This window comes from Gasterosteus aculeatus, chromosome 4 (assembly GCF_964276395.1).
Source record: "Gasterosteus aculeatus chromosome 4, fGasAcu3.hap1.1, whole genome shotgun sequence".
Taxonomy (NCBI): Eukaryota; Metazoa; Chordata; class Actinopteri; order Perciformes; family Gasterosteidae; genus Gasterosteus; species Gasterosteus aculeatus.
In genome coordinates, this window is record NC_135691.1 from 33,699,866 (window position 1) to 33,824,648 (window position 124,783).

A 124,783-nucleotide genomic window follows, 5' to 3' on the forward strand; every position below is an offset into this window, starting at 1 on the left:
TCAAAGCCATGGACATCACAGGCTCCTCAGGTAACCCGCCGGCTCGCGGGGGGAAAGCGCACGCCAGGGGCCGCCATCGATCGAGCTCTGCTGAAAGCAGACGGCAGCTCGCCACTTGAGATCGTAAATGGGGAGCAGGAGTAATGAATCCAGAGTGGTCCAATCATTCCAATTATGTGTTATTTCAATCAAAATCCATCTGTCGGCTGTGCTTTACTGGGAGAAAGGAGTGGGAAAGGGAGTTTGCACAGAACACTTCCCGACAGTTTCCACCTCAATGTTTGCGTTGTACCTGTTGGTTGACGTCCTCGTAACATCTCTCCCAGACCCTTACGTCAAGGTTTACCTGATATGCGACGGACGGAGGTTGAAGAAGCGAAAAACCACCACCAAGAAGAGCACGCTGAACCCCGTGTACAACGAGGCCATCATCTTCGACATCCCCCCGGAGAACGTGGAGCAAGTCAGTCTGTCCATCATGGTGATGGACTACGACCGGTGAGCCGACAGAACGCAAACTGTGTGTGTGTGTGTGTGTGTGTGTTTGTGTTTTATCGAGGAGCCCGCGCGTCTGAAACGTGCGTCTCGCCGCTCACAGGGTCGGACACAACGAGGTGATCGGCGTGTGTCGCACCGGGCCGGACGCCGAGGGTCTCGGGCGGGATCACTGGAACGAAATGTTGGCTTACCCGCGGAAGCCCATCACCCACTGGCACGCTCTGGGAGAGGTACGGACGCGCCTTTTGCCCCTGATTCCGTATCCTAGTCCAGCCCCTAAGAGCTCATATATGTTATTATTATTATCACAGCTTTATTAGCAGATCCTGAATGTGACGTTGACATTTGCTGTGTAGTTGAGCTTCTTCCCTTATTTCATTTAGAAAATTCATCTTTGTACCTGTTTTGCTTTGACAACTTCAAAACAATTTGCCATTTCCTCTGCAAACAGTCTTTCACGGTTTTATTTGTTGTCTTTGCTGAATATTTGGCAAATCTGCAAGATGATGTGATGCTGTTTTTTCTCCTGACTGGTACTGAATAATACTGAAATGATATTCTGAGCGGTGGTCCTTTATCAGCAGCGGGAAGAGCAAGTGCCCGGTTCACGGACACTCAAATCTGGATAAAAACGAATTAATCTTAACTAACGTTAAAAGAGAACTCTGTGGAAATCCAAAGTAAAGAACTCAAAGGGATGAATGTATTCACTGTCTTTGATTGACGTCAACCTCTGTGCGTTCAACCCGCCTAGTTTGTTCAAAAGTGCTTTTCCAACCACTGCGAAATCGCCTTACTGACACGTTGCCGTAGCAACCACATGTTCAAGGACATCAACGGAGCTTTTTGTCCGCGCCAACGGGACCAAGTGCCGGAACACAGCCACCAAAAACAAAACCGCGCTGGTGCAGTTTGTTAGCTGCAAGATAGTTTTGCAGGATTTTCTATTTCATATTTTACATGTTATAAATGTGTCTTCCTCTTTCGCCCCGCCCACTTCCCCATCTGACGAATAGGAAAACAAAGGTGATTACCCCTTTTCAGTGGTAAATCTACAAAAAAAAAAAAAAGAAACTGTGATCATAAGCAAAACCTGTGACCTCTGTAGATCACGTCAACACATGAGCATGTGGGTGGTTGGTGTATATATATATATATATATATACTGTATATATCCAGAGCATTTAATTGGTGCTCACAATCTCAATGGGAAGTTTACAATGGAAGCTGCGCGTCGTGTTTGCTGAGGCACTAACAAGCCTGCAAACATCGGGGGGGGGGGTTTCCTGCTGAAGTGTTTTCGCAGGTACTTGATGATCCCTTAATGTTTTTTTGAAAGAAATCCCATTCGCCGATCAATACAATCTTATTTGTTATTTCCCCGTCGTGCGAAACGCTGGAAACTGTAATAATTGCCAAACAGAGGGCGCGCCGCTAACAGGAGGACGTTGTTTACAGCCAATGTCCTGGTCTACAAGCGATGCAGCACTTGTGCCAAACATGTAAGAGCACATGATGAATCGTGGCGTAAGAGTCGTCTGTCCGTGCAGAGCACAGTGCGCACGCACACAAGAGCAATGGTCAAGTGAGTTCATGACAAATGCGGATGCCTCTTCTCCAAAACAAGTAAATCTGCGTCTGTAGTGTGTCCTGCCCCAGCTGGGGCGATGCAACTTCCTGCTTTTTTCCTTTTTGCCTATGATCACAGTACATCCTGAGAACTGTTTGTAAAATAAAAATAACCCGTCAAGTAGCCGCTATTGACTCCCTTTGCTTTGTGATATTTCCCCTTGCAGTGGCCCGGAAGAGCAGCAAGCTTTGAGAGTCAAGGTTCGTGCGCCTCACCCAAACCGCCGCGGACGCCCTGACGGGCCGCGTCGCCCGGCGAGTCCCTCTGTGAAGAACCATCCCATCACGTGTGTTTGCTTTCAGCGTAGCTCCGTTAGTGTTTGTTCGATCTCGGGTCCTTCAAGTGCTCCGCGGAGCTGTTCATGGACAGAACTCACTGTCGACTGATTTAAAAAAAAAAAAAAAAACGTGGGTTTTATTCCTTCGTTAATCCGCTCTGAAATTCTCCCTGAAGGCTTTACATTTACACGGACCACCTGAGTGGTTTCACTCCCACCATTCGCTTGTAGCTGCGTCCACCTTTTAGGATTCCGAGCCCTGCAGTGACGTAGCATTTCCCCCTTTTGAAGTGGCAGGAAAGTTGAAACACTTGATGAAAAACATTTAATAAATTCAGGTCTTGGCTGGAGAATGCTGTTAATTGAGCATTCACGGGGGCTCGGTGAATCTCTCTCAAAAGGTCAACAGTTGTATGAAACCAGCGGCACCTGCAGATATTAGACGAGTCGACTGGAACCTCAAAGGTAGAGAAAGCGTAGCAGAGACATGTAGCAAACTACAAAAGACCATCCGTGCTTAAAAGAACCAATGTGTTCAAATTGTATTTTTGTCCCTTATTCTAGCAAAGGACAACTGGGAGTTTATTCCAGTCGGTGTGTTTGAGGTTCTGATCATCGGCCCTCAGAGTCTTAATGACAAACCTGTACAGAGAAATAAGCAAAACAAAAGACTTTAGACTTTCGGTGACAATTTATTTTTGTACACGGTAGATCATTTATCGCCCGATTGTATTGCGCCTATAGCTTCATCAAATGCGGTTAAAGCGCTGTTCAAACTGCAAATGTCTACAGTGTCCATCGACCAATAACTGGGCCCAGCTGTGGTTCTTATCTTTCTCTTACGCAACAGATGTTGTTTGGGCCGACGGAACTGAAGGTCGCCGGCTCGGAGGGCCTATTTTTAAAATGGTAACATATTTTCACCAAAGCCACCATTGTCATAACAAACTGCACGATGTGCCGTGTGAAGATAGAACGCTTGACAGGAACAGCCACAGTAACTGGGGGGGCGGAGCTTATCTCATTTGGCTGAATGGGGCCAAACGGCACCAAAATAAAATTGCATAATCGTATACTAAGCTACTTTTCATATAAAATGTAATGAAAAATTGCACTTTAATAAGTTGGATAGATTAATTACAAAATTATTGCAAGTGAAGTACAGGCTCACATATGCATGACGTGTTGTTACGCAAGTGTTTTACACCAAAAATATTATAATTTGCATAAACGCTGGCCAGTTCCAAACTGATTGTAGGTGTTGACGTGACGAAGCATGAGGTCCTGATTGTTAGTCACGTGACCGCGGAGTAGAGTGTGAACAGAATGCTAATTGCTAATTTAGTGAGCAGTACAAAACTGACCGAGTATGTTGTGTCAATACACAAGTATGCAATTACCAACACAAACTTTGTTGCACAACAACTTTTCCTCACCTGTCACAAATTCAGGGAATTATAATTGATAAAATACTTGGAACTGTTACGTGCAGGTTTTTTTTACATGGAGCCATATAAAGTGAAGTTCCACGTGTCGAAACATTGACTTGGTTTCTTCTCATATGTGAGTAATAAGAAAATATCAAGAAAGCCAACATAGTGAATAGAAAACGAGGCTGTGTACTGTTATCTTACTTGCACATGGATATAACGATGCCCTTGAAAAGAAAATTATTTTTACTTGTAGCATGCGTCTCACCACTTTTAAAAACACACAGAGGGAAAACACAAGAAATGCATATGTGAGAGTATTTGTATATAGTATACCTGCCAACTGGCACTGTTTGTATTCAAACGTGAAATTTAAGAAGTCGTCGTGAACTTATTTCTATTGTTTGGTGATAACTTGAAACAGCTCATTCTTGTAATTGAGTCACTTGTTTATACTCGTTCTATGATAGTTGTGAACAATTAGCCAAACTGGAGACCAGGCGACTACCTTATTATTCCATGTTTAGCAGTTTAGAGCGTTTGGTCTGTAATTGTTTGCATATTTGTTGATTCCGTATCGAGCAAGAACAAGTGCAACTGCCGTCATAATGTGTACAGTTTGTGATAACTTTTGTAACACTTTAAAGTAAACAAATTGAAATATGATTTATTGTATGTTTCATATGTATTTTAACTAAAAAATAAAATAAAAATCCTACCTTTGGCATTTGTTCCATCTTTAACTGTACTTTTATGTATTTTTGGCTTGTACGGACATCTACCTGTATATCACACAGTACAGTTTGAGTCTTGTGTAAATACTGGCATGTTTACATTCATTATACCTTCCATATCTCAGGTAGCATGGAGGCACTAATGCTTTTTGATTATATGCTAAAAAAAGATTTTTACACATTCTAGAAACTTTCAGCTTCCTGTCTTATTTTGGCGGGAAAATGTAAAAGAAGACCGGAACATGCTGGCAAAAGTAGCAAAATTGTAAAGTGTGTTTAAATTATACGGAGGCATTTTTTTAAAGTTACATTTTGTCCCAGAGATAAACAAATAAAAGAGATAAAAAGGATATTCTCCAGCAAAAATGTCCACAATCACAATAATGGCACACGCACACACACATACACTGAGTGTGTGATCCTTTCATGGTCATTGCAAACATTGGCATTCACTGAAGGAATGAAAGGTAACGTTGAAGAAAGCCCTTCCCTGCACACGAACACACGCATCCATCAGCCGGCGGCGAAGGAAAAGCGCTCCACGAAAGCAACGTGAGCCAATCAGGCGACACGAGGCCCCGAGTCTGTGAGATGCTTTTAAGGAGACGCTTTCCTCTTTTCTCCTCCCGCCTGCGTTTGATGGTGCAGCATTCTGATCCCGCCTGCAACTTTCTTTTGATCTGCGATATTGGACATCAACAGAACAAAGGGGGGAGATGGGAGGGGGGAGCGGTGGGTGGGGGGGTGTTGCATTAGTTTCCCTGGCAATGAAAGCGGCCCCCCCTCTCCGTACACTAAACCCCTACTTAGAGTTGTATCTTTACTTAGAAAGGGCTAATAGCGCCACGTGGTGATGCATGTAATTACAGCTTTGTCATCTCCTGAATGCCTGTTTGAGCCGGGTATTTAACGCCGGCGCTCTGAGGGGACTCGGAGGCCACGATGCACCTGCGGGATTATAGTCACCGCGTGGTGGAGAGGGATCGCCGCGGTGGCAAACCGTCTGTAAAATAAAGATGAGAGCCTCTTGTGAATGCTACTCTTTGAAAACGCGTCTTGTTTTGAGTGACGGCGGATCACCAGCTCTTCAAAGGGCCCCATTGATGCCGGCGCGATCCGACCTTTCACTTTAATTAGACAATTGATCAAGATTTGCTCCTGCCGAGGGCAAGGGATGCTGTTCTATCCGTCTCGCATCACCTATGCCGCCTTTACCGGACTTACTAAGGTCTGCTTCATTCCAGCTCGACGCCGCGGCGGATGCAGAGGGGTCAGACGTCAACTCGTTAACGCAGAGGCAGCGGGGGCGACTTCTATTCTAAGAGCAATTACAGTTAAAGCGGTAAATGGACAGACGGTTACGTAATGCCTGCCGCCCATTACTGCCTAACGATTGAATTCACGGCCTTCGGTGTCTCCGCCAACTGGAGAAAAGCACGTCCTTTTGAACCCGGGACCTGGATTAAGTCATTCAATATCTAAAATTCCTCATGTCAAAGATTTCCAGAAAATATGCCAACAACAGATGCATGAATGCAAAGTTTATGGTTCATGTCCAAATGCACCTTGGGAGTTGTAGTTATTCATTTTTCATGTCTGCAGGCTTCAACGTTGAATGTTCACCAAAGAATCAGATATAAGCAGCTCTTCATTTGTTTGCACGGATGATCCAATCGATGTTATCTGTGTTATCTAACAGTCTTTGCAGAAAATAGGCAATCTTAACGAAAAAACAATCACAGTGAACCTATGACCTTTTTCCAACTAACGTCATCTATAAGCAGCTTATATTAAAAAAAGAAAATATACAAAGGCCAAGATTATTATTTTTGTAATAACAACATAGTTCTTATTCATCTGCATGGAGCTTTTATGGGAATGGGTCAATTAAATCCACAGGTCAGACCTTTAAAAAGGAACCTGAGAAAACCAGTGCACCCTTAATCATCACAGGAGCTGTCAATCAACATGATATAATGGAGCCACATTAGATCCCCTTGACCTCCACAGCGAACCACCAGCATTTTGCTGATAGTGGTTTTAGAGTGCCACGGAAAAGCTGCAAAACGGCAAATTAACTTATTAACAAAGGAAGCACGTCAGATGCGCTCAGTAAAGTCTGCCGTGGAAGCCGCAGTGAATCTCAATGCCGGATCGTCGCTTCGCGTTTCCCCTCTGATGGACTGGACGTCGATGCCGGATATTCAAGAGTCTCTCACAACCCCGTTGACGGCGCGGTTTAGATTTTAACATTTATATTCAGCCCCGAGGCTCTTTTAGATGTTTTTTGTTGTTGTATTCATTGGTCTAAACAGCCTGAGCTGCCACACTGCGCCGATGAGTCACGCTTTTCGACCTGCGTCCTCACAGAGCGTCGCCATCAGGAAGGTGTTTGGCTTCATATTTATAGTGTTTCCCCACAATGGAACAAGAGTGACGCACACACACACACACACACACACACACACAGGCTCTGTGAGTCAACGGCACACAAAGACACCACATCTGCAGCTCCTTCACGTCAAACGGGTGATATTAACACAAGCAGACAAGAACATGACAGAGTTAGAAGAGACACCGGGGGGCTGATAGGTACGAATGGGTTTGTTGTGGGTGGGTGTGCGATGTCTACTGGTGTCATGCGTACCACAACGACGCTTCGCTCACACCGCGCTGAAGCCGCGGACTCACACGGAGCCGGGCGCGAATACCTGCAGGAGATTGATGTCCCGTCGGCGGGGGGGGGGGAAGCTCCTTCGGGCCTCCGACTTCCCGCCTCAATTTGATGGAGGTTGGAAATAAGTCACGACATCGACATCGAGCGAGAGGCCGCTGAGAGACGGAGCCGCTACGCTGTGTGTGTGTGTTACTACGACAACAACAACAACGACAACGACACACCAACGTCCGTTTGCCAGGAGGGAACCACCTGTTCGTGCTTTGGGTTTCTTTATCGATATAATGTCATTTATGTGATATGAATGACCTCCTGGGTTAAATCATGGTGATTAGTCTCAAATGACTAATTACTACTTCAGTTCACTTACGTTGCCACGTTGTGTAGAAATAATCAGTCATGTATAAGTACCTCAAATGTTGAACTTCAGTACCTGAGCAGACGTACTTCCTTTATATGCAAAATATTGTTATCATATAATTCCCTCTTCACTCTTATCTGCTCTCTTTGTGTGTGCAGTGAACGTGACGCACGACAGGATGTTTAAAGCCGTGCTTTTGTCTCTCGTGGCACTTACCAACAGGCCTCGTGTGATTCTTCTCTCATTAAGGAAAACCATGAATAATTAAAAGCATTCACTCAGGCGCATGGCGGCCATTATGACACCAGGACGTGTGGGAAATTCAGACGCCGCGGCTCAGTGAGGGAAGCCATGTTGCGTTTCAGCCTCTGAGGCGGCGTTCACATGCAGGCGTATACACGTCGTACACGTGTTCGTTTATTTATGAGCCCTCTGCTGTGCGAGAAACGACTAATTAAACAGACAAATGAAAGAGGAAATCTTCATTTTCCTGTGAAACAAAGACAGGATCCTTTTCATTCATTGGATGTTTTTTAACGCCTGTGGGCAGAAAATACTCGTCCTCATGAAAAATCAATAATTATTATTATTAGTTTCCTTTTTCCTGCTAACTTGAATTCAAGCAATTACAAATCAATTAAAAAGACCAATCAATATATTAACCCACACAGTTGTGGGAGCATTTGCACTTCCCAGATCTAACAATAGAAAGTGAAGCCGTGTGATTTCTTTGTCCAAATAATTGGACGATTGGACAATTTTTGAAAACTTATTTTTTTGAATTGCTTCAAATCTCTGCGGGGTGTCAAGTGAAATCCAGAGTGAGATCCCAGATCAGAGTCTCTGAGCTCTGCGTCCTGTCAGTCATGACGCACTCTTGTGTTGTGCAGATGTCAACCAGCACGCTTTGCACACCGGAACAGAACCGCGTGACTCTAACGAGACACAAACATCCATCAGAGAGCAATTCACAGTCAGGGCTGCAAGTGTGGCCCTGGAAACTGTAAAGCGTGCAGCGCTTACATTATCTTGTAGTCTCTGCTGGGCACTAATGAGCACAATAACCCCCCCCAGCCTGCACACCCCCCCCCCCCCCCCCCCCCCCCTTGTTTGGCAGCCTGCAGCTGCTGTTCTGAAAAAGACACCACACTGTTCCAGCTCAACATGGGCATCGCCGCGCAACGCACTTCCATCCGCGCACATGGGACCCGCAGCGCGGGAGGCGGTGTGGAGAACTCGGACCCGCATCCAGCAGCTTCTCCTCCTCCATCTTCTTCTCCTTCCTCCTCCTCCTCCTCCTCCGATGAACTCAACAGACGAGGGAACATCTTGTTCCCCTCGATTGATGCGCCGGTCTGTCGAGACAATGTCGAGTCTGCTGTCTTTCTCACGACAACATCATTACAGTGGGCGTGATGAGGCTGGAAGAAAGGGGGAGGGTTTTTTCCCCCCAGTCGCTATGGTAACCTGTTGATGTACCGCCGCGCCCGGAAGCCTTTTAATGGCTTTTCGCGGACATAACAGCAAACCAGCGGGAGGGCATCTGCAGTCCGAGGCTGAGGGACGATCAAAAACCACAGGGGACAGAAATGTCCGTCACAGGTGTCCCCGCAGTCCATTAACTCCCCGGGCGTAGAGACAGTCTGCTCCATTGAACGTGTATTCTGTAATCAAAAGGGTAATTGAGATGTTCCAAGACACTCCACAAAAGTTACAATATGGACTTTCTGAAAATAAGGTCTTTTCCAATTAGTTCAAAGGCAAATATCAAATGACAAAATGTACAGACACCTGGAATCTATTTTCATCAAATCAATATGTATTGCGTGCACACACATTCCGTTATGTGATTGAACATGGTTTTCCAGCGTGTGTGTTGGAGGAGTCGGCTACAATCTGGCGCTCTACTTCCACCCAGTGGAAATAACATTTTTGTGCGGCACACGTTGACCTTCGTTTGACCTCCAGCGGGACGGCATTCCAGGACTTAAAAGGCAAAGAATATATATATATACGCGTGAGGATTTCATCAAATCTTGTACCCACCTGTAGGCTGCCATCTTCTGCCCATCCAAAGTGAACAACAGCTTGAAGAGTCAAACTCACGCGTCGCCAAAAGGACCAGAGGGGGAGATGAGTTCCTTGCAGTGGAACTCTCTGAAGACCACGTCTCTCTCTGCAGACTATTCGGGTCGCGACCCCTCGCTCGGCAGCGGGGGGGGGGGGGGGGGGGGGGGGGGGCCTACACAGAGGGTCTAAATGAGTCTCCTGAGAGTCAGCTGGGCAACACCTGCTGGGCGTCAACAAGTGACATGCTGCCATTCAATTAGGTAACGACGGGGTCTCTCTGGCTTTTATTTAAAACGACTCCAGAGGTTCATTGTGTGTACGCGTGCACGAGTTAGAATGTAGCCAGGTGGACTTTCGGGCAGATTATATTTAATGAACACACACATGTAGTTTCAGGGGAAGGTGGAGGAAAATACTGTCTGTACAGGTGGAAATAGTGTTGTTTTGCAAAGAGAAACGCTGCATGGAGAATTTGCTATTAACACCACCACACATCACGTTTAATAAAGTCGACAACAACATTCATTTACGATCCCCCCCCCCCAATAAGACACAGTCCAGGAACAACTCGGCGATCCAGTCGCTCACTTCCAGGAGCCGGACTTGCCCTTTGCCCCGCGGGAGGTCTTGGGCCCTTTGGAGCCCCGCTGGTGGTCGCTGACGCGGTTCCGCAGCACGTGGATGTCGTACTTCTGCCTCTTGAGCTTCTCGGCCAGCTCGAACTTCTCCGCGTGCAGCTGCTGGAGCCACCGCCACAGGTCGCGCGCCTTGTCCGCCAGCTTCTCCTGGCTCAGGTGGTCGATGTTGAGCGGCCTCCGGCGCTCCGTCAGCGCCTTCTTCTTCTCCTCCCGCGCCGTCAGCTTCTTGCCCTTCCTCTGGTCCGCCTTCTGCAGGTAGCCGCCGAACGACTTGCTGGTGAAGGTCTTCTTCTTCTTCGCCTCCTCGTCGGCGCGCAGCTTGGCCGCCGCCTCCTCCTCGCGGCGCGCCCTCTCCCCGGCGAGGCGCGCCGCGCGCTCCCGCTCCCGCTCGGCGCGCACGCGTTGCTGCTCCGCGCGGTCGGAGCGGCGGCGCTCGATGCGGCCGCGCAGCGCCAGGAGCTCCTCCTCCTCCTTTTGCCGCGCGGAGAAGTGCGACTCTATCAGCGTCTGGAGGTCGTCGAAGTCCTTCTCCAGGCGCCTGCGGTGCAGGTCGTCGAAGTCCACCTTCTCGCCGTCCGGGAGCTTCGGAGGGGCGATGTTGGGCACGTAAGTCGTTTTAGGCCTCCGCTTGCAGTCCTCCTCGGGCTCTGCCGCCTCCGCCTCATCCTCCTCCCGCTCCTCTTCTTCGGCTTCTTCCTCCTCCAGCTCGTTGTACTCCTCGCTGTCTGACATGATGGAGGCCTTCTAGGCGGGAGGAGGCAGGGCGACCACTGAGACCAGCTGCGGGACGACTTGCTTCTCGGGGCCTGCTCGGGGGCTTTTAAGGGGTTCGCCTGGTTTTTCTTTTTTAACCACGTGACCTCCAGAGTCTCCAGAGTGGGGGGGGGGGGGGGGGGGGGTCAGCCGCGGGGCGGACTTTGAGACAGATGGAGAAGTCTATTTTCTCCTCAACAAACCTTCAGCTACGCTTGACCCCCCCTTCCCCGCCCTCCTCTATGACCCTGCGGCGCCTCCTCATTCCTTTGTAAGGACAAGATGAGACTATTTCAGATCCGCGCACACACACACACACACACACACACACACACACACACACACTTGTGCTCTCCAGTCCCACACAGCAACATCATCAGGGACAAATGACAGAGAACTTCTACAGGCCTTCTGAGGCCTCAGCGACGTGGAAGCAGCGGATAAATGGAGATCGATGTGCTTCACCCCTGTAGGTCGTATTTCACGCCCGGTTTGGGGGGAGGGGGGGGGGCCTGCTAATCCATCGTGAAGGTTTAAAGGCCACCGTGGTGTTTGGAGGAGTTCCATGCGGCCTCGGAGCCGGGGAGGACTTTAATGAGGGGAAGTTACAGCTGTCACATTCTCCAAAAACAGCCGCCACCTTGAAATAAAAAACTACAGCCTGGCATCTCTGGGGTTTGTCTTCATCCGTTTAATGTCGATTCACATCTGCGTAAAGTTATTGTTTCACCAATAACTGTTATTATTTTCCATCAGGGGATCGCCAGCAAGAACAAAGACAAAGACGAGTCTCCACGCTGGAATGTAATTAAAACATTCTTGCTATCGGAGGCTCTTCGCCTCTCAGCGCTGCCTGGATTAAAGCGTAATTGCTCCCACGATGCAACGCTGTGTCAACAATTAATGTTCCCGAGTCTTGAGTTGTGATGAAGTCGACAAACGCATGAGATAACTGACTGGGGGGGGGGTCTGGGTTGGAGGTTCAGGAGCTCCGTCGGGTCTGAGAATTCAAAGTAAACGGTGGCATCGGCCTCGTTAGAATGAACGCCGTTCTGGTGCACAGCGGAAGATGACACCTTCAGGAGGAGGGGGGTTCAGTTCCATTCTTCCGCTGTAGCTCTCGGCGAGGATAGGTTCATTGCGGCATATAAGGAAAGACACATTTGAAGGAGAACGTTCCCTGTCTCATCCGACAGAGTGGACCTCCGCTCCACATGCCAGCCCACCGCAGCAGGTGGTCCCGGCGCGATACGGGTTACTGGCAGTGAGGGACAACTGTGTCCATCAGCGCAGGAAGGCAACAAAGGCTATAAATAGCTGCGGTTTGAAGCCGTCCGCAGAGAGCAAGTAGAGTGAGTTGAGCAAACCAAACGGTTCGTGATGAAACAATGAAAAGAGCTGCTTTTTCTTTTGAGGGGTCGACGTCCTTAAGAGGAATTAGAAACGTTTAATGCAACGTTTGAAGACAGAAAAAAGGAATACAAAATGTGAAAAATCGGCAATAGAAATGATAAACAAACCACACAGGACTAAATGTTATTATGTGTGCGTCACTGCAGTGTATTCAACCTTTTATTAATCTTAAATAGCATGACTCATTTTTGCATACCAACGCTGCAGATGTCAGTTGTGTGTGACGTTCACGCGCTGATGGAGCCTCTCATGCAAGATGCCCGTCAGCACCAAACCAAGTGACATCCACACACCGACGTTATGAGCAATCAATCAGGGATCAAACAGCCAGACTTGTAGGCAACACCGAGGCAACAGGGACCTCATGTGGTCAGAAGCATGCAGTGTTTCCAGCAGTTTGCAGAAAATACTCAACTGAGGAATCTCAATATCTACGGATTGTTTTGCACCTGCTTCGATGGTAAACTGATGCAAAATGGCATCCACAACATGTAAAAAAAACATATATATATATAATATTGAGTTACATTAATATCGAGCCAGTGGATAATAATTGTTCAGAGTTGATCAGTTGATCGAGCTACGTTTTCTCTCTTTAAACAACCAGCGTGCAACGCAGTGAGCGATTTCATTCTGTCACGTTTTAGTTGCGCGTTTTGTAGTCCTTCTTTCGTTGTAGTTCCACCGTAACAGCGCCACGTCACTGACACGCGCCGTCGCGTCATGATGACGCGGCTCATTGCTCCGCCCTCTTTCTCTCCTGTTATGAGAGCGGAACGGCCGGAGTCGGAACCTGGTAAAATGACTTGTTTTATAATGAATATTTTCTTAAATAAACGGACTGTCTGTGTTTTTTTTTTTTTTTCAGACGCTGCGGTCACGTGTGGCTGGATGTTTGTTCCCCCCGAGTGAAGTAGTGCGCACTGATGTTATAAAATATAACTTATATATGTAGGACTCAATGTCCCCCTTATCTGTCCCATACCTGGATAACTAAGGACATCGGTGTTAATGCATTTACAAAGACTTAATATCATACGAGGGATCACAAGCGAGAACGTTTGGGAGTTTATAAACTCTGAGCTTAAGGTCTTGGCGGTTGATCACTTTAGGACAGTTGATGCCACCTTCTCAGCTCACTCGTACTTCTCCTCCATTCAGGTCCACCATGCTGCGAGTCACAACCTCCTCGCTGTGCGCCTGCAGCCGGAGGTTGAGGCTCCTCGGCCCGCCCTCTGCCTCCGCCTCCACGGCGGCCCCTCCCCCTAAAACGCCGGAGAACCAGCTCACCGTGCGGTCCCTCTACCAGCTGTCGGTGGACATCCGTAAGGTGCGCAAGTCCAAGGCCTGGGTTCTGTCCGAGGGATCCGCGTACGTCCGCGAAACCGCCGAGCTGCTGCGGGACATGGGCGCCGACGCGACGGCGATCGCGAGCATCCTGGAGACGCACCCCGAGGCGGTCCTGTGTCGCCCGGAGGAGGCGGCAGCCCAGCGCGACCTTTGGGTGTCCGTGTGCCCCAACAAGCGCGAGCTGATGAGCATGGTGGAGAAGTTCCCGGCCTCTTTCTTCACGCTGACCCACCACGGGCACCAGCGGGCAAACGTCCTCTTCCTCCAGAGTCTGGGCCTCGGCAACAGGATCATCGGCAAGCTGATGGCCAGCGCCCCGCAGAGCTTCAGCCGACCCGTGGGGCTCAACAAGGAGGTCGTGCACACCCTGAGAGAGACCTACCTGGAGCTGGGCGGGGACGAGGGCGACCTGCGCGTCTGGCTGCGGAAGCTCCTCGCGCAGAACCCGCACATCCTGCTGCGGCCGGCCGGCGCCTGGAGGGACAGCCTGGGCTTCCTGAGGGAGCGGGGCTTCACCACGGAGGAGCTCCTCGGCCTGGTCTCCAGCCTCAGGGCCTCCGTCGCGGAGCTGCGGCCGGAGGCCATGCGCCGGGCGCTGGGTTACGTGGAGGCGGCCCTGGCCTGCTCCGAGGACGAACTGAAGCAGATAGCGACCCGCTGCCCGGCCGTTCTGCACCACTCCCTGCCCACCCTGGCGGCGCGTTTCCAGGGGCTGATGGACGTCGGGCTGAGCGCGCAGCAGGTGAAGGAGTCCCCGAACGTGCTGGAGCTCACCACGCCGATCGTGCTCTACCGCATCCAGAAGCTGGCCTCCCTGGGGTACGACGTGCGCTCGGGCAGCCTGGACGTCGTCGCGGGAACCAAGAAGGACTTCGAGACCAGCTGCGGCAAACTGCACCTGCGGCAGCGGCGGCCGATGTTCAACCCCGTCGCTCCCCTCCGGCCGGCCGAGGAGTGAAGGTGCGCGATACGCTGTTACGTGCTGGGTTCAGCCATGCGACGCAGGTACTGCATCTTATGTCAGCATACTGACAAAACGTTGGCTGTGATTCATAACATGATGCTTTTTATGAGCAATAAATGCTGCGTCTACATGTCTTGTTTTAGTTTAATTCCCTACTATCAAACAGCTTTTTATCCCCACTGAGTGATACTTCTTGAAAGAATGCAACTGAAACCATTTTGTATATTCAAACACACTTTTAATAAAACATGCACATTGAGAAGGGACGTAAAGAAAGGATTTCTCTTAATCTTTAACGCCATACTAATGTTGCCTGTAACGCGGGGAGGGAATGACGCATCTTCGACGGCTCAAAAAGGAGAAAGAGCTGCAGTTGAATAAATAAAGAGGCAGAAAAGTACACAAAATAACAAACAAAACCATCCACCTGGGTTTCTCATATCAAAAATATATCAGAGGGTCTGTGGCTACACAAAGAGAGTAAACGCACACATAATATTCAAATATGTACATGTTGGATGTGAAATTAGGAAATTCATGATATACATATGTGGATTTTGTCCCATGAATATTAACCAAACGATGAGCACAGTGTAAAACGCCGCTCCAGTGACAGCGGTGATCACATTGTGTGTGTGTGTGTGTGTGTGTGACTATTTAAACCGTAAAGTCCATTTAGCGGCGCCTGTGTACTCGGTCCGTCTGCACGCCTGTGAGGGGACGGAGGGGACGAGAGGGACACACAAATTATGGCAAATTATGTCTAGAAAAACACACAAAATACACAATTCAATCAGTAGTCCTGAACAATGCAAAGTAAAAAGAGGAAGATTTCATCACCGTTCAAACATCAATTCAGCCATTTAAGACACAGATGAAAAAGCTTCACGTTCCTTTTGTTCCCAAAGTCTTTTTTTTTAATTTCTACTGTCCTGAAACACAGGATTTAGTTCTAATTCTAAATAATTCTTTAACTGACCTCCTAGAGAGCGCCGCGTCTCTGGACTTTTGCGCTTTTGCCGTCGGCGGCGTCCTCGCTGTGCCGCTTGCGGAGCCCCGGGCCTGTTAAACACAGACCGCACCGTTCAGACGCTCACAGCACAAAGCGCCGTACCAGAAGGGGAAAGTTAGGCGTGTAAGGCGTTCGGCCCCCACCCTGCTGGGGCGGATCAGCCAGCCGGTGCATCCGGACGCTGCTCGGCCAGTCGGACTGGGAGGGAACCGGCATCGCACAGCCTGACAGAACCAAAAAACACATTTTGAAACCAATCAGGAGACACAACTTCACCTCCAGAGGCAATGGGGGGGGGGGGGAGGTAAAGAAAATGTGCCACCCACCAGATGGAGCGGAGTCGGCGTGCGGCGCCTCGACGTTTGAGGACGTCTCCCCGGTACCGTGGCACGTGGAAGGAACCGAAGCCAGAAGGCCTAAAGACACAGACGGCTGACGGTCAACAGCGGGTCTGCTGTGTGTGTGTGTGTGTGTGTGTGTGTGTGTGTGTGTGTGTGTGTCTCCTCACCGAAGCCTCTGCAACAGGACAGCTGCTGGTAAATCTGCTTCATTCGCTCGATGTTGAGACGACTGGCGTCCGCGTGGTTCACCATGGGCTTGGGGTAATGCACGCCGATGACGCACTCGGCCGCCTTCTGCACGCTCTCCGGAGCGTTCCAGGGGTCGTAGATGTACTCGGCCGGAAAGCCTCTCAGAATGGGCAGGTAGCGCCTGAGTGGAAGGCACCAGGAGGATTATTGTTGCCGGTGATGACCTCGGTTTAAAAATGGCGTAAGGTTCCCCCTTTTGCCGGCGTACCGAATGTAATCCCCGTTGGGGTCGGCGCGCCGGCCGAAGCCCACGGGGCAGTAGCAGTGGAAGAACTGCTGGAAGAAAGAGCTGCAAGAGAGCCACATCCAGCTGCCCGCGTTCACACTCCAGTCTGCATCCAGCAGCAGCTCCTCAAACACCTGAGGACACATTGTCTTTAAAGTTAAATTCAAGCGGAAATAACGGTTAATTCTAACAGACCCGCTGGTTACATTTTCCGATACCGTATTTCGCGGCGCACCTTCATGCCCTCCTCCCAGCCGATCCACAGGTCCCCTCGGGTCAGGAAACACGCCACGGCGTGTCTGGCCAGGTGGTGGATCCAGCCCTCCCGCCTCAGCTGCGTCATGATGGCGTCGATCCAGGGGAAGCCCGTCCGGCCCTCCGCCCACTTGGCCAGCGCCTCGGGGTCGCGGTCCCACGGGATCTGGACGCAGATGGGGTTGCTCTCCATCTTGTCGAAGCGAGGGTTGTTGGTGGCCGCCGTGTAGAAGAACTCGCGCCACAGCAGCTGGCCGTAGAGCGAGAGCGGGGGAGAGCTGTTCTTCTTCACCTGTAAGGGGGCCGGGGGAGGGGTTTAGGCCGTTGGCGAGCTGCTGGAACGCTTCGCTGTCGTCCACGGGGTCGTTTCGTGACTCACCTTCATGTAGAGGTCGGTGAGCTTGAAGTAGAAGAGGCGGCAGGAGAGGCAGCCGAAGCGCAGGTACGGGCTGAGGCCCGTCGGGCTGGCGAGCAGCGAGTTGGCGTTCATTCTGGGACGCTCGAAGTTGGCGACCCACGCCTGATGGCAAGACGGTCACGCGGTCAGACACCAATGGCGGGGCACGGCGTGTGATGGTCACCGCATGCTCTCCACCGAGGCGGTCCCATTGGCGGAGGGGCGCCGAAAGAGACATTTCTAGTCGTTTTCCCTCTATAAACAGGTAAGTAAGCAGGATCTGACCGACCTTCCTCTCCAAATGCCTCTCGAGCCGCGCGAGGGCTTCGGTCTCCCCACCGGGCCACACAGCCGAGGACAGACCTTCAGTGTCGAAACCTGCAGGGAAAGATGAAGCGCACGAAACGTTTGCATTTCACCTTGTGTCCCCAGATAGAAGTTGGCCTTCCGGATAAATCTTCCTCGTGCTTTTTCGCTGAACCCCAAACTCCCGGCGCGGTTCCGTCCGGGCCGCACTCACCCAGCTCCTCCAAGGAGGGGACGCCGAACTTGTCGTCGTGGTCCTCGGACATCGGCGTCCGGCATTTCCCCATGACGTCGTCCGCCACGGACTCCGCGGGCATCTCCACCGATTCCATGCGACCGATGAGGGTCTGGAACCGCTTGTAGGTGAGAGGCGACTGACCCCCGTTCAGCTCTATGATCCTGCGGGCGGGGAACGAGCAGAGGGTCAAGCGGCTGGAGAACAACAAGCTGTGAAGCTCGACGGGGGGGTCGATGCCGACTCACCTGTCCGGGTCGTACAGGGTGTGGGAGACGCGGACGGTCACCTCCACGCCGGCCTCACAGGCCAGCTTCCTGATGGCCGCGTCGCGCTCTTTACCGAAGGGCTCGGAGTCGTACTCGTAGGACAAACGGGAGGTGTTCCATTCCTGAGGAGCAGGGGGGAGGAGATCAAAGAGTGAGCCGAGGGGGCTCAATGAACAGGGCCTTGCGCGACATGTTTTTTGGGCTCAAATGAGACGTCACCTTGAAGAGTCTGGGAAAGACGTCGGTGGGCTGTCCTCGGATCACAAACAGCCGAGAGTGGTGCTTCCGGAGGCTGGAGTCCAAGTCCTGCAGACTCTGCAGTAAGAACCTGGACGGGGGGGGGAAGAAACGCCACAATGGGATTTCAGGAACTCTTGTGATGCTGCAACTTGTTGTTTATTATGTAAATTCAGAATAATATCTGTGAACAGGAGTGATCCCATTATCCCATATCCCAAAGGATACGTATATTTTGCCTCATCGAATGATGCGTCTGCAGGTTTTTGTTGACGTTTGCTATTATGATGGTTGCTGATTAGAGATTTGTTTGTTTTATTGAGCGTCCAACTGCACGGTGTAGTAGAGGAGTGAAGACCGCGTTTACGTCCCCTCGCTGACACTTTTATCAATAAGTGCTCATTTGACTCGTATTAACATTGCGATGTCAAAATGACGTCGGCAGCAAACCCAAATAAGTTCAATCTGCACAGAAACGCACTTTGATTTGAAACGAGTTAACTCTCATCAAAAGTTGCTTATTAACTAAACGTTTGGTTCATTGAATTATGGTAAGTGCAACATATTTTTTTTAACAGCAGGTTTAAACTCAACTGCCCGGTGCATTCAACTGAATATACGACTAAAACATGCATCATAGCATTCAGATGTGCATGCACGTAGAACAAAACATAAAAAGGGGAAAACTGTCTAATAATTATTATTAGTGTCATCATCATCATCATCATCATCATCATCATCATCATGCACCCTGTGTTTGCACAGCTGTTCGTTTCTCACCTCCACCTGTGGATGCCCACGTTGGAGGACCCCGCGAACCAGGGGTCGAGGATGTAGACGCAGCGGACGGTGTCCGCCCCCAGCAGGGAGTCAGCGAGCGACGGGTTGTCGTGGAGCCGCAAGCCCTTCCGGAACCAGTGGATGCTGTTAGTGACCATTTCTCAACTTTCCCTTATCGAATTAAAAAAAAAAGAAGAAAAAAAAAAGAAGTAGGTCGAATGCAAAAGTCTAAAGAACAACTCGCGGCAACGCGACTTCGACTCGTTGCTGCGACGCAAAGTTTGCGGGTCAACCCTGCTCCGACGGAACCGCCTCCATGACGTCGAGGGTTCGAGCGCCGGGCTGCGGAACCGTTTGGGGCTGTGGGACCCGCTTCTGTGTCGGAATGAATGAAAATGAATAAACGTGTGTAGAACTGTACTGGAACGCGTTTGTCCTCGCGGCAAAAGCGTGACGGGGTCGCGATCCCACAACCCGCTGCGCACCGCCAATGACGTTAGCGCCTGTCATGTAAATACACTCTCAGACTCGTTCTTGTCTAAACGGTCTTCCCTTGGCGACGCGAGTGCGCGCGGACACGGTAAAAAAAAAAATGCCGATCGGTCCCGTTTGGTGTCGTGACGCACAAAACGCGGTCCGGATGAGCCCCGCAAGTCCGCCAACAGCCGCTCGACCGCCGCCCCCTCGCCGTCGAATCCCCCCCCCCCCCCCCCCCCCAGACTCCGCCCACACGCGATGACGCGCGGCGGCTGTGAGCTCCGCCATTGGTCCGGCGAGCTCACGTTTGTGCAGCGTGCCCACATGGGAGCGCGTGCGTATACCGGTGACCTCACGGAAAACGGATTTAAATACGTTAAACTGCGGAGTGCCGAATATGTGCACACGTTTTACATTGGTAGAATTAGTTCATTAAAAGCCCAAACAAAAGCTGTCAAAGCTGTGGACGTGCACGTGGGAGACGTATGTGCGAAAACCGTAAACGTTTCAAAGAATCAACCAAAAAAAAAAAAGCCCAAAGCCTCCAGAGTCAACCAGGCTTGTTTACCGTGAAAGAACCCGGATGAGCACATGAAGTCGGGCATGACCGGGGAGGTGGGGGGCGGTCACGCGCGTGTGCGCGTGCGCGTCTCTCCGAGCTGTACTTGAAGCTGACGCACTTTATATTCAGACAGACCGCCGACTGATAGAAAGCTTCAAGTGAAATGGTTTAAAATTACAGGAGATGTTCAGATGTGATTTAATTTAATTTTCTTATCTGAATCCAACGTTGTGTCTCCTGTGAAATTCGTTTTTAAGCGGTGCGTTAGATGAGAGCTACTTATCTGTTTGAAGTGTTAATTCATTCAGCGTCTGAATAAGAAATGCGTCACAACTGTTGCGTAAATGTTGTAATTATGCAATACGTGAGACGCAGCCGTCGGGTGGAGTAATGCGGTATTTCAGCCACGTGGGGGCAGTATTACCTCGTGCTATTAGAGCGCTCCTTTTAAGCCGGATGATAACATGATAAAAAATACACCCGTGAAGCAGGAGAAGTTTAGACAGAGGATGCTGCACTTTTATTTTGTCTTTTGCACCTTATCAGCCAACGTTTATTCAGAATTACGGCATTGTGGCATATGAACATGTTTTTTTTTAGCCTTTAATAAAGTGTCCTACAAAATGTAATATTGAGTCACAATTCTGCCAAATGTACAAACACTTGATACCAAAATACAGAATAAATAATATTTTAAAAACAAGCAAAATCATCCATAACCTTTGGAGTCATAAGTAATTAATAGGAAAATAAAAAAAACGTTAGAAAACGTGACCGTGCAGCATGACTAAGGGAGGCGTGTTTAAACCATGCGCAAATTCTACTGGCAAAATACTAACACTCCATCATCTTGCCGGGGAAAATCCTCATCATTTTGCTGTTACCAGGCAACCGAGGCTCGATGCATGAGGACGCGCTTCGGAAGGACCATGGGGCGAGTAGAGGAGCTGCTGCCAGCTGCCCACCTCCACCTGAGCTAGTCAGCAAGATGTGCTGCATTGCATCAAGACATCATGGCCGACTGCAGGAGAAGAAGCTCCTGTCACTGACTGGGAGGCCGCGTGTTTCCAAATTAACTCTTTAGGAAGAGCTTTTAATCCAGAAATTGAAACAGTAATTATTTTCTCTCATGGAGTTATAAGAATCAGAAGGATCAGTATCTCCCTCATGCTCTGTATTGACAGGTAAATAATTCAGCATTCGGTCAATACAAATATTTCCGCATCCGAAAGTAGCATTCAGAGGACTGATGTGTTCCCACGCGGAGGGTCAATACTGCTCTCAAACTGAATAGTGCACCATTTGTTTTTAAACTCTACCCGTCAATCACTCTGTGAGAGCGGGCGTCACGTCATCTCCATAAATTTGTAATTCTTTCCTCATCAGTTCCGGCACGGCTCCCGCAGCGTCGCACGCCGGTAAAATATGAAAGGGCCAGAGGACAGACGGTCGGGTCCAGCTGAGGCGTGCGAGGAGGAGCCCCGGCAGAACGTACGAATCATCGATTCCGCCCAACTGTTCCCCTCAGCACGGCCCCAGAATTCAAATCAACCCACCCTTTGCTTTCACGGCCCAGCGAGAAGAAGAAAAAAAATTAGAATTTGTATTGTGGAGAATAAATCTCTGGACAAACATCATGATTGAGGGCGGCAAAGCCTCGACCCACAGGGACCGCAGGTCTGTGTTACGGCTGCATGTAGGACAGTGAGTATTTATGATCTGGCATTAAAGCCAAAGTCAACAAAAGTACTCGTGCCGCAGACCCACCGTCACTTTATTTATTGACGATTATCACCATGAGAATGCTGCTTTTCACTGCAGCACGGCTACATGTTACATCCTAATGGGATGAAAGAAAATACAACGTAGGGCCACAAATGTTGATGCACTATTAATGTTATTATGACCATAAAAATGTGACATAAGAGTGAGACATCTTCTCTTCTTTTTAAAGGCCTGTGACAATATTGACAATTAAAACGTGTGCATTTCAACTTGCAGCCCGAGTTCATTTAACTCGTTCCATTAGATTTGAATCGAGCTGTGTAGGCGCAGGAGAACAAACAACTGCATGACCTTTGACCTCTGAAAAAAATAATCTTATTATAAGAAAGCATTGTAAATGTCAGGGTTTTCATGCAGCCCCTCTCCTGTTCTTAAGTCACCAGTGCACAATTCCGCTACACCTTCGTGAAATGCCTCCACCATTTGTCTCCACCTCCCTCGTCGTGACACCAGCAGATAGCCCGTGCCCTGCCCGACGGCAGCGGCAGCGGCAGCAGCAGGTGGGGGCGGTCAGCGTCAGTCAGAGCTGACGGAGACGCAGATTGGCTCCTCCGTGGCCGCGGGGGCTCCAGGCTCCACCTCTCCTCCGGAGTCCCTTCCTGTGCAGAGCGCGTCGCAGTGAGCGCGCCGGGGTTCGTGCGCTCTCCGGTTACGCGCGTGAAGTTCTGGACGTCGGAGCCCACCCGGCCACTTCGAGGAGGAGGAGGAGGAGGAGGAGGAAGAAGAAGAAGAAGAAGAAAGGTCGCCGGGAAATGAGGAAGAGAGAACCAATGATCAGCGACAAAGGAGTTTGTGTCGTTTAATCGAGACCAAGCATTCCCAACAGTATGCGGTGCAGCCATGGCAGGCAAGGGTAAGACAGCCGCGAGGACGCTGGAGGATTTAACGCTTGATTCTGGTTATGGTGGAGCCGCGGACTCGGTCAGGTCGTCCAGCGTGTCGCTGTGCTGCTCCGACACGCATCAGTCCCTCGCGCATGGGGCCAACTGCTGGCATCTGACGGAATCCATGCACAGCCGACAGAACAGCTTGGACACGGTCAACACCGTCCTGGCGGAGGACCCGGAGACCCTGGACTGCTCGGGTCAGTGCGCCAAGCTGACGGAGCTGGACGACGTGCCGTGGAGCCTCGGCGAGGTGGAGGGCGCACTGAGGAAGGACGAGGAGCTGATGGCGGGCGACCCTCCGCCGGAGGTCCTGGCGCGGCTCTCCGCGCTCGTCAGCCGCGCGCTGGTGAGGGTGGCGCGGGAGGCGCAGCGGCTCAGCCTGCGCTACGCCAGGTGCACCAAGCACGAGATCCAGAGCGCCATCAAGGTGGTGCTCTCGTGGACCATCTCCGTGAACTGCATCGCGGCGGCCCTCAGCGCGCTGTCCCTCTACAACATGAGCACCGGGGACAAGTTCAGCCGGGGCAAGTCGGCGCGCTGCGGGCTGGTGTTCTCCGTGGGGAAGTTCTTCAGGTGGATGGTGGACAGCCGGGTGGCGCTCAGGATCCACGAGCACGCGGCCATATACCTGGCGGCGTGCGTGGAGAGCCTGTTCCGAGAGGTGTTCGGCCGCGTCCTGCGCAGCGCGCTGGTGGAGAGGGACAACGGGGTGCCCAAGTTTACGCTGGAGTCCCTGGAGCAAGCCATCAACGGAGACTCGGAGATGTGGGGTCTGCTGCAGCCCCACCAGCACCTCGTCTGCGGGAAGAATTCGAGTGGTAAGACGAGTTAGGCGCCCCAATAAGTCCCGCGTGTGCCGGAGTGGGATTTTGTTCCTTCGGTTGTGCGTCTCCAGGCAACACTTACGCTGTAAAAAAAAATACACCCAAGGAATGAAATCAAATACCCCCTTGAACTAAAGGCCCACGTGCTCCAAGAAATAGCCCATGTGTGGCTGTTTCTTTAGACTAAACCAGTGAGTCAGTGGGAACGAGGGTCCCGCTCCCCGAGGAAAGAGACATTTTCTTTGTGGAAAAAAAAAACAGAAACCAATTTGCATTCATTTCTTCAGAAATATGATTATTTGTGAGAGAAAATACTTGGAGAGCGATACTCTGGTTTCCCATTGGTCCCTCTGGAAAAGTAATATGTGCAATAAGTGTGTGACGTCGCTGGGCTGCAATTACTCTGCCAAACAAAAGGACTTGACAGTTTCTTGACTATTTATCACCCCGGGTTTAGAGCTGGAGGCCCACCTCTGAAACGGGAGCTGCCCATCTCGGTTATCAAAGCAAGCTGCAGTCCGAACGGGGGAATCAAAGGCGCTCCGGCTTCTTCGGGCTCCCGGACTCCCACCGGAGGGCCCGATGCTCATGCTAATGGTTGTTTTTGCTCGTGTGTTTGTGTCGTGTGCGTGCGTGCGTGCGTTCCCCGGGATGCTCAACGCTATTACTGTCTCGCTCCAGAAGGTGTAAGCTGTCCGTGTGGGCTGCTCCTCTCATCCAAGGCCCCCCGAATGAGCTGGCTGGCGCTCCAAAAGCAGAAGGGACTTGAAATGTTGTCCTTCGAGCCGAGAGCCAAGCCGAGAGCCAAGCCGGGGCCGCGCAATGTTGACCGAGAGAATTGTGCAGCCGCTCCCTCGAGAAGTGTTTTCAGCCTGATTGTTTGTTTGCAGCTAAATGAATAGGATGGGGGGGTAGGGGGGGGGGGGGTATGGTGGACTTGGCCCGAGGATGAGCTGCTGCTCTGGGAGATTGTTCCAGAAGCATCAGCTCTCATACGTTCCTGTTATGGATGGAGGTTTTTCCCCCCCCACATAATATATGTATTTTATAATCCAGACCTCTTTGTCTCAGCCACGTTCAACCTTCGCGGCAATAACCCTCGATGCAGAATGTCAATGAGAAAAGAAGCGCTAAATAAACTAGTCAACTCACTTCCTTCAGCAGAAATATTTGGAGTTAAAACCTTCTTGAATTTGAATATTTGCTATAGTTCGAAAGGTTTGACGATTCCGCCCGAAAGAAACAACAGAACTGACATAGAAAAAGGATTCAGGACCGAAACTAACAGTTACTTTAAATGGCAGAGAAGAGTTCAAAACAGCTCATTCAATCGACATCAATACAAAACACTAAAAAGAAAACCAGCAGAAATGAGACGCAAAATCCAGAAAATTACGTTTCATCGAACCAATTGACGATTTGATTCATTTTCTCGACTGATTGTCGGGGGTCGTACTTGGGAGACGCCATTGAATCCGCCTGAGGAGGATTCAGCACACAACGGCTGCTTTGTCTCGAAAATTGCAGTGGAGAAGCAGGTAGTTCTCTGCAGACGGGGTGCAGAGCTGAGCGTCATGCACGCCCCCCCCAACCCCCCACCCTTTCACTTCTATGTGAAACGCATCATTTCCTGATGGTGCAGAGGAGGCTTATTGCACTTGCACAACACAGCGTGATGTCACTCTGACAGCCATGAAATAAATGTAGGATTTCCAAATGTGCTGTTTTTTTTTCTTTCTGTAAACTCAGCGTTTAGTAGAAAATAATGCAAGAAGTTTGTCACTCAGATGTCTGGAGTTTCCTCCACGTAGTTTTGGAAAAATATAGACGAGGTTCATATTACCAGGAACCCCCCCCCCAGGACATCTGGTGGATTGAAACAAATATTGGAGGTAAATCAACTTGATGCACATTTCCTGTGTCTATAGGCCCGAAAACCGAGCGGCTAAAGGAAACTCTGGTGCGTTGCTCTAAACTGGACTTTGAGCCTCAATTGAGACCAAACGAACTCCTTCTGCCTCACAAACACCACCAAAAGACCCCTCGTCCTCTCCTCCGTCTCTCCTCGTCCTCTCCTCCGTCTCTCCTCGTCCTCTCCTCCGTCTCTCCTCCGTCTCTCCTCGTTCTCTCCTCCGTCTCTCCTCCGTCGTGTCAAACCCAATCATGAAAAGTGACGTCGGAGACCAACCTGCCGCCGTGTAAATCTGGGATCCCGGAGGACTTGATCGTATCTGATTATGTCATTTTCCGTGACCTTCCCCCGAGGGACCGATCTGCCCACCCCCCCCCCCCCCCCCCTCGCCCCTCCTCACCCCCCCTCGCCCCGGGCCCGATGACACAACACGAATGGAACTGCTCTTGCCCGCTGTAGCTGGTCTATTAAATTGGCGGCGGGGTGTCATTCCTCCCTGCTTCTCGACTCCCCCGTCTTTCACACCATATTTTATTGCGCCCGGCGTGTGCAGATTCGTTTTTTAATAAGCTTAACTCATAACGCGCGCGATCCCTGGCAAAGCCTTTTGTTGTCCGTTCTGTTATTATTGTTTCTCCGCCCCGTCCTTCCCCTCCTCGGGGGCGGACGCGCAGATGAGCTGACAGATTGCCCCGTTGGAGACGCGAGCACCCGCGTGAGCGGGCGAGCTGCTTGTGATGGATTTTCATGCCATGGTAATTTCATGAGAGCGAGGGCTGCACCCACACCCCTACCGCCACGCTGCCTCTTCTCGAGGGGGGGGGGGCGGGTCAGGGATCGAGAAGCTACGCGGGAGGCCGAGCTGCTTCCATTCTCCTCCGCGGCTGTGGCTTTTTGGAAATATTGAGAATCATTTCACATTAATTCTGTGATCCCCCCCCAAACAGGAACAGGGAACTCGGCTTGCGGGGCGAGCGAGACTGAGATGTTGTGTCTCCTTTATTACTTCCGTGTGATTTGGAGCGTAGTTTCAGACCGCGAAGAGGTGAAAGCGCCACCGGGCCAGGAGGAGATAATGAGCGTGAGCGTGAGGCCGGGTGATGCTCGCTGTGAGGGTGTAAAGTGGGGGAGGAGAAAGCGGGCTGGGGGGTGGGGGGAGGGGGGGGACGAGGTGAGGTCCCTCACATATCCAACGTCTGTGCTTCTCTGGATTAGGAATTAGCAGCTGCAGAGAACAACGGTGGTATTTCCACCCAGTGGTGCAGGTCCACGTCGGGACGTTTGATCCGATCCGGTCTGTGTGGTCCAGATAACATGTCCCCCCCAGAGACGTCCCATTGCTACGGTTCCTTCCTGAAAAAAAGGGGACGATCCGAGTTACAAAAGATGCTATTCGACTTAGCTCAGCTAATGCTAGCGATGGCGCTCGCATTCCTGCTGTCCGAGCGACGCTTGTTTTTCTTTGCCCTCCCCTCTCCGGCTCTTTCTCACACCCCCGTCGAGTTGGAGAGACGCGCTCGCTCTCCCGCCCGTAATCAGCTCCGTCTGTTGACCCTTGACCCCGGGTGAAACGGCTGAGGGTTTCTGGTGCAACAGGAGGCCGATTAGTGTCGGGAGGAAGTCAATGGAGCGACAATGCTGCAAAGGCAAGTCGAGCAAATGCACAACATCCAGGAGACGAGATTACAAGACAAACGTCCTGAAAGATCTCGACACAAACTGTGCACGCTGTGTTGTTTCATGTCATGAGGCCGTTTTAATTTGAACTTCTTTTGTGCCGTTTCTTGCAAAGGGACTTGCATCTTAGTTTTTGTTAATGATGTTGACGGTTTACTCGCCCTTTTGCTTTTCACTGCTTGATTTAAATGCCATTAGACACATGGGCTCCTTTTAAGATCTAAAGGTGGGAGACGGCCCGCTGTCGTCTGTGAGATGAGTAGTCTGCAAAGCTGTGATTTTTTTTTTTAAATCGGCCCGTTTGCATTTGTGGGGAAACCACAACGTCGCATGTTCTGCTTCTCGCGAGGCGTCTCGGGGGGGGTTTCCGTTCGCACGTCGCACGCTCTCTTTGCACCGGTCCGCTCGTGGTTTCTTTCACCGCTGAGACGAGGCCTTTTCATCACAAACTGTTTTGTCAGCTCTTTTTTTTTTTTTTTTTGATTTTACTTTGCAAAATACAACCTGTTTGTGGAGTTCTTTACAGCCGGCGATGATGAAGACTTCTGAGAAAACAGTTTGATGACTTGTTGAAGGAGTGAAGCTCTTGAATAGTTGTGAAATGTTGGGTTTCCTTCCTTGGAAAGGGAGGAATGTTGGGCTTCAGGTCACATTTTCACTCATTTAGTGAGTCAGATTGGTTTTTATCTTCCTGGGACTTTTCATGATTGCTCTCTTTCTAACTGCTGGTCAGTGGGGGGGTTTTCTGGCTGCATTAACACAAAATATAGGAGTAAAAAAGCTCCACGTGGACACTTATCAAAAATCTGGTGGGAGGATAAATGAAACTGGCTACCGACTGATTGTCCTCTCGAATTTAATGCTTCATCAAATCAATTGTTAGAGAACAAATATGCAATTTAAGACGCAATCACTCAAATTCTGCGCCGTCAGCCGAGTTAGTGAGTTAAGCAGCGGGCAGATGACTTGCATTATTCCAGCAGCGTGTTTTCTCCTCCGACGCACCGCGCGTCAATCACAGCTTCCCCCTGCTGTTATTTAACGCACCTATTAGCATCCTGGAGCTTACGTTGTGTATGTGTGAAAAGGGAAATACATGCAGGATTTATTCCCCCTCCTATATATTGACACCCGGCTCTCTGCAGAACGTACTTTAAATGAATGGAAGTCGGAGATGATTTTCCCCCCCCCGCTGACTTGCGTTCCAGACTATTGTTTTCCACATTGTTCCCTTTCGAGTCGAACCGAAATGGGACGGTTCCTGTGTGTACATTTCTTTTCTGGTGTGGGCACAAGATCTGCGATAAAACCACGGCGCACGATTTGGAAACTTTTTCAAAAGGAAAAAAAACGCAAAGACGCTTTCATTCCCACTTAGGAGACTCAATGAGGCTCTTAAGTGGAGGCGAGTTTAACCAGCCAAGTGTCCCACGACGGGTTACTTTGCGCTCATGCTTTTCTAACAGAGCTGCCGCCGATGAACCATCCGTTTGTCTCCCCCTCTTGGTCCGGTTCTCGGAAGACATCTATTGAAATTGCATATTGACGATTTTTATTTTGCTCGTCTTATTGCAATTGAGTATAAATGTTCTCCGTGACAGGCAGAGAGCAAACGGAGACAAACTGATGATAAAATATCATGTTAAACAACATAAAGTGACAGAGTGAAACGTTGAATCCGGGAATCCGGACCTTACATCAGGAAAGCACAGTGGCTGCTTTGCTTTTGCAGCTCTGCAGTGTTCATTGGGCAGATGTTTCATCCATTTACCTTCTAAACGTGTGAAGTAGGAAAATGACAAATCGTCCCACCCTCCTCCTCCTCCCCCGCTGCACCTCTCTCTTCTCTTTCCTTCTTCAGACTGACATTTCTTGGTTTTCGCTGTCTGTATTTTACGGGCACTTCCTCCACAAAACAGGAAGTCTTTGTTCTCGGTGACTCAAGAGCGTCTTTCGTCGACCTCACAGTTTGTGTTCAACGTGAACGCTCGCAGTTCGCTGACGTCTCTCGGCCTCCTCGGCGAGCACAGATTATTACAGAACTATATGACATGACGACTTGGCTCCCACCGCTCGGCCCCTCGTGTTCTAGCAGAGCGATTAAAGGCTTTGCGAAAACTCAACGAGACATTTGATCTCGTCCCCGGAGACGTGTTTGTTGAGGCAGGGTCCAAACCAGAGAGGAGCTGCTCTGTTCCCACCATGTGAACGCAAAGTGTTGATGAGTTTGATCAGAGCTTTTCCGCCAGTTGGGAGCTTTCACCAGAAGCTCCTCGCGTGCCTCCTGTCTTTCAGCCTGCGGAGCTGGATCCCACTTACGGGCTTAATGAAAACCCAGCATTTCTCAGCCTGCATGGGATTGTGTAATTATTTCATTTTGTAATGAGTTATGCAGCAAGAAAGGCTTCTAAAAACAGCAGACTGAACGCAGTGAATCCAGCTGTTTCACAGCAGTAACGCTTAGTAAGACCACGTTATCCACGGCACTGTGGGGGGACAAACCGGTCCACACCGAATAACACATCCTCGGCTGATCTGCAGTATAGAAAAGGGTGGAAAAGTGTGTCCATCCAGGACAGGAACTCGATTGGACGGAGCGCTGTGGATAAACGGAGCCTCGTCTTCGCTGACCCGCGGGGCTCCAGTGTCGATGTCCTACGCCTCACGGGACGGGCAGCATTTAATTACCGAGGGGCGGGGCCGGGTACCGGCTGTTCCCGAGGTGCTGATGGGAAATGTCGCTCCAGGCTCCGGGGGGGGGGGAGCCATCTGCTGCCACTGGGACGGAGAACAGGTCCAAGAAGACGACGAGGATGTCTCGTTCCTGGCTGAGGGACGCTGCATTTTGTATTGTAAAGTGGGGAAATTATTGCATGTACCAGCTGGGAAGCAAGAATCTTAAAGAGCCCAAATCCTGAAGCTAGATTTAGCATTTCTGTGTGGGGGGATTGTCTGCGTCTGCAGGGGGTTTTCTAGCTGAAAGTCACTGCGCTTCTCTTGAAACGGCACCAAAAACCCCACCTGGCCTGCATCAACTGCAACATTTGAGGAAACGTACGGGACTCTACCGGCCGCACGATGAGGACAAGGCTGACGTGACCTCGACGAGTTTAAGACTTGGGTGATAAATGAATAATCAGCGCGCGCGGGTTCCGTTTGTTCATGGGGTCCAAGAGGGTTGCAGGGAAACGATTATGAAGCCAATAGACGGCGTGGTTCTCTAAGACAATTTTCAAACAAGGACTAAAAGATCCTCTCCAGGGGGTCAAAAGAGGGTTTCCTTCGAGGAACGAACACTTTGAGCGGGTAGAACATTAACGTGCAGCCTACGTGTGAGAAAGACATATTTCCCCGCTGACGTCTTGGTGAACTGGCTCCTGTGTGTGCACAACATCTGGGGAAACGTGTGTGTACCTGAACCAGGTGTGGCGTAATCAGCGGGAGACGCCCTCACCGGTCGGACCTGCTTCGAAGCCGCCGACAGGCTGCGTCACAGCCCCCTCCTGTCAAATCCTCATAATATGTATGTTATATAATAATGTGTGCGTATGCACATGTTGGTCCTCGCTCTCCTCACACAGACAGAACGTTCCACAGCTCAAAAAAAAGGAAGTTAGAGTCACAGTTTTTGTTTCTTTCTCACAGCCTCAGAACACCGTCAGTCCTTTCACGGCATGAACAAAAAGCCCGGGTGGCGTCAAGCGGCTTTAATGTGCAGCGATGGGTTTCCGTGCGTCGCCTGCTGATGCCAAGTTTATTCCCCAAAGAGCGCGCTCACCTACGCTAACGCACACCCACACGAGGCAGCGGCTGGGTACCCACGATGCGTCCGAAAGGTCCCAGGTTTATCGGGAAAACCCCCACCATGGATGTCGTTGAGTAACTCCTGCTGTGGGCTGTGAACATCTGGCCGCAGCAGGTTCTCACACTCCACATCTCTTAGCCGTCCCTCCTCCGTCTGGCTCTCTTTCCCTCTCGGCCGGGAAATTGCTCCGGAAATATCAATCGACCCTTCGTTTCACAGGTCCCCCCCCCTCCACACTCCCGTCCCACCCTCACCCCTGACTCTGGTGGGCTCCCCGGGGTCCCCCCCCCCCCGGCTCTATGCTGTCTGCTATCATCTCGAGTGCCTTATGCCTGCTGCATAAATCCCTGCCTCCTCACAGGGGGGGGGGGCGAGGGGTGATCGAGTGCCCCGCTGGAAGTCCTCGCGCTACGAGGGTGCTGATGAAAAGCTCATTTCGGGAGCTCAGCCCGTTTTGAAAAAGAGATGTGTGGCAGATAACAGAGACGTCCTCTGCTGACAAATTGAACGTCGGAAGTTTGTTTATTTTACTTTCTCAAAGTAGGCGGTCGCACTGAAAATGCTGTGGTCTGTGGCGGTGAATCCATCCTCTGTGGTGCCACGCTGACTCCAGCCGCGGGACCTTTGTTACTGTGACCGACACATATAAAAAAAAATAGGTCCAGTGTTCACAGCGAGCCGTCAAAAAGCCGACAGGCGGGATTATGTGCAGAGGGTTTAGCGTGAGACGGATGGAGGAAAGCGATGCTGCCTGTAGCTCCACTGTTCATATTTATCTTGTTGTGTCCTTTCACATTAACGCTTCACTTCTGAAACAATCACATCCGTCACCAGTTTGTGTACAAAACACAACGATGAGTCTGATGTGCCGGATGGACAGGATAGTAATTTCCGCCTCCATTGTGAGAGGCGCTTTTATTCCGCTTTTTGTGCATCAGATACAGTCACACACTGAAGTGTACACGCACACAGGTGTACACAAACCGCCCGATGGGAATAAAGTGTTTCTTTCACAGAGATTACGACAAAGACTCGGGGGCACTGAAATGTTCTTCTGTGTTTCCCTTTTCTCTTTGTCCGTGCAGAAATCCGTAGAAGGGGATTCATTCAAAACACACATCCGACACGAGATGGTTTTAGATTTGGGGCGTCGGCAGCTTTTCTTAATACGTTTGCATGTTGAAGTTTGCCAATTCGAAGACGCCAAATGGGCTTTTCTGACATTTTACGAAGCTTAAGGTGTCTAAAGTCTGTAATCTGTCATTTAGAACCTGAGTAACAGTAAAAATTTGAACAGAGAAGCGTTTGTTTAAGCGGTAAACACGGACAAAGACAGCAGCCTGAGCTGAACTAGAGGCCGACCTTTCTGTTGTGCCATCTGACACCGCGTGCGCGCGTTATTGTGTGCGGTTACGGATCCTCGTGTCCGATACAAACAAACACACCCGGTCACAGCTGCTGGGATGACACAACATCTCATGACTTACTCCCACCGGGACGCTGGACCGCATCATAGTCGATGGCACAGACCGGGAAGGGGGGGGGGCAACTGACTGCGCTGCGGGTTTCGTTATTGTGCGCTGAGTTTTCCTATTGCGACACTGAATGCCTCATTTATATTGTGTAACTGGACCCTGATCTTTATTGGGTTGAATTGAAGTACACGTCATCTCGGGGATTTTTGTAAACTCCGCCTCAGGGTTTCATCACCCGTGGTGTGTTTGTTCTTTTCTGAATGTTTAGGTTCTGGAGTTGTAATCCGGTCCAGACTGAGTCCATGCAGTTCGTGGTCCCCAGAGGATCCCACGGTTATGGGACGTAAACGAGGATCCGGTCGAGCAGCAGCTTTGATATTAAAGCGCGCCTCACAAACAGCCTCCCGATGAAGAGGAAAGCGCTCCATCATCCCACGTCTCTAATTTGCTTTTCAGATCACTCCTTTCCTCAGAGCCCCCCCCTCCCCCCTTTCTTTGAAAATCTTAAATCTCCGACATAATTATGCCCAACGGTGGAAAAACCTCTAATGCACAAATTGACAGCCTCAAAAATAATAACCTCTTTGTCGAGCGTGCTAATTTGTGACTGTGTGTGTGTGTGTGTGTGATGATCTTCAGCTGTTATCCGGCGTCCATGAGTCAGCATCGTGGACGCCGGTAATTGGGATCGGACTAATGGGGTAAGAGTATTGCGAGCGTGGGAGGTGAACATGTGGACAGCAGCAACACCACAGCTGTGTGTTCAAGTGTCGGTTTAGGGAGCTTAAAAACCAGCCTCCTCTAATTGGAATAAATCGGCGACGTGCGAAAAGACGGAAACATTCCGCCACATTAAAGCCTTTCGGTCTTTGCGGTCGGTTCACCGGCTTGTAACTGACTTTTTTTTCCGAAAACAGGATGAACCAGCCGGCTGCGGTTGCTATAGCTCCCGCTCCCTCGTCTCCCGGGGTGTCGTGTCCTCGCGTGAGACGCCGCTTGTTCAAGGTTCATGCAAACCTTCTCTTCCTAGTCTGTTAGCAGTGAGATGTACATACATGCATATATGCATGCATGACACGGTGGGACACAGAACATATGCATCCGTGCATCGCTCCAGCGTCTTCCTTTTTTGAGTCCTTCCTCTTGAGGCCTGATGGGACACATTACTCCCACCCCTGCGTTTTGGGATTTGCCCCAGTGTGTCCTCCCAGGAGGACTCGCCCAGACCCTCCAACATTACGCCGTCAAGCAGTGCAGTTAACCCTGAACCTGGCTTCCTTTGTGGTGGGAGTTCCAGCAGGTGTAGACACCCGGTTGGTGAAGCTCCACTATTCATTTAAGGCCAAACGTTTGTGTAGGTCACGATAGGACAAAAAGCTTTGCCTCGTGCCAGTCGAAGGGTTGTTTGAAGTTTGGCAATACCCAAGTTTCGGTATCAAAGGGGATACATTGCAGTGGAATTTCTTTTACTTTTTTAGAATAAGAAATACTCTGATGCATAGCAGTGAAAGATCTTCACAATGAGCGATGTTGTGTTTCAAAGCAAAGGAAGTAGTCACAAGTTCATCTCTATTTGCAGGCATTTAGAGGACTGGTACGTTCCAGCTACCTTGCATCTCATCGGTCATCCCATGGGTGCGCATGCAACGTTACAAGCCGCTCTTCCCGGACCGTTTAAGTCAAACACATCTCGGTAAAGTCCCAAATAGCCAGCCGTCACAGCGAGGGGGCCACACATAATGACATGGTGTTGCACTCCAGCGAGCAGACGAGAGGCGACTGTTGAAAGAGGAAGAGAGCTCGAGAGAGCGATGCTGCCCTCTCACTGCAGCACGCCCAGCAGACAGCTGCAGGAGATGTGGACGGTCGCAGCTCCGACAACACAAGACGAGACCTACATCGCAAAATACAGCCGTGTGCCATTTTCTTTTTTTATCCTCCATTTTTTTCCTGCATGATTCCGAGGTGAAGTAACTACACTGCATGTGTGTCTGCTAGCAGACGGTAATTTAAGGCACTGGTGCATGTTTCCCCTCGATGCCTATTTGGGCCACAGACAGCCGACATCAAGCCAAGCGCCCCAAATGACCACTGTCGCCTGCTGCGCCGGTGCGTGTGTGCGAGGCGCCCGCGAATCGGCCGCAGATGGGGGGGGGGGGGGTGGGGGGGACTTCAGCCGAGTGTAAGCGGACCAGCAGACGGCGAGGGCGCGCTCAGCGGATCTCCCCCAACCCTCCTACAAGTACGGTGGCTATAGCGGGACGGGGGTAGGGGGGGGGGGGGGGGGTTAAAAGTAGGCCAGGCCATGCCTGGGAGCGGCCCTGCCAAATTAACTTCCTCGGTCGCCTTGTGAGGCGGCGTTTTTAGAGGAGGAGCCTCCGTGGAGCCGGCGCTGTCAAGGCGATGTGAAGCAAAAAGTACACTCGCTCCGATTTTGGCTCCCCGGCAGTTCTGCTGACAGTGCAGAAAGCGTCACAATTTGGCCTTTGCTTAAATGCTGTCCGACCGTACAGTCCGTTTTATAAGGAGAGTGTGTAACAGATTTATTGAGGGATTCCACATGAATAAAGTACACACCACAGGAGACCAGAAGCTGGTGTTGGAGAGACACCAGCAGGTGTTGATGGTTCATCTCCCTGGTCGTTGTGGTGGTTTACTCTGTGGGACAGCAGTGATATTTAAAGAGCAGCATTCAAGAAAAGGTACACTCGGGTATACAGAGGATGGGATTGGGAACTAAAAGGACTTGAATTTGAATAGCGGATGTGAAAGATTACATTGAGAAGAAATATTTTCAAAAATGTTATTTAAAAATGTATTATTATTAATATTAGTAATTAATAATAATATTTGAATAAAATAATAATAATAATAAATATTAATATTAGAATAATATAATAATAATAAATATTAATATTAGAATAATATAATAATAAATATTAATTTATTATGTATTATGTAGAATTAATAATAATATTAGAATAATATAATAATAATAAATATTAATTTATTATGTATTAAGTACATTTAAGTGCATATTTTACTGTTGATCATTTCACATTAATTATTCAATTATTCATTTTGAAGGAGAAGAGCTATAGTAAGGTATCATTTATTAAACGTACATTTTCATTTGACCTCCACTATCACAAAATTAAAGTTTGCTGGACATTTCCCCCCCGCGCCGCTCACAGCAGGACTCTGCCTCCTTACTTATTTATTCAAATCCATAAAGAGTCTTTTAACACTTTCCCTGATGAAATGGCGGTAGCTCTTAAACGGAGAGGCAATCCCACGCTGACAAAGCTCCGCTAGTGAAACTGGCTTTCCTGCAGTGTGAGGAAACCCAAAGAGAGGCTGATTGCATTCATGTATGCACACGTAGACACATATGAAGTGTATAGGCCCATTTCATTCATGCTAGTCATTACTGGGCAGCAGAAAGGGAAAGCTGAGAGGTGACGAGATTGGTACGAAACGGGGGAGTGCAATCATCTCGCTGACTGAAGGGGGAACTAACACAGGGAGACAGAAGAGGGAGGCGAAGAGGAGGCGGCGGTGGTGGCGGCGAAGGCCTCCCCGTTCCCGCTGAGCGGGCCGGGACAATCAGAGCGGCGGAAATGAAGCCGAGTCCCCCGGAGTCCTCGGCGAGCGCCCCGGAGCGACCGGCGACAAGCCCGATGGATGACGGCGCGCGGCAAGCGCACTCCTCCGGGACGGAGGGGAGGACCGGAGGGGGGGGAGCCTCCAGGTGGTCCGAGACGCAGCCGGACACCAGGGGATGGTAAAAAAAAAAAAATTGTCGGCTGCTCCAAGCAAAGGCACCGGTCTTATCTGGACGTGACCAGCCAGTAGAAATTGGTCGGTCACCACGGCCCTTTAAGCCACCGTACTGCCCCTCGGTGACCTGAATTCTGTGCTGCTGCCAAAATGCAGTTTGTTCAACCATCTGGAAAATAGACACACTGTACTTCCTTGTCCTCCTCACTTAAACTTGTCCCCGTACGGCACCGCTGGGGGCACACTCGGCGAAACGTAATTTAAGAGAGGGCGCACCGGACTGTATCGGGGAATTTGAGCCACAGTCTCCAAATTGGCCGCTGTAGTCCCGGCCCCCGAGGTGGACCTTGTGGGCCCATCACTGGGACATCGGCAGCCAAAGGAAATAAGCAAGGCAGTAAACACTGTATAACCGCTGAGAGGGGGAGGCCACAAGGGAGAGCTCACTTTTCACTCTCTCTGCCTCGTCAGAATACGTCCCAACTCCCCAACCAAATCGCACTAGTCAGTTCACGGGAGGTTTTTTAACGGGACGGGGGGGGGAAACGTGGCCATTTCGAGTGATATATGATGTCAACTAAATCAGTACATGGAGCCGTCTTTGCTCCCAGTTACATAACTCATCCACCAGAGACATTGTTAATCATGTATTGAGCACGCACTTATTGTGTCAAGCCCAAATGCTAAATATTCGTTAGCTGTAGCTTCTCAAGCGTCAGGATCCTTTTGCCCTTTGGACAATTCTTTGTGCAAAATGAGCAAATTTAAAAATGTCACCTTGAGCTGTTGGAGCTTGGACATTTTCCACTTTTTGAGGGACGGAGAATCAATGTGTCTATAATCAATATTTCTAAATCCAAGGTGGATGGAATGACTGGCGCAGAACCCGATTAAGTCACCTGGCTCAGGGTTGTAATTGGCAGCTTTAAGGTTCAAAATATTTTCCTCAGGAGCAAATATTGGACTTAAATTCATTATATGAACACAAACACCCAAATGGAGGCTTAAATTGCTTATTGCTCGGCACCAGCTTCATGTTTACAGCCTACCCTAAGAAACACCCGTTCATGCACCTTTAAAGATGAATCAATATGGAATTAGTAATTAGTCGCAGCTCCGCACTGACGTCCTCAACGTGACATCGCCCGGAGCACCTTTGATGCAACATTACGTCCACATTGCGTGACGCTTGATTGTGTGTGCGTGTGTGTGTGTGTGTGTGTGTGTGTGTGTGTGCGTGTGGGGGAGGGGGGCGGGGAGGGGGGGGGGGGGCATTAAATGCAGCGTGTTGACTCATTAAAGAGGCGTGACGCAGAATGCAGATGGGGCGACGGCAGAGGGACGTGTCACACTGCAGTCGGGACAACGCGGCGGCCGATAAGCGCTTTGCTGTCCAATTTGAATCCAGTGCATCGGACACGGACGAATGAATCCAAGTGTTTCAGCAGGAGCCGGTCGATAGGGAGAGGTACATTAACTCACATCGAGTGAGGAAAGTATGACCTGACGTAAAAAACCCAACGTGACACCTTGTTGCTCGGCTGACCGAAGCTTTAATTGTCGATTCACTGGGAATATCTTTTTAAGCTTGATGCCTTTTGCAGATTTATCATTTTGCAGATTGATCTGAACTGTAGGGTAGGAGACTTTAAAAGAAGCAGTCTAGCAGCCCTGTGAGACTGCACTCGCTCATAGATGATTCATAATGACGAAGACAAAATGATGAGGTCACATCTGAGGTTAGCATGTTAGCATGAATCCCACGGCTGTGGGCGATTGGGATGTCATTTGTTTTGCAAGTAAAGATGTTTGAAAGCCGCGTTGACATTTAAGAGTTTCTAAGAGGCAAAGGGGGATTCATGCAGCTATAGGTTATTTAATGAAGATTTAATGCAACATTAACCATTTGAAGGGAACCATGGGAGAGTTCACCATGGGTTTGTGTATTCCTGTGTGTCACTTAAAGAAAATAAATGTGGGTCTTGAATTATGGAGAGATGGGGCCGCTTTCCTTCAGGGAATGCACCAGAAATAGTTTGTGGAGATGCTAAGACTGCGGGCGACCTTATCTCTTAAGTTAAAAAGGAGGCCTGTTTTCAAGTGACCAACCAGAGATGTTGAAGGATTGCATGCAAGGCTCTCTGGAACTTCAGGTGCCTAAGGCAGACAACCAATAAGCTTTAGCTACTTCATTCTATTTCAACTCATCTAAACTTGAAGACATTTTCTAAAAAGATGAGTGAATGAACAGAGTACAGCTCAGACTCAAAGATCACACTCAAGAGGATCGATGGTGCAAGATTCAATCCCTTACCCAAAGGTCGACCAGTTGCACACAAAAGACACGCGACCGGGCTGAAGGAATCCCGAAACAGCAGCTAGGAATAACTGCATCTGCTCAGTTTCATTGCTCCCTGGTTGTGTGCGTCTGCAGCTGCCCGGTAGTCATTAAATAAGTTAGTTTGGGCAGCGCTACGTGTGATGCAGTGGAAGGCGAAGAGGCCGGCTCTCCGGTGAGAGCAGCACCGCGGGGTTTTCAAAGCTGAGAGGCCCTTGTTTAAGAGTCACAAATGACCCTTTCAGACCAGCAGTTGGACCCAAAAACGACGGCCTTGCTGCAGGAAATGTGGTTTAACCGCGCGACGGAGATATAAGAGTAGAGCAACAGCCCGTCGGCATCGGCGAGCCTTACGAATAAATGAGCGGAGCAAAACGACCCCGTCGTACGCTTCCACTCCTCTAATTGACCAGAACGAGGGGGCCCCGAGGCTACTTCTTGAGATGATGTTGCTTCATTGTTCGCGGATACTCACCCATGATTAGGCATGCGTGTGAACTTTACAGAGAGCGGTGAGCGCAGCCCTTAGCCGGGTCACGAGCGAGCCGATCTTGACATTTGCGTGAGTTTAGCGAAATCACATGGATGACATGCATACTTAAATTGATCACACAGGCATGGGTCAGTTTTTTATTCTCGCTGGACTAAAAGAAGTGGAAATGATCACGTTGGTCGGATACAAATACGAGCAGAGTGCATGGATTCATGCATTTTTTAAAAATTGAAAAATTACCAAGGCAGCAGTGTCACCCATGCAGATTATTACTTCTAACTGACATGTAGCTTGACTAATGGATGCCCCTCAAGACGCCTAGAGTGGTTCAGATGATATTTTGTATTCTGCATGCAGACAAGCCTGCTTCCAGCAGCATCTACCCTCTATCATCACCCTACCCGTAAAGCTGTGTCGCTGCTATGCATGCTGCGTGACCTCCTTCCTCTGTGTGGAAGGTACTCGTACCCCTTTTTCACTTCTGTACTTTTTGTTCCTTTTTTACTTCAATCTGTCCTCGTCGCCACACAAAACCATTAGCTTTAGCAATAGCTTGTACCGACATAAATCAGAGTGTAATGAGGCTATCTGTATGCTGGACATGTCATCTGTGAGATTTGCAGCAGAGAGCATTGACTCCTCGGCATGTTTCGCGACGCTTGGTGCAACGGTTAAAAAGACACAACAAGCGCATGTGAGTTAAATTAAAAGACTGTTTTTCTTGGCTGAGAATAGTTTGTTGAAGCAGGTGATTAGGCCGCTCAGCTGGGTTCATTTAGCAGCGTCGCCGACTGACTCACTCGATGCCTCCAGGTGGTTTGGATTTATATTAATGTTACTAAATTCAGCCGTCCCTCGGCAGGTGCTCTTATGTCAGTCTAACGACTCAGACTAGACAAAACCAGCAGCTTGTGCAAGTATGTTTTTTATAGGTTTAAATGCGGGTTTCTCTGCATTTTTGTTATTAAAAATTTGCACAAATGCAGAATTCACAGTAGGAAAAAAAAAAGACGGTATAAATTAATTGAGGGGCGCATTCTGCATTTTAGTCAGTGTATAATCAAGGCAGAAATTTGAGGTGTCACCTAAAAGTATGTTGAGTGGCCAGTTTATCATCTGTCAGCGTGACGGCTGCAGAACAGACCGAGTCGTTTATCAAATACAGATGTTAGGAAGCAAAACACAGGAAAGACCGGTGGTAAGCACTGACTTTGGTTGCGAGTCGGAAAGTGTTTAAAAGCTGGAGCTCCTAAACCAATCGCATAGCCTCGAGAAGACAAACCGTGATTCCAGGCTGCAGCGAGCACCGATATCGGCGTGGCGTTTCAGAGATGGAAATGTTGCTTTTCGGCTTAGCTCAGCGTCCCGCTAACCTCGGCCTCCACGGCCGCTCAAGCAGAAGGTTGAACTATTAAAGAAATGGAGAGAAAATGTTGCGCCAGTGAGCCTGCTGGCTCCAGTCAGCAGAAGCTAAATTATTAGCAACACTTTGCTTTTTTAATTTAGCTTTGCCTTGTAGTTTAGATGTGGCCAATGCTGAAATACAACCTAAAAAATAAACCAGTAGGACTTGATAGCCGACGTGTTGAGAGAATTATTATTACTCCTCCACACACAAAATATATTCCATCCCGTTTAGTAACAGAAACAATGTTTATCGCTTCTCACATGATGATGTTAATGTTATTGGTAGAGATATTAGATAATGAATGGATTACTTTCACAATGAATCAAATGTTTGTTCTTAGTTCTTATTAGTAGATGTCTTGCAGTACTAAGACACAGTGGCTAAATGCTAAAGCTAGCATGGAAACATTTATGCTAACGTTACTACTAACGTGAGAAACATTTTTTTTACCATAATCACTATTATGATTGTTTTAGCATGAAGCAAATTGCTAAATAGATGTAAATATGAGGTACAGACAAACCATATGTCATTTGTTTTGGGGGTATTTGGTTCTGAACTTCTGAAGTATCAGACAAAATAAAAACTTGGATGTTGGCAAGGAAGCTGAAGACGAAGCATTTTTCTTTTGGGACATGAAGGTATTTTTCCTCTTACTCAACAGCCTCAGAGAAACAGAATTTTGGATAGGAAATATTAATTCCTTCTCATTTCCACATCCGCTGGCCTTAAACATGAGCCATGCGCCAGATTATCTCCTCCGTCCTCCCCTCCCCCGGTGCCTGTCTCCCCCACACAAACTCTTAAGCAATGCTTTTGTACCTTGGGGACGGACGTGGACGTGTAGGAACGCTGCCAAGCTGGTACAGTAAGATAGGCACACAGCGCTGTGCTACTCCCAGCAGATAAGCCCGGTGAAAGAAAGCAGAGAGGAAGCAGGCGAGTGGTCGGGTCTCGCATTCTGCAGGGGTCAGAGGCTCGATTATCTACTCGCCCTGAGTCCCTCCATTGTTGCTGAGGGCCCACCTTATCTCCAGGCACTAGATCTCTGAATCAAATGAATAATCAAACCCCTTATCGCCACCTGGATTCAATTCCGGGCGCACTTGTTGTTGTTTTTTTTATCTGTGGGAAAGTATACCGAGGAGAAAAGGGTCTCTCAATATGTAAGGGGGAATGATGAGCGAGTAACGGTAATGGAAATGGACTCCGGTGCCCTGCACAGTAGCCCATTGTGATCTCCCTGCTCCTCTGTTATCGACTGGCTGTCGTTGTGCTCTTCGGCCCTAAAGGACCTGTCTGTCATGCATCTAGTTGTACAGGCCTTGCCAAACTAAATCCTGGCCCAATTGAGTCGTCTGCACTCGTTTGAAGAGGCCTTGGATGTGTGCCGACGGTCCAGGAGCTAGATTGTCTCCTAAACATCTCCCACACTTGCATGACATCACACTTTAGAGTGTTTAAAGATGCGCTGGAGGCCATGTTGGGACGCCACCAACAAAAGGACTCAAATGCAGATGGCAGGGTTTCAAAGAAAGAATTACTTTAATAAACTAAGATTTACAAAAATGCTGAAGGGCAAGCAGGAATCAGCAGGAAACTCACAAGAAAAACATCAGAACTCAAACTCCAAAAAATGAAATACACTGAGGAAGTGCAGGTGATTGGACACAGAAGCAAACAATTAGGGACAAAGCCGACAGTCAGGGCGGGAAAACACACCAGGGCAGGAAGTGAAGTTAACCCGGGGACAGGTATAACATTTTAAGTATAAAATAAACGCCCCCGGTTCAACACTTATTTGCTGGACCGCTGCAACAAGGTAACATAGGAAATAAATGTCATTCCTTCCCCAATTGTTCCATTTCAATGGCAGGAAAATAATACCAAACAAAAAAGAAATTATTGAAATGACAAAAATTGAGAGCCCCAATCATTCACTGCAACAATCAGAAGAGTTTCTGATTGGGTGAGACATTATAACAAGAGAAATTATAGCTTTCACCAAATAGAAAAGAGAAAACAGTTGTCACCCGTTGACTTTATAACTGGTGCGTTTATGTGGTGCTTCCATAAATGGGTTCAACTCCTGGTTCAATCAGACATCAGAACTGCAGTCGCCCGCTGAGCGCTTCCTCAGACTTTGATGGAAGGGCGACCCTGTGGCTTCAAACGGGTTAGAGTTAGGAAATGAATTCAGACCAGGCACCATTTCAACCACGGACACAAAACAATGCCTGGTTACCGACCGGTTTTTGGGTGGTTATTGGTGGACAAATCGTGTGACTTGGACTTGTTTGGCTGTTCACGTCATGCTCACAGTCAAAATTGGTATACTTTTAACTATGATCACAATGTTTCCAAACCTTAAACACAAAACTGTCATGTGAATATTTTTTACATTTATTAAACCATCAAATTTCAGCTTTTTTCTTTTTGGTCTGGAGTTAAAATGAGGAAGGTACTCAGAAAACTCAGGTACTCGAGGAGACGAGGAGTAAGGAATCATAAAAGCGAGGGGAGAGGCTGGTAGCTGGACACGTCAAATCGAGCGACACGTGAAGGCGAAGAACCTTGTTGAATGATTATCTCGTAATGAGGCGATTACCCCCCCGCGGGACCTCGGTGCGACGGGCGAAGCGAAGCAATCAAGTCGGCACAAATGTGCCGCTAGCCCGGCGACCTGCTGACAATAGCATTGGTGATCACGTTCGGTTATACATTTTCCCGATGATGTTGGTGGAAAGATAGATCCATGCGGCGATTGTGAGTTCCTGTAGATCTCCTTGGCAGCAGACAGTTAACGGCATCTGATGGATTTTTAATTAAGTCCAGGTTTTAAATGAGATTACAGTGTGTTGAAGTCAACTAGCACTTCCCAGTCTTCTATCGGCTTTTCAGTGAAGACTTTTGAATCCCTTGGCACACTAAAACAGCAAGAGACGTGACAACCATTCAATTTGGTGGCCTGTCTCTTCCTGTCTCTTTTTCATTTATATCCACAGGGCTGATTTTAAACAGGCGACGGCCGTTTCGGCCCTTTTTCAACCATGAAATGCAATTATTCAAACAAAAGTCAACATTAACACCAGCATTGATGTATTTCATCACACCACAGTTATATAGTTTAGTTTAAAATATGCATTCATTGTTTTGAATTATTTTAAATGATAAATTCGGAGTGTAATCATCACGTGTCGTCCCTTCCCTGCTTCTGTCATCAAAAACACAAACACAAGTCAAAGCCAATTGAATCGAGCTCTTAAAAGATCAATGTGCCACGACCTCATAAACCTCATCAGCAGCAAGTTTATGCGTAACCGTAACACACACACACACACACACGCTCAAACGTTGCTGACCAAGCAAACTGGCGACACGGAGCGGTGCGTGAACACTGAGCCCCGCGAGGACGTTTCCTGCTGCGCTGGTATCAATTTTACACATGAGCAGTTATGGCCGCCTGCTCCCAGTTCACCCAGTAGTCACAACGGATACTTTACCACTTTGAGACACGTTAGTTCAGTGTCTTTGGGAAAATAGAGATGATAAAGACGATATTACACTCAGCAATGTAAAATCTCTGCCACATATGTTAAACGTTAAGTATTAGATAATCAGTGGTTGAAGTAGAGTTCTGCTGGACTAGCAGTATTACTACAAACGTAAGGAGTTGTGGCTATATTTACAGTAAACTGCAGACTTGCAATGAGAAGTCTCCTAAAAGTGGGTTTTAGGACATTACACCAATTATAATTGATAAGTCAGGGAGTTATGAGCGATACGCCATTATTATTGTAATTAAAATCCTGTTTTCAATTTTCACTTGTAAAGAAAGTCACGTTTTGGTCTCCAGCCCGTTCGGTTGTGTTGCCATGGTGACCAAAACCAGTGCAAAGTTTTAAGGGCAATTATGTTAACATTAGCTTCGTTGGAGGGTGTGGGAGTGTCGTCATAGTTGGTCGGAGTTGTGAGGATTTAAAACCGCCATTTTTCTGATTCAGAAAAAGAGACTTGAGCAAAGCCTCATGAATCAGCCGGTATGATAGATCTTCACAGTCCAGAGTTTATTGCTCCCCCCCCCCCGCCCCCCAATGTTCTACTTTAAAAGAATAGTTTTAAAAGATGATGGTTTATGCAGAGTGCATCAGTGTCACGGCCCTGCAGAATTACCGCAGAAAACACATTTACGACTCCGCGAAACTCAGCCGCCGCACTTCGCCGTCTTCGTCTCCTTCTCATTCCAGTCTCAGCCGCGTCACTTTAAATTTACGGGCCCGGTAAGGCTCCTCGATTTAAGGCACAGCCGGTCCCCCCGGACCGCAGCGCGCCGCCTCGGAGGGGACGCCGTCGCGGCTCGGCTCCGGTTTTGGAGACGACGCGGGTCGCGGATTACGTCAGATCGGTCTCGTTTCCCTGGCGCACCGGGCAAAGAGCTGGCGGAGGATCTTCTTCCTCCCGCTGCTCGCCTCGTCGCCATGTCTGCTCGACGTTTGCTGAGGTACAAACGTTCCTTTTGAAAGATGTTTTTACCAGACTGATGGAATACCTCTATTCTTACTGCGGCAGTAGATTAAGCCGTATGATATCCTCCCAGTCTGACACCAGACTCACTGGAACAGGTTTAATCCCCGTGGTCACACTGGGGATTTAAACCCCCCCCAGATCCTCATAACATCCCCATGTGGGTTTCACGGTTCACACACATTTCTGCGCTACTCTTCTTTTTTCCCCTCGTTGTAATGTAACCTTCACTTTATCTGACACGGAGAGATGGACCACTGACCCTGATCCCGAACCTGAAAAGGCCCGAGAGTTGGATGAGAAGACAAAGGTCCTCAAAAATAGCGCAGCACAAGGTCACACACACGCACCTCCTTCCCTTACTTCACCATTACGTCATGCAATTACACTTGAACACAAGAACTTTGGCCGGGCTTATTTCCAAACACGGCGGAGCTCAGAATGGATTACCCGTCATTACAACGCCGCGCGGCCACAAAAAACGACCCTTTAGATTTTGCGATTAACGGACGAATGTGCTGCACGCGTTACGGCGTTGGAGCGCACAAGATCAACCGCCACAATCACACGGGCCTCAAGAGGGATGAATTGTGGGTAATTGTCATATTTTTGCAGCGCGTTCAGGAAACACCTCGAGTCTGGTCTCCATTTATGAACACTTTGTGAATATTAAGGGTTTTATTCATGAATCAGAGGTTTTAGGTAAAGTGACTCATTGAAGGACACAGATTCTCTGGAGGAAAGAAAGGTAAAAAGAGTAAGAAATGAACTCTTCTTCTCCCTCCGTGAGCTTTCAGTCTCTCCGTATATTAAAAATAATATTATATTATATTACAAATGTTGAATAAAAGACAAGTCTGTCCCTGCAATGCACTTCAACAGCACCACATACTGCATCGTAACCTTATACCATCACAATACTCTCAGGAGAACCCGAACACAGAACTTTATAGACCTCAACTCAACCGGTTCATTCTTTCGGATTCTGTCATGTTCACAACACGTAGCTACTCTAACACGATGTGGCTGCGGACTAAAGAAAAGGTCATCACTATTTGGTCGGCGCGGTAAAAAGAAACTTGATTTGCCGCGGCCCCCTTAAAGGGCCAGCGCGCATTTCAGGGGAATATATTATATTATATTCATAACTTTTTTTCTGCCATGTTGAACCACCATGTTGCTATACAGAGATCGGTCACTATAGTTTAAAATGGTTATTTTACGAGGAAAGATAATGCATTTAACACCTTTGCCTCAAGGATACACACAATGTCATCTCACTGTTGAGCTCAGTAGCCGGTCAGTTGAAAATCCTGTTTCCCCATTCTCTCCAATCGAATGCCGCCGAATATTTGCTTTTCTCTTGGACGCGCGCTCGTTCCTCTCATACCACTTATGCGCGGCGTGAATCCTTCGCGGGCGAGATTGTAGCTCAGACACCCACAGCTGCATTGTAATGAAGCGAGACAGCGCTTAACCGACACGACCGGCACAAGGACAAAGAGCCTCACATCTCCACACAATGCGGGAGCAGACAAGTGCAAGACGCCCACCGGGGGCCGGCTCCCTGGCCAGTCCCCACGCATTGGGACGGCTGGCTGAGCATGCAGACCCCCCCCCCCGCCCCCGGAGGGAAGAGGACGTCGAGATGGTGGGTGGTGCACCGGGCGGCACACGGGCCACTTTAGTCCGCCTCGGGGTAGTTGTTTAGGTATGCTCTAAAAGGCCGTCGGCCAGGTCGGGGCTGATGCGTTGTTTGCATTTACTCGCCCCAGCGCTGTGCGGCCCTGTTGTAGTTTTTGTAGGTTGGGGGACGGGGGTGGGGACAATTGACGGGTTTAGTTCTTCCCGTTTTCGGGAGATCACGGAGATACTCGAGTAGCCGTTTCAGACCGTCATCTTCACGTGCCCTCAATCTTCTTTTATCTGCTTTCAGTCTCACCCCGTTGGGTTTTTACCAGCTGTGAATGTTCTGCGCTTTACTTTGAATTAAAGAGGGTCAAATATTTCTTCCCTTGGACAGGTTTCAAGTGGCGGAGGCGGCGTTTCAATCGCCGCGTCCAGAGGAGAGCAGATGGGATTGGTTGACGATAACTCGCAGACTTTTTGGAAACTAGTGAGAAAACTCAGCCAACAAGTAGGCAGATAAACTAGCGAGCGATGTCTAATGAGTCGATGAGCACATAGTGGCATGTCCGGATGACATAACGAAACAGGCTGGTAATCAGCCCCCTCCCCCCCGCGCTTGACCCAACAAGCGGCGGTGATCAATGTGCCACGTGAGTGAGCGGGACACCACTTCCTCTGGGCGACGGGCAGCGACGGCACGTGTCCCACTCGCTGTGCTGAACAAAGACGCGTCACCTCCAGGGCTTCAGCCCGCGTACACACAGGACGCCAGGGGGGGGGGGAGGGGGTCTGATGTTCCTGCTCCTTGCGGCGAGATTGGTTTTACCTTGCAGGGATTTAGTTTTTTATAACGGTAACGGTATATAACGGTATAACGGTTTTTTATAAGTAGGTGGGATGAAGGTGACGGCACACGTTGGGGTTCCCCAGTAATGACAGCCATACCCTCGAAGCTCATACGTGACGGCATGATTCCAAGAGAAAGCCGCTGGCTTCGTTAGCGCTCCAGTTCCAGGCCTCGACTGAAGAGTGCAGGTTGTCTGGAGCCATTTATACAATTGGGGGGGGGGGGATGTGCCAAATTCACTAAACGGCGGCGGGCGTAACTCATCTTGTCAGCTCGTCGGGTTCGGCGAGGTCAGGCCGTCATTCGTTGGTTCTTTGAAAAAAAAAGAGCCACGGGAAGCCACAGGGGACACACGGTGGCTCCGTGTTCCCGATCTGGCAGACGTACCGGCGCTTATCTCTCTCCGCGGGGGGGGGCGGCGGCGGTGGGCGGCGGGCTCTCGGGAGCCCCGGGTTTTTAATCAAGGGGACAAATTCTGCTTTCTATTTGGTTTCACAGTGGCGGTTCATCACAGATTACAGTCACGTCGTGGTTATTTCGCTTCCCTTTTAATGCGCACCGGAGCGAGGAGGGCGATAGTCGGGGGAACGGGTGGAGCTGCCTGGCGATAAGCATCCAAAAGCAAGAAAGGAGTGGTGCAAAGGACGGGACATCGGCAGCCAGCCGAGCTGTCCTCATCAGGAGGTGGGTGTCCAAAAAATAACACTCGCCTCAAGGTCCATTTAGCCGGCGAGAGGTCCGGACCAGCTCTCCACGGACCTCCAGGAGACCTTGTTTCCTAAACTGGGGATTTCAAGGTCAAAGTACATCTCTACTAAATGTAACGGCATTCGTTAGTTATAGTTATCGAATTTTCTAGTCGACCACTGAAAGTTCTTTGTAGCAAATACCGAGTGGAAGAGTTCGGATTATGTACATTTAACGTCTAATCAATGGAACAAATAGCTACAGTCAACATTTTAAGGATGTCAGCGCCCTGAAGAGTTCTGCATTCATTTAGAACTCAACTGCATTTCCTGCTTCCGTTCTTTCATCTTGTGTCAGTCGACCAGTGTCCGTCCAATTTCCCGACTTAGCAGAGAGCGCCTTGCCATCGTCTGAAGTCTCACATCGTTCTGCATACTTCCCCCCCCGACCCCCCGAGTCTTACTTTTGTCTGAAAACATCGCAGTTGCTAAAATGTCCATCACTTTGTCCTTCCTCGTCCTCTTTGATTCCGTTTCTACTCGGCGGGAGACAGGGCAGAATATTTTTCCCCATCGTTGACTCGATTGAGGCGGGTGGACCAAATCTTTACAGCGGCGTTTTTTTTCTCTCCTCGACCAGAATCTTTAACCTTGGGCTGAATTCACTGCGAGTTTTCCGCGCTGTCACCCATCCGCGCTCAGTGTTCACACCTCCTCTCGGGCCCCTCGTGGCCGCCTGCTCCTCTGCTCTCCCGGCGAGTCGGGTAAACGTCTGCTTAGCGTTTCCCGGGCAGGTAATTGGACTGGAGAACATTGCAGGAGGGCTTTCCTACGTGCTTGCGTCTTGACAGTCTGACACGTCCACGTCCACACTAGGACAGTCCATCTGACACGTCTCCATCGCCCCCCCCCCCACCCCATCACCTCCCCATCTCTCCATTCACAAGACAAGTGCTCCCCTTTTCTATTTACTCATTCAAAAGGCTGAAGAAGGATGCAAAGAAAACATCGCTCGATACGGAGGCTTTGTTTGTTGCTCTAAAAGTCTTCAACCCGCAGTAGTTACTTCACTGTTCAGGGAATCGTTCCCTTTTATTCCTCGGGATGATCATTCTACACCAGCCCCCCCATCATCCGACTCTGTGATTAACAGACACGCTTCTATTTCAGCGGGTGGTGTTTCACGTACGCGCGAGAGCTGATGGAGGGATGATTGCCCTCCGTTCCTATACAGCCCCCCCCCCCCCGGGTTGCCTTGGACATGGGAAGGTGAATCTATTTCAGTCAACATGCACTAAAACTTCCCCGAGGCTTTTTTTTTTTATCGACTTTTTACTTTACAACTTTCTAACACGTCAAAGTCAAAGAAGATCACTCACTGTAGGATTTCCCCAACCGGGAGCTGAAATGACAGATATTAGAAAAGCTGAAATATTGATTTGAAATTGCTAAAAATACAGAAATGCGAGAAATTCAAATGAAACAGCTGAAATTAATTTTAAAAAATTGCAAAAAAACGAATATTTGATGAATATTTAAACATTGCTGTTGATACAAGCATAGGAGCTGAAATTATTTTAAAGAACTGCTGAAAATACAGAAAGGGGGAAACTGAATTTCAATAGATTTTCAAAAAATACAGAAGTTGCAGGAGCTTCAATGAATTTAAAAAATACAAAAATAACAAAAGCTGAGATGAATAAAATGAGGTTTAAAATAGTTTGTAGTAATATTAGTAGTTTATGCCTAATGCATTCCAACAATAAAGATCCTGAAACGAAGAAGGACAGACTACAAGTAGTTTCACTTGCTTTTGGGGGGGGTTGTTGGAGCAGTGTTCCATGTTCCATGCAATCTGAGCAAACCGTGTTGTCATAGCAACCTCAATGTGTACAGCACTTCAGACTCGGAGTGTTTTGTCCCGTGCCGCGCCGCCCTGTGACGGTTCAGGCGGCCTGCCGAGCGTGGAAACAATTTTTACCGCCGCTTAACAAGTTGTGAAATGTTTCCGACTGTATTACAGCCGCTGGATGCGCCGGCTTTCCTCCCGTCGCTCTGAAGTTGGCGGCGGGAAAAGCAAATGTTGTTGGGTTGTTGTTTTGTCAGATCAGACAGATTAGAGGACGCAGAGGGAGAGAGAGACACCTTTTCTTTTTTCTCCTAACAATTCAATGTGTGTGGCGTCTCGTCTCTGCATTTAGCTGATTATTACTTTCATTTCGTTTTTGTTTCTACAGTTTAGAAAGTGCGATATCTCATTAGCCGGCTGCTTCGATGCCGCTTTGCCGGTTTGTTACCTCAAATGGATGCTTTGGGGCGAAGCCCTGCGCGCTTTAGTCCTCGCTTTGAATGGCTTAAAGAAAGCCCCTTTTCAAAGCGCGCGGCCCTCATCTCTGAACTTCGTAATTACCTCCCCACCTCGTGGAGCCCTTCGGGGGAGGGATGCAGGGCTGAATGGAAACGCCTGGTTCATTGTACGCCGGTTTTCAACCATAAGTGCTGTGCAGGTCAGCTTCGTAGCTGCATTAGAGATCTGAGATCACCCAGCTTCACCTCTTGAGGCCAAGCAGCATTTCAGCTCACGTAACCGATGGCAACGCGTCGCCAGCCGCCTTGCCTCATTTCCACTTAGGAACCCCGCGTGCGGGACGCCGCGTTGCTCAACGCTTATCCGCTGTGACAGTTTCCCTGAGGCGGGCAGGATTCCCCTTTAGCGGTTTTGCGCGCCGCTGTTAAGAGTGTTTCGTGCTTTAATGTGTCTCCCAGGAGGGATTTGAAGCTTTGATCCGGTAGCAACACGGCGCTCTGGCCGCCATTCCAAAACCATTCGCCCAGCAAGCGCCAAATGCCAGGAAAATTACACGGGATCACCGGCTGGTCGGGTGATCATTTATTTGGGAGTAACCGGCAGGCTGAAATCACCGTTTTATGTGCTCTGCCCAGCTGAGATGGAACAATAACACGGAAGTCTGAAGCCAGCGACCGCTGCGATTTCCCTTTCTGCTCCACACCGCTGAGGAGTTTTCCGTCTCTGGGCCTGATGCTCTTTAATGGTCGGTGGAAATAAATATGTCTGAATGGCACATTGCTCAGTTTAGCGGCGGAAAGGCCAGAGCATCAATTTCGGTTCCCGGCTCCGGCTGTCGGGGCAACAGGCAACGGGCTCGGCGTGATGCACGGCTGTTCGTCACAGTAAGGGGCTCCCTGTCACGGCGTAATCACCCCGCTGACACTGTTTGCTCCTCTCGCTGATGAAAAGGAAACGCGCTCGGGATCCTCCACCTTGAACTTGTGAAATGTCGTCCCCTTCGTCTTCCTTTGGCGTTTAATATTTCAGTCCGACTCATCTTCTTTGGTTTACACTGTCTGAACAAGTCAGATGGCGGAGAAGATGCCGACCCGCCGTTGTCCTCGGGTACGGCTGCCGAATGGTTCCATATGCCTTCTTCGTATCACAAAACCTTTTTTATCAAAACATAAGATGGCTCGAATGGAGAGAGAAGACCTCGGCCTCACGGCCCAGCCCTTCTAACAGCTTTTGATGAACGCCATCAAAGTGGGGTGGAGCGGGTGGAGGCATATGACATTCAGCAAAGGTCCCACAGCCGGATCAAAGCAGTGGGAGTCGCGGCTTTGTGGGATTGACGCCAACTTTCGGCTTCAAATGTGCTCCAAACTTCCTCCAAGATTAGCGACTGAAAGGAAAGGCCGTCCCAAGCGCCGCTCTCTTTATTAACCTGGACGGGAACCGCGACACCACCATACAAAGCCAGCTGAGAACCCAGTTTAAGTTCAGTTGCTAGGCAATCCCCTCGTCTGTATTTCAATCAAGCCGTTCAGGCTACAGTAAGTGTGCAGTGGGGAAGGGGGGGGGGGCTTTGGACACCATAAATATACCCACGATTGCGCCGCCGACACGCTTCGAAACACACCTAAAGGATTCAGCTCTGGTTCAAGCCGACACCTGATGAAAAGAAAATGATTGCCTTCGCCAAATACATTATGCAAAGGACACATGAAGGCGTTTTTTATTTTTTTTATTTTAGAAGAACTACATTTTGACATTTCAAGTATATACAAAGGGGGGGGGGGGGCTCCATTAGAAATGACGAATGGCTCCGGCTCGCTCTCGCACGCCGCGCCAGGTACGCGGTTTCCCAGGTGTTTTTCTGCCCGTGACCTTTAGAAATCCTGCACAGTGTTCCGCAGTAAACGTGACTTATCGCTCAGCCCCGGAGGAGCAGAGAAGGAGTCGGCGCTGCCCCCCCCCGACGGGAAGCGACGTTAGACGATGGAGTTTTTGTTCTGCTCCCTCCCGTTTCCCTCCACTCGTTACTTCCCTCCGCAACTAATCGCATTTAAATCTCCCAGCGACCGTAGATCTGGATTTTATTGGAGCAGCAGGGAGGCTTTCCTCCTCTTCTGCTGGCTGCAGTCTCGGGCTCGTAACCACGTGGCAAACCCGGTTGGTATTCATACGGCGGCTGCCCCCTGACTTCTGCATTTGTCATTTGTCGGGGATATAATTAGCTAATGCAGGGCGTGTGACTCAGGTCAGCTGGGCTGAGGCAGAGCAACAAGCCCCTCGATTTCGTTCAGCCTAAAAAATGATTTATCTTGATAGGTGTTGGCTGCTGTTGCTTTTGCCTTTAAAGAGCCCCCCCCCCCCTGAATAAATAAATGCCGCGGCACAGTGCGGAGCAGCTAGTGGCAGCGCGCTTCTTTGGGATGAATCTGGGTGGTTTTGACGGCAAATGTGCATATCGATGCCCGTCGACATCCCCCTTCACGTCCTGTTTTTATTGCTGCAGAACTGGCTTCGTCACGTTATCGTCCTCCCTAATGTCTGATCTCAACAGTGACTTGTGTTTTCTCAGACCAAAATGCTTTGCACAAAAAAAAAAAAAAAAAAAAGTTACATAAGATGTCAGGCTGCGACACGGGGAGCCTTAAAATCCTGCAGAGCGTTTTTTTAGAAGCATCTCTGAAGCTCGCTGGATGAATAATTCACAGCTGCGACCGGGAAAGAAGCATGAGCCGCTGCACACGCCTACGTGTCTGCTGTCATGTTCCTCGGGTGCAAACCCCCCCCCCACACACACACACACACACACACACTCCCAGGGGTCACCGGGAGATCCCCGGTGCCGAGGTCACGCAGCCTTTATGGCTTCCTTTTTAGGCCTTTTTAGGATCAGTGGTCAAACTCACGAGTGCAGCTGCCACTCACGGATGCAAGAGGTGGATATTATTGTTGGTCTAGTCGGCTGTGGCAGGTCGCTCTGTACTCTGGAGTGAATCTTTTATGGTTGGTCGTGGATCGTTTCGTCCAACCCTTTCTAGTGGTAACGCAGGGATTGATGTGCACTCCTGATTCAGGAGCCCGCTGTGGAAATTTAAGTGGTTTAATGATATATACTTTCCAGAAATTAAAGTTCTAAAACGTCTAAATGTCTAAATGTTAATTGATTTTTCAATCCGACTTCTTTTTGCAACACGCGGAGTCGCCCCCTACTGGCCATTATAAAGAATGCAGGATAAGGACCGTGCTAATTTTACCAGTAGAACACACACCCACACTCATCAGGCTACGTTTGATTTGAAATAAAACGCTGAGAGCAGAGCGGATTTGAGTGTCAGCATTTTAGCCGAAGAAGCCGGCCTCTTCCCAGAATGCCGCTGTGGTGCCGCTGTCTCGCTGCTCTGGGACGGGCTGTCAGCCTCCCTCGCATCAGACGGGCGAGCAGAGAGGTCACCACTGGACAACCTACCGTCTCTCTTGACTGTCAGAGAAATAGATAAAGAGGTGTGCGTGTGTGTGTGTGTGTGTGTGTGTGTGTGTGTGTGTGTGTGTGTGTGCGTGTGTGTGTCTGGCGCGAGTAAACCACGGCCAAATATTTAATATCACTTAAGTCTCTCATTTCTTTTTAGATGTAAAATCTTCTTCTCTATGAGTTTTTTTCTGCAATAATACACAATTTTGCAAAAATATTTTTGTCACCTCCACCATAATTATTCTCATTAGTGTGGCTTAATTTCAGGACGGTGCAGTGAGTGTCGCGGTAGATGACAAAGCTGCTGTGAGGTTCATGAGCTTTGTTTTTCGTTTCCTGCGTGATCCAAACAGTTTAAACCGCCACTTTGTCGGGATGAAGTGGAAACACAATTTGTGCACTTTGATTTGCTCTCGGCTGCACGTACCAGCAGTCAGCGAAGTGGTTTCGCTGGAGGCTTTGCGATAAAGTAAATTCTTCATTTTCTCTACTTTCTCCGTTCCCTCACAGGTCAGAAGGGTCGAGAAAGATTTGCACAAAGTCAATATCTTAAATTCACGTGTCAAATTCCACGGTTTAAGTCAGCCATTTTTCATATAATTAAAATCTAGTGCCATGGAAACTGCAGGAAGAATAGTTAATGGAAAAGTTCACCACTTTTTTTCACCGCAACGTCTACTGGATTGGCTCGTGTTTCTGTTCGGGCATTCGTGGTTTCCAGAGGATGAATCCGCTCCGTGGTGGACAGTTTTCTGCGGATGGAAGGACACTTCAGCATCCTCGGCTGTAGTTGTTGTTTGGTGTGAACTAGAAGGTGTTAAGGAGACTTTTCAGCCTTTTGTTCAGAGTTACTGAGACAAAGCTGTATTCTCTTATTATTCTTTTAGTTGGCTTTTATTGGCTTTATGTCAATGAGTAGCTCTACCTTCATTTCCCAGCAATAACAACAAGAAGTATGATTGATAAGAAGTGTTTTTTTTCTCTCTTGCTGGACAAACTGAACCATGACCTTCAGCAAAGAGTTTCCGATTGGACTGAAACCTGCCACGCGCCCCCACACGGCCACGGAGCCCGTGGTCCTGAATCCTGCTCAACCAAGTCGTTTTTCACCGGCGACTTGATGTCGTCTTCCCGCCTCAGTGCCGCGACCTACGTCTTTGTCCTCCAGGACCAGCAAGCATGCGCAGAACTCCCAATGAGCGGCGTTTTTTTGATCCGAGGTCGGGTTCGCCGGCGACCTCTGTGGCCCGCCGAGAGCTGCCGGCGTTCTCCTCGGACTTCGTCGGGGTTGAAACTCGAGAATGTCTTTGCTCCGGGTCTAAATATCAGTTCACGTCACACCTGAAGGAAGAGAAGTCCTCTCAAAGCCAGAAACGAGACCGAATTATTTACAGAAGTGTTTAACAAACGCTTTTGGCTCCATGGGAACGCGGCTTTCTTTCACTTATGAAATGTATCATCCAGGACGCCATGCAGACTTATTTTGAGGCCTTACGAGTCCCTTCCTTCTCCCCGCGCTGACGCCGACCGCCTCTTTCATCGCCTCGCTTGTCCAATCTCTTAATTATCCTCCGTTTCCAAGGCAGCTTTTGTCTCCGTTTTCTTTCCCCCTTTCTTTTTTTTCCTCACACCGGAGATCCGACAGATTAAGCAGCTGAGGAACAAAAGATCGATTGGAGTGAAGCCGCGCTGCAGGGGCTGAGTCGGAATTTGTCGCAGTCTCCCCCCCCCGCTCCCCCCCTCGCTTCCACCCCACAGCCGCACACACTCGGAGAGACACACAAAGACACACAACTTCACGAAGGAGCTCATTCCCTTTGACTCATCTGTGTGTGTGTGTGTGTGTGTGTGCGTTGGTGCCGCTCGCCACCTTTTACCTGACATATGGATTATTTGGAGGCGTGTTGTTGACCTTGTATGTGTATCGACACGACCGTACGGAGCGCACAGCGCTGCAGGGGAGACCGCTGTGGAAATGGATCATCCAAAAATGATCCTCCACCTGGTCGGTCTCACCTGGGGTCAGACAGGAAGTGTGAATGTCAGGCGTTATAACAACATCAGATCGAGGATCAGCGCTCGCTAAGATGGGCGTTAAATTCAGATCCTGAATAAACACCCACACATCCAATCAGCGCTCTGACCTCCGCGCCCCGCGGCGACGTGGTCGCTGAATGTAATTAGCAGCCTAATTATACAGGTGTCCCTCCCCACATTAACCTGAGCTCGACCCGCCGGAGAGAGAGAGAGAGAGAGAGAGAGAGAGAATATTCTCAAGAGGCGCAGCGATGATGAGCGAGGCCATGAGGGTCGATTATTGATCCGGTGCCGGGTGGTGGTGGCGGAAAAAAAAAAAATCATCGGGCGCATCCAGCCGGAGTGGACGCGGCCCGGAGGAAAAACAGGCATCGACCCCCCCCCCCCCCCTCTCCCCCCGAGCCAACGTTGTCTCTACAACACGCAGAAACTCACCAGACATTATGAGTTTCCCCATAGACCAGACTCAGGGTCCTGGTCTATGGGGGGGGGGGGGATCCCATTGACTTGAGCCCCCTCCCTCCACTCCACTCCCTTTATGTCTTTATGAGCTGTCTCTGCCTTGTCTACCTCCCTTAGTCTCACAGCAGCTATTACTGTATCACGGCCTGCTGATGCTGATGTTGGGAGGGGGGGATGCAGGGAGGAGGGGGGGGGCAGGGATGCGAGGAGGTCCCTGAGCCCCCCCGGGGAAGAAAGGAAATGAGATTTTAATGAATGGCGCACACTTGGGATGCACCCTCAGTGTGACGGACCAAAGCTCGTGAGCATTTACCGGGAGGCGGCTTGACTACTTTTAAACGTTCCGCTGTGCTCCAGATGCACGATGGCTGCTCACAAACGGCCTCGTCTGTTTATGTGAGCGGGAACTTCAATGTCAAAACAATCGCAGCCCAGATAAGTGATTTCTTGGCTGAATTCGAAAGCTCTCCTTGCATTCTGGTCACTGTGTGTGTGTGTGTGTGCGGGATGAGAAAAGCCCCCCACTCCCTAATCGGATTATTATACAAAAGCGCGCTGGTGGAAACAGAGCTCGGTAATTAGAGGAATTCAATGGTCTATTAAATATCCTCCTCAGTGTTCCTGTTGTATCTCCGCGCGGACGGCTGGAAGCAAACGGCACAAGATGATTCGTTAGCAGAGGGAAGAGGGCAACATCTCGTTTGTTTTGGGGCGGCAAACAACAATTATTCTCGTCGTTTTTTTAAACCGCCGCTGCCTTTCGGTTGGAGGGTTGAGCACGATGGCCCCGAGTGAGAGAACAGACGAGGACACAGAACCCTTCTTTTTTTGCATCGCTGCGGCTGATGGAGTTCGGTGAGTTCCCCACTTAGAGGCTCTGTTAACTTGTACACAATGTACACTTTAACAGCGAACTGCCCTCCCTTGCAAAATAAAACATCAGCAGGATTTGGTTTCGCCGGCGCCGAGGTACCGTTTCATCTCACGTCGTACCGCGTTCACTCCTCTGGGTTTGTTATCGCGCGCCTGTCATCCCCGCTGTTAATTATTCCTGGTTAATAACCACCTGCGTCGGCTTAATTTCGGTCCCTGACACTTCATTAGCTCACATGGAGCGCCGTCGTTATTATTCTGGAATCACAATTCAGGATATTAAGTTTGATGACATTGACTTTCTCTCCTAAATGTAACCGACGAACCCTGTAAACGGTAAATCATGTAAATCCCGGGTGTCGTATCAGGTCCGGCCTTCATTCCCTGGTGTATATTTAGTCTCTCTGGTGCTTTCGTTAAATCCAAAAGACGGATTTGTCTGCCGGAGATTTTTTTGGCCCAAAAAGGCACAGACTCACACAGCGAGTTGGCGATCTTCGCCAAGAGTAACCTCTTCGACCCGCCGAATGCTTTGCACGGACTCATCTGGGTTAGGCTTTGAGGTCTAACCCACCTAACGTCTGCGCCAAACTGTGATGAAACACGTGACGCTTTACTCCAAACAAACATCTGGTTTTATAATAGTTATAATATAATCCGCCTTATTTTACTGGTAAGTTTTGAAGTGTCCCTGCTGAAGCAAACTAATTATTTCCTTCACATTAAAAGTCTTTCCACTGACAAAGTGGGATGCCTTTATTGTGAAGAAATATTTCAGTTCATATTATATAAACTAATGAATATTGATCAAATCTGGTAAGTTGTTGGACCAGCAGCACGCACCGCTCACCCAGCTCGCTATTAAATATAACGTGAATTAACTTTGACATCCTCAGCAACGCTCGCTCTTTATATGAACCCAAAATAACATGTGTTTAAAGCTCCCGTCTCCGATGTGCTCATTACCGCGCTCGAGAAAGAGCGATCTTCTGCTCTCTCTGATTTAACTTGTAGGCGAGGACGATGACAGTTCATACGTCACGTGTGTTTAATGATTCGCCCCCCCCCCCCGTGTGCCCCCTGTATTATATTCACACACTCATAAGAGGGACGGGTTGGGCTCCAAAAAGCACCGGAGCGCTGATGAAAAGTGTCCAGAAGAATTCTACTCGTCATTCTTCATGAAACACTCGTTTAGAATTAGAGGGGTTTTTTTTTTTTCCTCCATTTTGCAGGGAAGCATTTGAGCTGCATGATTATTTTTTCTCACTTCAACAAACCGTATTTTTTAATCTTTCGAGAGCTGCATTGATGTATCCTTTACTGGTGTGATAATAAAGATTAGGAAAGAGAATCGCTGTTTGCATCAGCAAAACACATTCTGGTGGCGATGGACTCTTAATTACTCCTAAGTGTCTCAGTGAAGAAAGAAAAGTTTCCAATATCGATTGTTCAGGAACAAACGACAGCATGCGGCCTCCTCGAGGGCCTTTTCTTCATTAGTGCTCACAGCTCCTCACACTCTGAGAATTAAACCACAGATCCGTATCTTCTCAGAAACACCAGCGAGCAGCTTCCTCTCCTCCTCCACACCGAAAAAACCCAGACGACAAAATACAACCACCGGGTTTACTTGAGGAACGTATTCTGAGAGTGAAAGCGAAGTGGGGGCGGCACCTACCTGCTGCTCGCCCCGTCCGTTCTGGGGAATTTACTGTGTGTTCTTTGAGAATAATGAGGTGAGACGCTGCCAGTAAATTCGTCTCCCCGGCAGCCAGCGGCAGCTTTAATGGAGCCTTTTTGTTTCTGACCACGAAAAGCAAACTCAGAGAGTCTGAAGGCTCCGTGTCGCTTTGCCGAGGGAGTCTGGAGGTCGCGTTGGTTTGGAGTATTAAGAACGTTGAACTGAAAATTGCCAAATGTTGACTTGGTTTTGATCCAAATTAGACCAGCGTGGTTCCCGCTGGAGCGGCAGCCAGCATCCGTGGTCAGGACCGTCCCAGAGTAATGTGTAGAAAGAAACCCACAGGAGGCTGCTGCTGCAGACCTCCGCTTAACCCCTTCTCCCTCCCCAAAAAGCAGGGAGCGTCTATGTATATCGAATGCTAACCTCGGCGGATGAGGTCAGCTGGAAGTCTGACTTGTGCTATTCGCGTTCAGCCACCAAAGGAAATAAGGGGGAAGAAAGAACGGGCGCGCCCTGAGAGGAGATGTGCTGCACGCCGACGTCCTCCGGCTGACCCGGCCTCCTAATTGGACGCCCTGTTACATAAGCCGGACACCCTCGCCCCCCCAGTGCACTGTAGGAAGAAAGCAGCGGGCGTGCACGTGAGGATGCGACATGAGAATGCGACGTGCGGTGCGAATCCAGGCCAAGACGGAAGGTTTCATCTCAGGTTTCAAACCCCGTTTTCCCGCTCAAACAGCTGACGGTGCAAAAAACTTTCGCTTTTGTTACTTTCGAGCGTCGATGGCTGATTGCGTCTGACTTTTAATTGGTAGCAGCGACCCCCCTCCACCCCCCCCAGCGGGCAGCGGACGTGGTCCCGGCGCCTGCAGCTTTCCAGCCGCAGCCTCGCATCCCGGCACCGCAGAGACGCTAACGTCTCAAATAGCAGCGCTCGATAGCGTTAATGTTGTCTTTAAATCCAGTTCATTAGTTTCCACCGGGACGCGGCGGCCTCGCAGCCATTCTGCTCGCAGCGCAGCGCATCCCCTGCTTTCTGTTCCATCAATTAGGACGCTATAAGGAGACGCGTCTCAGGGCTTATTTTAGAACTGGGTAGTGTGCTTTGTGGGCTGGAAAGTTCCCGGTGTTTAGCATAATTCCAAAGGGGGAAGTCTGCAGTTGAATCTGTTACTGTTATCTGTTAATAAATAACGTTCTTATCATCGACACGCCAAGGAAGCGTTCTGGAAAAGTGTACATTCTGGATCCCAGTCGGATTAGAACGTATAGATCGCGGAGGGGATTAAAAAGGTAACCGATCGCTCTGAAACAGGAGGCGTTTCGTGTGGCGGGAGACGTGTCAGGTGTTTTCCCGGATGAGGCATCGGGGAAACACCGCAGCATCCTTCTTGAGCCGGAGGGCAAAGCGAGGCCTCCTGGGAGATTGACTCCCAATTGTCCCTCCCGCCCTCATTTACTCTCAAATCGAATCATTCGTTTTGCTGCCTCGTCTGGCCCGCGCACCCGCAGCGGGGAACGTATCAGCGGGCTGAGTGTCTCAAGTTGGGCTGACGAGATCCGGCTCTCAGCCGGGATTATTCAGTAATGGAAAAGCACAAAACTCGGCTGCCCGGCTGCTTCATTGGAGCGCCGCGGGTCATCAGCGCTCACGCTCGGTAAACTCCTCGTCTCGCGTCCATGGAAAAGGCGGAGAAAACAGGCCGATGGAGGGCACCTCCGTCGATAGGAGAGAGCAAACAAACCGCCCCACCGACGGGTTTGGAGGAAAACGCTGTGAGACCTCAGGGTTCAGAGGGATAAATAAACCTCAGCTTAGACGTTTTGGAGGATGAGGAGAGCGATACCAGAGCCATGTCCGCGTCGTTGTAGCACAACGGTAGCGCAGATATTTAGCCGAGCACGCAAATGAAAAAACGTCGTTGTGTTTTGTTTGTCTGGTCTCCTGCTCGTCGGTAACCGCTGTTACATCGTCTGCTTGCAGCTTTCTTCACTTTCAAACAACATTATTTTCCAATTTGGTTATTGAGTGTGGTCATTATTTTCAAAGCCTGACGGGCCGAGCTGGATGATTAATGGGGAATGCAGTGCGGAGCAGACGCGCTCGTACCTGAGATGAGACGAGACGCGTTATTATTACATCGATCTTCCCGTGTATCCGCGAATCAACCCTGCTGTTCCACCACGCCGTTACAACCCTCCGTCTTTACTCCAAAAGGAACCGTGAAATCAACCTCCGGCTGGTTCGGAGTCGCCGAAAGCCGACTTCCTGTTGATAAAACCAACGGAGGCGGCGGGAGGCGCACTTGGCGAGGTTGCTCAGCCTGAACGTACGCGTGAGCCTTCCGGGCGGCTCGACGCCGAGTGGCCCCCATAATAACGGCAGAATACAATAATAACGCTGAAATCTCCCCGCAGACGCCGCGTTAGATTAGATCTAATTAAAGAGCGGCTGGAATCGTTTGCCACTGTCGTTATTAAAAGCAATGTCATTGGCCAAAGGGCCGGTGTGACGCCATCGCATAGTCAACCCAGCAGAACGTCTCCACCGGGTCTCTACCACCCGATCGCAGAGATATTCCTCTTCTGCTAATTAGAGGCTGCACTTGTTTTCAACACAGTTCGATGGCGCGCTGGTAACAGTGGGATTAAAACCACTGAGACTGAACCAAAGCAAATGCTGAATGACGCTTGAAAGCAGAAACTGAATGTGGGAAGTGATTCACATGATAAAAAAAAAGACAATACAGTTCATGTTATGTGTCAACATAACAAATACACATGAATAAATCTGAGATTTTGGATCATTCTTAAAAATACGTCCACCTGTCTCATGTACATTTATATTTAATATATATATATATACATATATATATACACGTCACGCTGACAGTCGTTTATATAATTGTTCCCACTTATTTCATCTCAATGAGCGTGGACTAAAATACCATAAACGCCTCTCTGTGTAATAAGGCACAAGCCACATCCCCCCCCCCGAAGTGCTCATGACGGCACCTGAACGATGTGACTTTTACCAAACCGCCACATCTTCACAGCGCGTTTTGTTTTTCGCACGTAACGAAGACGGTGGTCGTGGTTTTTTTTTTTTTTTTTTGTCCGTCCGCCTGTTTTTCCTCCCGTCAGACGGGCTCCTTCTCTCCCTCTTGGTAACGCAGTAGGTGTGGGTAGCGAAGTGGTCCCCACGTTGGCCCACAATGCTTCACTGCACTTCTGCAGAGCCAGGTAACTAGGCAACAGCCCTGCCGGTCGGCGGAGGTGGGTTTGCAGAGGATGCTGCGGGCAGACTGTGACTTTTGAGATCTTTCGTATTGCGTCACTCCGCGAGACGCTCGGGGACCTGCTTTTTGGCTCGCGGCGGCTTTCAAACACACACATATAAATATATATATATATATATATATTTTTTTTGTGCAGATGGATGTTGAATCCGAAAACAAGGGAGTTTCCGCCCAGAACTGGGTCACTGTGATCGCTGCCTTACGACTCAACCTTCATATCATCGACTGGTGTTTGCTCCACCGATGTAAATTCACAGGATTAAGAAGCATTACAGTGTTGATATTAAATATGCAGATAGCGGCCAGCGACCGGTGCTTGTTTGAATAAATAACACATCTTTGCTTTCCTCTGGGGATTACTTAGCACACGCCGATGGCGAGTAGGCGTATTGTGCTCACCTTTATATTTACCTCGGCTCTGACATGCGCGCGAGCTACGCGTTGTTTTGCCGTCGTTAGTTCGTTAATCAAAACTTAAGGGCACGATCCGTATCACCACGTCGGCTCGGGGGGGACGGGGGGGCCCTCACATCTGCAGGTCAGAGTTATGAATTTTAATGAGCAGTCACGCCGCCCCCGCACACAAGAGCTGTGAGGTTTAATGCGCACACACACGCACACACACACAGCTGTCCTTCCTCGTCCCGTCGGTGTTTCCACGCTCCTCCCGAGTTCCAGGAATTGTCTCTGTGTTTAATTCGCTTGTGTGTGAAGCGGGCTGTGTTTGTCGGGTTGGCTCTTCCCCTTCCTGGGGAGGGGGGGAGGCCGCGGCAGGAAATGTGAGCGCGCCGGGTCAGTCCGACCCGAGGCCGTCCGCCGCAAAAAAAAAAAGAACCCAAACGTTGGGATAAATAGACGCTGTGTGACGTATTTGTGCAGCTTCAGAGTTCCGGTTGTGCCTCAAAGTGGCTCCAACAAACAACTCTGAACTCCGGCTGCTTGATTTGATTGGTTTTTATGTGAACTGAGGAGCGGCGTTGACGCGCTGCGCCGTGATGTGATTATAGAGCCAACAGATTCGGGTAAATTATGCAAATTCATGACATTTGAAGTGTAGCAGATTGTAATTTGGGCTAATTGGTTTTGGTGTGTATTTCTTATTAAAAAATTGCAACCAAAGTACTTTCATTTGGATTCCCTTTTTCTTCCTTTTTTTTTTTTTTTTTAAAGTGCATCGTTTCAAAGACCCCCGACGTCCATGTGCACAACGTCTAATATTAAAATATTACGCCGCGCTCGCGCCCGCAGCTGGTTTGTCCGTCTGTCTTTGCTTATGCAGCAATGCCTCAAAACTGTCTCCAAAGTCCGCCGAAGGCAAATTAAGTCACGGTGCCCTTTTTTTTTTTTTTTATTGTTTTCTCGTTTGTCAATTCAGAGATTCCTCGGTCGACCGCCGACGCACCTGCTGCTGCGAAGTCTCGTTAATCTGCCGCTCCAGGACAGTAATTGTCTCATTTTGTAGTGATGCCAGCGAGCTAATCCGAACTGATAGCAGAAAGAAGCTCTGCTCCCCCCCCCCTCACCCCCCCTCTCCTTTTACTTGTTTAGCTTGTGGCTTCCTTCCATTGCAACATGTCCGATGTGGGTTGAAACGGAGCTGTAGAGCAGGCGGGGGCTCCTCCTCACCTGACACCTCCGTTAAAAGGTGACCGCGGAGGTCGGAGGGGGGGGGGGGTGACGCGTCAGCTTTTCTGCAGGGCTGCAAAGGCGCAGCTGACAGAGCGGCGTGTCACCCGAAGTCCCCCCCCCCCCGGGGCGGCGCAGCGGTGACAGCAAGTGGCAGACGGGGACGGTGGCCGTTACCCCCCTCCCCCCCCCCCCCCCCCCCCTTCCCCCGAGGCCTCTCCGCGAGTCAGCACCAGCCGTCACCATCTGCTGTCAGGAGAGGGCCTCCGGTGGGCCAGTCGGCCCTTTCGGGTCCCCGAGGTCGAAACCGGTGCTGCGTGAGTCTCGACGGGGGGCCGCGTGAATCATCACCTTCAGAGCCCCAGCGCTCCAGGCTGGTTCTCCCGCACGTAACGCAGGTTTTAATCACCAAAACGTTTTGGCAGTGAGCGAATCTGCTTGTGACGATAAGCGACTCGGTACTCAAGGCGTCGGCTGAGACCCCGGCGACCAGCGCACTCATGTGAGGGCACGCCGGCCACGTAGCTCGCTCGCGGAGAGAGCCCGACGCTAAGCTCCTCATCTCCCCTTCCTCCTGCCGCCCGACAGGGATTTATCTCCCCGCTGACAGACCGCGAGCGGCATGTCAGCGCCGCAAAGTCACGCAAGGGCGGCTGTCAGAGGAGGAACAGGGAGCCGCCACAGTCGCGTTCCGAGGCACGGCGTTCGGCTCCCTCTCTGCTCTTTACGCTAATCTGACATGTGACGAGGGAGGGGGGGGGGGTGACTGGAACGCCCCCCCCCCTCGAGAGTGTGCTCGGCTAATTTGTCTCCGAGGGGGCGCCTGTGAGAGGAGGGACCAGGCGCGTTCGGGCCTTCCTTAAGGTTTAATTACACCGCCGCTGCTCGGCCTCTGCAGGTTACGTGATGCTCACTGAGGCTAACCGATGCTAACCGATGCTAACCGATGCTACCCAATTCTTCCAGCTGAGGAGCGATGGACAGATCCACTGTTTTGTATCATTTAACTCGCAGAAAGTCGACTTTAAAGTGAGAATCCGTGGCTTCGCGTCGATGAATACATCAATAAATGAGCTGCTGCTGCTGCTGAGATATTCACCCCCCCAAGGCTCTTCATAAAACTTTCATATTTGCTGTTGTAAACATCGGATCTTTCCTCAAAAACGAAACCGCAGTTTGTGGAACAAAATCCACTTCTGAAGATACTTAAAGCAGCACGATGAGAAACCGGGAGCATTTTGATGCCGCTCGATGGCGCCGTTAAAAAAACAGCTTATGTCTAAAAGACCGACGCTCTCGGCTACGGATAAACACGGCTTGTCGTTCTCGTTCGAGTATCGACAAAATAACTATTGACTCAAAAGGCGAGATGGGACACGTACACTAGTGACTGACAAAAGGTTACGACGCGCGTTAAATATATTAAAATATAACACCATCCTCACCTTAAAAAGAAACATCTTCCAGCAGCTGGATTGCTTCACCTCCTCACACGGTATAAGAAAGAAAAGAGGAAATGAGTTTTATTTGAAGGTTTGAATGGAGGAAACGGACTCGAGTGAAGGAGCTATTATTACTTGCTTGATTGAAATGTGAAATATCTTGGAGAGCCATCTGGATTGGGGATGTGACACATCGCATTAAACGCAGAATAAAGGAGGTTTCCGTGCAGCCGACACACGTCTGCAGGCTCCGGGGATAATTTAACATAATTGAACCAACATCGTTGTGTCCCTCAGCGGGGAGGCGAGGTGCAATAACACGAGCGCACCTGAGTCCCCGAAGACACATCAGCCGTAACGTGTCCTGACTTTTTTTTGTTTTGGGCTTTGTTTACTGGACAAAGACGAGGACGGTTTCTATCCGGCAAAAAGAAAAAACACAGAGTTTGACCATAATCTCTCGACATTGAAATGGTTTTTGTAGCCTTCACATCGAGGCCTTAATAATAGAATTACTGTTTTTTTCCCCACTTTTTATGTATTTAAACACCCAAAATGAAGCTGTCACTGTGATCATTAGAAACGCTTCCCACTAATAGGAGACTTTGATTGAGATGTTGATGATGATGATGAATGATTGACGATTACTTGAGTTATTTGCTGTTATTAAGCAGGCAGATTGTGTTAAAAAAAATTGAAAAATGTTTAATCTAGCAGTAGAATAGTTGCCTTTGTCCTTCGTTGTGAAACATTTCTCTGGTTTAAAACGTGTGTGTGTGTGTGTGTGTGTGTGTGACATGATTGGAGCTGCTGTCAGCCGGGACTCTTCCTCCGGTGTCTCCGTGGCGTTCGCCTGCAGGAATCCGTGTCCCCGCGACAGTAAATTGCAGTAAAATGCAGCCGGCTCATTTTCCCTCTCAAACTAATCGGCCCCCCCATTGGAGCCCCAATCGTCTCGTCTCTCACCTGCAAATCGGCTTTAGGGGAGTGGGGAGGGGTGTGTGCGTGTGTGCGTGTGTGTGTTCAACATGCAAACACACAATTGTTGCTTGATAATCAAATTTAAAAGATGGTAAAGATGTTTTTTTCCTTCCTCGATTAAAGAATAAATGTATAAACAAACCTTCTCAACAGTGGCTGTTTCTGCAGATTAGGCCACGGACCTGTGATTGATTATTATCCTGATAAAGGTCCCGTCTGGGGAGTGTTGTCCCACCGTACTCGCATAGAGGTTTGCTCTGCTTTGAATTCTCTCTGAAATAAGCGGCGTAGTTAATGCGGATAAACCGTTGTGCATCTGACACCTGGTGTCTTCATCTCTGTTTTTATGCAAAAATAAGTGTGTTTGTGAATTTAATGACTAACGGGAAAGACTTTGGCAATAAAATCCAATTCTGACTTCAGTACAGTGATTATTTCATTCTCCTGATGGCAGAAGACGATGAAATGAGCATTTATTTCAACCCTCTATTTGGGCTCTAAGCGTGCTGTATCTTGACAGCGTGACGAAACACACTCTTCTTTATTCACGGAGTAACGAGCCCGGCGCCGTTCGTAAGTACATAAGATGTTCGTAGCAAACACCAGAGGGGCATGCTGGGTAAACAAGCGGCGGCGCGCGTTCCTCTGGCCCGCCTGCTCTGCTGGACGCGGTGCGGGGACATATGGCGACCATCTGGGCAGGAACCGGGGACGTCCGGACGTCGCGTTAAGCCCCCCCCCCCACTGTGCCCTCCCTCGGGGGAGGGAGGGGGGGGGGTGGGGGGGACAGACGGTGGACCGTTAATAACGCCGAAGCAGTCGGCTCGGGGGACGAGACACATGTCCTCCTCTCTCTGGTACACACACACGCACACACGCACACGCACGCACACGCACAGGGTTCATCAGACGCAGAGGTTTTCCTTCACCTGGGCGCGCTTGTTTTGCTTCTGGAACGTCCAGGTGTGAAAGAAGTGTGAAACAATGCCGTCTCCTCCTCGTGCACCGTGAGATGCCTCCTGATGCTTCGAGACCCACAATGCACTGCACATTGACCCACAATGCACCACATTCTCCATCGTGAAAACCGAAAGGCAAGCTGTGCCGTTTCTTTGGTCCTTCAGGCCAGAGGGGATGAAGCCGATCGGAGAGAAGCCGCAAGATGAAAAACACGAGTCTGCCTGTTTCCCTTTACCGTCCCCACACATCGGTCCACGTTTCTTCTTCTGACGTTGTCTCCGCGTCCTCCGGGGTCCACCGTATTTCGTCCCCCCCAGTGTGATTTCACTCTTGATGGTCATGGGGCTCCGGCCAGTCACAGCTGTGTGCAACCTGAGCCGGACGCCCCCCCTCCTCCCCCCCGCCTCTGACCTGTGAACCCGTCGCCAACCTCAGCATCAAGGTCCAAATCTGCATGGATGTTCGGACTTGGCCGTTGTATGTGGGTTCTCACGCCTTTATTCAAATATCGCCAGGACAGGAGGGACTGCTTTGTTAAAAAGACAAATAGATGCGTTTTCTGTTGCTGCCCAGAATGTCCATCTGTGTATTTAATCAACACAACCTCCATCGACTGATCTGTTTTCAGAATTCTGCATTTCTTCTGGGTGTAAAGACCCTTTAGCAATACATATTAGCGCCAAATGTATAATAAAGAAACCCTTTAAATCAGAAATGCAGACATATCTGCAAAAAATAGAATGAGGTAAAATGAGAAACGTCATCTGCATTGTCAATCAGATTAAATCCAATCGACCCAATGAGGAGATCACAAGCCTCCACAGTGGATATTTATTCACCAGCTAACAAATCTGCCCATGAGAGCAGAAGTTCTGTAACGAACCAGCTTGTCGCTGGGCGGACGGAGGCTTAGCGGCAGTTGAACCTGTGAACATGAGGGCAAGCGTCAAGTTCTCTTCCTGCAGCCACGTGTCCACGTGTCGCCGGCCCTCTGCCGCGTCACGCCGCCAGTCGGGAGGAATTCTGATCAGGCGTCGGTGAAAACATCTAAGTAAGCCTGCTTTTCACAATGAAGCGTTGTTTCATGTCGTGTTGGAGCTTGATGCCGGCGGGAGGAGAGCAGATCAGGCGCGGCGGTGTTCCCGCTGCGAGGTCGGCGGCCAACCCCCCCCCCCCCGCCGGGCGGAGGGTCCAAATGTCAGCATCGCACTCGCCAAGTTAGCCACAATCACTCGCTATTCTGTGTGTATGGAGCCGCCATGTGTCGGTTGCTTGGACACGTTGCAGTGTGACGTCGAATCGTTCTTCATTCAGGAGGATCTTCACTCACTGCTAATGCAATTACGACCCCCCCCGAACAAAACGTTATTGATCAGATTATTCTGCCAAAGTGCCTCTCGATTGAGAGTGGAAGCAGCAGGATGAGACTTGTGTGTCCTAGTTCCCCCACACGCACACTCAAAAGCACAAAAACCTGTTTAAACCTGCTCAGTGGTGCCAGACGAGAACCCACAGCTGTCATCACATTTGAATAAGTGCTGCTCAATCCTAATTATATGAGACCCGGCCACCACACACACACACACACACACACACACAACTCTAGCGCAGTGACAAGAACACAAGATGCTCCTTCTCAGCCAGAAGCTCATTGGGGGTTTTGCCTTTTAGGGCCTTAAAGATGGAGCCTGGACTCAAAGCTGCAGCGCAGTGACGTCATCTCTCGTATTGATCCAATTCCTCAACCTGAAAGGACGCCGTGAATTGGACTCGAATATCCTTTTTGGGGTTTTTAATTCACAAGCTTGAGTGAGAGGCGGCGTCGCCCGGCGTCGGGCCTCGCCGGGGGGGAATTTTGAATGCATAATATCCGCGTATAACGGCGAAACAACAGGCCAGACGGCGCCGCCGCGCGAGGCACAAAGGACGTCGTCGTGTTGATTTGCGCCGCCGCGGGGCTCTTGATGGATGGAAATATCGAAAGGCATCTGCCGTGCCACCTGCAATCCATCTGACGCGCCGGGATAATGGCGGCCAAATGGCGAGGGACGAGGTTCCTCTCGACGCCGGCGGCTCTGCGGGCGAGATTAAGCAACAGAACAAGCTGCAGCCACGCGTGTGAACCCGTGATGCAGAACATGTGGATTCATCACATTAAGTCATCCGATGCTTCATTATTCATCTCTACACATACGGGGCGAATATTGCCTTTGACTGACGGCTGTAGTTACTGCAGCTTATAAAAAACGTAACGTATGCACAATATTATTTTATGAAATAGGCGTTCCTGCCCGATTAACTGATAGTAAATGTTTGACTGCTTTAATCAAATGAAAAGGAGCATCTGAATCTGCTGCTTCCGTGGCTCCGCTGCGCTTTGCACAAAGTTTCAACTGCTATATTTGTTAGTTTTAAAGCTGACTTCACCCTCGGCTGTAGAATTCCCAGGGCGGCCGTTCTTTTTTTCTTTGCGTGGTCGTCGAAGAACTCGACCTCACGAGAAAAAAGTCGAGAAAAAAATCTGCAAACACGCAGAGGAAGGGAATAAAAGTTTAGAAACGTGAGCGGGATGCAGATGGTTTGCAGTGGATTTGCATCTGCTGTAAAAACCCTCTTTCCGAGTAAACACTGTTCTTCAGTGGATACATTTACTTGTTTTTATTCGTGAGGATGTGACGTCCATGTTGTTGCTAGATGTTCCTCCGACATGAAACATGAAACAATGTCAGAAGTTCATCTCGTTTATCTCTTTGCAGCAGTCATCTGTCCCGTAACCCTGACGGGAAGCTGGTGTGTGAGCCAGATGTTCTGATGTCGGCGAGCTGTTTCATAACTACTGAAGGACCTTCGTGCCACCTTTTTTTTTTTTTTTTTTTGGTGAGATTGCAGCGCCTTCCATTAGGAGCTGCTCTTCCACTCTGGGAGGAAGATGATTGCGGTTCTCGCCCCGACGTGCTGTAGCTTTAGCAGTCACTGCACCCTTAGAACCGGCCTGCATCTCATGCTCGATGGCCACAATTGTCTTTGTTTTATTTGACTAATTTAATTATCTCCGGCTCCAGATTTACAAAGCCCCTAAAGCAGGGGAGGATTACATGTTCTATCTTGAGCTGATGAGATTTTATCTTGCGTGCACAATTTATCACCTTGTCAACACAAGTTACGTTTGACACGTCTAATTCTCGCGTAAATATTTTCCTGTTGTCGGGACGCAAATTTCGCATGAGAAGGTTTCATGTGGTCAGGTTGGCTCGACCGTGTTTCCTCTCAGCGACTCAATCAGGAGCCATAAAGTCACCGATGCGTCTTGCATTTCATGAACATTCATTGAAAGCATTCGATTCCTTCAACTCTCATGGGGTTGTTTTCAGTTTAAATATAATTCCCACGCGGTCTCTATTTCAGAGTCTGTGTGCATTTGTGTGGCAGGGAAGTAAAAAAATTCATGGTAATTCAGTTTTTGCTAAATAAAGAAGTTAAAATCACCTTCTGGGACTTTGCAGTCTCTCTTTTCTGCATCCAGAGATAATGAGTGTCCCTAATCAGAGCCCGATCGGGCCCTTATTGAGTACCGCTCGGTCTCTCCCGGGGGTCCGGGGGCTCCTGCACACAGCTGGGTCATGGATCTGCGGCTGACATTTGCAGCTGGCCGGTTGGGATCGGCCGTTAAATCACTTCGCAGCCGTTTCGCCGCTAATGTGGTCCGAGTCCCGAGAACATTTATTCATTATTGATGAGAGAATAAACGTCTCTGGTGCACTGGATGCAGCAATTACCCGACTGAATCATCCCGCTGTGACGAGATGCTTTTTGTTGGGCGGCTGGTCATCCATGTGGATGTGACTCAGGGGCAATAACAAAGCAGCAAGAGGGCTTTTGAGGTTGTGTGTGTGGGGGGGGGTGGTCGTGCTTCTCCTTACAGTAAAAGAGAAATGAAAATAAAACACAGTGAAAGGAATACTGCTCTTTTTTCGCTCTCAGCTCGGGCAGTCGCTGCGCTGTTAGGCAGCAGTCGCCTGTTGCCATGGCAACTACCTGTTAATATTCCGGCAGAGCCGCCCCCCCCCCCGACAAGCTGAGAGCGCCACTTTCTCACAACAACAAAAAATCGATCGGGCATTCCTGCAGAAAATAAATGAAGCCGAGCCAGGTGGTCTCAGAGGGGGGGGGGTCGTGGTTGCAGTCGCGGCACGCGTCGGCGCTTGTTGGCCTCAAAGTGACCCCGACTGACCTCGAGTCCTCCTCCGAGCAGAAGAGGCTCAGCGCTTGTAGTCGCAGAGGTCGCAGAGCTTTGGTTCTTTTTTTGGGGGTGGGGGGGGGGTCGTGTCCCCGTGGAGGGGTTTCCTGTTCAGAGGTCGGGGGCATTACGGAGTCCAGCTTTCTTCTGCTCTTTGAGCGGTGAAGCCGTTCAGAAGGGATCGGCCGTGTTTCATGAAAAGGGGTGGAAGCCGTCACGAATCCCATTATGCCGCGGGGACGAATGTCCAACCGTCCAGACAATCCCGCCTCCCTCTGTCTTCTGAAAAGACCTTTTTTCCCCCCAAACGATTCTCCTCTCACGCAAGAAAGTCTGAATAATGACTTTTTAATTACACACATACACACACACACACACACACACACACACACTACTTGTATCACATTTTATTTTATAGCCGAGGTGAAAGTCTTCTTCCATCCACACGATTCAATTATGAAAGTCATTTATTTCCAAAGCGCTTCCGAAAAATCAGCTCGCGATATTAAAAAAGCTGCATATTTTCATAGTGTCTGTGAGCCTCATGTTCAACCCTCGGCCCTTTGCTGCATCCGTCTCTCTCCGATAAAGGCAATGAAATCCCCAAAAGAATCTCCATGGATTAATAAACTTCAGCGGCGTAGAGACGCGTCACCTGGTCACCGGAGGACAAAGCCAACAAAAATGTCCCGATAAAAACTTGAATTCACCACAAACGTCCCTCTGGTGCCTCTGGGACCTCGGAGCTCTCTGCGGGTCTGGATTCCCTTCATCTGGGAAAACCCGGCCGTCGCCTTGAGCTCCTGGAAGCCCGCGCGCCTGAAGGTCGGTTCTCACGTCACGAAGGTCTACTTTCCACCCAGGAGGCCGTCGGCCCGGATCGGCACAAAGCCGGAGCGTCTGTCCAAACGAAATACTACACTTGTAAAACACACGTGGAACTGATTTGAACCTTCAACGCAACGACGCCAAAAGTTGTTAATCATGTTTCCTCAAACAGGTTCCAGCTCAAAGGGCTCGTGTAGACGTCACGAAGCTGCTGGGGAAGTGGCTTTTAAAGCTGATATCAAAGCATCTTTGTTCTGCAGTTCCAGAACCATATTAATGCTTTTCTTCTGGGCCTTGTGATGTTTGCATTTCTTTGCTCTTCTCCTCCTTCCCCCTCTTCTGGTTCCCTGGTGATCTGACCCCATACGGGTGTGTGTGCACAGCTCGACGCTCCCTCCATCACCAACGACGGCTTTTGCACGTGCAGCAGTCTTTTTCCTTCTCCAGATGCTTCTGAAGTGGTCTCCTGCCCCCGGTGACCCAGTCTCCAAACCCAGCGCCTCCACCTTCCCTTTTTCCAGAGTTTCCAAGGAGCCAGACTGGCTTCCTTCTCACCTCCGATGTTTATTACACAAACAGCGCCTGGGATCAAATATTCGTACTCCTTCCCTTTCTGGTTGGTGCGAGATGCCGTGTGGAGGGAGTGGGAGGTGGGGAGAGAAGGAGCTGCAGAGTTGTTTGTGTCTCCATCTGACGGGATGAATAATTCACAGCAAAGGGCTCCCTGAATCGCATTAAGAGAATAGTTAGGCCAGTGGGGCAACGGACAACATGGATGCTTGATTGCACACACACACACACACACACACACGTAGCCGTGAGTAACGTCTTCTTGCAGACCTTTGACTTGACCAGAGGCGACCCCTCTGTGCTGTTTACTTTGGCAGGTTTTTTAATGTATAGAACGTTTTAGGAGTCCCGCTGGGCTTCGGTTGGCTTTAGGTTCGGGTTCCGTGAAACTATTTCAAGATGATCTGCTACATTTCAATGTGAAGTAGCTCCAAACTCCATGAAAGAGTCATTTTAAAGACTCTTAAAGAAACTCTAGTGTACTTTGACGCTCACTAAATCTATTCTGGGGCAAATCATGTCAACGGGGCCGGAAATGTTAACATTGTTTTATTATGTTCTCAAAACCGCCCCCCCTCGGAAACCTTCTCCGGCCCAGATTTAGAACCACAGGATCACAAAGGAAACTCTCTTCTGTTCAACGCTGTGGGCCAAAAGCCGATGGAATGATCGTTTGAGACGCACCCTGACACCAGCTGCTCCATCGGCGCCGCTCAGAGGATGCAGGCTACAAATAGAGCTGGGGGAGGACCAGGGGGGCGGGACTGTGACTGTGGGGGGGTGGTTCTGGGCCCAGTGGGCCGGGTGCAGGAATGTGGAGCTGGGAGGGAACACTTTGCTCGTATGCAATGTCATGCATACACACACACACACACACACACACACACGCGTGTCATTAGGATCTCTGTACCTGACTAAGTGGATCAATCCTCTCCAGTCACAGAACACACCTGTGTTCACAAGGAAAATACTGACTGTCGCACCCCAATTGGCTCAATTAGAGTCGGGCGGGAAGCCAAGGCGACTCAGAGACTCCGAAATCGCAGCGGGGACAATTTATTTCAAAGACGGTAATTATGCACTTTGAGTCGCGTCATTTTAACCGGTAGAAAGAAACCTTTTGTGCAGGAAAGAGCTGCTGCACATCGGCGGAGACAAAAAAAACAAATCGCTTCCCATTCATTAGAGGGCTCATTGAGAGTTTGTATTCACGACGCCGGCTGAGATGTTTTCCCCACAAAACGAAGACGCGCAGAGCGGTGTGACAGTAAACCTGCGACTTTTCCACGTTTAAATCACATGTTGGTCCTCCGGCTGCCGAAAGCAACGGAAACCGCAGATTTTTGAGTAGAAAGGAGCTGAAAATGTGCCGCAGGGGAGAACTTTTGGCCCGTTCCACTAAATGCGCGTTTTCTCCGCCCTGTCTGCAGGTGTGCTGAGCCTGCCGGAGAGTCTCAACCTGCACCGGGACCAGCAGCGCTCAGGGAGGGGGGGCGAGGGTCCGGCGTACAGCCAGGCCGAGCTCCGCACGCTGGAGCAGTCGCTGCTCGCCACCCGGGTGGGCAGCATCGCAGAGCTGAGTGAGTACGCACGCACACACACACACACACACACACACCTGTGATGTTGTCGTTGGTAACCCCCACCCCTCCCATTACAGCTGTTCTAACACCTGTCTGTGAGTCACACCCGGAGAACCAGCTCCAAGGTCACTTCCTCTGAGGCTTTTAACCTCGACGGCTCCACCTTTTTGAACTCTGACATCCCACTACCTTCACCCCCCCCCCCCCCTCCCCCCGGCCCCCCTCCACCCCCCAACGCCCTCACCACAGTCACGCGTTCATGACCCCGTCCCCATCTGCCCCGCCGAGCACTTTTGTGGTCTTTTCTTGTCACTTGTGGCTGCTGATGATGAGTTGCGTTCAGGTGCATCTGATGAATGTGGGTCCGATTGTCACTCCGGATTCGACTCCTGAGGGAATCTTGTAAACCGGCTCATATTGCTTCTCTTCAGCTCTAATCGGCTTCGTTTCACATTTAGTCATTTCGTTTTGGTTGTAAAGCCACTTTTTGCTTCTCTTTGCTTTAGCGAACGAGCGCGCGGCGTTTTCACTCGGCAGCCTCCGAGTGAGGCACGTTCCGTTGACCTGCTCGGCCCCGGAAGGACAGAAATGGTTGATTTCTGCTCATCGCGCCGCCTCAGCTGGACTTCACCTCACCTCCGGGGGGGGGTCGGGCCGGTTCGAGGCCGCCGGAGGCCGACGCGCGGCTCGTAAACGCAACGCAGTTGATGCCAGCTGCTCGCGGCCGCTTGGTGGATTCCGTTGGCCCCGATTCCCTCCTTATGCTGCGTTGTGCGGCGCACGAGCCGCTGAGTAACCGGAGTGTGAACATGCTCCGTCAAGTGCGTGCTGATCACGAGAGCTGCTAACATGTTCTACCATCTGCTTCTGCGAGGAACTCAGAGGAACAGATCTGCTGGAACTCTCGCACCTTATTCACTGTTGCCTCTCCACGTTAAAAGCGTGGATACTAGGAAGGTAGCTGCACGGGAACGTTCCTGCTAGCAGCTCCAATGGGCCCAGGTCTGGAGATGTGGTCTCTGCACAGCTGTGTCTGCGGGTCTTCTGGTAGCCCGGCGCGCTGGTTTTATGGTAATTACACCAGTGACGTGAGACCTGGACGCGATGCCGGGGGGGGCGAGGGGCCCGTGTCCCCGCGCAGGGCTTTTAAAAGCTGCTCGGGACCAACGTGTTCAAACGGTTTGAATGGAAATCAATTTTCAGCTATTAGCTCGGCGTCTGAACAATAAGCGAGAAACACTTGAAAGTTGAGCGGCAATTTCACACCTGAGTTGTTTGGTAATTAGTTGGCTGATAAAAGAGCCTCATTTATCACTGTATGCCTAATTTCGTTCTCTCAAGGTGGATAAATACGTCTTGTTTCTGGGGTCCCATTGTCTCACCGCTCATTGGATTCCTTGTGTGTGTTTGTGTGTGTGTGTGTGTCTGTGTGTGTGCGTGCGATAGATTGTGACCACGTGTCTCGTCTTTTTCTGTCAGCACAGCAAGTGAAAGGCGACATGTGATGCAGCGCAGGCCTCCGCTCCTGAAGCTGGGTGTGCCTCCAGCGCGGAGGAAGCACTGTGTCAAAGTTCTGAACCCGAAGATGTTTATGAAACCAAACCCCAAATCCTAACTGTGCGAGTGTTCTTCGCTCACTGTTAGTGGGGGAGTCACACATTCCTGCTCTGGTTTCAAAGGGCCTTCAAACAAAGGATGCGGCGTGTAATCCAGTTTTTAATCTCATTAATTGCACCGTTTTTTCTCAATGCGGTTAAAACGTATCCTTCCTTAACGCTTTGTGTGGTATCTTCTGAAACAAGATCAACTTTAAGTTGTACGTGGTGTTGCAAATATGTCAGCATTGACTTCACACGGGACAGATGTCTCCAGCGCGACGGTCCAGTGGCTTCGGGACCACCCGACTACGCGGGTCGTATACGGGCGGAGGTGAACAACAGCAGCCTGACTGTTCGCTGACCCGCGGCTGTATGACAGCTGGATCCAGGCGGTGCCAGAGAGAGCGATATTATTTAGACTGCGTCAAACCAAAACAACACCATTGTTTCCGTTTTTTTCTGGGCTCTCTGACAGCGACTCGAGTACGAGACCACGTCCGCCGAGCAATTTCTTTATCAAAACCCTTTGTGCTGCTGCGCGGGCAGCGCGCGGTTGATATGCAGCGATGTGTTTGTCAAAGCGGCAGCTTGGGGACTGATTGCTGTCGTATTGCACCGCTCTCTCTCTGTTACCACGGCAACCACACTTGAGCAAACCATCAGTTTAGGCTAATTTGCACCTTTTTTTTTTTTTTAAATATTTGACAGCTAAATACATAATTGTCACTTTGAGTTTGAGGATGATGTGCCGATGCGCGCCGTATTCTCCCCGGCCGGCGGCGGGGCCCGGCCCGAGACGTGAGTCACCGCGTGTTCGCCGGGCCACGGGGAGGCAAAGCGCTTAATTCTTCTGAGGGCTGAGTGGATTCCACAAAGAGAGGAATCCCTCTCGCGCTGCAGAAAACTGCGAGGCAGACGAGGTGGTTTCTTTTTTTTCTCTTCCTACGGTCACAAAAATCAAATTTCCATCCCCAGACAACCGATATTCTCACGGCGGACTGTTAACAAAGAGCTCGCCCTCGCCGTGCTTTTGTAGCGCCCGTACGTTTCCACAGAATGACTCAGACCTCCTACCTGCCGTCGCTGCTCCGCTAACCCACACTCGCTTACCTGGATGTGAGCTAATGGGCTCGCTCGCCCCGACGCAGCAGATCCGGCCCTGGCGAGGGATGTGTCGCGCTTCATTTTTGGAGAACGTCCGCGCCGTTCTCATTTTTCCGCTTAAAGAGTTAAGAGGACGTCTCCTGCTCGGCCGTGCATCATCCCTCCCGATCTCACGTCTGGCCCACTTCTCAGCGCGGGTGACGGAGAGGAGGAAGTGAGGGTGAAGAATGAATCCGTCCGGACTTCTATTCAAAGTTGAAAAGCTCATTAAGCAGCTTTCAGAGATCAGGTTCTGCATTGAATCCACCCGTCTGACCGCTGCAGCTCCCGATGACAATGTCACCCTCACGTAATGGACGCGTCTCAATGCGCCGCTTGGGAAGGTCTGTAATTTATTCCTCTTCGTTTCGCTAACTCGTGTCCGTCGGCACAGTGGATTATGGAACAATGGGGCGCAGAGGAAGGAATTGTTGACTCGGCGGTTAAGATGAGCCTGGCTCACTCTGCCTCTGGAACGGGAGGCGCCGCCATTTCCCTTATCTGTCTCCCAGCACCTTTTCCAGGAGGAGGGAGGGTGTTGGGGGGCGGGGGGCACGCTGACACAAACAGCCCCCCCACACACACCCTCACGATCCTCCAGACACACAGACATCTCTTTCTCTCGCACAAAAGACGCACGCCGGAAAAGTCTTGTCGGCTGTAATTACGCCAGGCTGGCTTCCTGGTTGTGTTCTCGCTTGACGTCCCCCCCCCGGTCACGGGAAGCCCACCCGCTCATCGCAGCTCGCTGCCGAGAACTCGAGTAATCTCACATGTAAAGATATAAGACAACATTCCCTGCAGCACTTGGATTGGACTTTACAGCCGACGTTTGCCTATTTTTAGCCACGCAAACAAACCAATGACACGTTGCCGCATACCTGCAGACGTTAGCATGCTAGCCCGCCGCCAATGGCGGGCAATGCTCTCTTGTTTGAACCCTCCTGGTAGCGCGTGAGTGTTGACATGTGCTGCTGTCCTTGCCGTCACTACTGGCGCGCCGTAAATGTCCCCAACAAGGACGAGTATCAACTTTCTTGTACTTGTTATTCACCTCGGGTTCCGTCTTCAAAAGTCGTTACGCACCGCCCCGCTGTCCTCGTTGATTCGTGGATGATTTCCAAGTGGCTGACGCACCGCTTTGTACCGCGCAAACACAGAGGGAGAGCAAGGACGCGCGGCGGCGGCCGGCGGTCTCGGAGCGTCGCCCGCCCTGCCAACTGAGGACGCATCACACGGCGACTTGGCCGGCGGCAGCGAAGCGGCGGAAAAGCTTTTGGGGCGAGCCAGAGACCCACTTAAAGAATGACCCGCCACACAAATTACACGACAGCACGCGGGACCAGCCCGGAAACCGGGGTCGTCGTGGCGGAGTAACGCAGTGCCGCTGATGGAGTGTTTTTTCCCGGCGGGGTGGGGGGGGGGGGGGGGGGCTAATGGGAGCGTTGGGGTAATAAGGCGGGGAATTGAACAGGCGGCTTTTGCTTCTCACCTCACTGAAAAAGAGAAGAAGGGGAAAAAAAAGGGGGGGCAGTTGTTTGCGGGGGTTGCTTTGATGAAAGAGGACGTCACAAACCAGCCTGGAAACTGTTTTCATTGACTGAACTAAAGAAAGGTCTCTGGCTTCATACTTTGGTGCCAACGGTTTTCTCATTTAGTAAAACATGAGACAATGTGGGTAAGCAGTTTAACTTCGGGTTGATTTTTAAAGGGTTAGAATGATGCATTTGCCTGAAACATCTCCGTCTGGTCCAGACTGATGCATCTCAACGACTTCGGGACACGTTATTTCCTGCTAATGCCTCTTAATGACTCTGATGATCTGACTTTTCCTCTAGCACCACCATGACGTTCGTGTTTTCGGTGTCTGCTGGTGCACCAGACTCGCACATCCTAACAACGAATACAGGAATATTCCACGAAATGTGCTTCCCACATTTATGTTCCCCCATCGGGATGAACTGTAATGACTCCTGAGACTCTCTGGTCATTCCACTAGTTCAGCTGAGCTTCCTTTCCTCGTATTCTGCGGTTATTCCAGCTTATTTTTCGAAGCATGCTTGTTTGAATTGCTCACACACTTCTCTCTCTCCAGTGCATAAGTACAGAAAACTACCCTTTATTTTTGATTTGTTGCATTTTAGTAAACGGGACGACTTATTTTCCGGGGTAATTGTGAAGCGTATAACAAAATAATTTGAGGGAATAAGCCCTCAGCTGAAATATGACCGTGAATACTATTTAAGGACACGGAGACCCCGTGTTGTACGCTGCGACTCCTCTTCTCACAGGAGCCATTAAAGTCCCTCAAACAGCCGTTAAACGGAATGAGGCGGCATCCATTTAGAAGTCTCCCCTCCTGTGAGTCGGAGGAGGCAAAGATGATGACAACGGCACGAGAGAGGCGGCCTGTGTAATCTACCGTTCCCATCGCCGCGACGGAGCGGAGTGAAGTCGTTGCCGGGAAGACGAGGCAGCGCAGAAGGAATCGCCTCTCGTGATACGGAGACGAGCATCCGGCTTAAACAGGGATTTCTTTTCATTTGCAGCGTCTTGCATCATAGGACCTCCACATATTCCAAGGAGGACAGTGTGAGGGGGGAGGTGCACCTGGCTGACCCCCTAAAATCAACAGAGAATAATTACCTGAAACGAATAAAGTTTTATCTTTTATTTCTAATTAAAAAACAGGCCTTACTGTGACTCGTTTTGCACGTGGGGGCTCAAACAGATGGTGTCGTGCCTTTAAAGCGTCTCCAGAGATTCTAACGCAAAGACCCCTAAACCTCACAGCCTGTTTTTATCACCTCTCACCTCAACTTTCACCTGCACATATTTAGGAATCCATGCCGGATGAATCCCTCATCTGGAAGTACTGATAACCAGTGGGAAACAGCCCCGGACACCCCCGTCAGACATGCAGCGACTTCAGCTTTTGTTGCTTTTCGCTCCGTATTCATTTCCACCGACACTTTACCTGCAGCCTGTAAACGGATTGAAATACCTCGCTGAAAGCGAATGAGCCAGAAGAGGCTTAATGTCTCTGTAGAGGGGCAGAGATGGACGCTAACGCTCTGCGAGCATTTCCCCGGCTCCATCGAAATCTTCTGCTGAAAAGCTTCCTGCATCCGTCTGAATCTGGGCTGCTCCTAAATGTGCCGCGAGCTCGCGCCGCGCGAGAGCGTTGTCTGGCGTTTTTTTCCCCCCAGCGGCGGTTCGAGGCAGGAACGTGAGCAGCGCCGCGCCGACGCGAGGCCCTTCGGACGGCGTGAATCATTCTTCGTCCCACATCAGATGCGTCAACCATCCATCCGTCCATTAATTCCCGCTCTGATATCTGCTACCTGTGCGTTGACCGCGACACGTCCCGTAATTGACTGTGATTAATAGTTGCCGTGGAATTGCTAATGTGCCCCGAGGCCAGAGCGCCGAGCCGGTCGTATTACCGAGTGATGATTAAATGTCCTCGGCCCCTGGAGGGGGGGGGGGGACATGACGCCGCGTCCATCTCGCTCATCCGACAGTTGTCTCTCTGGGTCACATTCTGACCCGCTGCATGTCTAATCACATCATTGGTTGGCTGCCCCCCCCCCCCCTGCACTGGATGACCTTACCTAATCGGGTTTGTCTAATACCTGGAGACGGGCACCGTATCTCACTTCACCCGGTGGCATCGGGGCGCCGCGATTTCCCTCGTTTCCTTTATTTAACGTTCCGCCAGGAGAGCGAACTGCGTCGGGCCCCGTGTGCGTTCGACTGCCTGCCGGGGGGGCTTGAGTCTGACAGATGGAGAACCCCCCCCCCTCTTCCCCGTGTCATTCTGTCATAGCGATGAGCTTTTCGGGACGGGCCCCCTTTGCTCAGAAGGGGTATTTTTGGAACAAAGATGGGAGTGTTGGTGCTGCGGTGTGTTCGCTGTCTCACTGCAGCTTCCGAGCTCCAGGCTTTTATTCACATGTCTGCCGTCCTTCAGCCGGGAAGAGAGCGCAGGAACTACCGCCCCAAACCCACCGGCGCTCCGATAACCAGAGTAAATCAGTTTGTTTGGTTATCAGTTTGTCCTGAGAAATCCACCCTGCGCGCTCACGCACCGGCGTAATGTTATTCTTAGAGGCATCACTAATGACCTCATACGATCCAACATCTGTGGATTATGCCTCCGTGGAGTTTCTGCCTCTTTGGAGTCTCAGACTTTGAGGTTCAAAACCTTCTCTGGTGTTGAAAACCGTTCGAGTTGTAAAATGTTTTTTCCTGCAGCTCCTGCTGCCTGAAGACGCGGCAGGAAGCGGGTTCCTCAAAGGACACGTCGGGGAATCTTCTCTAAACTCTGTGGATTCTGAAGCTCCTTCAGGAATCAGCTCACGCACATTTTTATTAGACGAAGTTCTCGACCCATAATAAGTCAAGAATAAACCAGGCACTTGTTTTTACTCAGATGACTTTACATTTTTACGCAATCCTTCATCAAAAACCTGGTCTGCGTGAAGATACCTGGAGGATTGTTCCAGCTCGTAGTGGTTTGCATCGTGTTTTGTTTTAATGACGTCCAGACCAGATTCATCGCTCATATCTCCCATACTTTGATTAGGCTGATAACCGCTCTCATATCTATCGGGAGAGGGTTAGCTTAGCTTAGCATAAACGGGGGGAGAAACGGCCAGCTTGGCTCCGTACCATGTTAGCAAGATGAGAAAGAGCACCAGTAAGGGTTTGCGTGTTGGCTGCCGTCCCCGCAGAGGTTTAGAAGAAATGAAATGAAGAAGCAACGAGAGGCTGCTGAGAGGCTCGACGTGTGCGGGAGATTTAATTTCAAGGGCATCGATTTCCCACTCAGCCGGGACCACGTGGGCACACGCGAGTGACCGAATGCGCGGTGAATCCGAGGGTGTGTGAACGGAAGGAAGGCGAGTACTCGCGTGACAACGAGCGCAAAGGATGCGCGCTGTGGGAATAACGCGTAGGACTTTGTTATAAAGAGGACTGTCCAATTATTCTTATCCCTGAGCAAACTGTATTTTCTTTATTGCACGTGTAAAAAAAATATATATATATTTAAATATCCTCCCAGGTGATCTGGTGTCCCGGGCGATGCACCACCTGCAGCCTCTGCACATGAAGAACCCCAGCAACGGGACTCCGGTCCACCAGAAGACCAGCAGCACCGCGGTGCACTGGGAGCCCGAGGCCCTCTACACCCTCTGTTACTTCATGCACTGCCCACAGATGGAGTGGGAGAACCCCAACGTGGAGCCCTCCAAAGTCACCTTGCAGACCGAGAGGTGAGTCCAAACGCATCCGCCCAACCTCCCCTCCCCCTCCCCCGGATGGACAGATTCGCCGACGTCTTCGCTCGGCTCCGAGGAGATAAAGCTCCATTCTGCCCGACCCCCCGGGGAGCAGCGGGGAATGTCAGGCGGAGCGACGTGTCAGCGGGCTCTCAGGTTCCCCGCGGACCAAGTTCTCTGTTTAGCTTTCTGCCGATAAAGGTTGAAGACGAGTGGGAAAAAAAGTGATGATGGAATGACATTAAATGAGACAAAATCATCTTTTAACTTCTGCCCCGCGAGTGCAGATTACTGAAATACATTTTACACTTTTTAAACACTTGCCAGGGTTCAAATCCCCGGCACACACAAAGAGAGAGAGACTAGTCAAACAGAGCGTGTCAATATCTAAAAGCTGCCGCCTTTTATTAAACATGTGCTTGCAGCTAAAGACGGAACGAGCAGCTGCACACACGGTAAACACGGCTGTCCCAAACGGCTCTCCGGTCGGCTACATGCTGCTTTCAATGGTTTATTTTGAGAGATTACGGTTGCCAGAGGCTCCTGAGGGAATAAAGCTCCACTGGGGCCTCCGCTGATGGATTCATAATATAATATAACGCACTATAATGAGGAGAGTGGCGCAATTGATTTCGCAATTTATGGTTTTCTAATGTACACGTGAACCTTAAAGGAAACTCGGTCCTGATGTTATCGAAAACAGAATTGTTCATTGCTCTACTATAATTCATTTTTTTACCTTAAGGTTCCCTCAATGGTTTCTGGAAAAAAAGTATTTTTTTCTTGTCGGCCTTCGGTTTTACGGGATAGAGTTCAGTTTTGATGAGGACGATCGTCGAGGACGGGAAGGACGTACCGAAGGCGAGCGGATGCACTTATCGTAGGAATAATTACGATTTGTGAATCCCATCGATTGCAGTCTTTTTATGTTGGTGTTTGATAGATGGCTACATATATATCTGCAGATGGATGGATATACATATTGTTCAGTCCCATTTTCTTACTTACAAGGATACATTAAGATTGGAGAACAAAGCCCTCTTGCTCATAAATAAACTATTTCTCGCTGGTCTCAATTAGACACCTGGACAGAATCACAGAATGACAAACAATTATTTCTGTGCAGTTATTTACATATTTTGGTGTCTGTGAGTGGCTCCTTTGTGGTGAGAAGTCAGAGGAACTGAATGGACGTCCACAAACACCAACTGTGTGGCTTGTTTATCTCAATGCAACTAATGCCATTTAATGTCATTTTACAATGGAGACACAAAAAAAGTGGAAATTTTGGCTGCTGGACTGATTTTAAACCAACTCTCCCTACAAAAAACAAAGATTATAAGATGCACGGATGTAAAATGTATATTTCCCGTGAAGGAAGGAGGGATGTAAAGACGTCAATTGTCCAAAGAATGACTGACCTGAATTTTGCTGCGGTTTTATTGGGGGGGTAAATAACAGTTAGTGAGTGAGTGCGTGTGTGTGGGTCTATTCTCCAACACTGGTTCTGTGAATAAATTCTGAAATATGAATACGTCAGCTACGCAAACCTCATTACTGCCTTTGATTAAAGGAGGTAATAACAGTGTTTTGGGAGATGGCGCCATCTACATCTTTGTCCTCGGCTGTCTGAGTTATGAAATATCAATATTGATTTGGTATCGCTGCCGTTCTAGTTCTATAAAAGGTCTTTAATAACCGAGTTTGTGTGCCATCAGTGTTGGACCAGCGTCTTATTACGGCGATTTATCGTGAAAGGTGAATGAAAGCGCGCCGTGTGTGTTTTTAGCAGTCGGTTCATATAAATTCATTCACCGGCACTTTGCAGGCCGTTCCTGGTGCTGCCGCCGCTGATGGAGTGGATCCGGGTGGCGGTGGCCCACACCGAGCACCGGCGGAGCTTCTCCGTGGACAGCGACGACGTGCGGCAGGCCGCCAGGCTGCTGCTGCCCGGCGTGGACTGTGAGCCACGGCAGATAAAGTGAGTCCCGCTTTGTCACCGCTAACGGTCAGCTTGTTGGGTTCGATCCCCCGATTAACCAGCCCCCCCCCCCCCCCCCCCCCCCTTCATGGTGATGCATTACATCACAGGTCTGAATATGCAAAGAAAACTGAACTCACAGTGAGCTTTAAAAGGTATTTATAACTGACGTGATGACAAATCTAAAACTCTGCAGAGAAAGAAAATGTCCCGTGTTTGATCCTTCTCTTTTTGTGGGGGGGTTACGGCTCTCAGATGTAGTCACATGTCACCAGTAAATTGCACATTCCTGCACTAATTGCGATCACTCCGTCCTTTGATCATTGCGATAGCGGGACATGTCGCCACGACATTTATTCATCTTTTACTGCGTTTGCCTTTTCATTTTACAAGGATGTTTAGATGTTTATTGCTGTTTGTTTTTTTAGTGAAATCTCTTTGCTTTTTATCTAGCGCCACCATCAGATCACATGTGTCCACTGCTTTTGGTTTATGGCCACACGGGCGGCGTTCCCATCAGCCTCAGCTCTGTAGTGCTAATCAGCAAATGCAAAGCGCGGCGGGAGTCTCTGCAACGGCAAACTCACACTCTCCTAGTGGCCAACATCAACCGGCCCGCTGGCCTTCGTGGCTCCATCTCGTCACGCGGCAGCTCGGTCAGGGTCGAGAGTCGCGTCGCACCTTCGAATGCTTGCAGAGAAATAACAAACGGAACACTGAGAGGGTGTGAATGGCCAAATTAGCATCTCTTTACATATGTAAAGTCACGTGACATTTGAAAAGGCGTCAGCGTCAGTCGGCTCCTCTGTGACCGCGTGGAAACAGCGGCTGCTCTCAGATCGGATTAAGAGGCTTTACGGGAGACGTGAGCGAGTAATAATGACTCACAGCCCGAAGCCTCACCTGGAGAAAAGCTTCTTTAGGAAAAGAGAGGGGGGGAAAGTCGAGAAAAATGACTAACGCTTTGAATTAAACACTCAAAAGACCCGATAAGTCGCCGTTAAGAGTCGTGAACCGCACAGTTGCTCCTCTTGTGTTTCTTTTAGCGCGTGACGGAGATCACCGAATGCATTTGTGAGATGATCTCCCACCTAATCACAGTAATGGATGTGCCCCCCCCCCTCGCCACCCCCTTCCCCTCGCAGAGCGGAGGACTGTTTCTGTGCCACCAGGAAGCTGGACGCCGCCTCCACGGAGGCCAAGTTCCTGCAGGATCTGGGCTTCAGGATGCTGAACTGCGGGCGGACGGACCTGGTGAAGCAGGCCGTGAACCTGCTGGGGCCCGACGGCATCAACAGCATGAGCGAACAGGTGACGGCTCGCCTCCACACACACACACACACACACACACACACACACCTGCGTCACACACACACCTGCACGCCGGCAGTGGAGAGTTGAACGCCACTTAACGGCCGCGAATCCATTTAGTAGTGAAAACAAATTTGTTCAGATCGTGGCTCAAAATCTGCTCCAGCAAATAATTGAACAAACAAAAATCGATTCAGCAATTTAGCTGCAAGATTATTTTCCCATCAACATATTGATTTGACATGTTTTTATAAAGCCCATGTCACTAAGGAATGGAAGGAATCTGGCAATATAATACGTATTATGATGAATCATTTAAAATTTGTAACGTAATACAGAAAGCAAGCAAATGTATTCATATTCCGAATGAATAATTTAGTTTGAGTTTAATATCAATAAAAGCCGCGAGGAATCATCGACAGCAGCTTTGCGGCATCAAAGACTCGCCGTTTGTTAAGCAAACAGGCCGCTGCTTGTTATCCAACCAACGAAGAAGAAAGCACTGACTTAATGGTCCATTTGTGCCCGGTGGTGCAACACTTTTCCCGGACGCGGCTCTGATGCGTTTGCTTTTGACCTCCGGGTCGATATCTCGCCGCCTCGCAGTGTTCATGTCATTAGAGATCCTCCACCTTCTCCACTCGACGGAGACGCCGCTGGCTCCTCGCTCCGCTAAGTGGAGGCTAATGGCGCGGTCGGGGGCTTTTTCGGCAGGCCGGGGTCCCCCCCGCTCGCCGGCTCCATATTCAAGATCTGTGTTTTTACAAAGCACCGGTTATTCCACTTTCCGCGGCGTCCGTCTGTATTTTCTCCTGGCAGGTTGATTCACGGCGCATCCAGTCAGAATGTAACATCGCCTGTAATAGTTTTCTCCATTTACAACGAACTCACTGACACTTTTCCGCCTCCCCCTCCTCACACGAGGAACCGGCTGTGGTGACATTCAGTCTTTTTTTTTTTTGTTTCAACGGTGCAATAAAGTCATGGCTGAACATGTGCTGTAACCCCCCCCCCCCCCCCCAACAGGGAATGACCCCTCTGATGTACGCCTGCGTGCGCGGTGACGAGGCCATGGTCCAGATGCTGCTCGACGCCGGAGCCGACATCAACAGCGAGGTCAGCGCCCGACCCCTCCCCCCTCCTCCCCCCCCCCCCCCCAATGCCATCACCCACGTCGCGTTAAATCCACATTTCCTTGTTGTAGCTTTTCTTTGTGTCCGTAATGTTCACGTTTCCATTTTGTTGTATGAACTCTCTCTCTCTCTCTCTCTCTCTCTCTCTCTCTCTCGGCCCCCCCCTCCTCTCTGTCTTCACCGTCCCACCTGCCGCGCCGGCGTGCTCTCTGCCCCCCCCCCCCCCTTCCCCGGCAGCTCGCTGCATGAAGTGCACAGTTTGCACGGCAACAGTGTTGCAGAGCAACAATCCACCGACACTTTGCCACATTTCACCCTGCAGACGTTTTCAGCATCGATTGTGCATCACTGGTGTAAACTGCTTGCCGCAGAATGTCAGTTCAACAGCGAAAGTTGTAAAACATGGAGTCCCGACGGGCGAGATCATTACATTTCTTATTACATCATAGATTTTACACTTTTATTTAATGGAAGCAACAGTAGAGAGCTGGAATTTTGACTATTTGCTCTTACTGCTCTGTCACTGCTATTATAAGAATCATTGTCATCATAGTATGTACTGTGTTGTCATTGTATTATGTTGTTCATTCTGCTCACATGACATCTGTCTGACGTCTGTCCGTCCCGGGATCGGGGTTCCTCCTCTGTGGCTCTCTTCCTTCTCTTTTCCCATGAAATGTGCTTTTGGGGAGCTCTTTCTTTGCCGGGGTCCTGGAACAGATGACGCTGTAGATGCAGCACAGATTTGAAATAACGAATGAAACGTTTAAATTGAACGACACAGGAGATACTTTGTACGGGCGGATGGAGTACGCACTAAAAGCAAACGGTGTAAATTCATTTCTAATCAGCTCAAAACCTCGACAAAAGAAATAAGAAAACGTGACTTTGGGGTCGAGCGGTTAAATAAAATGATGTTGCTTAACTCAACGTTTTGTTACTTCTCTTAAGTCATCCTGATATTTCAACGCAACGCGGAAATCGCCTAATTATTCATGATTAATAATTCATACGTATAAAACACAAAAACGCTCCCCGCCTCACTGTCGTTTAGCATCGGCGCCCCAATCGAAACGTGACATTTCATTAGGCGCCCGGCGTTTGAAAGCGCTCCTCCTCCTCCTCCTCCTCCTCCGGGCGACATTGAGGAATCATTTCTGTAATTCCCTCTGTGACGAAGCCGCTTCGTCGGAGATCACGGAACAACGTTCGGGGGCCGTTTTTGTTCACCGGTCGTCTGTAAAAACTCAAGAGGAAAATCTCCTTCTGCCATCCTGCCCCTCCTCTGCTTACACTGCTCCTCCTGCATACTGCCCCCCCCCCCCCCCCCTCTCCCCCCTCTACCTCCTATTACCCCCTACCCTCCCCCCCGTCCCCGGGCTGTGAATGTTAATGGCTGTATATCTCTCTCCCTGAACTCCACCTATGACTTCCCAGGTGCCAAGCACAGTAAACAAGCACCCTCAGTTTACCCCGAAACGCGCCATGGGACGCCTCTCACTTTCGCCGTGTTGCACGGACACGTGCCTGTCGTGCAGGTAGTGACGTTTATCACCTGTATCACCATTCACCTGTGGCCATTGCCCTGACCTTTGCACCAAGATGATGATGATGATGATGATGCCATGTGTAGTTTTTATTGCACCTCCGTCAATCAAAAAGTGCAGTTATTATTTGGAGAGGACTCAAGGCAACCCCTGTTTTTAATATAATATGATAGAGGAGTTATTTAGCCCCCTGTGTTCCTCCACAACTTAAGGATTTATCCGACAGCGGTGTCCCCCCCCCCCCCCCCCCCCCCCCCCCAACTCGTCCGGCCCCCCCGGAGGATCACTAAACAGAGCAGAGCTCGGCCTCCCTGATAATCAGCTTCAAATTGCAATTGTTTTGTTCATTATCTGATATACATTAAATTCCTTTTCACTAGTTATTGTCTGAGCTGAAGGTCTGATGAGCAGCGTCGCCCTTGGGACTTTTAACATAATGTAAAAAATTATCCATCTGCACTGCGGAGGGTTTTAGGGGTGGGGGGGGTGGGGGGTTAAAACCATTTCCCAGAGCTCAGGCGAGTCGTCATCGACAAGCAGAAGCTACTGAGGGAGTGTGTGAGCGAGGACGATCTCCAATCGAGGGGCTTCAGGTTTCCCTTTCCGCCCAACCAGAGTGTAACGCACCGTCTCCCCCTCTCGCCTGTTTACCCCCTCCCCCACTTCCCCTCCCCTCCCTTCCCTTTCCCTGCCAACCTCCCGCCACAGCTGCTGCTGGATAACAGAGCGAATGTGGAGGGCGCCCTGCAGGATGGGGCGGAGAACTACACGGAGACCCCCCTCCAGCTGGCCTCGGCTGCAGGTAACGGGGCGGGCGGATGGGATGGTCGGTCTCGGCTTCGCGCTTCAAGCATCCGATTCATTCACCACTTTAATTTACTGTCCGAGGTTCGTCATTGTGTTTCTGTGTAATTTGCCACTAGAAAAGTCATCAAATCGATCGACATCCCACAGAAAAGGATCGTTATTGTCTTCACTGTCGGGACTTACTCGGTGTCCCCCCCCCGTCCCGCATGTCCCACCGCGTTGTTCGTGACACCTTTGAACAACGCGGCGCTTAACGCACATGAAAAAGTCCCGTTGCCACGGTGATGAAAAGTGATGAAAAGCAGTCACGGGCCGGATAATGAACGCTATTACCATCCGTAATGAAAAATGTAGATTAAATAAAAAGTACAATCCCAGAGCAAACTTAGTTAATGAATAGCAATGAGAGAAGGATTTCAGAATCCCGCCTGTTTTACACGACAGTTTCAATAACTTTACAAGAATATATATGTATAGCTTGAATAAGCAAAGCAAGTATCACATGTTAAACGACTTTCTACAGTATTTCCCGTTGTTAATGCTCGGCTCGGGGCTCCGGGGACGAGTCATTATTAAGTTATGCTTCACGCCATCGGGTCGGAATGTGGTGAGATCAGAGGTGGGCAGCATGTTGAGTGCGTTCTTCACCCGTGTGCTCCGCGTGTCGCCCTGGTCAGGTAACTTTGAGCTGGTGAGCCTGCTCCTGGAACGAGGGGCCGACCCCATGATCGGGACCATGTGTCGCAACGGCATCTCCTCGGCCCCCCTGGGGGACATGAACTCGTTCAGCCTGGCAGCAGCACACGGCCACAGGTAACACACACACACACACACACACACACATCCATCACCGCGGTATATCGATCCATTCACGAGGGGCGGTTTGGACACCCGTCTCCTGGCGCTGGCATTGGGAGCGGAGAGAGAGAGCCAGCGGCGCGCCGCAGCAGCATTAAGACAATCAATTATAGACGGGTGATAATGCTGCAGCGAGTCGTGAGTCGGTTCAAACTGCATTCCCGCGTGCGAGGGTGGGGCGGGAAAGTCCTCACAGGGAAGGAAGCTCGAATGTGAAGCGGGAAGAAAACGAAGCATCGGATATGAGACACGATCCACGGCTACATTCACGCCGACACGCCGAGTGCCATTAAGGGGAGATGTTGATCCTGAGCACAGAGAAATGGTGGTTGAAGAGGTGGCTTTCACGTTGTGGTGTAAAAGGCGATGGAGTCGGGGGGTGGGGGGGGGGGGGGGGGGGGGGGGGGGGGGCTTTCTTGTCTCCCAAATTCATTCAAATATTTTGGTAATAAATGTTTCCTGATTCAAAAAGAGCGGCGGGGCAGTGGTGGGAGATCCGAGAACATTCCACTAACAGCTTCCGAAACCTCCCACCAACCACCATCTGCCCCCCCCCCCCCCCCCCTGTTGCCCCCCCCGAGGCAGACGGAAGCAGTGATGCATCGACAAGGCTGTGATCTCACGGTGCACGTCACATGCTGCACGCCACCAACCCGCCGTCAGAGGACGGATTCCGTTTGAGCTCTGCGGAGCGATTGTGCTTGATGAAGTTACACGGTGGGGGTGGGGGGGTGTTCCGAGTGCTGGGTGGGCCTTTTTAATCCCCCCCCCCCGTCCGGGTTTTGCTCCCTCTTCCCTCCAGGAACGTGTTCCGGAAGCTCCTGTCCCAGTCGGACCAGGAGAAGGCGGACGTGCTGTCCCTGGAGGAGATCCTGGCCGAGAGCACGGACCCCGGGGAGAAGAGGTCGGCGCCGCAGGCCAACGGCGGGGGGACGCTGCGAACAGGAAAGGCCAAACTGAGGGCCCTGAGAGAGGCCATGTACCATAGCGCAGAGCACGGCCACGTGGACATCACCATAGACATCCGCAGCTTAGGTCAGGTTCACCGATGCGTCCCCGCATCGCTCTGTGGCGCTTGCAGCTGTCCTGGAGATGTGCTCGTGCCGTGTGCCCGTCCTGTCCTGTGCCGTCCCGTACACACAACCACAGCCGCTCACATGATGCCTGTTTTAGGTGTCGCGGGCGGCGGCGACGGGTCGGGGTCACCTGATGATTAAATGAAAGCGTCGACAAATAAGTCCTCGTCATGTGAACGTCCGTGTGTGTGTGTGTGTGTGTCCCTCTGCTTCCAGTGTTTCGTGCTCACCGTCCTCCGAGTGGCACTTGTGATCCGATTGTTACGTGAACTCCGGTTTCCGAAGGTCAAGAATGAGCTTTTAATTAAAAGACGGTGAACCGAGAAACCGCGGCTCAGAAACAACACGGCGTGAGCCTCAAAACGCAGGACACGCCCCGACATTTAAAGTGCTCTGATCAATGATTAATCTCAGACACAAATGGAGTAACTTTGTTCGCCGCTCCACCGGCGTTACTTACGTCCGGCTCACATCCGCCGCTCGCCCCCCCCCCCCCCCCCCCCCCGCCGCCGCCGTCCGCGCTCTCAGTCCTCCGTATTCACTCTCGGTTGTCATTCCCAGGCGTCCCCTGGACGCTGCACACCTGGCTCGAGTCCCTGCGCACCTGCTTCGTCCAGCACCGCCGGCCGCTGATCCAGGGCCTGCTCAAGGACTTCTGCTGCATCCAGGAGGACGAGTACACGGCGGAGCTCATCACGCACGGCCTGCCGCTCATGTTCCAGATCCTCCGATCCAGCAAGGTCATCTTTCTCAGGCCGAGTGGCTCCCGAGCGCAAAACCGACTATAACACTCGTATTTGCGTGTGTTCAGTCCAACGGGCAGACTGCTTCCTGGTGCATTTGCATGTGACTTTAGCCCGGCGGGGTTCGAGGCAGAAACCTGTGTAATCCGCGTGGTGTGTTTGCAGAACGAGGTGATCAGCCAGCAGCTGTCGGTCATCTTCACGCAGTGCTACGGGCCGTTCCCCATCCCCAAGCTCACGGAGATCAAGAAGAAGCAGACCTCGCGCTTGGGTGAGTCAGAGACGCTTTCGACGAGCGGTCGACGCGGGACAGGCAGCGAGGAAGTTATTTTCAGTTTGTGAAGTCCACGTTGCTCCTGTGAGCTTATTATAGTTTCCAACGGCAGAAGGGAAAAATGTGATTAGTCGTATAAATCAGCAGCTCAAGTACAGGAAGGGGAGAGTTAGTAGTCAGGTTGGGCTTTTGAGAAGTAACACAAAGTGCATTATCTGTGTCTCCGTCCTAAAGGAAATGGCCCTTCACAGGGTTTAAATTAAAGCAAAAGTCTCACTGCTCTGGTGATTCCCGCTGTAAAAGGTGCTCTGCAGCCGATACGCTTCCACGAACTCCCTGTAATGATGAGATTCATCGCTCCCATCTGGCATCGAAAGCTCCTTTAAAGTCGGGAAGGTCGCAGTCACATTTCCACATTCCCATTTCTCTCACGTTTCTCACGTAATTACAGCAGGAGGCGTCTGAGCTTTCAGCGGCTGTGCGTCAGCGCCACCTAGTGTTCGACCGCGTCCACCGGCTCCTTGCTTTCTGAACCCAGAGGAGCTCCAAGGATCCGTCGGGGGTCACGATGTGTGTTTTTTTTATCTTCTTCAGACCCCCACTTCCTCAACAACAAGGACATGTCGGACGTTACTTTCCTGGTGGAGGGGAAGCCGTTTTATGCACACAAAGTTCTGCTGTTCACGGCGTCGCCGAGGTAACGGCCCGCCGCCGCGCTGCATTACGACGGCGACGGTCCCTCTCAGCTCCTCACGCGTCCGTCTGTGATTTCCACCCTTTCCTCCAGGTTCAAGTCGCTCCTCCAGAACCGACCGGCGGCGGAGAACACCTGCATCGAGATAAGCCACGTCAAGTACAACATTTTCCACGTGAGAATCTCACCGTCGGTTTATGCGGGAACGTCTGAGCAGGACGGGGGCCCGCAGGGGAATAACCGCTGTCCTGTGTTTCAGCTGGTGATGCAGTATCTGTACTGCGGAGGCACCGAGTTGTTGCACATACGCAACACCGAAGTCATGGAGGTGAGAGCGGGCGAGAGGGAGCGGCTGCGCGCAGCCTCGGGCCTTTTTCTGATCCTCTTCTGTTCCCCCTGCAGCTGCTGTCTGCGGCCAAGTTCTTCCAGCTCGAGGCCCTTCAGAGACACTGTGAGATCATCTGCTCCAAGAACATCACCACGGAAACCTGCGTGGACCTCTACAAGCACGCCAAGGTGGGACGCCGGCGCCACGTTTCTCCGTTGGTGCTCTCAGTGAAGCCGCAGATGCAATCGCCGCCTTCGGCGTCCTTAAACTGCTCGTTTTTTGGCGGCGCGGCGCTGCTGCGGGGGCTCTTTCTGGCTCGCAGACTTAATTACTTTTCAGCCACAAAGCGCCGTCAACTCACACTCATAACTCATCGCAGCGTTTGCAACTAGCTTGTGAGCGTGAGATTGCACATGTGATTTATTTCTAATATGTGAGTTGCGCCGACGGCGGATTGGGAAGAAGCCAGAGAACCGAGATTAATTAGGGTGGAGAAACTAATCTCTGTGGCTTTAAAATACCTCATGAAAACATCCCTGTTTAATAACCAAAAGAAGATTTTGAAAATTTGAATTAAAATGAACAAATAAAACTTTATTAACTTTTACTCTTGCATATATGGACGTACGGACCAATCGGAAAAGGTAAGTGGAGGCAGAGAAGTGGAGGAGAGAAAATGTGACCTGAAGAACGTCCAATCAGCTCAGAGGAACTTCAAGGAACCGTAAATAATCTCCGTCGTCTTTCTTTTCCCCTCCTCCTCCGCAGTTCCTCGGTGCGGCCGAGCTCACGGCCTTCATCGAGGGCTACTTCCTGAAGAACATGGTGCTGCTCATCGAACTCGACGGCTTCAAGCAGCTGCTGTACGAACCCCCCCCCGCCGCCGAGAGCCCCGCCTCCAGCCCCGGCATCTGCTCCGACATCCTCCTCGACCTGGAGAAGACCCTGGCCACGCGCATCCACTCCATCCACCTGTCCACCTCCAAGGGCTCCGTGGTGTGACGGCTCCCCCCCCGGCCCCCTCCCCCCCCCGCCTGAAAGGCCCAGCTTCCGTGTACCTGCGACCCCCCCTCCCTCCCCCCCGTCCACCTGTCAGGGACCCGCCGGGTGTTTTCACGTCTTTAATTCGGCCCCCCCGTCGTGGTGATGAAACTTGTAGGACACGTGCATGAAATACATTCTGTTTGCGCTTCAAAATCTAGCGTAGAACTAAAAGCAGCTTCCTCATCGTCCCCGACCTGAGACCTTTTTACGGACTTCATGGAAGCGGACGCCACCGCGCGACCAGTAAAAGTGACCAGTAGCAATGCCAGCAGCAGACGGACTGCGGCCGTGGACCACCAACCCCCCCACCCCCTCCCCCGCGTCGCCCCTCCCGTGTGCGCCGCGCAGAGGCCCGAAGCCGCTTCCACAGCGACCCGCGGTGACCTTTCTTTTTCTGTTCTTTATGCATGACGCCTCCTCGACTGGGCCGCCGTGACGTTGCTTCTCACGCAGAGCTGACTTCACGGCAGAGGGGGGGGGGGGGGGGGGGGGGGGCGGGGGCTGAAGGGAAAAACGCTGCTTCTGAACTTTCTATCCACGTGGAGACGGATTCCGGTTCTCCTTAAAGACGTTTAAAGCAAAAGTGTAAATAGGTCCCTGAAGTGGTCGTGCCGGTCGTTCTTGTTTTTGTTTTTTTTTGTAAACTGATGTACAGGATTCTCTCATCGGTCTCATCGAATGTGATGCCCTCAACACTTTGTGTGTCCCTTTTATGCAAAAAGCTGCATGTTGCGCCTCTTTTCTTTGGCTTTCCGCGGGCTTTTTTTGCGTGCGATCCGGGCCATCGGGTGGTGGGGGGGGGGGGGGGGGGGGGGGGCGATCGCTCCCGTCAAAGTGCAATCAAAGGACGCTCCCTTCAATTATGGAGCTATTTCGGAAACATTCCAAATGATGAGGGTAGATAACGAGACGCGCTCTGAAGACCTCCCTTCGGCTGGATTTCTCAATAACAGCAATTACGTGAAAGAACGGTTGGATTCCCACGCGCTGTCACGGGGAGACGCGTTTATTAGAGACGCCGCAGTGTCCTGTGACTCACGAGGGCCCAGCGTGCTTTCATGCACATCGTACAGAGTTTAGTGCGTTTGGTTCTTTTTTTTTTAAATGGGTCTTTGTTGCTTTGAGGGTCAAAAAGTTTGTTGCATTCATCAGCCTTCGGCACAAAGAGGAGTCTGGTAAACATCGGGGGCCCCCGAGGGTCTCTAATAAACCCTCTGTTCGATTCAACCTTTTTGCTCCACATGTTGCCCCCCCCCCCACGTCCCCCCCGCGTGTGCATGAGACGATACTCGCACATCTGCAGGAGGAATCCCTCGAGTCCGCAGAACGTTTCGTGAATGTAACAAAGCAACAGAGGGTTAATATTTACGCAACGTGCGATACCTGCAATCCAGCAACGAACCAAAAGGCCCAAAACGCTTCCCTCTGTCTCCAACGGCATGCGATGCAAATGTCTCGGAAGTGTCCTCGTGCTGTGGTGATGTCGTTTGTACGCCAACCCGCCCGCACCTTCAAAATAAGAGCCGTTTCTTTCAAAAATATTGTAGCACACTCTACACTTTTCGGGGCCATAGGAACACTTTAACCGCAACATTCAGGCACATAAGTTCTGTAAAGAGTTACAGAAGATGAAATATAGATATTATCTTACGACTTTATTTTCTTACCTACATATATATGCTTATATATTTCATTTTACATTCCACAACAACAAAGTGAAGCAGATTATTTAAAAAGATGCATCTTAAGTTTTGAAATCAAGCAATATTTCCATGATTTATGTGTTACTGAGTGACAATAACGTGTGGCGCTACGGTATGAATGTGAATCTAAAGAGACATGAATACTCCTGTTTCTTTCTGTTTCCGGGACATCCCGTCTACCTACTTTTTAATGTGCTTCACAACTTATGCTTTAACGATGCCGATCATTCATTCAGATTCACGTCGAGCTTTGTATTGAATCATCGATCTGAAGGTGACGTGTGACTTACAGATGCAAACCAGTTTGTCTCCACAGAGGACAATGATGTCAAGCACCTTTTTTGTGCTCAAACACACACGCTTGAGTCTTATTGTGATCAAACAGCAGCTGAATAGGACTTTAGAATCAGAGCAAATCAAAAGACTTTACCTCTGTTTCTTTTTATTAGTTTTAATATGATGTAATTAGCCGACGATGAGCTTCTGACTTGAAACTGGCACAAAGCCGCGGAGTCTAAGTCGGTTCGCATGGCTCTTCTTGTTTAATGTTGTTGAGAATGTGCTTCGTACTCCCGCTTCGTCCAACAACACTCCCCTTAATTCGTCTTTGCATTTATTTGTTTGTTCCTGGTAATAAACGACATTGGAAACATGCATGTGATATTCACTAGAGGAGGGGATGGGGGGGGTGAACTTTTGCTGTTATTTTTCCTTTGAGAACATGTATATTGTACAAAATATATATATATATATGAAATAGAAATTATACATGGAGTGAGAAGCAGCGATGTGGTGGAGTATAACAACAAGAGGAATGTTACACTCGTGCTACAGTTTCTGTTGACAGGCTTTTGTGGACAGCTAATAAACACCAGAGTTTAAACACGTTTTTTTTTCTTTATTCATTAAAAAACTGGGCACCAAACATGCGGATGACTGAATGCAGCAATATCCAACGGAAGCAAACAAAGTAGTTGGGAATAACTGCTGGTAAAATGTGACAAGCGTGGCCTCAGACCAGCAGCCGGGTGTTTTATTGATGCTTTCACATCCTTTTATCTACAGAGCAAACAACTCAAGGCCCTAAAAGTCCCGACGGTTCCCTCACAGAGCCAGAGGTCCGTCTGCAGTCAGGCTGTTGAAGAAATACAAGGTCTTCTGGAGCAGAATTTGGCAACAATTCCTCATTTTAATTCTCTGGTTATGTTCTTTAAACTGGATGTCTCCATTTGTGAGACATCTTTTGGGGTACTTACTGGCAATGAAGGCTGTAACAGCATGAGAGTATTATATAATAGCACAGATTGAGTTGCTTAACTATGTATAGTGTGACCTTTCTAGGTGACCTTTGGCGGAAGTGGAGGCCTTTTCCCTGCATGAATATTGGCAACTAATAGAAATAATACGTATAAATCACTTACTCCGGCACCACAGTTCTGAATATTTGCTGTTTTTAATTGTTTTTACTGCAAATAATGTATATAATGTATTAATCCACTATTACTGGTCTACCACCATAATCACCAGTTCCAGTTATTGGGTTCATCGAAAAAAGCAAAACCTTTTTCATCATAATAAATGACGGACTACATACTACTTCCAAATCATTAATCACTTATCAAGGTGATCAAAGAGTGAAATCACTCACTTTGCTGCCGACGATGCACGTTTCACAAATAAATGTTTGGGCTCGTTTCCTCGAACGGCCACTGGGGGCAGCAGCGACCAACGCCTCTTCCTCTCAGTCCGAGACTCCACCGACGAAGAAGAAAATTACCATGTTTCCACCGCAGGCGGCCGCGAAGTTGGCCAAAGTAGTCCGCGGGGTCCCTTTCGTGGCTCGAGTTAACGTCACGCATGCATTAGCAGGTCGCACACCAGCTGACGCGACTCCGTAATAAACCCGCGGCCGCTGAGTGGAACCGGCGGGACGTTTGTCGGTGGCCAACCTACGCCTGCGCACTCCACGCTGAATATCGAGCCGCCCTTCTTCTCCGCCAACTTGCAACCGCGGGGTCGGGCGGACGTCGAGTCTCAACAGTCCCGAGTTAATTTGCTCATATTATTGAATATTTACCGGCATTGCAATGGAGAGCCCGTATGCCACCGAAAACGGTAAGCTAACGGTTGTTTAAACAGACGTCGCCTGTCGCGAGTTGCCGGCTTCACTTTTGGATTGTGTGCGCCCGATTTTGAACATGGCGTACCCCGCTCTGAGATGGCGGTGGCTTTGTGCTACGTTACGGCGCTAGCGAGCATCTGACGTGTAACGATAGTTACTGGAAAAATATCTAGGTATGCTTTGCTCGCTATAGCTCGCTGCCCAGCTCACATGTGAGGGTGTATTTGATCTCGAGTGAAATGCTATAACTTAAACGGTAGTGGCAACTAACCGTCGGTGTTACTTTAAACTAGCAACGGCTGCTCGCTAGCGGCTAAAAACATAGCTGCATACTAGACCGCTAACGTAGCTAAACGTCTAAAAGTCGGGGCAGTGCTCAAAACAAACTCACCAAAATAAAAGCAATGTCACTTTATACCACCCGAACCATTTCAGCAACTCGCTTAGCAAAGTTAGTCTCGACCTATTTGGTCATATTTACGACGTAACTGTTAAGTTAGTTGTGGTGTGAGTCGTAATTACGACTCCGTTGCCAGTCCGTGAAGGCATCCCTAGGCCCGTTTGGAGGAGGGGGAAATGTGAACGTTAAACCACAAGTGACCTCAGAGGTTCACTTCGTTTAAGTACCAATAACAACAGGAATAGTTATGTTTGATCATTTTTAAGTAATTATTTCAGTTTATAGTGAAAAATATGGTTGATATTCCCAGATTACCACACACTCATCAAGCCTGGGTTCATGCAGTTTATAGCATAGTAATGTTACTACTCGTTAGCTGCTATGTGTACAATCAGCTGTTGGTACATTTACAATTATTGTCATCATGAATCGGTCTGCTGATTTTGTAATTATAATATATAATGATAATATTGATTTATTCAATTTGGGGGCAATCCATTCAAAATCCAAAAAACGCTCACATAGAACCCCTTCTGTCATGTGAAGATAATTTACTTTTTTGATAAACTAAGGTTGCGATTCTAACTCCTTTTTTTTTTTCCAGACGCCCTTCTGCTGCTGCCGTCCCTCCGCCTCTTCATTCCTCCGCTGCGCCTGGTGTCGGCAGCCATGTGGCAGGTGGTGCAGAGGGGCAGCGTGCAGGACTACGGCATGGTGGAGGAGTTCGTCAGCACGGTGTCAGACATCGTACCTGAGCTTCTGAACGCGGATCAGAGGGCTCAACTCCTGCTGGGACTCAGAGCGCGGGTATGACAAGGACACGTGGTTTTGCTGGATGTTAAATCACAACATCAGTTAGTTTTCTTCCTTCCCGATGAAAAGTGTAAAAATGTTTGACCTCAAAATTCACATCGCCTAAACAACAAAAGCTAAATTATAGCCTGACAAAGTAAAAGTGCAGCTGATGAAACGTTTTTTCTCGTTTGAGAGAAAAGCTCATCGGGCGCCTGACCGGTGATGCAGATCGGGGTCGTACTCACCCTGAGGTGACACCCTTTCCTTTGCAGGTGGTCCTTGAATTGTGTCGGGCCGAGCAGATCGGAGACGCGGAGACCATCGAGATGCACCTGGAGCGCATCAAGGCCCTCGTGTCCACTTGGGCGGCGCAGGTTAGCTCCTCTACCCGCCGCACGTGGCTCGGCAGCGTTGTCGTGTTTCCTATCAAATTGTCATCGTGTTTTCTCTCCGTCTTTGGTTGCAGCCGTGTTTTGCAGAGGTCAACATTCCAGAATCCAACTTCGTGGATCAGATCGAACTGCTGTTGAAAGACGCCGACGAGAAGGAGAAGTTTTTCCAGGTCCGTGCTTTTCATGCGTCGACATGAGTTGACGGAAGATGGACGGAAGCGGCCTCTTCACACAATAAGCCGTTGTTTTTGTGCGTTAAACTGATTTTCCTCTTGCAGGATGTTTTCCCCACGGATTTCGGTCCTGACTACGACAGCGCCCTGCAGGTGCTAATGATGGATTTTCTCTCCCGACTGGAGAAGCTTCTTCCCGTGCCGGACATTCAGCAGGTACTGAAACATGAATCCGCTTAGAAGTCCTAGAACTCCAGAACGCTCCGCTGACAGTAGCTGCTAATAGCTCATTCAGACCACTTTTATTACTATTTGAATCTCAGACTTTTGTTCTCCTGTTGCATCGTAAGTATTTGCTTGGCGTTCACTTACGTTTAGAGTATCTTATCAACTTGGTTCTTATTTTCTTGTAACAGTTACTCTCATCTATCCATTCAGCATTTCCGAGCGTTAACCTGAGACCTTCCTTTATACACTCATGAAAGTACTGCACGTCGAATGGTTTTTATTTTTATTTCTTTACTAGACGGCGTCCATGCTCAGTGCGGTCCCGTCCGCCCTGGAGGAGTGTGTGCACTCTGTTCCCGACCCACAGCACCTGAGAACGGTGCTCCTCTACCAGACCACCCTGGGACACCTGGATCTGTCTGGTGAGTCACTGTATGGGATAAAAACCTTCATCCATGTGTCCCCTCATCCTTTTATAGTACAATTGAGTCTGAATTCATTTTTGTTCGTAAAGCTAACGGCCTTCTTCCTCTCCGCCACAGATGAAACTCCAACCATCCCTTCCTCTTTTGGGAACTGCATCCTGTCGTCGCTGTCCCTCCCCCAGCTGGAGAAGGTTGTGATCGATGCGGACCACATGCAGCTGCATCCCCCGTCGGGGGAGATGGGAGGCAGCATGACGGTGCAGGTGGAGGGCGAAACCGTGACGCTGCTGGACTACATACAAATCGAGCCGCCGGCAGCTTTGGTCGAGCCCGAGGAAGACGACGAGGACGAGGACGGAGAAAGCGAGGCGAACGAGGAGGAAGCCAGCGAGGACGTCGGCGACGCGCTGAAGCCGGCGGCCTTCCAGCCGCTGAAGCAAAGCAAGCGGCTGCAGGGGAAGCGAAACGCTCTGAAGGAAAAGGAGTTGGCGGCAGCCAAGAGGCAGAGAAAGAAATACTCCAACGAGAAAACGTGCCCCGTGTGCAATAAGATCTTCCTGCGGGCGGCAGCCATGCGGCGGCACCAGGAAACCCACTCGGCCAACCGGGAGTTCAAGTACAAGTGCGCCAACTGCGACAAGCGATTCAGGGACCAATACGACATGAACCGGCACAACATGCGCGTGCACGAGAAGGACGAGCTCGGCTACGGCGCCAAAGAGGAGGACGAGGAGGACGAGGACGAGGACGACGCCGGCACCTCTGAGACAGCGGAGCACAAGAACTGCGGCCTGTGCGGCAAGTACTTTGGCCGGCGGGTGGACATGGAGCGGCACATGAGGTCCCACTCGGAGGACCGGCCGTACAACTGCTGCTTCTGCGAGAAGCGATTCAAGAACCCGTACGTTCTGAAGAGACACCAGCTGGAGATCTGCAAGAGCCGCGAGCTGAAGAGGCCGAAGAAGAGGGAGACGCAGCGCCCCAACCCGCAGCCCGAGGCGGAGGGCAAAGTCTGCCCCATCTGCAGCCGCATCCTCCCGTGCACGGCCGACATCGCCAAGCACCTGCGCTCTCACACGGAGGAGCGTCCTTTCGTATGCGTCGGCTGCGAGAAGGGCTTCAAGTACAAGGACACGCTGAAGAAGCACCAGATCATCCACGGACACGAGGGCATCCGAGAGGAGCAGAGCAAGACGGTGGAGGAGATTCTGGCTGAGGCCGACGCGGGCCTCCTCGACAAGAAGGACCCCGGCCCGGAGGCGCCTGCGGACGCCGCCGCCGCCGAGTCGTCCCCGGCGGCGCCCGCGCAGCGCGTCGAGAGGAAAGCGCCGAAGGTTTGCCCCGTCTGCTCTCGGACGTTCGACAGCGTCAAGACGCTGAACAGGCACGTGCAGTGTCACACGGAGGACCGGCCCTACCACTGCGTCCACTGCAAGAAGCGCTTCAAACACATGCACGGCCTGAAGAGGCACCAGATCTACGCCATCTGCCACAAGAAGGTCACCCGGTTCTCCTGGAAAAAGGAGCAGAGGGCGGGGCCCAGCCAGGGCGACGGCGACCCCCTGAAGATCCCCGTGTGGTGCTCCAACTGCGGCAAGCACTTTGAGTACCCGTCGGCCCTGAAGGAGCACCAGGAGAACGTCTGCAAAGTGGAGCCGAGCGACGTCATGAAATGCCTCGACTGCGGGAAAGAGTTCAAGAGCGTGACGATGCTCAAGGTGCACCAGAGGATCCACGACCCGCTCTACTGCAAAGAGTGCGGCAAGATCCTCGCCAACGACGCCGCCTTCGAGAGGCACAAGCTCATGCACCGGCCGATGCAGTGCACCATGTGCGACAAGACCTTCACGCTGCTGCGGCGCCTGAGGGAGCACTACGAGAAGCAGCACGAGTTCAGCGGGCCGTACCCCTGCGCGCAGTGCGACAAGACCTTCATGCAGCTCTCCTACCTCGCCATCCACCAGCGGATCCACAAGGGCGAGTTCCCGTACGTGTGCAGCATGTGCCCCGAGAAGTTCCGCTCGTCCAACTGCCTGACGGTGCACCAGAGGAAGCACACCGGGGAGAAGCCCTTCCTGTGCTGGCAGTGCGGCAAGTGCTACCGCTCGGCCTCGGAGCTCACGGTGCACATGGGCACCCACTCGGAGGAGCGGCCGTGGGCGTGCGAGCAGTGCGACGCGGCGTACCGCACCAAGCTGCAGCTGACCAACCACGTGGAGCAGGTGCACATCGGCGTGCGCTACCCGTGCAGCCGCTGCGGCAAGCAGTTCATGAAGGAGACGTCGCTGAAGCGCCACGAGCTCATCCACACGGGCGAGAGGCCGCACCAGTGCACGGTGTGCGGGAAGACCTTCCTGACCGCCAACGAGCTGCGGCTGCACAACCGCTACCACACCGGGGAGCGGCCGTACAAGTGCGAGGAGTGCGGCAAGGCCTTCATCCAGTCGGGGTACCTGAAGTCGCACATGCGCATTCACACGGGCGAGAAGCCGTTCAAGTGCGACGTGTGCGACAAGGGCTTCCGCTTGTCGTATCACATGAAGAAGCACAAGCGGACGCACGCCGGTAAGCCCAGGAGCTACGCGTGCGAGGAGTGCGGGCTGGACTTCTCGCACAAGAAGTCCCTGTGGGAACACTCGCTCTGTCACGACGTCAAGGTGGAGCCGTCGTTTACCGGCGAAGTCCGGATAGAATTCCAGTAGAGATCCTCGTTTTTTTTTTAATTTCATTATATTGATGAGAAGTTCTGAGCTGGTTTGTCGTCAACAGATTAATTTGCTGTTTGTTTTGGATGAACTTGGTTCCTGGTTTCCCTCCTTGAGGCTTCACACATTCTCAAAAGCGTTTCGCTTTGTTTAGATGAAAGCAAACAAATTATTTTGCTAACGTGGCTTTTTCAAATAAATGAACCTTGAATGTATTCTTGCTCCAGTTATTTCCGTGTCTAAAATGGTCTTCGGGGTTCATCGCTCAATCGATGATGGATGGAAATTAAACTAATATTTGAGCAGCTATTTGTTTAACTTTTAAAAAGCTTTAAAATAAGAAGCTCTCATACCTGTTATTCCTTTGTGACGTTTGAGATCTTTGGTTATCGTTTCTCTGCTAAAAGGAGGTTGGATTCTCTTGTTTTACCACTGAGTAACGATGTATTACTACTTTGAATTCAGGTAAATAAAAACTCCACCAAATGTGCAGCGCAACATGCTGACTAAATGTCACCATGGTTCACTGTAAACATACTGAGCATGAAGGACTCAGAATATCGATGATACATTCTCTCTCAGATCAAATACAGATAATATAAAAACGGCGTAAAGCGTGTGTGACCTCGGGGGCTGCGTTTCATTGGTTCCCCCCCCACAGCGCTTTATATGGCGTCACGCGGAGAAGTGGGCGAAGGATCTCAATCGGACGCACCTGCGTTCGCACTCGGCGCTCATCTTTCTACAGATCATCGGTAACTGCATCAGCTTCTGTTGCTGATCTGCGTTATTGTATCTGATCTAAGCACAGACGTGTTTTCTCTTTGATGACGTCACTACAGCCCCTCCGAGCTGCACCTGTTGGACCGCAGACAGGGTCCTGCTCGCTGCACTACACTAATGCCACCACAAGGGGGCGTTAGCGTAGTAGTGATGATGAGTGTCAGGGCTCAGCAGCTGCTTCACGGGGAGGAGGCAGCTGTCACAAGTGTAGCCCCCCCCCCCCCCCCTGCTGGGCTGAGGGCTTCCTTATCAATAAATAACAGTGTTTGTTTACGCAACTTTACGCAACATCAATTTCCCAATGACCGTGCATATGAGTCAATATTGATCCTCGCCCCCCCCCATGGATGTACATCCCACCTGACTTGTTGACTCTGTTTGAGTGACAGGTCACAGCTGCGGCCCCGATTCCACAGAAAACTGCCCCCACCTCTCAGAATAAAGAGAGGAAAAAAATCAAAGGCGCGACCGAGTCAGAGCCTCTGCGGAGTGTTGGGAGCAGATCACTTTTTAACCCGAAGCATATTGATTTATATGGAGCTGTAATTGCTTCAGTGTGTCCTGGATTATTCCCCCCAGTAATTGAGGCCTGGCAGAGGTCTCTTTCCTAGACATAGCCCTCCCTGTGCCAGGGGGGGGGGGCACAGAGGGGAGCACCGCTCTAGACTCCCCAGGCGGGGGGAGACAGCAAGGGAGCAGTGGCCCCCTTAACACCCCCCTCCTCCCCCCCCCAGCCTCCCTCCCATCCCTACGCACGCAGACACTGGATACGTCAATGGCACAAACGGCGTGCGTCCGTGCACGATCCCTCACACTATATATATATATATAGCACATATAATATACATATATATAGCACATATAATATATATATATATAGATATATATATATTGCTGTATACGTGCTGTTGTTCAGGTATTTGTCTGGTGTGGTTTTTCGTGACTCGGTGGAACATTCCTGTCTTTTTGGAAACGACAGACTGCCCGCACGCTCTAACAAGTCTTTGAAAATCCCCACGATGTCACAAGTAGGCAGAAATAACGTTGAAACCTCGACGGACAAGTCGCTTTGTCTCCTTCCATTCAGAGAAAGCGTGTCCAAACCTTTGACTGGCCCTGCAACGTTGCACCTGTAGCTTATTTATGACGCTCTCCATATCAAAGAAAACTATATTCTTGTTGAACAAAACCCGTTTCTGTTTTTGCTTTTGATGCTTTGACTCTTCTTTCCTTCCAAGTGAAAGAACCAGTCAAAGCTTTGCCCGTGGGCACACTGGCTTTAGTCGAATGAAGAGCCGCCGGAGGCCCGAACGGATCGAAGAGCAGAACAGAAGAGCCCATCGCGAGTCTGTCGCATGAGTAAATACGCATTTACTGAGCTCAAATTAGCAGTGTCAACTACACAAAGGGGGGAAAAAGTCGTTCATCTTTCACATGATGTGAACGTAAAGCCTCCTTTTAGCTCTGCTTTTGGTCTCCACCCTCTCCGGTGAGAAATGTCTCTTTAGCTGCTACGTGTTCACCAGCTAGCCGCTAACTCGGGCCGCTTTGGTGCCGAGCAGCTTTCCTTACAGAGTTTGTCTTTTATTCGCAATAATCGACATCTTTAATGTCACACTGCAGCCATTCGATCCGCTGCTTGAGTCGAGATATCGACGAATGCAGCGTAACCCGATGCCCACGGCTTCGGGGAAGGGGCTCCTTCGACTCCGCGTGGTGGAGCGGCGCGGCCTTCAAGTCCGGGGCAAACGTGTTCATTGAAAAGGCTTCCAGCACGTTCTGCAATCACACGCAGTTAAACTGCCCCAGGGAGATTTTAGAAAGAAAAAAAACACAGGTTTTGATTGTCAACAGGCGCCACGCAATTTCCCTTTTCTACCAAAGCGCGGCGACCCCTGCAGGTTGCCACGGAAACATGGCGTATGTCGATAACAAGCTCCCCCTTTTCTTGCTTTCTGCTCCGTGACGCACCTTTTTATTTCTTCCATATGAACAGTGAATGGCACACACGATAACGAGATCTGCCTCCAGTGGGAGGGTGATGCCCCCCCCCCACCACGACCCCTCCTGCACTCCGTTTAACGGCGAGCGTACTTACGCATTTGTGAAGCACCACACACATAAAAACTACCCTGACAATCCCCTGGAACAGATCCCATACTTTTGTTTAGTTCTTTGTCGATTGATAAAAAAAAGGAAATATAAAACAGAGCCTGTTGAGCTGGAAGAGAAAAGAGGATTTCTGCACAAATCAAGCGTGTGCTTGTGTGTGTGTGTGTTTTCCTAAGTGAACCTGTGTGTGTGTGTGTTTGTGTGCACATCCACAGCCCCCACGCAGGTGGCGGTTTGCTCCGATGAATCTGTGCAACTTCTCACAGCCTCCCTTCATCAACATTTTCTGCAGCGAACACTTTCTCCTTCCTTTCTCACACCAGAAAGGAGTGAAAAACAAGTCCTTCCCTGGTCAATGAGTTCACTGGGGGGGGGGGGTTGAAAGTCTTGCAACCGAAGAGAAAAGAGAGACACGGAGGGGGAGGGGGGGGGTGGGGAAACCTGGCACCGAGACAGTACAGTACCGGGCATTAGAGACGGCGAACAAGGGAAGGTCAGCCCCCCCCCCGCCGCCCCCCCCCTCCCTCCCTCCCCCTCCACCTTCCTGTTCCTCCGACTACTGCATCAGCAGATGTGCAGCGCAAGCCCTTCATCAATACTGCAGGCCACAGTGATAAGAGCGTGTGTGTGTCTGTGAAAGATGAGATCCTTTCACTGCCGAGGCTCACGGGCATCAGCGACCAGCTCGCCGGCCCTCGTCCGACGCCAACGAGGTCATCCTCTGGTCCCAAAGCAGCTTTGCCCCTCTAATCAGCGTCGCCATCACCATCATCATCATCATATTCCACGTCGTATACTGTATACTTGGTGTAGTCAAACTCTTCTTTCAGCATTGCTTCGGGCTTCAGTCACCAGATGTGGCTCCATCCAGCAGTTGTCTCTTCATAGTGTCTATTGGCGGTGGCGGAGTCCGCCATTCAAATGACTGACGGATGAAAATCCGCCGCTGCTGAACCAACATGTTTACGCGTTGGGTCTTCGTAGCGGAGCGATGGACACTTTTTAAGGCTTCGTGTGACAAAGAGCGCTCGCTCATTCTCAGTACATATGCACTCACTCGCACCAAACAGGATTTCTCATGAAAAAACCCCAAATGAATCCTCTTCTTTGTGAACCCTCACATTCATCACGCGACGCCTCAAAGAGCCCAAACCCCTCCCTGCTGAAAACCACCTATTTAAACTCAGTTATGTTTGGACAGCGGCCTCTGCAGCTTACGCCTCAGTGTGATTTAGTCCGTGTCATGTGAGGACGTTTCCTCGGGCTTGTGTTCTGACCCGCTTAAAGCCAGCGACCCTAAACTGTTGCGTGTCTTCGGCCTCGGCCCCCTCGGTGATGATGATGCACTCACACGCGGGATACCCGCTGGTGTCCTGTTTTATGATTGGTCCCGCGGCCCTGATCTCGTGTCGAGTGCTTGGATCAGTGTTGAAATGCAGGGACGGCATTAGTGCTTCTCTGTGGCACGGTAGGGGCACCGGGGGCCCTCCCTTTGACACGTGGTCTGCACCATGTGTTTGCCAGTCCCTCACTTAAACATCCCGTCTGTTGCTTCCAGGAGGGGGGGCTGAAGGTGGCAGGGTCAGTCTTCTTCATACATAACTTCATTCAGACCATGAGAGCAGCATCATATGGCAGCGGATCCTATTTGCAGACAAAGTTGGATCTATTGACTTAATTTCCAGAGCAATGACTGCTGACATGACACAAGGACAAAGTGCAAAAAGGCAGTAAATCCTGCATAAAAGCCCAAAGTTTGAAGTGAACAGGACGTCAGATGGCTTTTTCTGCTTTATACGCGCTCCAAAAAGTAGCCCATTTGTATCACTTTCCCTTTAGTTCACATGTATTTCGCTTTTTATTTAGTTTTTATTAGGTGTTCAAGTCAGTAGCACAGCGGTGACTTAGTGGGGAACTGTTTTTAATGATTGATTTCAACGTTAATCGAGTCAGACTTTGGATAGAAGGGCTGTTGAATTACGCGGTGCCAAATTACGCACAACAACCAGCAGCCACATCAAGCCCTCCAGCTCGCCCTTAACTTCTCCTCCACGAGCACTGAAAAAGTGTGCGCCCGCGTGCGTGTGTGCGCGTGCGAGCGAGCGCGCGCGCGCGCTGGATGGGCAGCACCGCTTTTTTTTCTGTCTTGATCTGAACTACTAACCAAGTCTTAAGAGAGATCAAAATTCAATCCCGTTCTGAGAAAAAAAAAAAAAAAAAAAGAGAAATGACGTTATTTGAATATGTGCCCAAAGTCCTTAATGAATAACTTAGGACGAGTAGGAGGCAAATGCTGCCCCAGCTGTTTCCTGTTGAAAATGTCTGTGTAATGTAGATAAATGTGAGGGATTTTCTCTCTAAATCCGTCTCCTGTTCGCTAAATCTCACTTCTCCAAAACGAGCCTGCGCAATGGAACAAAGTCGGAATATTGAGATGTGACATTGGCCGCATCTCATCCTCTTTCTCCCCCGTTTTTTAATGACTTCAAACAAGTTCCTTTTCGCCGGGCTTTGTCTCGCGGAGACCCGTGGGGATGTCCTCTCAGTGGCATTTATGTGATGTCTTCAAGGTAACTTACCTGCTTTCCTTTGACACTGTATATTATCACCTTACTGGCTCGCTATTTGCACAGAGCATCCTCGGTTTAAACTGGAACACCACTTGTTTCAGCTTAAACCTTTTACTCTGTTTAAACGCATGACAAAATGTGAATTTATTCTGATTTGTATCGGGGTTTTTTTTAATGCACTTTAGAGAGCAAGTGTCTTGCATGTTTTAATGACTTATGTACATTTTTCCAACAGATAACGGGAGGTTGCCCTCGTTTAGTTTTCTCTCTTAGAGACACGACTCGTGCATGACTTTCCCCGCGCGGATGAATGGGCTCCGGTTCTCAGCGCGTCCGTGCGCTCTTTTTCTCCACAAAGTCTCCAATGCAGCTCTCTGCAACTTTCAACCACAATACAGCTGAGTGCGCATCGCGCGTGCTAAATATCTAAACCTGGAGCAAAGGGAGGGGAGCCGCCGAACGCTTCGCGTGCGCTCGGGGTTGTGATGCAGATGGATAATGTCCTGTGTTTACTCGTTTTATTATGTATGTTTGGCCCACGCGGCTTCCTCGGCTGGCTTTCGGCGGGGGAGCCGTTTTCCATCTCACGGTTTGGATCGGAAAGATCCCTGGCGCTTCTTGCATCTCGCACTCCGCTCCTTCTTCTTCTTCTTTTTTTCTTTTCGTTTTACGCGTGAAAGCGCTTTTGGTTTATTGTGGTTTATCACTGTTTTCGGGCCACGGCGGATACTTAAGCGGCGTAACCGAGTGGTGAACAATTACATACATTTGTCCATTTGAATTGATCACCATGGATTTGTCTTAACCGGGGAGGGCATGCAGGGGGGGGGGGGGGGGGGGGGGGGGGCTGAGAGATGACGAGGGCAAACGTGCGCGCGCGCGTGGCTCCTGGACTCCTGCACCGAGAGTGGAAGTTTGGATTTAATACATTTTCCTCCACATCACCGAGTCCCCCGTAAAGTTACAATCCGCGGCCACATTAAACAAAAAGCCCGCGGGTTGCTTCGGGGTTTATGTGGGGAAACGTTTAGTGTCGCCACCGCTGCCGTGGTCATCGAGCAAGGCACCGCGCCACCGACGGTCACAGCAGATGCAACATGGGAGCCGGGGGCTTTTTAAACGTGTGACCTGCCTGAAATAAACCCAATCTCCCTCTCCCTCTCCCTCCCTCTCCTCACCCTCTCCCCCCCCCCTGCTGCAGAGTGCGATGTGCTGCATCTCCTGTGTCCACACCCTCTCACTACTGCTGTGCGTCCTCAGCCTGACTCCGACGCCGACGGGCGCCGGTCCAGAGACGCTGTGCGGGGCGGAGCTGGTCGACACGCTGCAGTTTGTGTGCGGAGAGAGAGGCTTTTATTTCAGTAAGTGCATGTTTTTATTAATTCATAAAGGTTGGCTGCATCTGTCCCAGAGCTCTCCACCTCCGGCGAGCTCATAAATAAAACAGCAGCCCGTTTTGACATCTCGTCTTGACTCCGCATCAATGTTCCCTTTCTTCTTCCATTCATTGCCCCTCGCATCTTTTTAAGTTCACGTTCGTCCCTGCACACTTGTTTTAATGTTCCGTTAGCGTTGATAGCCAAGATTTTGAAAAAGCAAACCTAAATGAAATATGGAATACAAATAATTAACTAATCTGTTGGTGGCAAATAGCAGTTTTGCAAAGGGCTTTAAGTGGAAATTGGCTCACTATCTCAAAGAAAGAGGAGGGGTACAAACTAAACGTTGCAGTGAAGTTCTTTTCTCTCTTTTTTTTCCACCAGAGAAGAACAAGCAACCCAAAGAAAACCCTCCACTAACAATCCAGGATTTAAATCTCTGATTTTTTTCCATTCAGCCTAGAACAGCACAGGATATACGGAGCTACCGAGGTTAGGTGCAACGCTCCGCCGGCTGCCAGTGTTTCTTAGGACATGTATCCTGATCCTTCCGTCCGAGTAGAGTCGTGCGACTGTGCACGAGCAGCGTAAGGCTTGAACACAACAGAGCTCTACAACACAATTATTATAACCCCCCCAGAGGACCATCGCATCTCCCCCAAAATAATTAAAAGATCTCTGCATTGATTTACCGTCCCGGTGACTCCTTCGCCGTTCTGACTTAGCGAACCAGTCTTAATGGTTTGGTTTCAGTTCCAAAGTTATGAAAGCGTTTCCAAATGTGGTGGACTTTGTCAGCTGCCAATTTCAAAAAGAAAAGAAGATATAAGATTTCTGTGGGAAATCGGCAGGATTTATAGTGTTGTCTTTTCCAGTAATTGACTGCCTTCGACCCGACCTGAACCTGGAGTGGTGTGTAGATACACCTTCTTGAGAACTTGGTGACGGATGGAAGATTAGGGGCCGGAGGGGGGACACGTCTTTGAATCCCAGCCCAAGTACAGCAGTGGAATAATGCACCCGTGGCCTCATTGAAAGACAAACTACACTATGTTGCAATGGGACCACTTTGGCCGCGAAGCAAAATCTGCTCAGCGACCTGAAAGTGACTGAGCAACCATGAATATCTGTACCATCCGTTCATCCTTTGGATCCGCATCTCCATCTTAGAGGTGCAGTCTATCCTAGCATTTGATGCTCTGTATCATCCGCTGCTCATTTGGATAGAACGGCTTCTTCTTGCGACAGGCTTCTCGGTTTAATCCTCTCGTGAACATCCCGGTCATTTCACTCTGGGACCGCCCTCACTCGGCCTTTCAAACAGCATCATTTCTGCAGTTATTTAAAGAAACACTCAGCCCCGAAGAGTCCGGGGGAACTTTAACTGGAACCCCGGATAACGCCCAGTGAGCGTTTTTTTAAATCCAATGCCAAAGTTTACATAAACCCATCCGTGCAGTGAGGATGTGGGACTGTCAACGGGTGTGCGGCCAGTTTGTGTCCAGTCCCACCAGTCACCTGACCTTCTACCCGACCTTCCTCAAGAGTTTTCTAACCATAACTATGTCCTGCGTTATTGCGGTTTTCATGCACAGACGTTGTAGAAATACTTTAAAACAGCTGAACAGCCTGAACCATTCCAAAATCTCATTGAGCTCCATCCAACGTCTTTTTTGCACAATCATCCAATATGGACGTTCTGTCTTTTGAGGTCATGTCGCCATGCACCTTGCTGCCACATTCCTCCGACCCTTTCATGCAGCCCTTTTCAGGCCCAGGCAACATCACTCTCTGCCTCTGGCCTTCTGTACGCCGTTGGCCTGAGACTTTGTTGGAGAGCGCCCAAGCGGCTGCAAAGCTGCGAGTCTTGTTCGTCCAGATGCTGCTGGCAGCGCCCACGCGCTGTGAAGTGGTCGTGACAGCCCGCTCGATTGCCAGTTTTCTGCCAGTTAAGACTTTTTGGTCTCTGGATTCCCTCCACTGCAGCACTTCGCTCGCATAAATTACCATGTTCTCCTCATTTAGGCTGCGAGACGGCAGAATGTTGGGCACTCGCTTGGGGGGTAAATGATGCATCGCATTCAGCACGTGTGTGACGCGCGGATCACATCGCTTCTTCTCAGGTGGTGATTGCAATAACGGATTTCTATCTCAGTTTGACCGTGTGTAAAACGTTCCCTCGTGACGGCGGCGGCTGCCGCTTAAAGCCAAAGGAATGTTGAAGATTTTGACGCGGTTTGAGGCCGTGCAGAGATTGGACGACGTGAGGAACGCGTCAAAACGCGAGTTTTACTACAGCTTTGTAAATGTTCCTCGCAGTACCGTCCGTATTCGCCTCACGAGTTTTGAATGGAGGCCAACGTAACTCATGAATCCTCCTGCAGGATAGACTCCTTAAACAGGAACAGACCTTTTTGTGGTACGGGGAACGTGTTTGTCTTTCCCGCATCACCTTACGCCGCGCAGTCACTGAAGTGCACAGCTTCCATCTATCAAAGCCACATTTTCCTGAGTTGAAAAAGAGGTGTATTTCACCAACACTTCCCCCCCCTCCTCCCCGAGAAGACGACGAGGTCTGAGCAGCAGGGTGCAGCGCCTCGGAAAATGCGCTGCTCCCCGTCTACCTCCGTTCCCCTCACGTGTTCCCTGCGTCAGTCCTCCTCCGTCTCCTTTCCCCTTCGCTCGCCAAGTTCACCAGCGGCGGTTTGCCTGAGAATATCTGGGGGATCTATCCGAGGCCCGTCGTCCAACGCGACCCTGGTGGCTTAACGGCTCGGGCCAAAAGGAGGCGCGCTCCCCTCCCTGAACTCTTCCCCTCCAGTCTGGCCGCGTTGAACTTGGCAGCCTCCGCGATTGATAATGTGTCCCGAGAAAAAGTCTTGCAACGGGCAGCGTGCTTTCATGTGCTCGCGGTGCTTCCGGCGGTCCACGTCACGCGTGTCACCGGGGAAGCAGCACACTTTCTAAGACGGTAAGGTTTCCAACCCTGACAGATATGCTAAATACTAGTTGGTGGAAATCTTTTTTTTAGCAATGAAACAAACTGCAGTCTACGAAACAAAAAAACCAAAAAAAAACACTGTAGTCAGTTTTTCCAATTATTAGCCTGACCTAGAAATCCCCAGTAGTCTTTAACGCTTTAGCAGGCAGGGCAGGACCGTGGGGTGATTTCACTGCGATGTTCATTCCTTGAATCACATCGGTTATGCGAGGTCTTTGGCCAGAGCATCATGCTAAGTGGCTCCCAGTCCCAAGTCACTTCATACTTTATCAGTTCTTGCTAAAATATTCACCTTTACTCTCAAGAGAGAGCTTAGATATAACCTTACAATCCATAATTTGTAAACCAGGACCTAATTGTTGCTACACAAAGTTCCGCCAAATGTGAAACGTGGTGTGTATATGTGAGGTTGTTTGGCTCGTACTGATGGCCTGAGAGTTGAAGGTGCAAAGGAAAGAGGAAAATTGCTCTCAGCAGCCATTGATGAGAGTCCCTCTTCAGCGATTGTGCCCGTCAATTTTATTCAAAGGCACTAGAGCTGCAGGGAGGTAGAATGTGCAAACACCAAGTCACAAGCACGCATGCACACCCGAACACACCTCGGTCTTGTCCCTCAGCAGCAGGGGGATTATGTGGATTACAGGATGATCAGGACACCCGCGTCCCTCCCGCCCTAGCTTTACACCGGACCTGAAAACACAGCGGAAGGCACTGAGATGTAAAGAAAGACCTCCTGTGTCCTCTCCATCACCGAGCGAAGGTGTCGTTTTCCCACGAAGACCTGAACCCAAAAAGTCTCCGACCCTTCTAAGAATTACTGCCGGTCGGGAACAAAGAGGCACCTCATGAAAAGGAGACGCACTCCGCCTTTAGTTCTGCACATCAGCCGAATCTGAGACACCGGGGATCTCACTGTCGGGTTAATCCACGTAGGACCCCAACAAAGAGCGTATTAGTGCAGAGATGGTGAAGGTTGATACCTCGAACCTTTTTGGCATTCTGTCCTCTTCATAAGTAGTCTCGTTCATTTCTTTCTTTTTTTATTTTCAAGTTGTAAAAGAACCAAAGGATCCGGCGCGCTGGTTGTCACATGTATTCGCTCTATTGCCAACAGTTTAGCAAGAACAGATGAGACCACAGACAAGACCGTTTAACCACGGGAGGTATCTGTCATAAGGTATCTATCATAAATCAGGTTAAGATTAAACTGTTTTATGATAAGACACCCATTGCCCAACAAAGAATCCAAGCACACTGTGTTCTTCTGCACTCAATAGACCTCACATCTTTTATGTTTATCGGAAACACGAGGATGATTTGTTGGTTCCTTTACTGGCTGGAGCTTTTGATCTCCCGCACCTGTCAATAAATCCCCAAACTACACGTTTCACGCACCATAGATACATAGAAACTCCCCTCAAGCATTTAGTTAAAGAACACCACGGTATGTGAAGCGTTTCCGATCCGCCTCAAAGAATGCCATCATTTGGAGATATTTTAGTCTACATTGAAAGTGCTGCGAAGCTGGAATCCTGTTGAGTTTCTTTTGATTCCGGCTGCCCAGTAAAGTGAGGAACACCTCGCTCCTGCCATAAACTCTGTGGTGCCGGCGATAAAGAGGTAGTTTCCAGGACTATAGCAGTTCTTACAGCCGCCGCCCAGCCGTAAACTGCTTGACACTTGGCTCCCAGAATCCCCTTCTTTTTTTATTGACCATGACCAAGCGGTAAAACTGCGATGCTTTCGGTGCCACTCTGGAATGGGTGAATCCAGCCATCGGATGCCGCTCCTTTGAGGAATGAATGCCATGCGAGCCAATGCTAGTCGAACTCTTATCTTGACAGGTCGAGGGTTGTCGGCGCCGCCGCACCGTTTACTCTTCATTCTTTGAAGCGCTGAGCTGTCGAAAGATGGTTTTTAGGTTCCGTGCCCGCTTGGCAGATTGGCCGAGATTTGCCTCAGTACAGAATATGACCTGGTTGTTTTTCAGCGTGTTTTACTGACCTGTTTACGCCTTAGAACACCCGCCAACGTTTCACCATGAAGACGTGGCGTGAAATGATGCGTGAGGAGCCGTTTCCCTGTGTTACTCCCGCGGAATTAAATAACATGGGAAAAGCGGAAATAATGACATGAGGAAATGTTCTGATAATTCATTTTCAAAAAACATCTTAATCCTGTAAGTGGTATTTAATACGCATTCCTGCTAATATTCCTCGACGTTAACGTTTCTCTAGGTGAAACACCGTGGACACTGATTCCTTTTGTATCACCGTGAATTACAAACCGACAACGATCATCGATGCATAACAGCCCTCTGCCTCGTCATGGCGACGGAAACGCCGACCCGGGGAAACCCCTCGCTCACCGCCTGTGGCTGCGCGGGCCGCCGGGCGGTGAGCGCTGGCAGGAAAGGTTGTTTACCGTCATTTGTTTAACGACACTCACAGAAAACAACTCTTTACGAGGGATTACAGCAGCTATATGTGGAGTTGAAGCATTTAAAACCTTCCAAAGCTTTTAGACCTGATTATTATACGCGTGTTTTTCACAAACCTGCCCGAGCTGATGATCCTACACGTTACGACTGGTGCCAGCTGATTTCCCTCTGCCTTCCAGCTGTTTGTGCAGCAGGGTTGCAAGCTATTTCCAGAATAATAGCGGATGTTAATTTGTAAGGCTTTATTGGGAGGCAGCGAGGCACAGACCCTTTTTTGGCTTTCAGCAGCCATTATATAATCGCCAACCGGGGCCGACAGTCATATTTCTCTCTTTCTACATGATATCAGGTGTTAGTGTAGCGGCCAAGTGCTGGTCTCACTGATGATACTCACCGCAGTGACAGAAAGTGTGGAATTATTAGGTGGCAGACCTGGACATGGGGGGGGGGGGGGGGGGGGGGGGTGTAGATGACACTAATAATAAACTAGTAAATGCAAATCTCCATTTTGGCAGTTTAAGATGTGGTTCTTCTGCTGCCTAAATTATGCAGGTGCACGGTGTATTTTTAGGATCATTCTTACCTGATGTGCAACTTTAAAGTCTCCCCCTTTTATTCACACCTCCATCAACCCCCCCCACCCCCCCCGTCTGCTCTGTGTCCGAGGAGAAAGATGCTGTTTGAGCGAAAGCGGCTCTCCGTCCAGAACAGCATTGTCAAGACAAGGCAGACCGAGAGCCGGAGTTAATGCACTTTGTCAGCAATGGCAGGCGTCCGAGCCACGAACTATTAACTCAGAGAGGGAAAGGTATTTCCTCCTTGTAAATGCCATATTAAATTATTACTTTTTCATTCGGCAACAGGGAAAAGCCCATCAACGCTGTTTTGCTCAAGGTGAGCAGGGAATTGTTAACGGCGAGTCTGCGTTTGTCAAAAAGGCCACCGAAAGAGGGAGAGTTTTCGGGGGGGGGGGGGTAAGGGAGTTGAAAAGGGAAGTGAGCGTTGACGTCGCGGCAACTCAGCAGCAGCTACCAAAAAGGTGATGCATAGTAATTATATGGAAACCAATGATCTCAAGGCTGCTCGTGCAGCGCTCACAGATTAGTCAAAGTCAAAGGTCGTCTGAACACAGTGTGGGGGGGGGACAGAAGTTCTAAGTCCACTGCTCTTGCTGGTTCTTCTCAAACAGGTAAACCAGGCTATGGCCCCAATGCACGGCGGTCACGCGGCATCGTGGACGAGTGCTGCTTCCAAAGCTGCGAGCTGCGCCGCCTCGAGATGTACTGTGCACCTCCAAAGACCGGCCAACCTACCCGCTTTGTGCGCGCACAGCGCCACACAGACCTGCCGAGAACACCCATGGTTAGTACCGCAGTGCAGAAAGTGGACAGGAGCACAGAGCGTAGGACAGCACAGCAGCCAGACAAGACAAAAAACAAGAAGGTGAGCACAGCACCAAACAGATACACTCTCAAAAAAAACAACGTTTTACTGACGAGAAAAGGATTGATGTCCCGGTAGCTTCTGTCAGAGCATGCAAATATACTATCTATCCTGAGATATGTGACATTTGTTTTCTTGCCACAGGTTAGATGTTAACTTGCGTGTAGAAACATCTGTTGGCGATTGCACATTTTTTTAGACAACCCATGTTTAGCTACGTTTATCTTGAACTTAATGTTTTTACATACGGTTTTAAACAAGATCAAATCAATTTGTTATTTGCAAGCGGTGTATCGCTGTATGGCAAGACACATGGCTCCATACAACCTGAACGGCTTCATTTTCTTCCCACAGAGACCGTTACCTGGACATAGTCATTCATCCTTCAAGGTATGCCTGCCAGTGGATACTAAACCTCTATAAACACGCAATCCCCCCACTCTGACATTCTCCAGAGTTTTCAAAATAAGAGCAACCTTTATTTTCAAAAGTCGAGCGCTTAATTGGAATCAGCTGGTGGCGTGGCTGGGCTCAGCGTCAGTGTGCTGGCCGCCTTGTGCTTAGGGGGTCCCACCATAGGTAGAGGGTCCTGTTGCACATCTTTTCCCCCAAATCTTAATCTCTGGGGCAACGAAAGAAGGAGTGAGGTACAGATGCAGACACTGTTTCGACCCGGAGTTGCCAACCTGCGGGAGTGTGATCCTTTTAAGGTTTGACGGCGTGCTTTTTAGCCTTCTCTCAAAAAAGAAAACCATTAGCAAGAGAAAGAACTAAGTGGTTTTTGTGGTACACTCGGTAGCACTCCAGCTCCCCAGGCGGAATCTCCACTCTATGCTACTGTACGTGACACGTGGGAGGTCCGGAGCTGAAGCAGGCCTATCGTGTTCGGCACATCTCCGTGTGCAGTGGCTTCCCCGCCTCTCAACTCTTTGAACTACTGCAGCTTCAGGAATCCTCCTCTCGTTTCTCTCTTTTTAGTCAAACCGTTGTTAGCGCTGCAGCTAACTTGCGGCGCTGCGTGCCGAAAAGCGTAGCTGCTGAAAAGTGACACTCAAATCGGGCAAACGACTATTTGAATAGTTTTTTATTCATCCCAACCTTTAGCAATGCTTGCTCACTTTATCGGGTAGCCTTCCCGTGTCTCGGCTATATTGCTAAAAATGTGTCTGTCTTTTTAATTGCAGGAGGTGCATCAGAAAAACTCAAGTCGAGGCAACGCGGGGGGCAGAAATTACCGCATGTAGGGAAGGAGCGAATGGACAAATGCCCAGCTAACCCTGACTTGGGAAGAGAGAAGGGAGTGGCCTTACCTGGTACCGCTGTGGAATGGTTCACTGTAAAACAAAACAGAGGATGCTTACAAAGCTTCTGAAGGTTCTTCAAAATGATAGAAACCTGAGAGCTAAGTGGTGTTTAAGGGTTTGATGAGGGATCTTGTGATTATTTTATACACTGCACCATTCCATATCGGGAGGAATTCTAATCTAGACGCAATGTAACAGACTAGTTTAGCTGCTGACACACAAACAAGAGCTATACCTCCGTGTGTGAGCTGCAGCAACCCCCCCCCCCCCGGCTCCAGGAAAGGTGGGAAAACCATCAGAGAGCTGCAGGCTGTGTTTGAAAAAGAGTGTTGTGTACCCTGAACTTTCGCAGGGGGTAAATATGTTTACTCTGCGAGAGTGGATTCAGTCACTCCTTTGGTAAGACAGGATACCATGCCACCGGTCCCCGATCACAGTTATTACCCCAGGTTGTCTTTATTCACCGTGCATCGCCCAGGATTGGCTTTGAAGGACAAAGACCCGGGTTGCTCTTCATCAGAGTTTAAACATTGTTTTAGTTATTTTACCTTGAGCTTAAGTCAAATGCCCGAGTTTCATTGACTCCTAAAGTGGAGCCCCACGGAGTTTGGAGTCCAATCCAAACCCCTCTTAAACCTCAGAAAGCATTTAGAAGCTGGGGCCTGAGTCCACAATCCAAACACTACAACAACAGATCAAGCACCATTAGAGAGGATACTCAGGAAAGCAGGAAGCTTAAAACCAGAGAAGATAATTGACCCAAAGCTCAATTGAATTAAGATTATGGCCCGTCAGTTCATGGTCCTTTTTTGAAAGTCAGAAATGGGTCATCCAGTAAACTCAAAGTACATTCGGCATAAACCGGTGGAATAAGTCAACCAGCAACGATCAGGGCCAAAGCCGAAGCGAAATCTGATTTCTGTGAACAATCCAGTTAAGAGTGATCAACACATTGAGTTGATCCTGTGTTCAAGGTCGAGCTCACGTCATGAAGGTTTAGTCACGGCCAGTCGACAACTGCTCAAGAGTCAAATATTTTTCTTGGTCTCAAAGAATTTACACTACGTTCCCAAAGTTTGAAGCAAAATAAGGTTCATTAATTGCCACGTATATGGGAAGTATAGCTTTTGATTGAGTTTTGTCCTGTGTTAACTTCGGTGGCTGCTTGGTCTCCGTTGCGCGCCATCATAGCGACAGTACGACAATACTCAGCATCTGTCGCAGAGCCACGCAGATTTTGACAGATTTGGTAAATGACAATTACTTCCTGGAGATATGAGCTATGGCACACGTATAACAGAACGCAAACACACATACAAAGCACCCCCAGTGTAAATGCCAGTTCTGAGAAGTCCTTGCATGAGGACTAACTGTCACGGCTGTTTGTTCAAGCCTTTGTACGCATTTACAGTCATTTTATCGCACAAACCACCCGAGACACCTCATCTCTGCTTCTGCCTCCCCCCCCCGCCCATGTATAATCAAACAGTACTCCCCTTTATGTTAACCTATGCATTACTATCATTCATTGTACATGACGGTTCCATATAACAAAACTGTATTAAGAAACCTATCCACTGTATAATGGTGCTATTTTGTGGTTTGTTACTTGCAAGAGATGGCTGAAACAGACAGATGGCAGGGCTTATATTGGAGGTCTTCCCTTTTGCACAGCCTTGTGGCTACCATTTCAATAGTGTTTTTATTTGTAAGCGAGTAAATGTATCTTGTGTGAAATCCGTGAATGCATGGAGATTTAAAAAAGAAAAGAAAAGATGATACCATGTTGTGGTCCCAAGATGGCAAAACGCTATTTTTTTCTACTGTTTTTGAATTATGTCATCAATATACATCCCTTCTGCCAAATAACTTGACGAAAGTACTGTGAACTGTGATTCTTCCAATTGTATTGAGATTGTTAAAGGTCATGGTTTGCTTTCGTTTGTCCTGTGTGTGTGTGTACAGGCACCCAACTGGAAGCCAAGGGATCGATCATTAAAAAGACGCGAGACCACATAACTGTAGCCCCCAGTGGTAATTACAAGAAAATAAAATATTGAATTTGCCGTCATTTCCCAAGATTCTCTTACGTCGGACACGATCTTTTTTCTTTTTTTTACCAACACCCGTATTTTCAATAACAATAATAAAGAGTGTGATATTAACGCTGGTTAATATCGCACACCTTCTAGATAAAAGAACTACTTCCTGCTGGGTGTTTTAATGCGAAGACCACGATACTTTGTGTGCTTCTGTTAGACACAAGGCTTTAGCCAGCGAGCTCGGCTCAGCACGAAAAAGAAAGAACTATGTCCCTGATGCCTCATTTCTTCTGCATGGTGCGACTCGGCTCGACTCACACGTGGGTTCCAGGTCCTTTTTTCCTACTTGGTTTTTGGCGCCCCATCGGTGTGCGGCGGCGCCGTGTGGGTGGGCCCTGGGAAAAATATATTTATAACTTTTGATTTGTAAAAAAAAAGATGAAACAGATGTTCACCATCTTTTAATTTGATTTAATTTTATTAGGGTATTTGAGAACTGTAAAAAACAAGAAGAACACGGTGTGACCGGTAATCAAAGGATTTGATTTTGTGCGTTTTTATTCAGGCATTTCCCCGGCGGTCTAAGTTGGCTGTAGTTTTTAGCTGTGTAGAATGCTCATAATAACAGCTTTCACAATCTCCCATGTCGATCGGCTTTTGATTTGGACCGTCGAAGTCATGAAAATGATTGCCGATTACCGCATTTAAAAAATAATATAAAAAGAAAAAATTTCATCAAAAACACAGCGTAGCTTAATAGTCAAGCGCAGTTGCGGAAATGCGCGACAGTGGTTTGCTAACGTCACGTTAGCAGAAGCGCGTTTTGTTGCTAATCAGTTCAACGTTTCACTTTGTTGGCAAAGGAGCAGGTTATTTACTTTACATAGTCTCACTTTACGAATGAGCCAGGTTTTTAATCCTTCAAATTTCAACAAAATAAAAAAATAAAACGTGTTTTTGTAAGATGATTCATTGGCGTCAACAAATCAGTCAACCTGGCGGTTGAAATGAAAAAGAAGCTAGTGGTGGAACAGATAACAGAATAAACCAAAGACTTTTCCTTAAAAACAAAATCCCCCCGCCCCCCCCCCAAAAAAAGCTCACTGCCCAACAAACTGTTTGATTACAGCACTGTTATTTATGGTGCTTGATTGCCTTCTGTAGAAAATAAATACTGACAAATTGTTCACCATTCCTGCTGAATAAACCACTTGTCAACATCACATAAATGTCTGTAGAGTTGTTTTTTTATGTCATGCAGCATGCACACAATATATATATTGTAGACATTATTAAATATTATTATTCATTGAAAATAGATGTGAATCACATTGATATTCAGACACGTGAACCCAGGTGCCTCGTGTTTCACTTCGTCATCCTTGAGTTGTTGCTACGTCTTGAATTTAGGACACCTGTGGTGATTTTAGCATTACAGCTGCAAACACAACATTTTTATGGGTAAAAAACTTCCTGAATTCAAACACACATAAAACCTCTGGGGGTAGCATCATGCCACAAAGACAAAAACTCCCTATATCACGCCACATCAGGCTGGTAAACCTCTTTTATGAGGAGCGCAGACAGCCCATAACTGCAGAGCGGCGGTCTTTCGAGGCACGGCTGCAGTGTGAAACGACACCGTGATACTTCCTCGGGGGGTGACGGGGTCCGCCAAAGCAAATGCAGCGGAGCGTGGTGCTCCCCGAGGCCAGAGGAGCTGCATGTTCAGCTCTTTGGAGGATGCTCACACTGACGGCCTGAGCCCTGTCAGCACTTTTTTTCTTCTTGCGTGCATGTGTGTGTGTGCGCGCGGGACAACATTAAAACGCCGGCGTATCGGCTTTCGGGCCGGCTCGCAGCAGACGGCGGAGATAGAAATGTGAGCGGCGGGGGAGGTCAGGGAGGTCGCGGCCACCCTGGATGTTATTTCATCCGTCTCTATGACTAATACACAATCAATTATTTCACCCTAATGGTCCAATTTCTGGCTGCAAGCTTGCAGGATTTAAAGTTCAAATAAATGTGCGGAGAGGAGCTCGGGCAGTGGCAGGTAACCGAGCCATCACAAATAAGCCAATTATCAAAGTGAATACTGATGTTCAGTGTCCTGCCGCTGTAATTATTCTAAAACACACAAAAGCCGAGATTGCTTAAAAATGGCGTGTTTATCCTCTCACTTGTGCTAACTTTGTGTTACACAGAGTGCAACACAGGGATGTTTGAACAACCCCGAGAACCAGGTTGGTTGTGGAAAGAACACACTGCGTTTCCCATTGACCTGCGTGCGCTCACAATCCAGTGCATCTGAGGACACGGGCTGAGCCCTGAAACACAATCTCTTCTCACTCTTCAACTCCTCATCTTAAGCACACAATTGTCTTTTCAATGACCTTGTGGTTTGTTTTCCTTTTGTTTTTCTTTTTTTTTTTACTACACTTACCAATTTTTACTACTTATTCTTACCGGTTGTACAGGAAAAGTGGTTGTGAGGCTTCATCAGTGTTCAACCATTCTTCCCCCCCAGTTGGACACACAGGATTTCACTCAGACGGGTTTAACTTTTGCTCCCGCTGTTGTCAACTCAGCGTTCGTTTTCACTAATCCCAAAAATTCACATATCTGAAGGCCGGCGTGCAGTCTTGGCTGGCGATGGAGTTGATCACAAAAAGTGCACAATTAGCCCCGTGTCACATGTTGTTGTTGTTGTTGTTGTCGTAAGCCAAGGCCAGATATAAGAGCAAATAGAGACAAGAGCGTCCAACAAGTGCACCTCCACAAGCTTCCCACTGCGGCAGGAATGTAAAAAATAAAAAAAAGGTGCAAAAACCACCTCAGGAGATTCTCCCTCTTTCTCAGTTTCAGTCGACAGTGGAAATTCACTGAGGCTTGATTATAGCAGGAGAGCGTGTTGGCTCAGCTGCGTGCTTTAAGAACCCGTGATGTCAGAGCCGTGTTTTCCTTGGAGGAACTCTCATCAGTTGCATTGTTTCCCCCGAAACCATGGTCGGCTCTCTGGGCAGCAACAACAACAACAAAAGGACTCTGCCGCACAAACATGGAGATTTCAAACGTCACCCCCCCCCCCCCATTAGCTGCAACGCTTTCCTTTCTTCCTGCTATTAGACGGACGAGTGTCGGGGATGAAATGCAACGTGTTGATACAAGATTGTAATAATGTGTTTCCCCCGCCGGAGGGCAAATGTTGTGCACGGTAACCGAGTTATGCAAATACTGCAACTGACAGGTTGATGAAAAAACTGCTCTGCAGCTTCCTCAAGTGCGAGATGTGTAAACCACGCACGAGGCCCGAAAACCAATCTGGACGCAATTACCGGCCGCGTAGAACAAAACAAGAGCAAAAGTAAATCAGCGATCGTCCCGTCAGGAGTTGGATGAAAATTCACTGGCGTCGTTTGAAGATTTGACGAGATGCATTGTGGGAACGTATAGATCTTTAAAATAATGTTCACGGAGAACCACGGAATCTCATCTGGTCCTCATAAGAGTCGTGGTTAGCGAGAGAGAGGGGTTGAGAGAGGTTGGGGGGGGGTCACAGTTACCAGATTAAGACCTTCACCACGGCTCAGAGTTCATTTAATCTTCTGAGTGAGTGCCAAGGAAGCTTCGGATCAGGTGGCATCGATTTTGCTGGGTGTCCACAGTCCATATGAGAACATTACTGCAGCCAGAGATGGGAAAAGGGGAAGGAGAGATTATCAGAAAGAGAGCGAGAGCGAGAAAGGTTACAACAACAAAGCACGCGGATCACAAGTTCAGTTGTGATTCTGCTGGAACGGCCATGCCCCTGTGGACAAGTTCAGTGCTTCAACAGAAGTCCTAACGCTCCAACAATAATACTTACAAAATAAAGGCTGACCGCTCCAAGTAAAATCACTTCAGCTGAGTTCAATAGCTATTATTCATGTCCCGGCTCTCCAGCCCCTGCGCCGCGGCTCCTGTGATGCTAATAAGGTACGCCTTTTGAGCCGAGAAGAGCTATGTCAACATCAAGGCCCTTTTGGTCTGTGCTTGCCATCGCCTTTTATCCTCGGCTGATGAGGGTGCGGGTTCTTGGCGATCACGGCTTGATCACAGAGCTGTGGCGGATCGAATTCCTATTTTTTAAATGAGTAGGAAGACATTTGGGGGGCGAAAAAAAGGTCCATTTTGTTTCTTACCGGGAATCGGATGAGAAGATCTCATCTGTAAACCGAATGTGCGGCTACATCCATCGGCCTGCGGCCTTAACAGCTCACCGCTCACAAATAAACACATTGTGCCTCGTTCGTTCGATCCGTACGAACCTCAAAATGTCGAAAGAGCAAGAATCTACGGCTCTGCTCACATTGACATTGTGCAGTCGTGTTTGGT

At 49.8% G+C, this 124,783-nt stretch overlaps 7 protein-coding genes across 12 annotated transcripts in view; 5 read left to right on the top strand and 2 right to left on the bottom strand.

Annotated features, from left to right (window-relative positions):
• syt10 (synaptotagmin X) overlaps positions 1-4,553 on the top strand; it is a 9,127-nt gene extending 4,574 nt beyond the window's left edge. For all 4 annotated transcript variants that reach the window (XM_040175044.2, XM_040175045.2, XM_078100500.1 and 1 more), the window contains exons 4-7: positions 1-30; positions 327-498; positions 599-728; positions 2,295-4,553. The exon at positions 1-30 is cut by the window's left edge and continues 91 nt beyond it. In XM_040175044.2, the coding sequence (XP_040030978.1) occupies positions 1-30; positions 327-498; positions 599-728; positions 2,295-2,366 (404 nt within the window). In that variant the 3' untranslated portion in view covers positions 2,367-4,553. The remainder of the gene's footprint in view (positions 31-326; positions 499-598; positions 729-2,294) is intronic.
• Positions 4,554-10,026: 5,473 nt separating this feature from the next.
• LOC120816946 (troponin T, cardiac muscle isoforms) lies at positions 10,027-12,601 on the bottom strand. The gene has a single exon (XM_078100502.1). It carries the CDS (start codon positions 11,045-11,047, stop codon positions 10,262-10,264), a length of 786 nt encoding a protein of 261 aa, XP_077956628.1. The 5' UTR covers positions 11,048-12,601; the 3' UTR covers positions 10,027-10,261.
• Positions 12,602-13,201: 600 nt separating this feature from the next.
• On the top strand, positions 13,202-14,925 carry LOC120816945 (transcription termination factor 2, mitochondrial). 2 transcript variants are annotated; one of them, XM_040172638.2, is made up of 2 exons: positions 13,202-13,277; positions 13,643-14,925. In XM_040172638.2, exon 2 carries the CDS (start codon positions 13,650-13,652, stop codon positions 14,787-14,789), a length of 1,140 nt encoding a protein of 379 aa, XP_040028572.2. In that variant the 5' UTR covers positions 13,202-13,277; positions 13,643-13,649; the 3' UTR covers positions 14,790-14,925. The 2 variants fall into 2 exon arrangements, with proteins under 2 accessions (XP_040028572.2, XP_040028573.2); XM_040172639.2 differs by lacking the exon at positions 13,202-13,277 and adding an exon at positions 13,300-13,397.
• An 86-nt stretch (positions 14,926-15,011) lies between these two features.
• Positions 15,012-20,112, bottom strand: LOC120816944 (cryptochrome-1). 2 transcript variants are annotated; one of them, XM_040172635.2, is made up of 13 exons: positions 19,103-20,112; positions 18,305-18,413; positions 18,065-18,207; positions 17,796-17,980; positions 17,565-17,653; positions 17,258-17,398; positions 16,859-17,170; positions 16,606-16,757; positions 16,316-16,518; positions 16,134-16,223; positions 15,951-16,031; positions 15,775-15,857; positions 15,012-15,505 (listed from the first exon to the last, which is right to left on the bottom strand). In XM_040172635.2, exons 1-12 carry the CDS (start codon positions 19,258-19,260, stop codon positions 15,778-15,780), a joined length of 1,743 nt encoding a protein of 580 aa, XP_040028569.2. In that variant the 5' UTR covers positions 19,261-20,112; the 3' UTR covers positions 15,012-15,505; positions 15,775-15,777. The 2 variants fall into 2 exon arrangements, with proteins under 2 accessions (XP_040028569.2, XP_077956627.1); XM_078100501.1 differs by having other exon boundaries at positions 15,012-15,558.
• Positions 20,113-22,523: 2,411 nt separating this feature from the next.
• LOC120816942 (ankyrin repeat- and BTB/POZ domain-containing protein 3-A) lies at positions 22,524-96,981 on the top strand. Its single transcript, XM_040172626.2, is given in 18 exon segments — positions 22,524-23,631; positions 74,418-74,567; positions 82,380-82,590; positions 84,425-84,577; positions 85,723-85,888; positions 86,915-87,004; positions 88,459-88,477; positions 88,480-88,559; positions 89,277-89,370; positions 90,053-90,188; positions 91,036-91,268; positions 91,871-92,049; positions 92,218-92,323; positions 92,921-93,023; positions 93,114-93,195; positions 93,280-93,348; positions 93,423-93,536; positions 94,117-96,981. Coding segments are annotated over 18 exon segments (3,084 nt in total). The 5' UTR covers positions 22,524-22,766; the 3' UTR covers positions 94,351-96,981.
• An 851-nt stretch (positions 96,982-97,832) lies between these two features.
• On the top strand, positions 97,833-103,550 carry LOC120816941 (uncharacterized). The gene is made up of 7 exons (XM_040172625.2): positions 97,833-98,210; positions 99,222-99,424; positions 99,685-99,786; positions 99,879-99,974; positions 100,083-100,193; positions 100,504-100,627; positions 100,748-103,550. The coding sequence occupies exons 1-7, from the start codon at positions 98,183-98,185 to the stop codon at positions 103,330-103,332; spliced, it is 3,249 nt and encodes a 1,082-aa protein (XP_040028559.2). The 5' UTR covers positions 97,833-98,182; the 3' UTR covers positions 103,333-103,550.
• A 4,943-nt stretch (positions 103,551-108,493) lies between these two features.
• igf1 (insulin-like growth factor 1) lies at positions 108,494-121,632 on the top strand. The gene is made up of 5 exons (XM_040174841.2): positions 108,494-108,800; positions 110,002-110,161; positions 116,810-117,063; positions 117,418-117,453; positions 118,248-121,632. Exons 1-5 carry the CDS (start codon positions 108,765-108,767, stop codon positions 118,305-118,307), a joined length of 546 nt encoding a protein of 181 aa, XP_040030775.2. The 5' UTR covers positions 108,494-108,764; the 3' UTR covers positions 118,308-121,632.
• The last annotated feature ends 3,151 nt before the right edge of the window (positions 121,633-124,783 follow it).

Coding starts and splice junctions, on each gene's coding strand:
- LOC120816946 (XM_078100502.1), bottom strand. CDS start 11,047: ATGTCAGACAGCGAGGAGTACAACGAGCTGGAGGAGGAAGAAGCCGAA.
- LOC120816945 (XM_040172638.2), top strand. CDS start 13,650: ATGCTGCGAGTCACAACCTCCTCGCTGTGCGCCTGCAGCCGGAGGTTG.
- LOC120816944 (XM_040172635.2), bottom strand. CDS start 19,260: ATGGTCACTAACAGCATCCACTGGTTCCGGAAGGGCTTGCGGCTCCAC. Junction 17,981..18,064: donor ACCCTGTACGACCCGGACAG/GTGAGTCGGCAT, acceptor CCCCGCCCGCAG/GATCATAGAGCTGAACGGGG. Junction 16,032..16,133: donor CGCCGACTCCGCTCCATCTG/GTGGGTGGCACA, acceptor TGGTTCTGTCAG/GCTGTGCGATGCCGGTTCCC.
- LOC120816941 (XM_040172625.2), top strand. CDS start 98,183: ATGGAGAGCCCGTATGCCACCGAAAACG. Junction 99,787..99,878: donor TGTCCACTTGGGCGGCGCAG/GTTAGCTCCTCT, acceptor CTTTGGTTGCAG/CCGTGTTTTGCAGAGGTCAA. Junction 99,975..100,082: donor AGAAGGAGAAGTTTTTCCAG/GTCCGTGCTTTT, acceptor TTCCTCTTGCAG/GATGTTTTCCCCACGGATTT.
- igf1 (XM_040174841.2), top strand. CDS start 108,765: ATGTCCTCTCAGTGGCATTTATGTGATGTCTTCAAG. Junction 110,162..116,809: donor AGAGAGAGGCTTTTATTTCA/GTAAGTGCATGT, acceptor CTTCTCAAACAG/GTAAACCAGGCTATGGCCCC. Junction 117,454..118,247: donor ATAGTCATTCATCCTTCAAG/GTATGCCTGCCA, acceptor TTTTAATTGCAG/GAGGTGCATCAGAAAAACTC.